At 41.5% G+C, this 121,896-nt stretch overlaps 1 protein-coding gene across 1 annotated transcript; it reads right to left on the bottom strand.

Annotated features, from left to right (window-relative positions):
• Nucleotides 1–501: 501 nt before the first annotated feature.
• gli2a (GLI family zinc finger 2a) lies at nucleotides 502–100,865 on the bottom strand. The gene is made up of 14 exons (XM_083922013.1): nucleotides 100,589–100,865; nucleotides 79,286–79,425; nucleotides 42,199–42,304; nucleotides 31,045–31,250; nucleotides 25,655–25,867; nucleotides 17,203–17,404; nucleotides 15,962–16,160; nucleotides 13,631–13,741; nucleotides 13,014–13,154; nucleotides 9,585–9,734; nucleotides 7,116–7,280; nucleotides 6,116–6,394; nucleotides 4,615–4,981; nucleotides 502–4,457 (listed from the first exon to the last, which is right to left on the bottom strand). Exons 2-14 carry the CDS (start codon nucleotides 79,398–79,400, stop codon nucleotides 2,143–2,145), a joined length of 4,569 nt encoding a protein of 1,522 aa, XP_083778139.1. The 5' UTR covers nucleotides 79,401–79,425; nucleotides 100,589–100,865; the 3' UTR covers nucleotides 502–2,142.
• Between the last annotated feature and the right edge of the window lie 21,031 nt (nucleotides 100,866–121,896).

Below are 121,896 nucleotides of genomic sequence, written 5' to 3'. Positions count from 1 at the left end.
AAAGCTCAACTCTCAGACCTGTCTGTTAAATACGACGCTAAAACAGAAGTGTAAAAAGGACAAGTTGCGATCTCACTGGTTATGTGCTCGACTATTTCTTGGAAGATCCTTTTTTTTTAATACAAGTTGAATCTGAATGTGTAAGCACTACATATGAACAAGTGCCATCTTTCAAATAAAGCTTGTTTTCATTAATATCTGGAGCTGAGAATCCTCTTTGTGTGTGCACCCTTCATACATATGGCTACAGTGAGTATACTGATGTTTGCCTTTAGAGCTGTACTTGACAGCAGTCTGAGAACATGCCAACTGTGATTTCAGTTGTAGCTTACTAGCCCTTCTTTCATGTGGCCTCCGGGGACTTATATCAAAGAAGACACAACGCAGGGATTTAAACAGAAAAAAGAGATAGTTTATTTAAAATGTACAAAAGCTATATACAGACACTCACACAAACCCACACACACTGAGCATTGTAAAAGTGAATGGTAGCATACACACAAACATTTTAAAGGCTACTTAGAAATTCAGCAAACATAATACAATTGAGGAATTTGCAGGGCTTGTCGGCCAATCCTGTCCGAAACAGGATTTCATTATCAAAGTCTGTGTCCCTTTTTGGACTCTCTGCAGTTCATCCAGAGCCCAGGGGAAGTATGGGGTGCAGTGAAGGGGGGTCTGAATGTGTTAATTAGGATCAGATCTCTACTGAGAACACACAGAGGTACTTGTATATTCTTTTAGAGAATGCTCCTCATCAGACACAGGGGTTCATGTGCCCTGATAGACTAACACAGAGGCATATCCTTGTCCTTTTCAATCATTTACCCTTGTGATATGGAACCATGGAGAGTTTATGCCTCTGATCCAGAGGGCAAAGAAGGAAATCTGTTTTTACAGTGCCATCCCCACAAGCTCAGACCATGATCAAAAAGCCCTTAATATCTGTTGATCATAATGTACAACCACATATTTAAACTAGGGCTGTCAAATGCTTCATTTTGTGACTCATTCTGACTACATATTGAATTCCATGAAATGTCATATACATGAGCACACAAATACACAAATACCTTATTCCAAAATTGAAACTCTGCAAAAGAAAGACAGGTTGTGCACAAGGCACTTCTTTGCTTATTTCTTATGCTGCAAGATAGTTGAATGAAGTGCAAATAGTAAATGCAATAGCATTAAAACATTTTTTTACGTATACATTTCTACATGCATGGTTTGTTTATGGCATCTGACTGTTCATTACCCTCAGTGCTTTAAGCCCCTGTATATTCGCTGGTGAAGTAAAAAGCAGAAAATTGTAGTTCTGTGATAATTTTCCTGCATCGAAATGACATACAGCACATGCTATGTGCTTCTGAGACATATGAGTTTTAAACCTGGTGTTCCAGGTTAGTCTCTTTACTAATCTCACGTATTGTACACATAAAAGGTAGAGCAGACTGTAGAAATATTTAATCCACACAAAGGTGGTAGCCCCCCCCCCAAAAAGAAAAATGTAAATTAGGTTATTGAAACATCTAATTTAATTTCATTCATCGTTATCCTGTGAATGAATAGTAGGTTCCCACATTTTACTGTACCTTTGACAGCCCTAGTTTAAACATCAAAAGGACTGTAACATAACTTAAAGCAAGTACCATACAGTATAATCTATACACATAAAGGTCTTCATGAGAAAATATTATCTGCTATCTACATATCATGTCCATGTCCTGTCAGTCAGATGCTCAATGATGACGTCCTCGGTAAGGTAAGTATGTGAACTGCTTTCAGTGCACCACTTTGTTGATGGATATTACATCAGCAAATACTGAATGGCAATTGTTTGTGGATTCAATCACTGTATACACCTTGGGCTATCATATATTTGTAGTTAAAATGTATGGCTTTTTATCAAAAAATAGAAATCGTCCTTAACCCTAGCTATACTTACTATTATTTTTGTAATGTAACATATTATAATCTGAAGCAAATATTACAAGATACAAGCATATTTCTATGGACAATGAAGAAAACAATGTATGAAATAGCCACTTTTGCATTGTTCAATCAGTGCTTTGTGTAGTCCATATATTCCTGATATATAAATGGTTAGGACTGGATGGATGATGAGGTGTTTGATTGCTCTCAGCTTATCATGTTGAGAAATTTGCTTTCTTCAGCCAAAGCTGTGAGCATCGAGTTCATGTCACCTATGGCCATGTTGCCAATCCCTGCCGGTACAGACGCGAGGGTGACAGAGTTGCGGGGGGTGGTAAGACGTGAGGAATTCTGGGAGAGGCTCTGCAGAAGGCCAGGACTCAGGGTGCCCGACATTAGGCTGGAGTGGTCCCCATCATCTAGCATAGTGTCAAAGTCGATCTGCGCATGCTCCGTGCCACCAGATCCACCAGTGGAAGAATCCACCGTACTGCTGGAGACGTGGTTGACTCCTGGTGAGGTCATGTTGGCTGCAGCAGTGGTGTTGCTGGCAGGAGCCTGGATGGCACTGGGGGGCATGGGGGCATCAAAGCTGACAGGAGTTGGCTCAAACATATGTATCTGACCTGTGTATAGCACAGCAGAGTTCAGATTTTCAGAGTTGCTGTTGGGCGCTGCTGATCCACTGGGCCTCTTTGGGCTTGCCTCTGAGGTGTCAGTACGACGGCTTGAGCTCAAATCAGACGACTTGGGTATTCGGCTCAGTTGCATCATGCTAGACCCTGTGTGTTGTCTGGCAACGGTCTTAGGTTCTATGGGAGGCCTGGGTTGTAACATTCCTCTGCCTCCATTATGGATATTATGCTGCTGCTGCTGTTGGGGGAGAACACTGTAATTCTGCTGCTGATCCACTTGGTTTACATGAGAATAACCATCAGTTTGTGTCCTTGCTCTGCAACTTTGCAGCTCTGGATCTGCCATATTGTTCCGGGTAGGTCTGACACTAGTACTCCCAGACATAGAATTTGGGATTGCCTCTTGACCGAACCCTTGCTGAGGACTCATTTGCTCACTAAAGTTCACACTGTTGCATTGCCTCTGTTGCTGATTCTGCTGGTGGGAGATGTTCATCAGCCTCTGGTTGTTGTGGTTCCCATACCCCTGCATAGACATATTCTGACTCATAGGCACTACCTGATGGTTGTTGCCCAGGCCCTGACCTTGTCCCTGGAAGGAACCAAAATTGTGCCTCTGCTGAACAACAGCTAGGTTCCCCCTCAGAGCCTGCTGCTGTTGTTTGGAGAGCTTGGCTGTGGTGTCCACAGTCCCTGAGCTCACCTCGTTCCACTGCACTGGCATGTTATTTTTGTTCATATTGTCCAATGGAGGTGAGAAGGGCTGATGGAAGCCACCGAGACCCATCTGGCAGGATTGTATGTCCTGACCGGACTGAGCCATGGTGGCATCCACCATGGCCATCCTCCTCTGTGCATAAAATGATGCTGGTGGGGGCATGCCTGTCTGGTAGCCATGAGTCTGATTGTTGGGATGGTAACCCACTTGCCCTGGATTGTGACCTGAGGGGCCAGGATTTTGGGACCTAAGGTACTGCACCACATCATCTGGAAGTACCATGTCATCCTCCCCACTCTGCTCCCCCCCAACCATCATCCCATCTACTGCCATGTTCTCCATGGCTACATTCTCTGAAATACTAGGTGGTCTGGGGGCAAATGGGTAGCGTTGCAGACTGCCATCAGAGCGAGTGTAGCCCTGCATAGCCAGTGACTGGTGGCGTTCAGCTGATGGACCATTCATGGGGTTCATGCTGTTCATGCTGTTATAGCGCTGAACCCTTGGGAAGGAGAGAGGGTCCAGTGTGGGACGACGCACGGGATCACTGGCACGACGTGGAAGGTTGGGGGGTACCTCATGGGGCATCATGCTCCGTGTGCCATATCCAGTATCACTGCATCGTCGAGGCACTGTTCCAGAGGGAGGCTGATGGAATGGATGCGACGAGCCTTCCTGTGAGTCACTGTAGAATGCCATGCGTGTCCTCAGGCTCATTTGATCCATATTGGGGAGAGGAGTAGGTGGAGCTCCACCAATGGCAGCAGCATACTTTGCCTTAAGTCGATAATGCTGAGCCGGTGTCAGACTAAGGAGGCTTGGGACACCTCCTCCACTGACACCAGTACCTCCACAGTGGCTAGCCTCGCTGGAGCGGCGAGACAGATCGGTGGAGATTGGGTCATAGGAGTCAGCCGAACTGATATTGTTGTGGCGGTTGGCACCAAACTGGGACGCCTCACTGGAGCGGCGGCTGGAATAGCAGGGTGAAATACCGGAGGAGCGGCGACTCATGGTGTAAGCTGAACTGATGGTGCTGGTGGTGCTGTCACGGCGCTCATTCAACTGGTTGAGCAGTGTTACTTCACATAAAGACAGGTCACCCATGCGCTGGCCAGGGTACGAACCACTTATGTTACTCATTATGTTGGAGTTCTCCAGCAGGGAACCTGGCAGATACAAAGGACATTATTATTAACTGCAGACTGAGCATTACTGTTTTGGCTATTGGACTCTGGGATTGGACTTCAATATAATGCGATTCAGCCATCTTCACCAAAGAATGAACTTGACAGCAAACATATTTTCTCAACCTTTGACACTTACCGACTGCAGGTATGGGAGGCAGCTTCATGCTGTTGCGTTGGCCCTGCGTTGGCTGTGGTGCAGAGTTGACCCATGGGCAAGAGTCCCTCACTGTCTTCAGCCTTTCCTTCTTGATGTTCTCCAGCTTGATGGTGACCATGCCAGTATGCCCCACAGCTTTCCTCAACTGAAGCCCCACCCCAGCCTGTTGACCCCCAGCGGGAACAGTGGAGTCAACCATGGGGCAATCATCCTGTGCGCTGAGGTCCCCGAAGCTGCCCCCGCTGTGCAAGGCCATCTCTACTCCACTGTCATTGTTGTTGGCGCTGCTGAGAGGGGACGGCTCACTGCTGCATGACGAGTGGCCGCCAGGACTGGACTGATATGTCTGGTGGAGGACAGCAGGGAGGAATTTGATGTAAGTGGAATGAATCAAAATATAGAAGCTGTATTATAAATCATAGTGGTACATTGTTAAATTTTCCACAAATAAATAAGTAATAACCTGCCAAACATGGTTAACACTGATAACAATTTGCTTAATTTAAAACTAAAAATAAAAAAATAAAAACCACAGTCTCATGCCAAGTTCAGAGAACTCCATTATGTATTCTTTATTACTAAATAATTACCACATTTAAGGAATTCTGTTTGTAATGGTGTTTTGCAATAACTAATGTGGGTTTATTGTTCTATAATATGATTATTTACAGATGAATTTGATTAATGTACAACAAGAAAACAAGTGGATAATAAATGAGTCCTGTGAGCAACAATCCAACTGTCACAGTAATTCAAACCGTCCAAAAATGAACTAAAGTTTTGATCACAGCTTGATGCTGGCACTATTTGTTCAGCACACATGCGAAAACTGTCCCAGCACCTAAATATTACTGTGATAATGACTTTTATCGTTGGCCGACAGCAGAAGCTACCGCCAGTGATCTTGTGGACAAAAAAAAATCCAGTTCAATTGTAGTGTGTGTGTCTCCATACATGCACATTTTAAATGTGTAAACATGGATTAACATGCAAAAAGAACATTTCACATCATGCAAGAATGCGACAATGTAGCATGTAACATGAGGAGACATTCACAAGTCTACCCATGCTAATTTGCGATGAGGCAGAGAGACAGCTTGAGTGCTCACCTTAGTGAAGTCTGTCCATTAGAAAGGTTAACTTGAGAGAAGCAAGTTCAAGCAACAACCAGAGAGGTGAGTTAGGAAGGATGCACGCAATACCAGCAGTAAACACTGAACTTCAGGGCAATGTTAGTAAAGTGGGAACAGTAGGAAAATAAGTGTGTCCTTCTCTTTGTTGTTTCCTAAACATACAAAGGCATGCATTTATATGATCATGTTATATCAACAGGTGACACTGATCATTTGAAGAGCTGAAAGTGGTAAATTTCCTTCAAGATACAGTCAATCAAACCTTATTTCCTGCACATAAATATTTTATGAACTAAACAAGAGGTTTGTGTTGGATGACTTTTTACATTTATGTGATCGGGACCCACCATAGAGTTCTCGGTCTTGATAGATTTGACCTGGAGGCAGTCTTCCACTCCTCTAGAGGTGCTGTTGGCCTCAATCTTGTCCATGCCTCTCGCACCGAGCTTGGAATTTGCCTCATTCTCCCCATTGCCCTTGGGTGGCTGTAGTCTTGGAGGCATGTCGCTGCGTTGTTTCTTGGTGATGTGGGCTTCGGGTCCGTGGACTGTCTTAACATGCTTCCTGAGAGAGCTGGGGTCTGTGTAGCGCTTGGTACAGCCTGGGATCTTACACACATATGGTTTCTGCCAAGAGGGATTTAAAGTCCAAAATTAATGAAATTGCATTTTTTGGGGTGTTTTACAGGATACATACCTGCTCCGTAAAACGGCAGATACTACATCATATGGGGTTATCCCTTTGTTACTCGGTCGCATAAGCATATGCCTTCTCTGATTTAATTCAGCATTGTGTTAGGACTAGGGTTTAGGGTAAGGGTCAGGGTGAGGGTCAGGGTTAGGGGGTAGTGTTAGGGTCTACGTAGGCATATTTGCTGGGGGAATTCGGCACTGACTTTGGAAAAAATAACAGACAGGGGAACATAGCAAAGGTCACATAGCAAGTTCACATACAAAGCAGGGAACATAGGCAGGCCCCGATGATATGCACCGAACGACAAACGGGCATACTGTGCAGGCTTCAACATACAGGCGTTTATTTTGAGACCAATTTGACGCAAAAAGCTCAATCAATAATCGACTTTATAATTGCTTACAATTATACAAGAAGACTCACCTTATAAGTAACGAGATGTAACCCTAACCCCAACAGTAATCCTTCATAGCTAGCTAGCTGCTAACTGAAGTGCTCATGCTTGTGCAGTGTGCCAGATTCCTTTGGTAAATCGTTTAGTGGGTACAATCTACCCTGTAGAATCACAGCAAAATTTGTTGTCACACTACACTAAACCCTAAGCTGATTGTGGGTCAAATGGGTCAGTTGATTGATGCATGCGCATGAACATACCTCATTAGAGTGTGTGCGGTTCTGGTGCTTAGCTCGGTCTGAGGCGTTTGAAAAGGCCTTGTTGCAGCCTTCATGTTCACACACATAGGGCTTCTCCCCGGTGTGGGACCTGAGGTGGGTCTTGAGGTTCTCCAGGCGAGAATAAGCTTTGGCGCAACCCTCAAACTGCAGAGAGATGGAGATAGAAGGACAGTGAGACTGAATGCCTAAGTGCTGTGTTGTTTTGTCTGAAGCTGGGTAAAGATAAAACTTGGGAAACAAAAAAAAAGCTCTGTGTGTTTCACTTTTCAAATGTAATCTACTCTTGGACTCGTGCCCACCTATTGTGGCATGCCACACAAAAGCAAAGCAGTGCTTCACTTTGCAAAAACGGGCTATTGTGTGAAATATCTAAAGTGATTGTGAGTTGTGGTATAGCTTTTGGGCTTGTGTGCTTTGTTGAGACAAAGAGAAGTCTGTGTTTAGCCTTTGTGTTCACTTGTACTGTACAAGTTATAATTTGGTATTCCTTCTGAGCAGTCATTGTGAACTTAATGGGCTTTGAAATTGAAAGAGAATCAAATTAGACTAGTTCATTGGGTATAAAAGTCTGTAGATTCCCCGTTAAAAGACGAGACTAAAGGGGAGTTAGAATGTTATGAGAAGATGCACGTGGGATTTGTGCAGAGAATACACAGCCTGGTCTTAATAAGGACCCATGGCCCCCTGCTTGTCTGCAGATTTTAATTACACGCCCACGCTGTCAATCAGCTTCCTTCACTCTCTCCTTCACAAGTCATATGTTTTAATGCATTCACAAGAGCCTGTGAGCAAGCTTTGAAGCCAAGCAAACAGGCCCTCAATTTGATCTTCACACAGCAAATGAAGCCTTCAATAAAGCTCTCATGATTTATCAACATGTAAAATATCACTGGTGTTAAGCACAAAAAAAAAATCACATGGACATCTTTTTTTGTGAGGCAAGGGGACCCGTTGCAGAGTAGAGAGTAGCCAGCTAACCAATTAATTTAGGAATGCACTGATGCAACTTTTTCAGTCCTGATACTGATACCTGGGCTTTGGGTATTGGGTGACACTGATCCGATGTCATTCTTTAAGGAATAAGCTTTAGTAAGGAATATGCCTTACTATTTGGAAGTGACACGGTTCATTATTTTATGTGTAAGATATCTGTATCAGGCTTGACTTAAAGTAAAATTCCGGCGTAAAATCATCCCAGGCTCTTTTTCAGCAAATACACATCTAATAAGCGTGTATAAACTATTAATAGAGATATTCAGAGGAGTCACTAACAGCTGGACGTGGCTTACACTGATTAGTTCAGGGTAGTACGGTGAACACATTAAAACGTCTTTTTTAACCACTAATACTGCTCAAAATAACAACAAACCTCTGCAGCGGCATGAGAAGAGTCCCTCCACAGAAAAAAAAGCACCAACAACGTAGTTAGTGAAGCCAGAGTTTATTAAAAGAGTGTTTTAAAGACTTACCTACTGGCCCCTGTACCAGCTCCTCTCATAGTAAAGTCCATTCAAGTGGGTTACCAAATGCAATCTAAAAGGAGGGAGCCCACCTTACTGCCCCAGCTAATCAGTGTTAGCCACATCCTGCTGTTAGCGACTGATAGCGACTCCCTGGAATTTCTCCGTTAATAGTTTATACACGAAAAAATTTGTCTCGATGGCTTATTTGATGAGTGTATTTGCTGAAAAAGAGTCTGGGATGATTTAAACCTGGAATTCCACTAAAACATTGCTTTACTAACTTTGAAAAACAAAATGTAACAAATAAATACATAGATATGCATTTACTGAATTAACACTGAAACATTGGGCAAAACAGGAATTGAAATTCCAGTCTATAATGTATAAAGCATTTAAACATAGAATTGAATTGAATAGATTGGCCCCATTGTCACTGATACCGATATCAGCAAGTATGTTTTTTTCAAACAATCCTGCATACCTCAAGCCCTTAATGACCTATAAAAAGTAATGTATTCCAATCGTATTAATATCACACTAACAGTAACAAGTGCACAAAAAATAGTCCAGTACTACTCAGTCTGTAAAGACAGTTGTATCATGTCTTCTGTGCTCAGGAGGAGCTTTGTAAAGTCTAAGAAAATACCTAATGATGTCATTGTGATGTCACCAGGGTAGGACTTAGGTCTAAGACTTTAAATGTATAACCACAAGCCTGCATTCCAAATTGGGGACACTGCGTTTGAAAGACATGGACATTCAGGTAGGGAGGTTCTAACAAAAGATGCTATTATATTGGTTGCATTATGGGAAATGTAGGATCCAGTACTTTTGTCTAAAAGCCAGGATATTTTGACGATTCTTTCATAAAATATGTCTCTCGCAATTCCCCCTATTTCAAGGAAAATCAGTGAGTCAGCTGATTCTGTAGTAAGACAGTAAGTTAACTAGTTTACCAACAGTGTGACAGATATACAAGGCTTACTGTGCATTTATGCGGCTTCTCCCCCGTGTGACGCCTCATGTGGACCACCAGCATGTACTGAGCCTTGAAGGGCTTCTGCTCACGTGAACACTCCTTCCAGCGACACACAAACTCCTTCTTCTCACCATGGATGTGGTCGTTGTTGATGTGCTGAGGAGACATTTTTATTCAGAGTAAATCATCACTATGTAGCATAACATATGTCTGTGATACAGATGCTGAGATGAATGTCAAAACTAAACACACTGTTTGTGTGAATTCCTAAACACGAGTCAGCAAATTCTTGTCTTTTTCCCACCAGGAGATTCCCCCATTACGGCTGACAGTTATTACGCATCTGTCAACAAGAGACAAAAACTATAAAATGTTTTGTTTTTTCAGGCTTCGTGTGTGTCCCTGTGTGTGTGTGCGTCTCAAGGAAGAGGAACTTCCTTCCACTCCAATAAAGCTGATCAGGAAGGGGATTCTTTTAACCAACTTGTATTTATTGATTCAGGAAGTCAGAGAGGGACACACAAAGTTTCCTGAGCGATGCGTAAACTTACATTTTTTAATAGCCAGAAAAGCATTTCCAGATAAATTAAATTGCAAACAAATTTTTGACATATCAGGGAATTCTCTTTAAATGTTCTACACTTATACATTTTGTGTAATTCTAAAGATATCTTTTGTCCATTAAAAACAACAATTTGCACTGCTGAGACACGACATGATTTATCAAATTCAAATGACTTGCATTACAGACAACAAACATGTTTCGGACACACTAAAAGCTCTAATCTCATGCACCACACGCAAATATCCACACACCCAGAGGAACCACTTCATTTCCTGAGGACATCCAGGCCCACAACGCTCCACTTATGTGGCCGCTTCTCCACCAGTGAAAAAGCTCAGTGGTTGCAGATTCTGCTGAGATCTATTCTAGGTGAAGGAGGAGGAATGGAAACAAGCAGAGGCCTCTATTTTCAGGTTACACACTACTGTAAATCCATAATTTAGGGTCTCTTGAAACAGGATCACTTTGGTTAAGCAGAAGCCAGAAAAAAACACAGGTGTCTGTTTTTTTTAAATCAGATATTAACCTTGTGTGAAACCCTGGGTGTGCTTCGGGAAATGCTGTCAACAAGAAAATATCACACCACTGGATTTCTGGTTGGTTTTTATACAGTTGATAGAAAGCAGAGGCCTTTTAACAAAACATGGTCCTGTGAGGATTTAAGAATGTGTTGGCCCTCACATTGTCCATCCACACCCAAAATCGAACCCCTGCTCTTCTGCTAGACTACTCACTCAACCTGGCAAGCTTTCACAGAGTTTGTGGCTATGGAGCTGGAGTGAGTAAACGTTCTTAAAGGTTACTCTGGTCCGGACTTGTAGCAGCGCATAATAACCCGTTCACCACCACTTCCCATCAGTCTCTGGTAGGGCTGCCCCCAAATAGTCGACCAAGCACTGGTTGACCAATAAATCATTAGCAGACCAAAATGTCATTAGTCCATTGGTCACAGGAAAAGAAACCAAAACATTTGGAGCTGTGCCTTGTCAAAATTAAGTGTACATTTATGTGACTGGCCTAAAAGGCTGGAGGGCTTTTAATTTGAAGGGCCAGATACAGGAAGTGGTGACACTCACTCACTGTCAGTGTTTTTTTTTTAAGACAGCAGGTCCCTTCGACATCGCGGTTAGACAGTTAATTAATAGCCAATCATGTCGCCAAAAATATGGGATCAAGAACAAGAATGACCCCAAGAAGGTCACATGCAAACTTTGCATCACTTGTCCATGATGAACATTACCTCCCAGCGTTAACATGTTAGTAACATTAGATAAACATGACCTATCACCTTAAACATGTTAGTAACATAAGCCTAGCTACCTGAACATTTTCCGACAGTCTCCTTGCTGATTTTCTGACACATTAAGAGTTAGTATCTGAAATAATTTGCTGGTCGCCAATCCTTCGTCGCCCCCGGGTCTCTGGGTCTGTGGACCTGACACATGCCCCTCCTACCACTGCTCTGAGACTGACAGTCTGTCAGAAAAGCAAGAGAGGTTGGCCATGAAAAGGAGGGAGCATGAGGTTCCGAAACTCCAGAGCTCCTGACATGACGATGGATTTATGGCCGGCCCTCTGAGTTTCAGGGGTGGGGTTGTTGCTGGGAGTGAGAGGTTAGGGGTTAGGGGTCATGGGGCTGTGGGGGCTAGGGCTTGGGATGGGGGGCACAGCTGCAGGGCTCAGGCTTGAATTTGGTGAGAGCTGGCAGGCTCATTAACGTTGCGCGTGTCAACCTCACAGGAAAGGATCAGTTACTGGACAGCTTTCTGAGCGGACTCAATCAGTGTGGATTTAACGAGTAGCAGAAGAGTTGTTTGAGGTTTTTTTTGCTTTTTACACAACACAATGTAACGTTTCTCATGGCCCCATTTGGAATTTACTTTCACTACCGCAAAGGAAGCTTATAAGGTTGATGACGACGTCCAGAATAACACGAGGCGACAAGTCTGTGAAACACTTTGAAAACACTGGAGGTTTGTGTTTTCACAGTGGAATTTTACAGACTGTAGTAAAAATGTGTGTCATTCAATAATGGTAGGTGACTTCACACTCAAGTTGACCATGTTGACCAGTTAAAAAATTGAAAAACCATTATACACTGGAGATAAAAATTGGAGAAAAAATTATGAATACTTAATTTATTCTAAAATATTGTTATTTTTATGGTCCATAATTTCATAGAATATCTGCTGTGACTATACCGCTGCTGTACTAGCATGTTTTTTCAAATAACCAAGGCACTTCAACAAAAACCTTTATTTTTGTGAAAAAAGCAGCTGATAGCTTTAAGGCCCTACACATGATATGCAGTGAAAACGCTTTCCTCTGGCCGTTCCATTAATTTCCAATTGAGGAGGCGGTAGCACCCAATGTTGCGGCAGCGCCTACGTTAGCAGCGTCCATCACTCAGATTTGCCCCTCTGTTGCTCCACTGACCTTTCAAACATGCAACCAATGAGATAGAAGCTTTGATTGTGACGTCTACGTTTCCTAGACAACCAGAGAGCAACATCAAGCCAATTAGAAAGATGGAGGAAAAACGTATTGTTTGTGTCTGAACTATTTAACGTTACATTAAAGTTGTATCAGGATCTGGGAAGAAAACGTAATGATGGAGGTTTGGAAGCATCACAGCAGGTTTGTGAAGAGGCAGTTTATGAGCTAACAGTTGTTTTAATGCTAATGTTGATTTAACCATTTACTGGGTCTCTGCGCAAAACCTTGCGGTGAGCCCAGTGCAAAAAGCTTCTCATGTGAAGGCCCCTTTATGCTGTATTTCGTGCTTACAAACTCTGTCGTTTCTCTAATTTCCGTTGGAACGCCACATACGTCTCAATAACAGCTATAAGGATACCAAGCCTATCACTCACATGAACCAGTTGTTCCTGGGTATCATATTCCTTGGTACAGCTCTCCCAGTGGCAATTGGTCTCATATATGGCCTCAGGCTCCTGTTTGCACTCGTCTTTATCCAGATCCTCACTCAGGTCCAAGATCCCTCCACAGTGGTCCTGGGGGAAATGGGGCAGCACTTTGTCAGATGTGTGTATCCATTAAAGTGTATAAAGACTACATCTCTTACCTGGATCTGTAGTCAATATGTTACAGAGGCATTCTCTGCTGTTTTGCATCTCTCTTATCTTATCTGTTTCTTAAACCTAATGAGTTACTGCTTGATCTCAATGTGTGATAACACCTCTTGTCATTGATTAAAGGTGCATTTTTATTCGTAAGCAATAATCAATTAAAGCCAAATTTGCAAGTGCTGTAAAGGGGGGGGGGGGCAAGCTGAAGTTGAGATAGCTAAGGGGCTAAATTAATGCAGTGTATAGGATTTTTTGAAGGTCATGAAGTAAGTTATTCAAGAAAAGGAAAACAATCATGTTCTGGAATGTGTAGTGGAAACCTAATAACTTGTTGCATTTGCTTATTGTATTTCAGCCTTTCAGATTGTTTACTTATGTGCACTACTTTTTGATTCTCTTACCTGAGAAGATGGTGAGATGGGCAGCAGACCCTCTGCTTCTGTCTTAACTTTTGACCTCTTGGTTGTCAGTGGGTTGACTGTGCTACTCACTGCCGGGTCTCCACTGGCATTCTAATGGATAGATAAGAAAAGAGACAGGTTTGAAGTAGAAAAAAAAGCAGAATAATGTTTTTCTCCATTTCTTACGCACTCATCCACTGACCCAACAACCCACTCATGCATTTATCAGTGAATCACTCCATTAATCCTAACACATACCAACCTACCCTTCCATCCATCCATGCTTCCATTAGCCCTCCCACTCAATCTCCTATTAATTCAGCCATCCATTCAATTTACTAAAACACCAGATTCCACACAGTCAACACATAGAGCGATGAAGGGGAATGAGATAACAGTCAAGCAGATACCACACAATTGTTTTTGGCTCGATGGTCCGCTGCAAAGAGATGTGTTGAGTCCTTGTTGCACCAGGCACAGCGGCCCATAAGTCAGACGAGGACCCGCCGCCAAGACTAAACAGTTTAGACTGCTCTATGAACGCCAAAGCCGCAAGGAAATATGAAAGAAGAGGAGTTATTGCCCTCTGTAAAGAGGAGGAAGGCGGCAGTGTGTGTGTGTGTGTGTGTGTGTGTGTGTGTGTGGGGGGGGGGGGGCTTTGATCTGCTACAGATTTTTAAGATGACAGAAAGACACACAAGGCCTGTTAAAGCTCTAATGGAGACGAAAAGAAAGGAAATATATAAAATGTAAAGCAGCTGATAAATGATTGTGTGTGTGTGTGTGTGTGTGTGTGTGTGTGTGTGTGTGTGTGTGTGTGTGTATTGAGGTTAATTGGAGGGGGTCCAGTATTGGAGTGGGGACTCCTAATCCCACCCAGACGCTCCATTACGGTTCGGCATTTCTGGGGGCCTCAATGATTCATTCAGTTGGCTGAAAACCAAGAGGGAAATATGGTTCTGATCACTGCTGAAATGCAGTTGAATGTGTGTTTGTGCATGTGTGTGAATGGGGGGGTGGGTCTTGTGTGTGAACGTATGCGAAAAGGTGCAAACATATACTCTCGCACTGTGTTAGTAGACACAGTGCTGAAACAGAGCTGCTGATAGCAGTGTGAGTTGGAGTGATTCACTGAGTGGGAAGTTTACATTAAGAGCCTTAGTGTATACACGGGCTGATAAAGAAAGAGCGAGGAGACAGTAGGAAGTAGACAGATGGAACTGGGAGGGAGCCTTCTGCATATTTCTGACCTGAGACAACTCAATTGTGAAGAAGTGACGAAACAATTAGATGATTAGTTTATCAACATAAAATTAACCAATAGTTTTTAAATGCAGAGAATACATCATTCTCACCTCCTCCTTAAACCATCAATATTATATATATATATATATATATATATATATATTTTTTCTGTTATTGTTATCATTGGTGTTCATGCCAGACTTAGCCCAGACCATCAAGACTATTGAAGCACTGTCCATGTCTCTGATTTAAATAGGTCTGCTCAATTAACGTCTCTGATGGCGGTTTCCCCAGTTGAAAAAACAGCCAATCAGTGGTTTGTGGGCAGAATGAAGAAAAAAGATCTTCCAGTGCCACAGCCAGAAAAAAAGGCAACAAAAAAGGATGCAGATCATGAACGAGATTGACGCAACTGTTCAAGTTTTTTTTCTGGCCTTTTCATGCATTTATTTGACAGGAAACAGGAGAGAGAGGGGGTGACATGCAGCAAAGGGCCACAGGTGGGAATCAAATCAAATAGGGGGTGCACGGTCTAACCACTGAGCCACCAGGCGCCCCTGTACACAGGTTGTTTTAATTGGACTCTTAACAACTCCTAACTCTGCATATTTATTTGTTTTTAATGAAAAAAGGGGGACTACTTCTTGCAACCCATAGCCCCAGTATTCACTGAAATAAAATACAAATACCAAAATATAACCCTCCAGAATTGAGCAGGAACAGGAAAAGATCAGACTGGATAAGTAAGCTTAACAAAATGGCTGTTTTTGGCAATCAGCCATTGGGTACACAAACTACAAGAGTAAGATTTTTTCAACATCCGTCCTCAGGATCAATTTTGCTTATTTTTATATGGTTGTGATTGACCTGCACCTTACAGCTGATCACACGCTGATCAGGAATCAGATACATGTAAGTAAAAAATCCTCAGTTTGGTGGCGGAAATTGTTTGAGAAAGCCTCAATCTGTTCTACATGTTACACATCCATATAAATGAGATCTGAGAAATGAAAGACTGAAAGAAGTGTAAACGCCATTGAATCTGTGCAGTGTAACATTCAAAGGAAAAAATGTTTCCGTTCCTACCTGGTTAGCTTCAGAGTTGGAGCTGTTGTGGGAGGTGGACATGGGTGAGGCAGTGAGTGGGTGTTGGCGAGCGGAGTAAGAGGACGGCGACGGTTGAATGAGAGGAGGCGTGTGGCCGAAGGCGTTGAGACTCCTCTGCTGGGACAACAGCTGCTGGTACGCCACAGGGTTGATGGGATGAGGGAAGCTGAATGAGGGACTAAGCAAGAGGGAAGAGGAAAGAAGTCGTCTTACGGAATGGCAAAATAAGAATTCATTTTTGTAAGGTGGGAAATATTTAAAGGCTAAATGAATGAATTCCAAGAGATTTGCACAAAATTATGCTGTTTTTGCCACATGGGCCCTCGCTCTTAAGTGATGGTGGCCAAGCTAGTCGGTTACGGGGTCATCCCTATGTTCCCCAGTCGCATAAACCTCTGCCTCTGCTGCTTTAATTAAGCATTTTGTTAGGGTTAGAGGTTACGGTTAGGGGAGTATTGTTAGGGTCTACATAGGCCTATTTGCAATTGTGGAAAAAATAACAGACATATGTTCCCCGGTCATAAACAAAACGGGGAACATTGGTATGCTCCCTCGGTTACTCACCATGTGCTAGGCTACTAGCACGCTTAAAGGATGTGTGTAGCATGTAGTATCACCTAGCATTTTAAGCGATCACAATAGTTTTTATGCTAATAGTTAAAGAATAAGGTTGGCTTTATTCAGTAGCTCCCTCGCTGTCAACAAATACCATAAAAAGACCAAAACCAACAATGCATTAGCTTCATTACTTTGTCACTACAGGCAAACATTTGTGCTGGCTGTTTGCCTGAAGGATCTCAACAAATGTGAACCTATAACTGCCAATTATTCATGTGCTTAATATGTTAGCTACATTTATTCCTGAAAACTTTCATCATTCCCATGTTTTTTAATGGGTGTCACTGGGAGATAAAGAGATAAAGTCAATATTCAGAAGCCAGAGTTTTAGCTTTACTGGATACAGTGAAAGTTTAGTGCGTCAAGAAGAATAACTTTTTGAAGTTATTATTGAAACTATACGTCTAGGAATTTTGCTTTATTGAATAATATTACAAAACCTGTCTAAACTTGCAGGCCATGCTTTTTTCATCCTCTGTATTACAAAATTAGTATCACAGATATCATCTCAACTCGTATACATGTACAAGTGTGTACAGTATATGACTGTAAATATGTGTTTGTAATTGCTACACATGTATGCATGTGCACCGTCTAGCTACCTGATCCCTCCGACAGAAAGGTGCCCATAGGAGCTGCTGGCGGCTGAGCTGGAACGGGAGTTGTTAATGTAGGCTACCAGGGAGCTGGGTGAGGTCCGGATCATGGTCTGCAGGTCAATGCTGGCGTCTGACAGCGGGGAGATGGACAGAGCCCTCTTCCTGCTCAGTCGGGGTGTCAGCCGTGGGCTGGAGAAACGTGATACTGGACACGGAGACACAACAGAGACAATGTCAGCCATTTCAGCATTGCTACAGCGATGGACGATTTCAAGAGAAATCAATCACTCGTTAAAAATGTACATATAATAGCAACGATTTAGTATAAAGAACTGTTCAGACACTGCTGTCGTGGCTCACAGACACCAGATTGGAGAAATAATGTGTAAATACCTCATACTTCCACTAAATCTCTGCATGGCCTCAATAGAAACCAGCAGTTACCCTGGACCATGTTAGAAGAAACATTCAGCCCCGAGCATTCTAGTGGAGGTCACAGCCATGCTAAGCTACACGCTATCTTCTGCATCTCTCTCTCTCTCTCTCTCTCTCTCTCTCTCACACACACACACACACACACACACACACCACACACACACAACTCCCCTATTTAACATTCGCATCCTCTAATGCATAATGAATTGCCCCTAATCATTCTCAGTAATTACCGTGATGGCAATCTCTTTCAGACCGCTGTATTTGGGCAAGTTAAATGGAGGCAATTTAAACAAATTGATCTCAGAATACCATTAAAAAAGAACAAGGCTGACTCACAAAGGTAGGGGTCATGGCCTTCCGCTAGATCTGGCTGTTGCACTATTTTCTCATTCTCAAAGAACAGAGCACATGTAATTGACAGGGGAGACTACTTTCCCATGAACTTGAAGAGAAGGCTATTTTTCCATACATACTGATAGTCCATCATTCAAGTGTATTTATTTCTTTTAAATATCTGGGGCATGTAGCTTCCACTCCCAGGGAGACAGAGACAGATCACTTGCCTGGGTCCAACAGGTGCTGCTTCACAGTGTGAGGGGACAGAGTGCAGGACTGGCTTTGTGCACACGCGTAATTAGGTCTTACAGCAGACATCATCAGAGGCGCGAGAGGCAGGAAACTCATAATAGGCCCATCACAACTCACCTAGGCACACATTTGCTACGCGTCAACTTCACTGCTGTCAATGTGTAGCCAATCCAAGACTCTTTGCTGGTGGAACTCACAACCCCTCAAGCCAAATGAATCCAGGCACCTCCATAATCACCTCGCCAGACCTACAGCCATAAACCAGGATCTTACTTCCAAAACTATTATGTTTGGAGGTGGCGAGTCGTAAAGCAGAGGCATATGCATTTGGTTAAAAGGCCCCCAGGATGGCAGACAACAGTAGTTGGGGGCCTGAAAAAAAAAAAGACTGGTGGAGATGACAGAGATGTGTATGAAAGAGTTGGCAGAAACAACAAACAGTCCTCAGGAATGTGCCTCTTTAGGGGTAATAAATAAATGTGTCATCTCTGGTTAACTAAACAGAGGAGCAGGGATGGATTAAAGAAGGGAGGTGGGAGGGGAGGATAAGAAAAAACTTAAAGGGTGGAGAGGAAAACGATCCTCCACTTGGGAATATGGATCACCATGAATGAGGAGTTAATTCTGATAAGCTTTGTTCGATACAGGTCGTGCAGCTTCAAAGATTTACTATTTTTGCAGTGAGGCGAACTTGCTGTCTTGCCAACAGATTTAATGGGAGATAAGTGTATTAATATTCCCCTTTATAAAGCAGGAAACAGGCCTCACAGCCTGGTAGCCTGGCGCCTGCCTCACCCTTCTGGGCACTGTGCCCAAAACACCGCCCTCTACCTCCATCATCAAACCACCCCCTCGATCTATACATCAACCTCAGCTCAGAAGAATTCTGGAACGCCTCCAGGAACAAAGCACATGTTTATAATGTCCGGTTTTTCTAAAGCTAAGGTGCAAACAAGCTAGTTTTCGTTAGCTCAGCGTTGTTCTGATGGATGTCATTGGTCTAACCTAATTCAACCTAAAACAAATTTCACACAAACATGCACACACAACTCTCACCACTTGGTAAATGAGTGCTTTATAGGCGGGGGTTAAAATTGAAAGGGTGAGCAGATTCCGGCAAGGAGTGAGAAAACAGATGTTGCACAGGCCATGGCGGCGCGGCAGTATGTGGTAATATGGCATGTGTGTGTGTGTGCGTGTGTATATGGGAGCGTGTATCTATCTGTGGGCCTGCACCGTGGGCTGGTTGTAATTGTAGGATCTGGATTTATATAGAGAGTCATAATTACAGGCGCTCCAGTGCACATCGATACAGTGAAGAAAAAAAATACATATTAAAAAAGATGGGAGTGAAGAGTGTGTATGTGTGTGTGATTATTTTAAGCATTTGCCTGTGCTGTTTTAGGTGAATTGGCTTTGTGGAAAATGAAAACACTTTAATTGGAGGGTTGTGCTAATCCAGAAGCAGCTAGCCCTCAATGTGATCGTGGCTCCAGCACACAGGGCTGAGCTGTATGTGAGAATCTGAATCAGTTGAATCGGACCTTAAAACAGACCCAGCCACCTCCGTAGCACAGAGTCTTTTTAATGTCCAATTGAGTCCATGTGAGGATAGAGGTGGTCATTGTCCGGATGAAGTTTCAGCTGGGGCGAAACCGGAGGAAAACAAACATCTAAGGCTACGTTCACACTGCAGGTCTTAATGCACAATTCCGACTTATTGCTCAAATCTGATCTTTTGTTTGGCTGTTCACATTACATCTTTAAATGTGGCCTGTCTATCACGCTCCTTAAGTGACCTGCACGCGCAGTTGATCATTGATGATGATCACGCCACAACATCCCCACAGTGTTTACAGGCACATGGCAACGGCAACCGGTATTGTAGGACTCTATGGTTTAATGCTAAAAACCCCCCCAAATACTATTGAGGTCTAAACCTTCACTCTCCCTAAACTGGCCGCCTGCTTCACTGCTGTCCTCCATGTTTGTTTTGATTCTGTTCCTGGCTCCCGTCTGTGGCACGTTTTTTTTTCAATCAACTTTATTTGTCATTCATTTACAAAACAGTGCAGCGTGGGTCAGAATGACGTGAAAGTCACATTAAATGCCATCTGGCTGTTCAGATTACGGTCACATTCAAAAAAATCTGATACGTTTCCCATTGAGTAGCACATTTCAAAGTGGCCTAATTCTGATTGGAAAATGTCAGATTCAATGGGACTTGTGCTGTTCACACTGTCACAAGCAAATCAGATATGGGTCACATATGAGAGGAAAAAATCTGATTCAGGTCACTTGGAACTGCAGTGTGAATGGAGCTTAAGGGTGAAGACCAAGGGTGATTCACACAAAGATGACAACAAAATGTCTAACTGGAAAGACAAAGACATTTGGGAACGCCCCTCGAAAAGCACTGATGCAAAAATTGTCGGACATATTCCAGGAACAGAAAGAGACTCGGTTTATGACCAAATTATGACACACAGTGTAATTAGTGTCAGGTTCTGCCTCCTGCATTTATAGAACATGAAAACACCTGACACGGAGAATCTTGTGTTGTTGCTACAACAAAGCAAAACAATTTTGACCATTTCTGCAGCTGATTCGTCCGACATTTTCTCAAGTTCGTATGTGAAAGTAAAGTGAAAAATCCAAGAGGTCTGTGGAGGTCAAGTTAGCCACACTGGTAATGTATTGAGCCAGAATAGTGATCATGTTATCACTTGTAATCAACTTTAATAAAAGTAGAAATTACAGTGTAATTAATTCATTCGAGGGCTACACGGTGGTATAGTGGTTAGCGTGCATGTTCTCCCCGTGTCTGCGTGGGTTTTTCTCCGGGTACTCCGGTTTCCTCCCACAATCCAAAGACATGCACGTGGTGTGAATGGTTGTCTGTCTCTGTTCGTCTCTATGTGCCCTGTGATAGACTGGCGTCCTGTCCAGGGTGTACCCCGCCTCACGCCCGATGTCAGCCGGGATCGGCTCCAGCACCCCCCGCGACCCCGACCCCGGGATAAGCGGTTGTAGATAATACATTCGATCTTCCAAAAAATGGCTTCCAACATACAGTTTGTAAAATCACCGTGTAAGCAAAGGCCCTGAGTCAGTTGGCCTCAGTAAATCATCTTTGGCTTGTTCACTTCGACCTCGTCTGGGGTGAAGCAGATCCCCCCCCCCCACACACACACACACACAAACATACACACCACGCTGTACGCTGTAGCTTGAGTTGGTTCCAGCAGGGCCCCAGGCCTCCATATCTTCAGCCAGCCCAGCCACCCCACGGGCCAGTCAGAGAGGGAAAATGTTTATTTTCCCTGCTAGATCTCACTAATACTAACATTGTGAATTTTATTAGTGGGGCGCGCGCTGAATCGTCTATGAGCCCCCAGTGTCCGGCCCAAAGCCGCCGTTGTGTTTGCCAGTGTGTTTATGCACACACTTCCACCCATGTGCTCATGAACCAACATATAGTTAAGTGCTTGTGTATGCAGCCCCCCTCACTCCTCACCACCACATCAGTACACAAATGTATCTCCTCACTCCCTCCACTGCATCAACACTAAAATCTTTTTCCTCGGGATGGCAGACATTTTCTTTGGCCGCTGCTTTTGTCGTGGGAGCTTCAGCTTTTTCCCGCAAGCCACTCTGATATTTCTCTGCCCACCCACCCCTTACATACCTCTCTGCTCATATACAAACAGTCTTTTGAATGCCTCCCAATGTCAAATACCATAATGTGTCTTTATTTGTACTTACAGTAGTGGTGTACCAATGCAATTGCGATTGCTATGCTTACAGGTCTCTTGACTCATATAGGACTTATTGTTTCTCTGTTTTACTTCCATCTGTGCTCAAATATACCCTGGTTTATCATCTGCCCTGCCTAATGGGGGCTCCGATGACACAAATGACATCTAAAAAAGTAATCTCTTCTCATATTTAGTCTAAAAAAGTTAAGAGGCAAATGTTGGAAGCTCTATGATGTGTTCCATCGTAGAAATGGTAAACCTAAAGAATAATGATGTTCTTGGTGGAACAGTAAAGCTTGCACTTTCTTTCAGATCACCTTTGTACAAAGTATGACTGGTCAGGGTCCAACATGTCTGTAATGTCTCTGAAGAATTTGTCTGATCCTGGCATTAATCCTCCATTTATTGTTGTTCTGAGTATGGAGAAGGTTGTCCTCAAATGAACATGCCTGACATCAGAAATCTTGAAGGAAATCAAGCTTGTTTTTACATACATATTCAAAACTGTTTTTCTCTTAGCACTGGCCGATTTTACTTACGAGACAAAAAGTAATAAGATGGCACAAGATTTAATCACTTGTCTTTGGAGCTAAATGTATTTTTGTGTTTTTAGTCCAGTCTGCTCCACAGTCTCCATGTCACTCATCAGATAAGACAGGAGATGATTAATGTGTGAAAAACACACCACAGACTCCAACCCTGACTTACAGGAGCAGCTGAGCGTTTCAGCAAGGCCTTTACAGCCGCTGCTAACACCTTGTTTGTCTAGCAGTCCTGTCCATCACACTGTCATGTGAATTTTCTGTGGAGGGAAACCCCAGCGAGCAGCTAATGGTTCTTTACACAGTAAAAGAGCAATCAAACAACCACTTTGATGGTTAGCATTGTGTTTTCACTGGGGACATGAAAAGAAGTCAAACAACATCACTGCATGGTTTTTAAATGTCGTCTTCCTCATATAACAGAGACAAATATCTGTGTTTAAGTGTCCAACTTGAGGCGTGTAAGGGTAAGACCTGCAGCCCTGACAGCACCACCCACAACCCCCGCCCCCACCCCCAACACATGTGTCCACAGCTTTTCTACCAGCACACTTCTGCACAGCAGCACACAGTGTTTCATAGTTCAACCATAAGCCTTGCAATAAACTTATCCAGAGGATAAACAGAGGAAGGAGGGGGATGCGGGTGAGAAGCCATACTATGGGTTCACTGAGGGCTCCCAGTTTTTTGCGGTGGGTCTGTTGAATATTAGTGCATAAATTGATTTTTAATATGGGTTTTATCTGCACTGCCGTCCAAAACTAACGGTAAGGGATGAAGCACATATTTGCCACCTCTGCCACTACTCCTCCTCTCACGCTTTGGCAGTAAATGAGGTCTTTGATTCAGGCCGAGGCTGCCCGAGATGGCCATTAGCTGGCCGCCTTGGTCAATATAGACGCTGTGTCTAGAGGCCGCAATGGAAGAGCCTCAGGACTGGCAGAGTGGCCTAAACCTGACCACATCAGTCTTAGCATGGTCGAACACTAAATAAAATCTGCCGGGATGGTGACAGCAAGTATGGATGCTGCGTTGAAAGCGAGGGGAGAGGGGGTTGTGGCTATCTGAGCAAACAGCCTCGCCAAACAAGTGTGGGCAAGGCAGCACAGCAGCGGTCACTGAGGTGGTTGGAGGTAAAGAAGAAAAAGGGGGAGGAGAGGTGGTCTACAGTTTCTGTAGGCCCCTAACCCTTTCTCACCCCTCACTTTAAGCACCACTGGGTTTAACTAAGTGATTGAGGTCATTTAAAAAAAGTAAGCAATCCCGTATCTGATTCACTTTTTTCCCCTCTCTGTTGTCTTTCCCTACCTGTGTGTGAGGATGCCTGCATTGGTTTCATACAGTGACTTCAGAGAGAGACACTGTGGCATTGAAAGCAGCGGGGCAGGGTTTTTTTTTGGGGGTGGGTGGTTGGACGGGATGAAAGACAGAGCGAGGGCCAGCGTCTCTGCCAAGGGGGAGTATTTGATTATCAGGCATCGAAAAGGCTGACTTTCATGGACAGTTTCCCACTCTGTGCGCTTTCTATCCCCCATTCATAAGGGCTGAAGGTTTCTTGGATGGGATTCTCTGCTGAAATCAAACGTCTGCTCTGCTGCCTGACCGTCATCTTGATAGAGGGCTGGGGTTCTACCTGGCATGAAAGAACAGGCTGGTCTCTGTAAGTTTCTGTGCAAACATGTGTATGAGTGTGACATTTGCCTGGCTGTTAAATGTTTTGTGCATGTGTGTGTCAGTGTTAAGCTGCCTCATCCCTGCCATTAAGTGGACAGCCCATACAGCCTACAAGGTTAATCTCTGCCTTAACTGCCTGACACAGAGAGAGCAGACACAAAGTTCTCAGGTTAACACTCCTCCGCCTCATACAGCCAACTTCTCTATATGCTGCCCTTTTTACGGTTACCCTGAATTTGTTTTGCGGGATGTTACTCATAATATCAGTAGAACCACACCAGAAACACCATCAGAATGAAAAACTCTAAGGTAACCCGTGTTTTTACGAGCTCCTGGCCTTAGGGGCTTTTAGTGTTTGTGCACCCTCAACTAGCCACAGTCCCCATGCTATGTATAAGTCCAAAAAGCTCCACTGGCTTTGATGTGGGGAACTCTTCCATGAAAAAGCCTCAAGAGGAAGAATAAGAAAGATGGTATCAACATGCCTGGTGCAGAGAACAAAGGCCAAGATGGCTTTTGAATCTGGCGGGTACTCTTGTCCCAGGGATGAAAGACATGCATGTGCTTTAGTACTACAGGGAGGGGAATTAATCAGAGATAATGAATCATTTTTGACATGGAAATATCACACTGACATATCATGTTGGTGATTCAGTAAGCTTCCCAGTATCCACATTTTCTAAAATCCAAGGCTAAAGGATGTGTGGCATCTTCTCTTCTTGCGTATCACTTTAAGTCATTCAGTGCGTTTACTTGCAGTTTAAAAACACGATTATATTCGGGTTTAGGGCATACTTCCCTTTCTCAACTTTCCGGGATTGCTGTCGGGTTTCCGGTCTGCGCATGCTTCGCGGGGTTATAACTCCCCCTCCTGACTCTGCAGCAGTTGCTTTTGACCCGAAAATAGAATAAACTAGGAAGCAATAGCACCCAAAACAATGTGAAAAAAACCCAACAATAGAGTGTTAACTTTAAACAGAGGGAGGAATTCCCCATGGCAACTAACATCACTACCAAGAAGACCTGTTTCTGTCCTAATTCTGTCCAAAAGTTGGCCACTTGTGATTTTGGCAAAGGAGAACCGGGAAAAAAGCTGTATTCCAACCAGCTGTATGTTGGGGCAGCGCCACCTACTGTACGGGAGGAAGAGTTACTCATTTTCCCATTCAACCTTCATGTATACTGGGGAACTTCAATAATCCAAGTATTCCCTTAACTATTATTGACTGTCACTTTTGAAAGTTAAAATGATAAACATCAGTGGCAGATCATATTAGCTGTCACTATTTAACTATTTAAACCATGAGCATTTTGTCAAAATGCCCATGACCCAACAGTGTTAAGTATTAAGGCCTTTGCACACAAGTATGTATTTGAATCTGTAAATTGTGTCAGTGCAGTAAAACATCTTAAGTTGTATTTCAGTTAAAAGGCAACTGTCTGTATTATCCTCACCATCCACAGGGCTGATGTAATCTGGGAGATGAGCTGCAGCCGCCGCTGCTGCTGCTGCAGCCGCTGCTGCTGCACTGCTCTGCATCAGCAGGTCACCGTAGGGGCTTCTCTGGCTGGCACTGGCCATCAGGTGGTAGTACTCTGTGGGGTTGGCCCCTGGTGGTGGAGGGGGGAGACTGAACAGGGCACGCTCCTTCAGGTGTTCGTGGGTCACTGCAGCAGAAATGGGAGAAAAAAAATAGGAGATGTAGGAGAACCGGTTTTTATCTATGTAAAAAAATTAATCAAACGGAGATAGCCCCATCGTCTATTTGTCCTTTAATATGTCCTTCACAACATTGCAGAATTTACTATTTAGGAGGTAAGGTCTATGAAGAGATTCTTGCTGGTGCGACAAAACAGTAGTCATAACCTGCGAACATGGTGCTAAACACATTTTGACAAGTCAGAGGGGCTGAGCAAAATACATTTTGATTTTGACATTTGACACACTCCTTGACAGAATGACAAAACAAAGACGAGAACAGAAAGTCTGTGGGAAGGTCTCAACAGAGGAGACGAGTGATCTGCTTTACAGATTTGTAGATTTGTGCTTGCGTGCATGCCCCAGGGCATGAGTCTTTTGATAAAAGATGTCTGATGTCTTTGAGGCATGCCGGGCTGTGGGAAAGTGTCTCTAGGGAGTAAAGGAAGCAGAGGGAGAGAGGGAGCAGGGCAAAGAGGGGGGCTACAGAGGGAAGGAATACCACATTCCTGCACTCCTCTGGTGTTGTGTGTGCACTAAGTTTGACAGGCTGAAGTCGTACGCAGAGGGCAGGTGCACACATATGCACATTGATAATGCTGAGGAAGCCTTAAACACTGCATGTGCAAAGGTAATATTGATGTAAAATGTGTTAACACCTGCACCCAGTAAAGCCACATTTAATAGTGTCAGGAACTATAAGAGTGAGACATGGATCAGTTTTCCTCTTTCCTGCATCTAACTGTGCCTGTGTCCCCCTTTCCTCCATTTCCCTGCTCTCTCCCCCTTCCTCCCCCAGCGGGTAGGGGTGTGTGAAGGGAACGGGTGTGGGCTGATGGTGGATTAATATGCATGTTGGTGGAAATGGGGGGGAAGTGGGGGTTGGGATCACTGGGTGGGGGCCAAAGAGGATATTGAGGAAGCAAAACCACAGCCTCCTCCACCCTCTAAGCACAAGCCTACACATAAGAGCACACATAAACCAAAAAAATCTGGATCTATCAGAACCTATTAGGTCATGGCTGTGGTAACAGTGCACAGGCCGTGTGTTTGTGCTCAAGCAGCAGCAACCCTGGCATATTCCGTTGGTTTCTCCATGGCTGCCAGATCACGTTACCACCTCTGCGGAGGAGCAATTTGTGTCTGAATGTGTGTGACCCAAGCGGCAACTCCCCCTGAAGAAAAAGGAAGCCATAGCAAAAGTGCCAAAAATGGCAGTTTGCCGAGTGGCCACTAGAGGCAGGTTTCATAATAGAGCAATTTCTTATTGACTACCATGTTAAATAGGCCATTTTTTTTGTACCAGGCTAGTTTTTATTTTATTGGAGGTTAAAGTTTTTGAATAATTAGGGGCGTGGCCTGTTGAGTGAGAGCTAGCCTCCGACCCTCCCTTCTCCTCTGAGGTAAACATCAGCCAGATGGACGTATCTCCCTCCCCCCAACGTCACATACATGCCCTTTTTTGGTAAGAGGAAATGAGGCAGAGTCAACGTCTGACAAGATGGCGACTCCCGTAGGCGAGGACGATTGGATCAAAAGTTGAGAGAACGGACCTTACAGCCTATATATATATATATATATATATATATATATATATATATACAATATATATGTTTATGTATTTATTGTTATTATAATTATTATTATTATTTTCACTATTCATGGCAACTGTATGGGGGTTGATTTTTTAAACAACACACTTTTAATTATATTAAGACTTAACGTACTGCAGTAATTAGTTATGGCTGCTGTGTTTGTGCTGTTGGTGCCCCAGTTTTTTCAGCGAGTGTTCGAGATATTAACCCCACACTGCAAATGCATGCTGCATCTAGCTAAATGCTAAAATATTCTCTTAGCAAAGAGGCAACAAGGTCTTTCATTAGTGGGTCACATGATCAATCCCCATAGTTTTAACTCACTCTTTGATAGATATTAACTTAAAAGACAGTTAAATAGATGAAAATCTTATGGATTATATCTTTCACCTTTAGTGTGTTTCTGCTGTTTGTGACAATAATTCCTGATGTGACTGCAGAACCGCAATCAGCTCAAACCTTTTTGAAGGCTGAGTGGACTGGTTATAGTGGGACACAGTGGCTGAGTGGACTGGTTATAGTGGGACATAGAGAGTCTGAGTTGACTGGTTTACACAAGTACTTTTCCTCAAGTACAGTTTTCTACTCTTTCCATCTCTGAATATACTTTAAGCAGTTAGGGTTACACAAAGAACCCACATGCCTGACACTCAGGTATCCCTATCAGAGGTTTACACATGCTCCACTGAGCTCCGTGGTTCCACACACTTTATTTATGTTCTGCAGAGCTGCAGAGTGGCCTCCATTTGGTGCCATATTTCCCTGCCACTTTATCAGTGACAGCATCTCTTCCGCATTGCTTCTCTTGAAAGGCGGGGAGGCATTACTTGCCAGCAGCATGTGCTTGGTGATTTATTGGTACCGGGTGCAGAGCTGTAGCTCCTCACTTCTCCAACCTGTTGTTTGAACAGGGGTAGCGAGGACAGGTCTGTCATCGTGTGAACTCAATAGTTCATGTTTTTTTTCTGTACCAATTTCCATGGTTTCTCCTGCCTAAACATATATACAAACGAGCAGGAAGGTAGCTTGTACCGCAAAGCATATCCCTGATACACCTGCAAATCAGCAGCATGCACACACATACAAAAAAACCCACAGCATGCTTGATGAAAGGTGTGCTTCAGTACCTCATGCAGGGGAATGTATAAGGTGCAAGACTAATTATCGCTGTAGCTTAAATAATCAACTGTGTAAACTAAAGCGTGTAGGCAGGGAGCCGCAGCCAAGCAGACAGAGGTGGTTTATAGTGAACAGGACACATAAATTCTGAACCTGCTCAACTCTAATCTCACCTCCTTAATGCTAACTGGTCAAAGCAGCTGCAGAATCGCTGCCATGAAAGATTTTCCACATCACTTGCAGGACATTGCATACATCATAAGAAGACTAAGGCTCAGTGTTTTGGTATGAGAGTAATTGTGGATGAACACGTGTGCCTGGGCACTGGGAGTTATTCACAAATTAGGCATTTATATGAACACAAGTGTCTTTTAATTATTTAATAATTATTATTTAATTGTCTTTTAAGTTAATATCTATCACAGAGTGAGTTTAAACAATGGTGATTGATCAAATGACCCGCTAATGAAAACACTTGTCGCCTTTTTTTGCTGAGTATTCAAATATCTGTATCTGTGGAGACATTCCTGGGCTAGATGTAAATAAGCCTCCATGTTAGTGACTCTGCTGACAGAGTTTGGTCTGATGGCCCAACGCGTCACCAACAGTTATGCTGCGTTCACTTGTAATCGGAAATCAGAAATTCCAACTTCTGAGTGAGGCTTGTAGTAAGAGCAGAAGAGTAATAGGAACATGGTGTGTGTGTGTGTGTGTGTGTGGATTTAAGAGGGGAACATGTAAGGGACGGACCAGTAGTAGAGAGGTGAATGTGTTTCATTTAAGTTTACAAAAGAGCAAAAAAAAAAAAAAATCTAATTGTCAACACACATAGTGACCATGAACGTGACAAGATGGAGGCTCTGAAAGAACAGGTTCACCTGCAGCTACATCTTACTGCCACAGAGGCCGCTAGAAACAACATATATTGAATCTAATGGAGTACAACTTTAACATAAGAGGGAGGATTCAAATTCAACAGACAATGCGGGATGAGATAAATAAGGGATGTCAAGCAAGCCCAACAAAGCGTTTTATCCTGAACATTAGCGCCTTTTTCAATGATTCCCAATGAGGAGAGAGTGCATGCAGCCGCCTGGAGATACGTGTCATCACTGTCGCTATCACAGCAACGACAGAAAAGCTCACTTATGGGAGCAGATCAGCCCAACACGGAATGTTGCTGGCGAGTGTTTTTTTTTTTTGATCACCGTAGGGGTTGTAAGCATGTTGTTAGCTGTGCCGTCGACCCTCCATTAAATTAGCATTAAGCTAACTACCAAGCTAACGGTAATGTAGTTGTCACGAAACTTTTATTCTGGTTATTAGGCTACATGGCTTCCTACAAAAGAAATTAGTAATTTGACATAAAATACTGATTTCAACATCGTTTTTTTTGCCAAAGTTGACGCGGACATTGACGTGGTCCTTCTGTTCATTAAAACTGTGCCAAACAGTCTGTTATACGTAGTAGCTGTCTGCTATTCAGAAATAGAAATATTCTGAAATTGCAGAATGTAGAGTGCTGTAACTGCCCCATCAGAATTGAGTATTCAACAGAACCGTGTGATAATACACTTTAACAATGATTGCAAACCATTAAAGGACCATTATAGGATTTATGAATATTATATTCCATGTCTCCTCTATTGGCAGGAATGGAATACAATATTCGAGGTATATCATTTCCTGAAACTAAGGAGCATTGACTTATTGTTATCTTAAAATTAGCCCTTCATTACTACATAGGGTGCGGGTCCTCTTCCACAGGGCCCGCCATGTTGCACTGTCATGTTTATACAGTAGCCCAGAACACACAAACCAAATAGTGGCTCTAGGGAGGACCTTTCACATTTTTATATTACCTGAAGGCCACTGTATTGCCCAACAAAGCCTGCAGTAACTACGAAAATAATTAAGCAAAAATAAATGGCGTCAAAGTGTGTTTACTGTCCCAACAAATTAATATTTGGCACATTGATGATGGATTATCATCTACTAGTTTGTCATGTAATAATTTTTATCCAAATTAATTCAAACCTCCATACTTTCAGGCCCAAAATTATGCAGAATTCATGATATTAGTGATTTCGTTGTTACTGCACTTAGCCTTTGTAGGGCTGTTTAGGTTCTACTACGAGTTTTGAAAGGGAGGAGTGAGCAGCGTTCAGTTGGTTTCAATCTGCAACCTCACCGCTAGATGCCTCTAAATCCTACACACTGAACATTTGAGACAAAAAAAGGATATTGCATAACAGCTGCAGTTTGTCTTCGTAAATGCATATTTGGTAGGTAGTGCTCTAGTGGTTGAGGTTATTCTGTGAGATACAAAAGTATGATGAGTTTTATTTCGCTGTGGTATTGGCAACAGAATTTGTAGATATTAAATATTATAGTCAATATCTTGGTGATGCTACAATGGGGGTAAGTCTTACCTTCAGCTGGGCTCAGTCCCCGGGCTGCTGAGATCATGGAGAGGGTGGGGCTGCTGTGTACGGAGCGTAGGTAGTGCTCCATGTGGGGGCTGACGTACGGATGTGGAGGGCTGAACGGTGACTCACCCGTCCCGGGCACCGCATGGGGTGATAGACGGATGAGGGAAATATCTGAGATGACTGGACTGCCTGTCAGTCCTGGAGGTCTGTGAAGAGGGAGTTAACATTAGATCTAAATAAATGATACAGAGAATGAAGAAAAAAGGGAGATGGAGAGAGTGGAGACCTCCTGTGTTAATGTGATTACTTGTATTGTGCTCAGTTATCATCGTGAGTGATCTTCATTGGTATGTTCATAGACAAACCTTGACTTCTGTTATTCCACATAAGCGTCTGCAGTCTCAATCTACTTACACCCTTTCCCCTCCCCAGTCCCACAGCTAATACATAATAATCCCCTTTTGTTCGCCTTCTCCTATTAAGCCCTAGAGCTACAGACAAGTCGAGACCGAGGGCTTTCCACTGTGAGGCTACCAGGAAGCCTATTCTCTATCTGTTTGGGTGGGCTGAACTACAAGGTCTCTCACATCAGGTATTACATGGTCTATGATAAGAGAGTGAAACCGGATGCTCAGTACCTTAAGTAGCTGCCTATACCACCTTTGGAAAGAAAAGCCTATGTTCTCCAACAGCCTGCCGGTCACATAAAAGCTGTACAGTGAATGTGTCATTTCTGACAGGTAATTGGCGTCACTGCTCGCAGACACACAGACAAGTAGGTGTTGTAATTCTCAATATCCCCGAGGGGCTGAACTCTAGATAAAAATGTCTGCTGGCCGCTGGCAGTGGCACAACCCTTTGAAGGGCCACTAGTACTTATGTTGAACTAGTGTGCTTCAGCTTTGATAAGAGTCCTGCCCCTCCCTTGGTGTGTGGAAGAACACCTGGTAGAAATTCAGCCCTCAGACTCTTAAGCTCCAGGAACGATGACTAATAGAGGAAAGGCTGAATGACTGACTGTGGTTACATAGCCAGTTTAGCGGCAACTAATAAATTGTCAGTCGACATTGTTGCAAGGATTCAAATGTACTTTTGGTTGAATGTGCTCCTTTTCATTCAGGAGAAAGAAATCATACCCAGATGATGGCACATATTAACTATTTCAAAATTATGTAAAACAAACTTGAAGTCTTACTCCATTAGATTTGAGATCCCTTGTTTCTAGCGTCCTCTGTGGCACTAAGATGTAACTGCAGGTGAACCTGTTCTTTCAGAGCCTCCATCTTGTCACATTCACAGTCACTATGTGTGTTGACTATTGATTTATTTATCTAGTTTTTCTCTTTTGTAAACTTTATTGAAACACATTCACCTCTCTACTTTTGTTCCGTCCCCTTTATGTTTCCCCTTAAATCCATACACACATGTTCCTATTACACTTCTGCCCTTACTACAAGCCTGACTCAGAAATCCTAAGATCCCGATGTCCGAGTACAAGTGAAGGCAGCATAACCGTTAGTGACAGTCTGGCCCGATAGACCAACGGATGCTGTGTATCGGCCGATGCGGGCTGCTGCGTTCCCCGATATCTTTTCCCCAGCATTATCTACAGACAGGTGTCCATGGGCAGCTGGAGCTGGAGACGCCTTTTTAAGTTCAATAAATGTTCCTTTTTTAAAAATTTACTCGAAAAATTCATCATTGTTTAATTTTCATGATGTGAATTGAGGGAGAAAAAGTAGTATCGGCTCCAAATATTGGCTCAAGAAAATCTGCAGTCCGTAAGGCTGATGAAAAAAAATTGGTATCGGCCCTAGAAATCCATATTGGTCGATCCCTTGTTTTAACTCACTCTTTGATCGATTGTCGCTTAAAAGACAATAAAATAGATTGAAATCTTATGGAGTAGAACTTTAAGGAGTGAATGATGGATTTTCATAAAGTGAGAAGTACAGGAGAAACCTAGGATGCCATGAGTCGTTGTCTTGCATGTGGCAATGCAGCAAGTATTTGACCCTCATGGAAATATAGCAACTGTAAGTCATCAGTCAATTTCCCTTTGGAAAAAGGAGAAAGAGAAGAAAGAGTTGCGGGTCATAAACGTTCAGGAGAATGAAAAGACTAATGACTCACTGTAATGCTGTCAGGAAGTAGAGGTGGCCTTGCACAATTAGCCTGAGTAACAGATGAGTAAAACGCTAGGCATCAAACCCTCTTTTTTAAAATGGTATTCAGGTTTGAGGTCACCTCAGTGTCAGTTCAACGTTGTTATATTCTTTGGTCCCTTTGCTCCCATGTTTATCCCTGCTTCACATTTTGAATTGAGAAAATAAAGTGACTTTATGCTGGCCTTTGCTGAATCCTTTCATATGCAACCGAACAGAAGGGAAAGGCTGCACTTCGTCAAGTGTATGACCTAGTTTTGTGGTCGCTATTGGTGGTAGCGTGGCTATTTAAAAATGGCGGGTTCGTGCAGGATGTTCCGTGTTGCACTGGTGACGATTCTCTCTGACCAATCAGTGGTCTGCAGTCTTTTGACTCCACTTTCGATCTTAGCCATCAGCTTGAGACTGAGGTGGTACCAAGTAACAGTAGCAGGTACCAGGCACTAAACCTTTTCTCCTCAACTTTTTCTAATGGAAAACCAATAAAGAGCGAGTTGAGTGGAGTAGAGCCGTGCTGTGCCGTACCATCCGGTTAAAAAGATTACACACTACCTGCTCCACCTCAATCTGTCTCATAATCTACAGTGTTAATAAATGCATGACCAAAGTGACACTAGCATACAACAGAAAGTGATAAAAATAACTATAATAGCTGTCTTTATGAGGGCTGTTTAAGCTGACAGTTGAGCAGCCCGATGGCTGCGGTGAACACAAGAGTGTTTATATATGTGGTTTTGGCAGCAATAACTGCATGTGTATAATTAAAAAAAACGGTGTCAGGAATAGTTCATCTAATGGATGCCCAGCTACCACTAGCTGCTGACATAATTCATTAATGTTACTCAATTAAATACATCGATGAGTCTGTGACCTTTTGAGGAACAAAGTTTGGTTTCTGAATCTTAAGTAACACCAATATTGAAAATAGATGCCTTAAAGTTGTAGTATTTCTATCTATTTAATTGTCTTTTAAGTTAATATCTATCCAATAGTAAGTTAAAACAATGGTGATTGATCATATGACCCACGAATGAAAGCACTTGTTGCCTTTTTGCTGAGTATTCCAATATCTGTGCCTATGGAGACAAAGATGTAAATAAGCCGCCATGTTAGTTACGCTGCTGACAGCAGTTGGTCTGTTGGCCCAGATCGTCACCAACTTTTAATCGGAAATTCCAACTTCTGAGTCAGGCTTGTCGTAAGGGCAGAAGTATAACAGGAACAAGTGTGTGTTTGTGTGTGTGTGTGTGTGTGTGTGTTGATTTAAGAGGGTAACATATAGGGGACAGACTGGAAGTAGAGAGGTGAATGTGTTTCAATAAAGTTTACAAAAGAGCAACAAAAAAAATACAATAGTCAACTCACACAGTGACCCTGAACGTGACAAGATGGAGGCTCTGAAAGAACAGGCTCACCTGCAGTTACATCCTACTGCCACAGAAACAAGGGATCTCAAATCTTATGGAGTACAACTTTAAGGTCAGTAAATAGTAAATGAATAAATAAATGGAATATTTTAGTATACATCTAATTGTTTATTAGTTTATAATATACATCACAGTAGTTTCTAGCTGTGGCTCCTGAGACCTAGCAAGCATGCTCAGAAACCCCCCTATCCTCCCTTCAGTTTCCCTGCTTAGTCTCTCATTCACTGTCTCTGTGAGGACGCCAGCCTGCAAACCGGCACAGCCCTGCCCAACTCAGGCTGAGCCAACCAACCCAGAGCCTCGGCCCTCGCTACATTTCCAGTAAGCGCCTGCAGACTGCCGGCCTTGTCTGAGGGCCAACTTTCTGCTGTCAGACCCAGTCTTTCCCTACAAACAACCATAAAGAGCCCTCTGTTCTGGGCGGGAGGGGTGAAGTGAGAAGAAACAGACGCTCCATACACAAAAACACACTTCCGTCAGTCCGCCTCTAAACAGCATACAGAGAGCTTGGCAGTGCCGTCTCAGATTAGTCCTCCGGTGCTTCGCCGAAGGTTTGATTGATATAGGATCCCAATAGATACCAGATTCATTTAAGTTTCATCAGTGTGTGGTTTAAATAGTTTTACTATTTTTTAAGAGGAGGCTGGCATTGGACATATTTCAATACCAGACCCCAACTTCACTACGGTGTAGTTTGGTCAGGACTTGGTGCTCCACATGACTGTAATCATCTTTTAATAGTTCTTTCATGTCAGCTAGTATTGGCCATGCTGTTTGGAGATGAAGACACATTATTGGTTTTGAGTTAAATGTGTTTTCATATCCCATTTAGCACATCTACTCATTTTCCACAAAAACACAAGCTAGCGTAAAAAACGTTTTTCCGCAATTGAGGAAGTTTTACCAAATTTTGTCGTTCAATACAGCTTTGCTAATGCAACACTTAAAAATGTGCATAGAAATATGTGAATGGAAACATGACTGATATGTTTGTTCATGGTAATGAAGGAACATGTCAACCGGTGCAACAGTGTGGCTCACTGATTTGATTTCAATAGTTTTTCAGAGAACTATGGAGCTGTATGGCACAGAGGAATCAAGCCTTGGCTACATAGGCAACACCTGTTCGTACAGTCTCATATAAAAAAAAATCAGCCTCACCCTTTAAAGCGAATGCACACAAAATGACAATGAAGATATGAGCCAGCCCTATGTTGTGATATGAACATCCTCAGCGTGCTTAGCATTTTCACTGAAAAATGTAATCAGAACTTCAGAAGTGTGAACTTGCATTGAAAATAAATAAATTCCATATCCATTTTAATCAACATGCCCCCTCTCCATGCTCCACCTACCAAAACCCTTTTGCAACATTGTACTTCAGACCAATATCAGTCAACAATACGTATTTGTTTCTTGGCTGATAGCAAACCAGCGTGTCGACACACATCACTGTAGCTGCAGTAAATCACTCAAACGACCGAGAGTGTGCATGAGGCCTCGATAATAAGGTAAAATTTACTGCTGTTGCCTGTCAGGAGGCTACAAATAATAGTCCTGTCTGGCAGGTACCATTATTGAAGCCTTGTCGATCCACCCTTTTTCTGACAAGATGTTACTTGAAGTCTGTGTGTTTTGCAGGAGCTTCAGTCAAAGAGGTTGAATGGGAGACTCTTTGAGTGCCTCGGAGCCCTGGGAGAGACCTGTCTCTTAATTAGTGGCTGCCATTTAAAGAAAGTTCCATCAAACTGAACAATATGGGTGGTTGGCCTGTTGGAAACACAGATCTAATGCTCACATGCTTGCTGAAAATCTTAAGTCTGTATTGCTGGCAAATAAAAGTGCCAGGAGTTTGTCCTTGTAAGGATGATACTTGCGGGGAATAGGCATACATGGAGGGATAGGAAGCCACTGGCAGTCAGTAGATGACATGCTTTCAACTAGGTAATTGCTATTTGTCTGTATGTTCTGTACTGTGTGATTACATGCTCTCTGTTGTTCCATTGTTAAAACTCTGCTGTGAGAAAAAGTGATTTGGACATGGTGCAGCTTGTTGAGCATATGAGTAAGTACATACCAGAGTGCACGTACAGAGTGTGGCCTTTTGAAACAGCTATAAAAACGTTTGCCTTCTGAAAGGGCAGAGAAACACTTCATACCAGCTAGATCATCTTATCTAGGAAGACAAGAGGTATTTTTTGTGCAGATTAATTCAACTAAATAGGTGTGGAGTCATAGTTTGATTCTGCAAGTGATGACTGAAAATGATCCATCTTCAGTGTCACAAGACGCAGACCTCCAACGTCAAGTTCCATGCCCTCCTGGCTGACCAACAAGTTAGAATTTGCCTCTCTGGCATTTTCCCAACTGGCCTGGGGTGGGATGAATTATGATGTGACACACTCCCTTCTGTACTTCTAGGCAGCCAAGGCGATCAAGATAAATCACCACACTGCCCCACAGGGGACATGCTAAGATCCTGCCTTAGTTGTTTTTGGGGCCCTGATCAGGATGCTGAGGATTTGGACACAACTTGATACTGTACTCCCTAAGAAGCGAGGACTGTGTACAATGGAGGGGCCCAGCAGAACTATGTCAGATGGTGGGATAATAAACTTAAATAAAACAGGATTATACAGCAAGTAATTATCCATTATTCGACTCTGCTGCTGTCACATACCATTTAGTATTTTTTGAGGGCAACAAAATTACGTTGAAACCGTGTGATAAACCGTGAAAATTTCAGCCTATTGATTTCCTTCTTCCCAGTCTTCTGATTGATGGCTCCCTTGTCTTTTCAGCAGCACATTCCTGGATGTAACTCAGGGGAGCATCCAAATTCAAACATTGGCCGTGACGATGATCCGGGGATGGAGCCAACAAGCATTAACATAAGATGACAACATGTCTGTCGAAACCACTGACAACCAATTGTCAGACTCGAAAATGTGCCCCCCATTACAACCCTCCCTCCACTCATCTCCCCACCCTCCCCCTTTCCATGTTAACCAAATCAAAACAATAAAGGGGAAAAACAACATCAAGCCAAATGTCTGATCTGTATACTGTATTTAATCAACACATTCCGTGCTGTGGGGCTGTGGGCCTTGAACAGGCTGATTGCCTGGTAAGTGGGAACACATCTGTTTGTGTAACGGGGGCGGTGTTGGCCGCAGCTCTGCCACACAAAAACCTTGGGCATATTTCAAATTTTCAGTGCTGCAATTTGCCCCCCTACTGCTTCCCAAAAAGCATAAATATGGGCTGTGGAGTGAGTGGGGGATCTGTTTTTCTCATCCGTTGCGTTGTCGTTGAGGTTCTGGGAACGGAAGGCTGGATTTTGGATGCTAATTACCCGGTCAAACATGCTTGCACGGTGGCTGGCTCTCCTGGCTTGTAGGTTTTAACAGAAGATGCCCGACTTCACAATATGCAGCAAACAGCACAGAAGTGCAGTCTCTAAGTTCAAGTTTTGCTGTCATCCCACGAGAGGTTCTTTCTAATGTGTTCCAGAGATATGGCATGGTTCTTCTCTAATAGCTGCTAAGTTGTAAATCCTACAACAAGCATTTAGAGATGTGCTCAAAATTGACATATGCAAAGGTGCATTATGTACTGACATTATAACCCTGGGTAATGCATAAACATTTGACTATGCCCACAAGATTTGTTCAACCTAGGGGTAGGCGATATGGCAAAATTATCATATCACGTTTTTGTTTGACGGTAAAATCACAATAACGATTTTTTCACGGTTTTTCTACATTGATTTTTAATTATTTTGTGAGTTATTGAACAGTGTAACCAAAGTATTCCCTATGTAAAACTATAGCCCTAAAAGAGAAAATATAAAACAAAGCACTTAGGCCAGAGAACGTTTCTGAACAGATTTGAATCAGTTTGTGCAATTTTGCAAACCTGTGCCAAATACGATGGACATTTAACCAAGAGCTCCCTGAAGCTCCTGTTGCCTCTGCTGCTGTGGTGTGACTGCACTCCTCGCTGTTTCACTCTCAGCACACTGTTTAGGATGCTGTCTATTTATGTGGTTGAAAAGGTTTGTTGTGTTACCATCCCATGTGCGCACCATGTGTGACTGTGTGTGTGTGTGTGTGTGTGTGTGTGTGTGTATGTGTGGCAGCTTTAGTCAGAAAGGAGGCCCCTGAAAAGTGACGGCACTCGTTTCTTAAAAACATCCACGGATGCACGGGACATTTATCTCATATTTTACAGCTTGTTCCATAAATTCTGTGAATAAGTCTTGACAGACAGCGTCGATGCCACACAATAGTCTGACGCTCGTGTGCTCTTAGGACACTATAGTTTTGTTTACATTTTTTCAGCCATGACAGCTACTCTCTGAATTAAACTTGATGGGAAATCCACGTCACTGCCTGTAGTTCGCTAGGATTGGTTGATCGGCGTGTCTTTAGGGTGGTTCATGAGGCGGACTAACCCTCTAGTGGGATTCGGCTGAGGAAAAAAAGTTTGTTTGACCCATCCACCACCCTGACTTCCTCCCTTCACCGACTGTGACTGTGTGACTTCTGGAGCACTGGCTCAGAGAGTCTAATATTTCCGCAAATGATTTCACAGTTGAAAGCCCGATGGTTTTCATACAGATGCTCAAGGGTGATTTGTGCGTTGGTATCAAACGCAGAGTGCAGTGCTGTATTTATTTGGATTCTTTTCTTTAAACTGTCCATAGTGACTAAAACAATGTTACATGCCATAACAGTACTCTTAAAACACCACTTATGTCAAACAAATCAAACCTTATGTATGTCAGATGAATTAAACAGCAAATTGATAAGAAACATAAAATCGTCAGTTAATAAAAAAAGTTGACTTGGGCTGAAAGCTACTGAACACATGAAGTATGTGCATGGGCCTAAGGTCTATTCCCTTGCACTGTAAGCCAGGGAGCAGGGCCGGTAACAAAGCAGTCAGGATCTGCATTATGACAGCTATGACATCGTGATTTGCAGCCCTCATTATGTTACATGGAAACAGTGATGAAGGACGCTCCAGATGGAATACGCACAATCCTTCAGACAGGAAGTACAACCCTGACACAAAGCAACCAGCCACTGACAGAATGCTGCCACCAAGCACCCTGCGCCGACACCCTGTTTCCATTTCAGCGGGACAACGCACGGTAATTAGGTGAATTTGGCGCATGCTGGGGAAAAGACAGCAAGATCAAGGTGTTGATGAATTAGTGGGAGCACTCTGTCAGATTCACATCACATTAATCAAAACAAAAGCGGGTGCACAGCCACACCGTTTCCCTCCTCCTTTCCCTTGCGTTGCAGGTGATGAATCGCTCTGCCTGCGCTGTGTATCACCTGATCTCGCTGATTTTAAATGTAAGAGCACAGTTCTCACAAAACCTTTATTGATCTTACTCCTGGGTTCCCTTCCTGGATTTGAATGATGATAAGGCCAGGCAATGTTAAGGCCAGACTTTTATGCTAATGCCACATTAATAAAGTCAGAAAACAAACGAGTGTTTCTTTGTAGGTCAGATTAGGATACTAGTTTCAAATCCAAGCACACGACTGGACTGCCAATCTTTTTATCCTCACTAATATACTGTGAGTTTGAAAATGGAATGCTTTTTGAAAATTCACTGTGTTATTTAGTGTGATTTCCTGCATTGTATTTCACTGGTCTTTCTCTCAGCTTTTCTCTCTCTCTAGACTACATCAGTCCCAGAACAGGAAATATCAACACTCTATTGTATTGTATTGTGCTAATGTGGCTTGTCTCTCTGTCGCCTCTATCTCACTCTTGCTCTGTGTATGTTGTCTGGCTTAGATGTATTTGAACTTGGCTCTGTCAATGAAGTTCTAGTGCTGCCAAATAGGAAGGAGTGGCGTAGTAGAACTGAGGGAAAAACCAATGAAAAGTGACAACTGACCTTTCACAAGTCACAGTGAACCACATTTGCTTATTAGACATTTTTTTAATTTCTGTCACCGCATTTTATGTCGATGATTTACCTAAAATCGACTTTTTTTTTTAGTATTAAAGGTTGAATATTTAGAATCTTTATTAAAAGCTATATCCTTTGAAAAAGAATACACCCACAGGGCTTTTTAAAGAATACAGAATACAGGTACAGAATGAAAGTACTGCTTTGCCATTAAAAAAAGAAATTAGTCTGAATTAATATATACAGTATATTGACAGGTTTGACGATTACTTTCTGTTCCATTCTGTCTCCATTGTAGCAGCCAATAGCATTGGGCGTTGCTGGTTGCCAGGGTTGCCTGTTCTTGGGTGCAGCTACTGTAGGCTGGCACTGGGTGAAACAGTCATTCTCTATGAAAAGCACCCACTCCACGATACATTTAAGGATATCAAAAGCTCATTTAGTGTGCGCCTAGTGATGCCTCAGTGCTCTACTGAACAACTCAGATGCTCCTATGTTCCTGCAGCAGTCAGATTGTTTAACAATGATTGCTAGCTAACGGTTGTTTGTTACTTTTACCTTCTGGAGTGGAATATCTATTTATTTATATTTTTATCAATTTCTCTGCTGATATTCTCTTGTGTAGAGTACTCTGTCGTATATTATGTCCAAATCACCTAATCATGTTGAAACAGCTGTGGAACTGGAACTGTATGTATTTTGTGACAAGTGGATGTACGTGTTTTATCTGGTGGCAAAGTAGTTTCCCCTTGGGGAATAATAAAGTTTTCTAATCTAATCTAATTGAATCTAAAGATCAGTGAATGGGGCGTTATTTGTCCCAGCAGCTGAGTGAGCGGAGACGGGCAAAAACCAGAGTCAATATAGGCCGAGCATTCACTCCATGGACTGAGAGAAAGGAGAGAAACGCCATTAAAACACACCCAAATGGCTACGTTTCTCCTTGATCGCTAACATCACTTTCATCTTTACTTAGCTGGAACAGCTGATGCTAGCGGCTAATGATAACGGCTTCTGCTAATGGCTAATGCTAACGGCTAACGGTAACTGTCAGTCAAACTCCTCTAATCCTTGTGTTTATGGTGTGATTTGCGTTAGGGGACGGGTTCAAACAGGCTCAAACAGACTCTGGTCTCCTGTAGGTTACTGGGCCGGTTCGGACCAACCTGGCAACCCGACTGCTGGAATTATTTTTTGTTGTTGCGACTACGATCTTGAGACACTAGATGGCGGTGTTCTGCTTATTCTCCATATTCAACCTTTAATCATCAAGTGGTGTTGCAACAAACCCTGCTGCTGACAGTCTTAGGACTCGTTTGGTGGTTGGAATCATTTGGTAAAAAGCAATTAGAGCTGACTGCTATGATATATGTTTGCTCGGTTAAAGCGTTTTGTTTTGTTGACGTGTAAACATACAGCTGGAAAGTTTGGTAAATCATTGTTTTATGCATCATTTTATGTGTATTTCCCCAAAAAAAGAGCCTGACATATTTGGTATCTTTGGAAACTTTGAGATCTGGATTTGATAATGTTTGCTTGCACAGCAGGATTTGGTAATGACCGGCCCACCAATGTTTGTTATGGAAGATATACTATGGTTGCTTTGATATCTAATGATTCTTACCCATGCATGGCGTGGAGTGGGTGAGGCTCATAATGGTATCGCCCCTCGTGGTGTCTCATGTCGATCGGGATGGGCGTGTGAAACGTGGGGAAGAGGTGGTGGGCACCTGTGAGTGCAAAGGAGAGAAAAAAGGTCACAAATAAATCAGAAAACAAAAACAAAAAAAACAACTAAATGCAGTGAAACAACAACACTTCTCATAAAGCTGGAGAAATAAAAAGAGGACTGGAATGACAAAAGAAGACAAATATTAAGGCTGGAATACAGTTACTGACTAATATGTGCGACGCAGCATGAGATGCAACTCTACCATTTTACAGTTCCTGTAATCGTGCAGTAATTGAAACCTTTTGCCCTGAGAAGTTAATGTTCATTAAGGCTCTCTCTATCCAGTAAGACCAAAGCAGGGTTTACACAACAATGTGTTTTTATGTGTCAGACAAAGAATGCACAAATCCACCGTTTCCTGCCATAAATGCTCTCATGGCTTGAGGGTAGTCTCATTAGGACAACACAGCCGATCTTCATTAATTACTGTGATTACAACGGCTGAGTAGGAGACATCAGAGTCCTGACTGAAGAAGGAGGAGAGCTCTAGTCATAAAAACAAGCCTGCTAATTCTCTCCAGTTTCATATGTTAAAGTTCCGAATGTTTGATGCAGGACAGCTACCCTGAATAACCCACAGCACATTCAGTCGTGCATTTGTGTGTGTGTGTGTGTGTGTTTGTGTGTGTGTGTGTGCATGATGGAGGGACAAAGACAGAGAGCATAATGCAATGCAGCTCCCTTGGGTTGAGCCCAGGTTGCTATTAGGATTCTTTGGCTGCACGGTCCAGTAAACCTGGGATGACCTGGGAGCAGAGACCACCAAGGTTAAAGGTCAAAGCTCAGTGAGAGCAGATCATTATCTCTACCTGAGAAGACCACTGGGACTGAGTGACAGGGGGAAATAGGTGCGTCTGTTCACACCAATGTCAGTGCGTTTTCATGCACATCAGTAACCTGAAAATGGCCTTACCCCGGTTAAGGGAATAATCAGATTATTGAAGTTCTCCACGTATACATGAGAGGGGGTTGAATGGAAAAATGACGGAGTAACTCTTCCTCCGGTACAGTAGGTGGAGCTCCGCCGACATACAGCTGGTTGGAAAACGGCTTTACTTTCCAGTTCACCTTTCTAAAAATCAAAAGCGGGGGGAAAACGGCCAAATCTTGGACAGAATTACAACAGAAACAGGTCTTCTTGGTAGGGATGTTAGTTGCCATGGTGAAGTCCTCCCTTGGTTAAAAGTTAACCCTCTATTGCTGTTGGTTTTCAGGTTGTTTTCAGCGCCGTTGCTTCCTGGTTCATTTTATTTTATTTTTTTATTTTTACATGGTGTTTGAGAAACCGGAGTATTCCCTAAGCCCGATGTTAATGCGGTTTTTAAACTGCATGTAAACGCACTGAGTGATGATAATATTCCACAAGCACACATACTGAGGTTGTTAAAGTCTGAATAAAATAGGATAGAAAAGTTGAAGTGACTGTAAATACAGTAGTTAGTGAATGATAACTTTTATATTACTGGGGAAAAAGAGGGAGAAATGTAATGTAATCTAATATAAGCTCTTGTTGAATAAATACCTGATTCTTTGAAGTATTTCTTTATCTGCTTTTTTAAAAATGATTTCTGGACACGTCATTTGCATTTAAATCCCAGTGTTTGTCACTGTAATCACAGTGATTATAATATCCTATTGATTGCCTTTTCAAAGTCTGCATTTCCAAACACCTCCCTGTTTGAGATGTGCCTCCGGGGCCTCACACGCTGCACACAGCGCCGTGAAAACAAGGTGCAACAGGACTCTGTGTCTTTAGGCCACGGCAGAACGCTTAACGTTGTTTTTAGGTGATGCCACTCACAAAGACAGACATTACTGCTACTTAACCCTGATGAGCCTTTTGTTATTGTGATTGAGGTAATCATCATGACGTTGTACCATCTTGTTCTTAGTTAATTCTGATGGGATTACACAGGACTGGGAGAGGAGAGCTTCCCCGGGGGCAGCCCTAAACTGCGAACCATTTGACTGGTGTGGAATTTGGTTAAGAACAAGCATTATCCAACAATGCTCGTTTTCCCTTTGAAAGCACTGCCATTACAGCATTATTGGGGCAATGCCAAAGATACAGTTCATTGAGATAAGATTCTTGTACAACTATTCATGTTTTTGGGAAGTAAAAGCCAAAATAGCCCAAACTGTTATTTAAAGTTCAGCTTATAGAACATGATGACTTAAAAACATACAGGGATCATTTCTGCAGGAATTCACTACAGAAATTACAGACATGGCACAATTACACAGCATAAATATGAATGGATACCCTGGTATCAGAAGGGCAAGGGCTCTGTGTTTCAATCAAGATCTACGCCTCTGGATCTCAGCCAGTGACACTCCCTTGCTTTTGTGTGTGAGACAGGGGGCCGATTCCGAGTCAACTTGTGTGTTACAAAGCAAAAAGAGGCACCCAGTAAACGAGTGAGAGGGAGTGAGAGCTGGGAAAAGGAGTTTGAGCTTTGTTTCACAAGTGGAGCCAGAAGTTGGGGCTTTGTCTGAGAGGTGCCCCCTGCTTGTGCTGCCTGGCACATCTCTGGTGGAGAGGGGAGGAGGGCACGGGACGAGGAGACTAGACTAAGACAAAGATAGCGAGGCTTCATTTAGCCGTATTGGAAAGTTGATCAATCAAACCGTCAAACTGAAGGAGCCTATTTTTCCTTTTCTTGAATTCATTACTTTGCATTGTGTTGTGGTGTATTTTCTTTTAATAATGTTTCTGTTTCCACAGGTAGCATTTTACCTTCAAACCATTCAACCTTTTTTCAGCTGGGGTAGCATATCTGCCTATTTGGAGGAGCAGTTAAAACTCTTTATGAATTGAAAAATCACAAATATCAATAAAAATTGCTGATGGACCATGACAGTTCATTCATATGAAAAAGTATTTTTTGTTAAATTAACATTAAGAACTATTGGTTCATTAGTGAAGCAGATGCGCAGATACTAATAGAACCTGCCCTGAGCAGAAGTCCCTGAGGCTTTTTTCTTCCCCTGGCTGCTCCCAGCTCGGAGCTGCTGAATGGGGTTGGGGGGTGGTAAGGGCTGAACTGGCCCCTCCATCACCCAGACAGCTGTATTGTTTCATGGACTGCAGGGACAGCTACTGACAGGTACATGGATGGGACGATTCAAACGCCTCAGTTTCTTGATTTACCGCCCGCCTGTCTCCTTTGGGTGTGCTGGCATGCAGGGTTACTCCACCCTGAGCCTCATACTGTATGACCCAAACAGTGTTGAGGACTGTTCAGACTGCGATAGCACAACTTGTCTCAACTTTTACCACAACGTAATGTGACATATCATCTCTATTGTACCTGAAACCACACACCCACACTGTGCTGTGCTATTTCAGATCTGAACAGCTTCTTAGCCAATCCTAAGTTGTAAGATGTGTCACTTTTACACATCTTACAACTTAAGATGGCTAATTCCCTGTAAAGGACACAGACTTTTTAAAATATGCACTATTTCAACTGTGTGGTGAGACTTTTACTAGAAGGAAAGACAAGACACATTATTTGATGGTCAGTGACCTGGAGGTGAAGCCTGCCTATACTTTGCTAGGTGTATATCAGAGAGCAAGGGGGGGGCAGAGCCCCATTCCTGTATATCTGTTGAGCCGGACTAGGACAAGCTTGATATCATAACCATGACGCCTCACTTTCAGGTCATTAACTGTCCTTTTCAGTCATGCTATGTTTTCCTGTAAGGTGCTAATTTAGTGAAACATGGCAAGGGCTCAAAATGTAGTCAAGTACACTGTGCACAATGCACTGCGGGGTAATCTTATATCATAAATCACAGGCACTTTTAACTGGTGTTCATTTTCAGGGACTGTATCTGCTCCGATCTCTCATAACGTGTTTTATGATTGAACATATCTTTGCCCCCTAGCCCCCATAATGAGGCTCCACATGTGCCAAACATCCTGCCACATCTCCTCCTTTTGAGTTTGTATCCTAAAGCCCGGGTTTGATCTCTCAGTAAAGACAATTCCAGGTGTTCGATGTTAACAAAGGCCCCTACGAGTCCTGTGACTCAGACACAGAAGAAGGAAAAGCACTCTCTCATTAGGTCCAAATGAAGCCCCCAGATCAGGACCATGCTGAAGTGGAGAGTGGAGTGGGCTCATGTCTTCGAGGAAGTACTCAACGATAATAACAATGCCCTGAGAGGCCAGGCCAGGCCAGGAATAATTTTGGGGGGGAAAAGCTTTTGTCGTGCTTTGAGAGAAAGGGGCAGTCAGAGAGAGACAGAGAGAGAGAGAGCGCGAGAGAGAGAGAGAGAAGTGAAGAGCAGAGGAGTAGGAGAGGTGGGGGTGCTCAATTCAGACAGGAAATTCCAGCAGAAAAAGTTGGCCTGTGTCCTAACTACACAGCACCGCGCCAACGGCTATACACAAATGCTCATGTGCATGCATACACACTCACAATTACACACACAGACACTGATTTGTTCTGCAGTTCACTCTCAGTAACCATCAGGAGTGACTGAGACAAACGCAAATGTGTTACTTTGAGGTTAAACAGACATGCCTTTCTTAAACACGCACACACACACACACACACACACACACACACACACACACACACACACACACACACACACACACACACACACACACACACACACACACACACACACACACACACACACACACACACACACACACACACACACTACAGTAAGTGTTATGCCCAAGGTTAATAAAAAGTGTATGTTTAGCCTAATCCGGGAATCCTGCTCTACACACACAACATGAAACCTGCAGGTTTAGCTAGCAAGACGTCGCTTCCTCTAGGGCAGTACATGGGCGAGTGATGGCGACAGAGGGATTAGAGGCTTACAGGAGAGCACGAAACCGCTGCCATCTATGAAAGAAAGTCTTAACAGAGTGGCTCTTTGCTTTTAACAGCCCTCAGGGACGGTAAAATGATACCTGTTTTATTGATAGGGGGATTTTGGGCAGAAGGTAAGTGGATTAGGCCAATGGTCTCTGTAATGACACAAGATGGTTGGAGCGGAAATTCATTAGTCCCTGTGAACTCATGCATATGTTATGTTGTACACATCAAACACTCGCTCCATGGGAAGACTAGCACAGTTGTTTTCCAGAGGTTCTGAGTAAGCACTGTAAAGAGAGCATGGTTTTTATAGCACATCATGACATCAGTGTTTATATTTCAAATGCAACAATGTCCATTAGTCAGTGCTGATTATTGAACCTCAACACTTAAAGTACAGAATACGATTTGTCCAAAGTTAATTTTGATAGCTACTTGGGTAGCTAAGTTTTGCTGTCATTCTGTTATTTGATGAGAAATAGGGTTCCCATAAGAGTATATCAGTAAGGAAATTTATCACCACTAGTATTTAAGCAGCATTAGTCTTGCACTGACAGACCCATCTCCACGACACTGTTGAGTAGAGATGCACCGATAAGATATCGACTTCCATATCGACTAATTAGCTGGATCAGATATCGGATGAATGAGGCTGATCCAGTGTTCCGATTCAGTCATTTCTTTTCTATTAATATCAAACACAGCAAGTTAATGACGCCATTGTTAGTTGGGTTTGAGGCAGTTGCTATATTTTATATTACATTTTAAAATATCTGTTTGCAATGCACTTTACATGGAAGTGTTATTTATTTCTTTTTGCTGCTAATGTACACTTTATTTGTTAATAAATAATATTAAGTACATTTATGTCTGTGTTAATTTGTTCCCTTTTTTTTAACAAGCCTAAATGTTTATGTCAAGCCTGATGTCTTCACTCACATGAACATGTATACACTTCAATCATTCAACAGCAGGATCGGATCGGTAACAGGTATCAGCTGATACGCTCAGCCAAGGTATCTGGATCAGATTGGATCAGAAATAACTGGTTGGGTGCATCTTTACTGTGGAGTAAATATGTATTTCTTTAAACCAATCACATTCGTCTTAGGCAGTTTAAACCAACGATGCCCTTGCAAAATAGACAGCAGAGACGGTGTAAGGGGTCCTCTCTTTAACCGATTGTCAGGCTTTATTCAAGCGTTATACATCTGGTGAGCCAGACTCAAGCAGCACAAATTATAATTTTTGGCCACTTGGTGTCAGTTCCACAACAAGATGAAGGGCAAACACACATTTCAGACTTTACCCTAGTGGTGACCCGATACACATCTCCAACATACACAGATCAACGCTAACATTCATTAGGTTTCTGGTAACCAAAGGTAAGTTAAATATATTCATTCCCTCTTAGCTCTGTGTTGGTCTCCTCCAGAGGAATAAAGCTGCTAAATGCTCCACTGTGTTCACCAGCTAGTGGCCAACTATGTCTGTCTTCTGTTTGGTGCTGAGTAGGTAACTGGGGTCGTCACTACACATTACACACATTTGATTCATTGTTTATATATAGTTATTGATAACTAAAGCATTAAAAATAAAAGGAATTCAAAGGATACCCAGGCCTTTTTGTTGCGAGGTCTGCATTAATTACTTTTTTCTGATGAGCTGTGCGTATATGAGCCAGTGTGAGTGTGTTAGTATGAGGGTCATATGCCTGTGTTTATATCTCTTTGTCATGAAACCTTTATCCCTCCCGCCCAGATGTGCTGTATCATCTCACCGGGGCTGATGTGAAGATGCCTGGGCCTCCGTTCCTGTCCCAGCCTGTTTACAGATCCCACTCAGACCCAGCTGGCCTCTCTCCTCTGCCATCAGTCTCTGTCAAATAAGTTTGCCGGCCTAAGCCAATCATTCCTTAGTCTCAGCGTCAACCCTACGAACCCACCACTAGTATGATCCATCACCTGGGCTATGAGGTGCTGCACCGCCTCTTCTAATTGTTCTAAGGACTCGGTGCTACCAAGACCTCACCTCACCTGGGTTGACATTAACTGGTGGTACTGACGTCAAATCAGAGTCAAATAGGTATCAAGGGAAGTAGCATCGCACAAGGAGACTCATGCTTTTGTCTTGCACTTCCAAATTGTCAATGACTTTCCTTTAAAAAAGTAATGCATTTCCAAAATTGTAGATGTTTTCCAAAAACAGCAAAGATGTATGATCTCAGCCCAACTGAGACCCAGAGTTGACTAAAAACGGAAAAACAGGTTTTGATTATGGAAGTGATGGTGCAATAGGTGGTGTCCAGCAGCAGCAGCAGCACTTGGGGATCATTGCCTAACGACTGCCATGCATCACCCAGCCTGGGTGTGAGGTGTTTAACAGGGTTGGGTTTACCCTTCCTGTGTGAATGTGTGATGTTAGTGCGCAGGTAAGCTTAGTGAGCCTCTCCCTGTGGCAGGCAGTGGGCCTCTCTGTGAAGACTGATGAAGTGTCAGGATAATCCGCTTCCCGTGCAGACTTCTGATTTATCGCCTGGCCTCGCTGGAGCACAGGTGTAGGGCTGATCAGGTAATTAATGCACTGGGTTTGTTATTGTTGCAGCGGTGGTAATTTTTATTCAGGAGGATGAAAGGAAAAACAAAATAAAACCATGGTTCAAGTTAGAGCGAGTGGAGTGATACTTGAAATACTGAGTTGTCACTATAATATATATATTTTTTAACCTGTTGATGAGAATACGTTGAAAGGACAAAATCAACAAATCCAGTTCATGTATGACTTCATCAATCCCTATTCTCTAAGGTCCGAACAGCATTTTTTGCACTTGCCAGAAACTGGCACTAATCAAGCCAAGGCACTTCAAACGGCGGGAACTCAGAGCTTTCCTCTGTCTTCTGTGAGCCCTTTAACCTCTGAGACTCAGCTGATGGAGAAGCTGCCAGTTCACACAAAGAGCGTCCTCAGCGCCCTATGACGGCATCCTCAGCACAAGCTCAGCACTCCCCCACTCTGACTTGTAAACAGTGCTTTTTTATTTAAGGGAAAGGCAGAGGAAATGCCCAAAACAGCATACAATGAGTGGGAGAGGGAGGCAGTGCACATCAATCTAAAGCCGTCTCAGCCGGGGGTCACCATGAGGTGAGGTGCCCCCCGGGGAGAAAGCTCTCCAGGCCCAGGCGGGAGGCTGGGGAGTATCTCCTCGACGAACCTGGCCTGGTCTCCATCAAACTGCTATGCTGAGTCCGTTAGATGTGGTCTCACAGGATGATACACAACATTTCCCTTTTGAACAGTGAGGACACCTCAGACATTGATGGATTTAGGTTTAAAAAAGGCCAGAGGTAAATTCTTCTTGAGGGGAAAATAATTCATGTTTAAAATAATTCCTGAGCCTAGAGATGTTTATACCCATCAGTGTGGAGGTTTTACTAAATAAACGACTGATATCCATTAGTTTCATGGTGACATTTATAGCAGCGAAGTTTACAGTAGCTCTAAAAACATGTGGCCCATTTCAAACTTAACTGTAGGACCAAGTGAACGTCCCTCTACTTTCTGCTCATGTGTGATGCATTACAAGCTGAACAATTCTTAGTATTATTAAAGTCTGGTGAGAATAAGCTGTCAAAAACATTTTGTACCATCCATATGTAGGTTACCATCTAAGATCAAGATTACTTCCATTTGTTTATATTCGGCAACAGTTGAACCAAAGGTCGACTCTCACTAAATGACTGTAAACATCCTCTGAGTGTTACTGAAGCTCAGTTAAGGGCTGATACTTTTAATGCTGGAAATAGATTTGGAAGAAATCAGAGCAACGGTGGCCTGGTGCTGGCGTTCATAACACAATGCAGAGCATCTTCAGTGCAGGGCCCTGCGCTCTCAGGTCGTCGATCCAGATAAGATAAAACGTTAAGGCCGAGCTGTTCACTCACACACACACACACACACACACACACACACACACACACACACACACACACACACACACACACACACACACACACACACACACACACACACACACACACACACACACACACACACACACACACACACACACACACACACACACACACACACACACACACACAAAGCAGCGGGGTCTTATAAACCCCCTTCTTGTCTGGCCTCTTTCTTCAGGGCAGGATTGAGTGTAGAAACCATCTCACTCTGGGAATTTGTTTTAAAGCACTAACAAGAAACAGCTGTGAAGCAGGTCAGAGGGCCTCCGACCAACTGGATTGGCTCTCAGATGACCCCCCCCCCCTCCTCTGGTCTGATAATTCTGCCCTGCTCTTTCTCCCCTTGTTAAATGACCCTCATTTTAGGGTCCATGTTTACCAGGAAAAGATGACGTTGATAGTGGTTGATATGTGATATTTCATGTTTTTAAAAGGCCTCTTAGTTAGAATGACCACCCCAAAGCAGGAAGCCTTCAGATAGGATTATCTTGTTTCAAAAAATGTCTTACATTTTACACAATTGATTGATCTGTCATTAAATACTGTAAGATTTAGAAACATTGTCAATAACAGAAGTGATCTAGAACCACTCCTTATTGTTAGCAATTCAGAATGGCTTCAGAATTTGTTAGACAGAGAAATACATCTACCTCGATACACCACAGACACAAATCCACTGTCAGTCCAACCAACCAACAATCCACTGTCAGACTCAACCCGCTGCTGCTGAAAAGTTCTTAACCCATTTAGACCAGATGCAGCGTTTGCATGTATATACCTTTAAGATCAGATGCAACAATTGAGTGTATACATACCTTTAAGACCTGACGCAACATTTGCGTGTACATACCTTTAAGACAGGATGCTACATTTGTGTGTATATACCTTTAAGACCAGATGCAACATTTGAGTGTATATATACCTTTAAGACCGAATGCTAGGTCTGTGTTTTGGATGTTCTCGTTTTTAAGACAGATGGCAGATGAAATGCAACGCAATTTGCTGAAATACACTTGAAGAAAGGCGGAAGGGGAAGACAACAACAACAACAACAACACAAATTCTCAGTTCGCGAGGGGAGTAACATAGAGGCAGACTTCAGCGTTATTGACATAATATCCGAACATGACCCAGAATTTAATGTTGACAACGCTGCCATTCTGCACATTTTTTTCCAGAAAACCCTCAGGGTTTGGGAGGTTGTTTTGAAACAATACTGAGGTTTTAGAGCTTGTTTTTCTAGGCGGACTTATGTCTCTCTCTGAGCTAGCTAGCCTATTAACAGTAAACTGGTCTCAACCTGTTTTCTAAAGTAAAAAGAATAACAATGCTATAATGTTTGAATTAATTTTTCGAATTAAAATAGAAGAAGAGCATTCTTTTTTGGTACGATGGTCTGTTCAGTTTAGATGCTGTGTGTAGGGCTTTTAATGATAATATCCTCTCTGCTGCACTCCCCACTCCTGCTGACATAGTGATTGTTCATGATGAGGTTGTGAGAAACCTAACATTACACTAAGCAATTGTAATTGTGTAACTGTGATGTAGTTGGATAAAGAAATAGATGCCTATTAACGCATAGACATTTTAAATTCATGGTTTGTCGTGTTCCTTATCAGTAGTGTATGAATGTAGATGCCATGTCATTTCATGATGTATTTTTGTAAGTTTGGGTCCTGGAGAGACAAACCATTTCTCAGGGTACAAAAGGTTTGCGGACCTGCTTTAGTGTGAACACTTATAGGCTACTAACAGGTGAATCCAGAATTATTTTTAATTCCTCCGTTCATGTGAATGAGCCGTAGATTGTGCTTTGGAAGCGCTAGTGTGCCTGTCATTTTATACAGAGAAGTCAAACTTTTTTGGCTTCATGCACCACTGAGCAACTTCCATTGGAATGAAAGGGGCCCAACCTCCACCACTCTATCCAGATTGTTATATTTAGACATGCAGTAGACCTACTATAATTCCTGGGGCATTTTTTGATTCAGTACTTAAATTGAGAAAACATTGATTTTTTGTCACTGTCAGAACCAACACACCAATTCATGAACTAGTAGGTATATCAAATAATCTCTGATCTGAGCTGAATCAACACGTCTACTCAATCACTTTGAACTGCAGTGTAGACTATTGTATCATGACAACTGTATCTGGTTTGTTTTTGTATACCAATGTGGACTATAAAGTGACATGCATACTTATCAAATCAAGAGCAATGGACACAAAGCCTTATGTTTTCTGATGAATGTTTGTAATTGATGTAAATGAAATCAAGTAGACAAAGTCTAGTGAGGCATTAGCCAACACTATATTCCTGCTGTTGTGAGCAGTCATCTATGACGTGCTTGCTGACTGGTTCTCCATCTGTTGTTGTTTCAGCCAGTTGGACTGTTATCACAGCTACCCAAAAAGGAGAGCTCCTAACCTCACGGTGACAAGAGAACTGATTTAAGGCCCGTCCACACAAACTCAAGTTTTCCTATAATCGCACAACTTCTGTATCGTTTTGACCGACCATCCACACGCAGCCAGCGTTATCAGAGCCTGAAAAAGGTATCTTTTGAAACTGGGTTCCAGAGTGGGAAAATTTGAAAACGCCCCACATGGCGCTGTCGTCTGGACGGCGAAACTGCATATTTTGTTAAACGATGCTGACATCGCCTAGCCTGACTCTCGCCAGATAACTTTGGTTCCGCCTTGCTTCCGTCTTGACTTCGCCTAGCTCCACTCAACCATCTGGATTCGCTCCAAAGGAAAGTGATTTCAGGGTCCACAAAAAACGGACAGGAGAATCAGGACCGCTGGGCGGGGTTTTATAGATGTGACGTAGCAGAGAAACAACAGTTGTGATTCAGACAACAATGTCGGCTCGCATCGAGGAAGCAGGCGTCAAGATGGTTGCTGCTATTTCATCCGTGTTTCCAATCTAGAGAATCTTTCTTCTTTAAAAGAACACAGAGAACGGCTCTGAAGGCTTTTGGTGGTGGAAACCATGTCGGCTGTTCGGTTTGATTTTTCCGTTGCGTCGCTCTCATCAGCTTCATGGGTTGGTTTCCATGTGAGTGGTTGAAGTAGCACGTCAATAAAGATGATGGACAAGTGGTTTATCCAATCATATGCAAGGATTTTTTTAAAAAGGCCCAGCCTCCTGAAATCACTTTGCTATGGAGAGATCCCAGATGGATGAGGGAAGCAAGGCGGAACGAAATTCTTCTGGCGAGAGTCAGGTTAGTCATCGGCCACCTCCAGCATTAACCCCGCGGCGTCACATAACAACAACAGTGCTGCTGCGTGAGAGGAGAGAGACGGACCCATAGATCCACATGCGTGGGAATGAATTAGGCCGAGCACAGATTTCTCCCTTTTCCCTGATGCTCTGAATAAGGAGCTAAATTGTTCACTAGCTTTTTAGAAATAAAGTTCTAAGAAAGTGTGGACATACTCTTACGCACCAGCTTAATGTTATAGCATATGAACAATGCAGCTTTGATTTTCTAGTTCCAAATCCTGCACAGCCACTCTGATGAAGAACTGTGGAGAGACATTTCCCATTCAGCACCCCCTTCTCCCCCTCGCTCTTTGACACGAGGCTCTTTATTTAAACATCCTGGTTGTTTTATACTGAATCAGTGAAAGGAAATAGTCCCATGGCTCAGCATGGGAAGCCCAGTTGTCTGAAAAGGTGCTGAGAAGAGGGACAAAAAAGACGACTCACTCATGACTGGTGAGTGACGTAGAAACACGGTGTAGGTTTAGAGGTATGTGGAAAAGTCCACAGGCAGTGCTACTGGTTATTGGTAAATTGAAACAGCATCAGTTTTCCTTCCTGTCTCTTGTGGTTCAGATAAAAAAACAATAAACAAGACTTCCTGGCTGCAGGCTAGAGTGAAGGAAGAAGTGAGGAGAGCTGGTTGATACAATGATAAGCACAGAGAAAAGGAAATAGGAAGAAGAAGAAGAGGGCATGGGGTCAACAATCGCATGAATTATTAGGGCCACAACCTTGGGGAACTGCCAGGTCACAAAACATGTGATTTTAATGTTTCTCTGGTGCAAGGTGGCGAGATTACTAAAGGTTCCTAAACTCAGGATCCAGAAAACTTATTCGCAGGTTTGATAGGGTCCTGTCAAGCTCAAATAATGTATGCACAGGGCTCTTTGGGGAGCTGATTTTGGAGAGGCCATTTCACATGATGAGTGGGATGTGTTTGGTTGAGCTCCGCAGGCTGCCTGTTTACCAACAAAGCTAGGGAGTTGCAGTTTAAGGTTGTACACAGGCTTCAATTACTCCTGTGAAACGTAACAAATTCAATCCACTGCTTTCAAAATACTGTAATAAGTATTAGTTATCCATCGATCCATCATCTTCAACCGCTTGTCCCTAACAGGGTCGCGTGGTGCTGGAGACGATCCCAGCTGACATCGGGCTAACACCAATTAACAACAATGAACCTAACACCTGCATGTCTTTGGACTGTGGGAGGAAGCCGGAGAACCCGGAGAAAACCCATGCAGACACAGGGAGAACACACACAAAGAACTCCACACAGAAGGGCCCCAGCCGGGATTCAGAACAGGAACCCTCTCGCTGTGAGGCGACAGTATTAATTATTAATAAGTAGAATTACTGAAGGTTAATTTTTTTGAATGATCTCTTATTAATTGACTATTGGATCAATGTGTGCAAAGAAACTGATAATATTTTCATGAGGAAACTAGCCTTGGAACCTATTTCCTTTATCCTGGGAGTACAACCAGCAGCTTTGAACCTCAGCCCCTCTTCACTGAAGCTGCTTTTTAATGATATAGAGATGTATCCTTATAAAACTGCACAAACCCCAGTAAAGCAGTCTACCGATTCGCTCACATTGCACCACAATCAAAGACATGGAAGAGTTAAAGGTGGAGGGAGGTGGGGGGTACAGGGGTGTAATGATAAAGATGTGGGTTATCATGCGGAGGTGGGGCTTCTTTTGTTTGGTTTTCTGTATTAAGATATTTCTTCAGTTTGTCTGTTTATTATTTTTAGAACCAGACCAAGCTGATTTTATTATCTGACATCGGCCTTTCACAGACATATTGGTATCGGTATCGATGTATGTAGACTATTTGTAAAAAAGACTATTAGGTAAAAACTGCATAAAATCTTTACCCTCTACTATATCAATATAAAAGTATACATACTGGATAACATTAATCATTGCCAGAGAGATCTCAGTCTCCTCCCTGCAGCTACCTCTGGCAGCAAGGGTGGCACTGATCTGAACGGGAACGCTTGCATCTCTCTGGCTGCTCTGCAGCCTGGAGGGCAGTGGATATGTTTACTTGGCCTTAATGCAAGTATGGAAGTCAAATAAACAAGGGGCCCTATGGGTAACACATGTTGCTTTCATCAGTCGCTTGCTGGCAAAAGGGTCGAACCGTTTATTAAGGAGGGATTTGCGACATCGAAAGAGAAAAGGAGCTTGCTCTGTGTTAGTCTACATGTCTGTCTTCATTATATTTGATGGAGGCAAATATATAGGAAAAGCCATCAAGCTGAGTGGTGAAAAGCTTAAGTCAGAGAGGAAATGGCAAACCCAGAAAACAGTTAGTCTACAGGGTAAATGAGATCCGACTTTGTGTACTCTGTTTTTTTGCAGAGTTGTACTTTAAATCCTGTGTATCTTTGATTGTGTGTATTCAGGTGTGTACACGTGTGACTGTAATATGAATGTGTTTCCTGACAGTTGACAGTAGGGCAACCAAAGCCTCTTGGCTCCAGAGACAAGAGCAAGTGGCCAGGACATTACTCAGCAACAACAAACAACGGCCCTCAAGATAAGGAATCATTTGTCACTGGAGCTCAACTGACAAACAGCATGCATTGTGTGATAAAATTAGCCAACACACCGCTTCCCTTGTGTGACACAGAGAGAGTTGAGTCACCTCGGGGTAGGCCTGTGGGGGAATCTCCTTTATCTGACAAACACTATCATGGATATGGTCGGGAAGGGCTCTCAATAATAAGGAAGTTGCTTGCTCTTATTGTAAAGTTTTGAGCAGGATAACAACCATCCTGTTTCTGCACTATAAATAATATAATAATGAATGACAAAATGTAACAAACAGAAGAGAAATTAAACAGAAACTATAAAACGTTGTTTAACACTAGGGATCAACCGATAATGATTTTTTAGGGCTGATGCCAATACCAATTTTTTTTCATCAGCCTTAGCCAATGACCGATACAGGCCGACAATTTTCTTGAGCAGATACTACTTTTGCTCAAATGTTAACAAATGTTACGAGACTGAAGCAACATGGAGCTGCCTGTGGATGCCAGTCTGTAAATAAAAAAAGCAGTGGTTCGCATTGGCCAATGCGATACACGTAAAAAAAGCAAATATTGGCCGATAATATCGCCTGGCTGATGTATCTATCACGATTGAACACAATAAATGTCAGTATAACATGTGATTACAGTATATTGGTTGTCTGTTAAAATAACATTTGGGGATTATGTCTAATCAGTTTTAAAAAGAAAGTAAAAAAGTATCTCTGCACAAGTAATATGCACCCTGTGTTGCACATTGAGAGCCATGCTTGCCATGTTTGGTGTAAAGCCTAGGAGTGATCAAATAAAGTGAATTTTTGAGCTTGCATGAACATAGACCTTTTTTTTCTGTCTTTATAACCCAACTCTCTCCACTCCATTCATTTGACAGCTATAGTTATTACAATTTTAAAGTAAGTGAAAAAGAGAATGGAAATGCTGATGACAGCGATACAATCAAGTAGTTGCAAACGTAGTTAAGGCATGCAGGTTCTGATTAAAGCCTGAACTCCCTATATGCTTGTTCCCCATGCAACCTGAAACTAAGAGAGAGGTAGGCCACTGAGCTGTGATTACAGGGACTCCTTTGTTGGAGAGCTGAAAGTGCGTTTGAAAAGTTTTACTACAGTGAAGATTGATTTCAATGAAGGGCTGTAGTCAACACCAACTCCACCAGGTCCAGTCGAGTCCTTTTCAAGAGCAAAATAGGCAATATGGTATGTCCAATCATAATATTGTGATTAAGGAGTTAATATGGACCCTCATCAACTGCACCGTACTGGACACTTTTTTTCCATGCCCTCAGAATAATTTGGAAGAGGCGATCGATTCCTAAATAAATCATCAATCTGCTCCTTCCTTTTGGATTGACTTTGGTAATTGGACTTGGTAACTTGAATGGACTTTACTATGAGAGGAGCTGGTACAGGGGCCAGTAGATAAGTCTAGCAAAATATTACTTAAATAAACTCTGGGTTTACTAATTACATTATTGGGTCTTCGTTTTATGTGTAGGGACTCTTATCATGCTACTGCAGAGGTTTGGTGTTATTTTGAGCAGAATTAGTGGTTAAAAAAGATGCTTTATTGCCTTCACCGTACTACCCCGAGCTAATCAGTGTTAGCCACTCTCCCGGATTTCTCCGTTAATAGTTCATACGCAAAAAAAAAAACTGCCTCGATGACTTATTTGATGTATGCAAGTGTCAAAAAAGACCAATGGAATGATTTTACGCCAGAAGTACACTTTAAGCCTGTTGTGACCAACTGCATCATAATATGTAACCTTAATGTTAAATAATGTTAAACAGAATCCAAATGATTTGTATTTTCATTATGCTCAGGTACAATGACTTTTTGTAATTAAAATAGAAATAAATAAATCAATAAAAGCAGTCATGGCACCAAAATTATCTATCTATCTATGCAATCATGCCACAGACAATGAAAACTAAAACATCTTACACTCTAATTATAAAATCTGCACTGTATTATAATTACATACCCATGTTTGGTTACCCATACTTAGGAATTTTGACTACAGGCCATTGTACTCTGTCATTGAGCACTTTTCTAGACTGAATTACTGCCAGAGGGCTTCTATCAACATAGAAAGTGAAACATTTGGGGAACAAATTGAAGACAGTGTAGGTAAAGTACTTCTTACTTGGACTACAGCAGCGATCATAACAGTGGAATTTCATCAAACCTTGACATTTTGGAGGGCTAAAATAAGACACCCCTAAAAAGGAGAGAGTTCCATATGCTATCTCAGTCTCAGTAACGGCGCAATTGAGCGTCAACATGGTGAAGCAATTACAATGTGGACTTACGCCAAACTCCAGGCTCCAAAACAAATCCTGGGTAAAGACTTGTACGCTTATCTTGACTCATTTAAAAAAGAGGTGGAAAAAACCCTTGGTAAATTCACTTAACGATCTGTTGATCTGTTTCCAGTGCATAGAACCATTTATTAAACCTAGAAAATGTTGTTTTTTAAATCTAAAGGAATCCCTAAAGGGAATTTTTGCTCAGCTTTAAGTACCTAAAAAAACAAATGACTACATCGACTTATCATATAATTCTTTCACTATTTCATTTGGTTTTCTCTTTCATTGAAACAAACAATCAAAAACCATCTGGCTCCTTAGGTTGGAGATGGTCGTCTTAGGGTTTAGGCATTGTGGCTTTTGTTTTTGCAAGGCCTTGATTAGAAAGCATTTTCCCTTTGCCCTGCTTCAAAGCCCCAATCTAAGAGCACATTGAAGTTTTTACTGTTCCTGCCTGGCTCTTGATAATTATCCACATGTGGCACAGTTGTGATCTTCATCAACCAACTCTTGTTCTTTTTGTGGGGAAAGGGTGCCACATTTTGCCACTGTATTATTCTTTATCTTCTCTTTAAATGAACCACATTAAGTAATCATGTGAAGTCGCACGCTGTGGTTTAGGAGAGGGGGAATGAATCCGGGCTCCAGCAAAGGCGAGACAAATGGCTTTTGATTTTGGTGGCTTCAGCTATGTGCAATGAAGATTTCCGGAGAGAGAATGTACAACTATTATGCAGCCAATAGTTTCCACCCATCTAAGAGCGTGATCACACTGTCCTCCCGGACCACGACCCGGACTTTAGGGTACTTGCCCCCCCTCCCTCTCCCCCCAGCCCCGTTTGTACTCACACTGCCTGGGCCTCGGCCAATGCTTCTTGCTGTCCATACGCCATCACGCCGGAACACGTCACACGCATTGATCGCGTGTGTGTGGCTTTGTTTACAAATCTTTCCACAGACCTCTGAGTTTTTGTGCGTCTTGTCGACTGTTTTTGAATATTTTCATCCGACCAAATCTGCAGTAAACACAACGTGAACCTTTCACCACCATTGTTGTTGTTGTTAAATGTCCGCGCATGGTCCGTCCTTCTATTTACATGTCCGAACAGGCGGACATAACGCTACTGCCGTAGGGCTCGTGCTCGTACACGTGCGCACGCTCGTGCTCGTACATGTGCAAACGGCTCCGCTAAAGCCCACCTATTTCAAGCGGGCCGTGGAGGGCCAGCTGGCCCCAGTTGAGCGCGGAGCGGGTGCGCTCACACTCCTTAAAGGTACTAGACGTTAGCTGAAAAACCGGTTTTGGCCGCGGCCAAAAGGACAGTGTGATCACGCTCTAAGACCCACCGACACTTCAACACTGTTGTTCACCCTGCAGGTCTCAGGTAGCCCATGAGATCTGTCATCTCTCCAAGACTGTAGTAGCAAAAGTCCTTGGTACTTAGGATGAAACACACCAGCTGTGCACGGCATACTCTTCATAGATATTGCTGTTTTCAATGTAAGCCCATAGACCAGCGTTAATGTGCGCTTTCATATGGTGCACCACATCAGGGAATGTCCAGTGCCCTATTTTCCAGGCTTCAATATCAGTTGACTTTTCACTCAAGAAAAGCGGTGAGTCTTTCAAATTCTTTGATGTACTCTTGTGTGGTGTTGTAAATGTCACAGTGGGTCAAGAGAAACATTTATCTGAATCCTATAGACATTGACGAGCCACAGTCCGAGCAATATGAAGATAACTTTTCACAACACAAGACATTTCCTGATAACGAGGAAAAATACTTTTTTTTATCAAATTGGATCTTTAGGTGAAGGAACGATTGATGAGACTCCCAAGAAAAGTGACAGACATTTGTTTAAATGCCTAGTAAGACCTATATACTGTTTACCTGACAGTAGTCTTACTGTATGTAGTAGACGCTGAAACCAGAGCACAGCGCTGCATGAGATAGATCTGGAAATGGGAGACTTACCTGACAGAGACTTGTGATTCCTGGTCAGGACAAATTCTTTGTACTTCATTCTATGTTTAGTGGCCTTGTTGATGTACAACACATTAGTTGTGTGCAAGAGATTGCAAACAGCACCTATCATTCCTATAAAATCCTCCTGCGGATTGGATGGATCAATGGATCAAAATGAATGTGTATTAGTGTAGTAATGTGTAGTAAAAAAAATTGGGGGGCAGCCTTTCACCGTGTGCAATATTTTCATGATTTAGATAACACTGTTCAAGATTGTACAGTTAGACTTGCAAAAAACCTGCAATGTCCTCAAGAATGTAACAGAGATTCAGTGTGTTGTTGTTGCAATGGATGGGTCTAGATCTAACCTGTTGGTTATTACTTGCTCAGCATAAACCTGCTGTGCCCATCATCTTTCTCACCAGTGCCTGCTCTCTCATCAACAAGCTGCGGCTGCTGATTACCAACCAGTGCATGGATAGCTGCATGTTGGTGGTAACAGAGACCTGGTTGCACGAAAACATCCCCGGCTTAGATGTGGAGCTAACATGCCTCATCGTCTATTGTCCTTTGGCCTCAGCTGAACAAGTAATTTTGACCCAGACGTAATTTTTCTAATTTTAGTTTTAAGCTGCTAAGTGTCATACTTGTTGACATCCATGTTTACTAGCCTGCAGTCTTCTTGAATGTGTATCGTGTAACCTGTTTACATGTGCAAACGCTCCCACAGACAACAATGCGGCCGAACATAACACAAACACCGAACACAATTACGATCACTTCTTTTGACAGTGAGACAAATTTTCATCAATAGGAAAGAGGTAAAATTACAATAACGTTGTTTTTTAAGAACTCAGATCTGTTGTGTTGTAGAAATACGAGGATTGGACCCGGAAATCATATTTTGAAAGGGCGTTATGTCACAACTTAACAGCCGGATACACATAGAGCTCTGTTTCTATAGTGATAGGCCAGCCCAAGCCATCTGACCTCCCCCTGTCAGACCGCCACTTGTCAGCTCCTATTAGGGCCAGTGGTTGCCTCTGCTTACATGTGGTACCCATCACCCCAGACCATGAGGTAGCAATCCTGTTTGGCTGCCACAGCGCCTTGGCCCCAGGGACTCTCGGTTCACTCAGTCCTGGGATCACCTCAGGTTATATGTGCCGTGTTATGACAGCCTAATGGTGCTGGTAACTGTGTGGCAGTAGTGCGAGAAGGGAGGAGAGGGGAGAGAGAAAGTTAGAGAGTGGAAGAGTAAGATGGAGGTTAATAAGCGCACAGCTTGACTTTGACAGAGATCGAAGTTGTGGAAATGTCTATATTAAGTATAAATGGAGGTCAGATAGTGTTGCATTAGTAGTTTTTAAATAAATCATGCATTAAATGCTTTGTAAATATTTTATTTAGCCTTTTACTGTAGGTTCCATTTCAAAAATTTTATGAAGGAAAATATTTCTCAGGGAATCTTTGCTGAACATGAGCCTACAGAACCTCCCTGTTTATTCTGCCAGTGCAGACTCTCGAGTGGCAAAGGAAACATAAATTGCCAGTGTGTAAAACGTTTTGAGTTACCAGTGTGTAACAAAGGCAACATTTAGTCTGAAATGCAATCTTTACAAAATATTTACTGTTAAATATATATATATATATATAGCAAGAAAGTATTAATGCATATTCATAACTAGACTAGTTCTGTAAGCTGTTCTGTCGTCTGTCCTGGTGTTAGGAAAGGTGAGTCATACAAAATGAATACTTTGTATTATTGCTTTAACTGCATCTGCCACACAGTCAAGAACTGAGGCAATTATTGTCTCTACAGCTATGACAGGCTGCCCAAGCAGTCAGGATAAAACACATACACACACACACACACACACACACACACACACACACACACACACACACACACACACACACACACACACACACACACACACACACACACACACACACACACACAGGCTCAATTCACAAAATCACAAGCTGTCTAGTATTAACTTGAGTTACAGTTTTTCTCAATTGCTAAAACACTAAACCCTGTTGTCTGAACCAATTTCTCTGTTGCCTGAACACACTGATTGAATCAATCACTCTTTTGGCAAAACCATGAGCACTTTTCACCTGTTTAGACACAACTTCCCAACACATTTTCATTGTGCTGCACCTGTGCTGCATAATGGTAAGCACAGGTGGCAAAGGTCCAACACAATTAAAGCACGGTTGTCACTACTTGAACACAACAACTCAAAATTTATAACACTTGTGGCGAATGATGTGAGGGAATATATAAAGCCAGTTCAGAGAGCACTGATTTGTGAGGCACTACAATGGATAGATATCTAAGAGGAAGAGTTTGTGTGAGAGGAGGTCGAGGAGGTCAAGGTGGTCAAGGTGGTCAGCGAAGACAAAGAACAGTAATATCTGACGAAATCAGAGCTACTGTGATTGACCATGTTCTTGTCCATGGTATGAGCATGAGGGAGGCCGGACAAAGGGTACAACCAAACATTGCTAGATTCACTGTGTCCACCATAATCCGAAGATTTAGAGAAGAGAATAGGTAATTATCTTTTTTGACATTATAGTAAAGTATGTAAATGTTGAGCGAATTACTGTATGACATTTTACAGTATATACTGTACCACAGTATACTGTAAGTACATATATGTTTCAGTACATCACTGTGCCAATGTACTGTAGTATTGTAATGGAGGGTTAGTCTAACTGTCTGTAGGCCTAGTATTCCATGTATATGTTTTGTAACTGCATGTTCTCTTTTTGTAGAATTGAAAGACTGTCACATAAGGGTGTGAGGACAGGTATGTTCTCCCCACACCAAGAGACCCTAATTGTTGATATGGTCTGTGAGGACAACTGTACAACTGTACACAAGTGGCAAATGCATACGGTTTCTGTTTGTTTTGAACAAATACAGTTTTTCTCGATTGCTAAGACACATTTCTTGAAAGCTTCTCTCCCTTTCTCTAAACTGTAAACACAAACCCCAATTTTCAAGCTACGTTCACAAAACCTCAGACTCTTCTTGCAAAACCAAACTTTCACCTCAAAACAGTTCAATCTGTGCCCAAAACTGAACTTTGTTGTCAAATCATGCCCCAAGTCAATCAAAATTAAAAACACTACTGAGCAGTCACTAAACACTACATAAAAAAATAGAAAACACAATGCTCAGGATATGAAGCTGAATGTATGTTGCAAAACAAAAAAACTTGCATTTAGCACTTTACACAAAGACAAAAAACAGAAATCTTGTGCATTAACATGTAGCACTTGTACAGTACAAAAAACAACGATCTTTTGCATTTACAGTACACATAATATTTGTTCAAAACAAACAGAAACCGTATGCATTTGCCACTTGTGTACAGTTTGGCATTGTCCTGACGGACCATATCAACAATTAGGGGAGAACATACCTGTCCTCACACCCTTACGTGACAGTCTTTTAATTCTACAAAAAGAGAACATGCAGTTACAAAAAATATACATGGAATACTAGACCTACAGATAGTTAGACTAACCCTCCATTACAATACTACAGTACATTGGCACAGTGATGCACTGAAACATATATGTACTTACAGTATACTGTGGTACAGTATATACTGTAATATGTCATACAGTAATTTGCTCTCAACATGTACATACTTTACTATAATGTCAAAAAATATAATTACCTATTCTCTTCTCTAAATCTTCGGAATATGGTGGACACAGTGAATCTACCGATGTTTGGTTGTACCCTTTGTCCGGCCTCCCTCATGCTCATACCATGGACAAGAACATGGTCAATCACAGTAGCTCTGATTTCGTCAGATATTACTGTTCTTTGTCTTCGCTGACCACCTTGACCACCTTGACCTCCTCGACCTCCTCTCACACAAACTCTTCCTCTTAGATTTCTACCCATTGTAGTGCCTCTCAAATCGGTGCTCTCTGAACTGACTTTATATATTCCCTCACATCATTAGCCACAAGTGTTATCAATTTTGAGTTGTTGTGTTCAAGTAGTGACAACCGTGCTTTAATTGTGTTTGACTTTTGCCACCTGGGCTTACCATTATGCAGCACATGTGCATCACAATGAAAATGTGTTGGTAAGTTGTGTCTAAACAGGTGAAAAGTGCTCATGGTTTTGCCAAAAGAGTGATTGATTCAATCAGTGTGTTCAGGCAACTGAGAAATTGGTTCAGACAACAGGGTTTAGTGTTTTAGCAATTGAGAAAAACTGTAATATGTGTACTGTAAATGCAAAAGATCGTTGTTTTTTGTACTGTACAAGTGCTACATGTTAATGCACAAGATTTCTGTTTTTTGTCTTTGTGTAAAGTGCTAAATGCAAGTTTTTTTGTTTTGCAACATGCATTCAGCTTCATATCCTGAGCATTGTGTTTTCTATTTTTCTATGTAGTGTTTAGTGACTGCTCAGTAGTGTTTTTAATTTTGATTGACTTGGGGCATGATTTGACAACAAAGTTCAGTTTTGGGCACAGATTGAACTGTTTTGAGGTGAAAGTTTGGTTTTGCAAGAAGAGTCTGAGGTTTTGTGAATGTAGCTTGAAAATTGGGGTTTGTGTTCACAGTTTAGAGAAAAGGAGAGAAGCTTTCAAGAAATGTGTCTTAGCAATCGAGAAAAACTGTAATGCGCACCTGCAAAAACATCTGTTTCACAGCTTCCCTTACATGCAATATTCTAACAATGCAATAAGATATAAAGATACAAAATTGATTACATTTCATGTCAAATAAGACAAATCATCATAATTTAGAAGCTGGAACTATTGTTTTGTTGGTATTGTTGCTTGAGAGATAATCAAAACAGTTGCTCATTACTTTTCTGCTAACCGACGAATTGATTAATCATTGATTTCAGCTATAATTTGTTTGAAATAATCTCACCTGTCCTGAAACCCAACTTGCTCCAGATTTGTCCTACATCATGTGGAAACTTGAGAAAAATGAACCTCCATTAAGGGTTTTGGCAGTTGTCACTTCAAGTTAAACAACATTTAAATGAAATGAAAAACTCGTACATTTCTTCAAACTGACCACACAACTAAATAACTTGTTCATGGTTAGTTTAGCATTATCCACATATTTGACCCTATAAACTTGATAATTTATAACCTAGGTCAATATTTGCTCCTGTCTGTCATTATGTCTAACTGTGCATTAACTCAGCCTGGATGTTAATTACCAAAGTTCTTATGAGATGGCTCATGCATTACGTGTTCCAAAAGTTAGGGTGGTTTTATGAAGTCTGTAAGGGTTAGGCTCCCCACTGTTTGGCAGCTTGTGCCAACCCCCCTCACCCCTCATCCTTCGGCCCAGACGCCTATAAGTCTCCACCAGTGGAGCTAGTCTGGCCCCGCAGAAGGAAATATTACTTCTAGCGGAGTGCTAATTGGAAAGTGCTCAGACACCCCACAAGTGCTAATGAACAGGCAAAATGGCCACAGCAAAGAGGGAGTGAGAAATCCAAGTCGAGGCTGGGGGAAGAGGGGGTCCAAAATTCACTGAAGCTCTCTGTGAGCCCTCGTCCTCTGTCCGGGGCTCAGGGCTACTTCCTCCTCTATAATTAAGGGGTTATCCCCCTGCACAATGGAAAAATTTAACTGTAAAACCTTGCTAGGTAAATTACTGCTTTTCCTGGGAGTTAGAGGAAGCGTCTTGAAATGTAAACAATACCCCCTGTTCAGCTGAGTACCCTCTCCCTCTTCCTCTCACTCACCCCCTTCCTCCCTCTTTGTTCCGTGGGAATTTCAGATGTGCCAGATTTTCTCTGCGACTACAATTCTGCTGAATAAAGAGGATTTACAATACCTTTATCACTAAAGCATCTCTAACCTGTTTTGCCAAAGCTAACACTCAGAGAATGTGCACTCATGGAAAAAAAGCACACATAATTTGTATCTTTCACTAGTTTTAGCAGAGCTCCACATGCTACTGCACATTAGACTTATTATAGAGTCAAGATGGGGACAAATAAATAGAATTGCAAAATGTACAAATTGCCAATATATCTGTGGGTCTCCTCAGTGTTTCAGCTTTTGGGACTAATATGATATGCTTGAGTGTGCTTGCTGGAGAAGCACCTTGCCAAAACATGCCAGACCGGATGATCTTTTACCACGGCAGTTGATATTAACATTCTTATCTCTGATAAGATAACGATCTGGAGACAGGTTGCATTAAGCTGCCAGGGTCAAGAGGTGATTGTGAAACTAGAGCCCCTTTTCATTACACATGCTGGCTTGGTTTGACTCAGTTTGACTCGCTTCAGCCGTGCACAGCAGGAATTTGATGTTCCTGATGTTTAAAAACAGTGGGCTGATCTACCGTATAGCCATGACTAGTGGTTAAGGAGCGGCTGTAAAATGGCCAATATATTTCATTTGCCTATCAGTTTTTCATAATAAAATTCCCCTGTTATTTTTTTATTTAAAGATTTACATCTATTTAATTGTCTTTTTAGTTAATATCTATCACAGAGTGAGTTAAAACAATGGTGATTGATCATATGACCCACTAATGAAAGCACTTGTAGTATTCCAATCTGAGTGTCTGTGGAGACATTCCCTCTCTAGATGTAAATAAGCCAGCATGTTAGTGACACTGCTGACAGTGGTTGGTCTGTCGGGCCAGATCGTCACTAACGTTATGATGAGTTCACTTGTAATCAGAAATCACGAACCTCAACTTCTGAGTCAGGCTTGTAATAAGGGCAGAAGTGTAACAGGAACATGTGTATGTTTGGATTTAAGATTTAAGAGGGGAACATGTATGGGAAGGACTGGAAGTAGAGAGGTGAATGTATTTCAATAAGGTTTATAAAAGAGTAAAAAAAAGAGGTCAACACACATAGTGACCATGAACGTGACAAGATAGAGACCAGTTACATCTTACTGCCACAGAGGGCACTAGAAACAACATCTCTTAATTCTTATGGAGTACAACTTTAAAAGCTTTCATTATGAAGCAGCAAAATCAGGAAATCCGAAGTAACATGACCCTTATGTAGTTGAAAGTGAACATAAACAGTAGGTCAGGCGACCTGACTCTGTCAATGGTCCATCTTTGGCTTGACTTGGTGCGTTCAAACTGGTAATGGAAATGGGAATTAGCTTGACATGAATCGGCGCAACTAAATGTGCATATGGAAAAACATCATATATATATATCCACACTAAGTCAGCTATATTTTGAAAATGCTGTCCATGCTGGAAGGCCAGAACAACAGGAAGACAGTTTAATATCTTCCTCTACTTCTTCTTCCAGTTAGCAGACAGAACAATTGTGCATCACAGCCAACGTCTGGTACAGAGTGGGGCACACCGGGTATTCTGCTGACATTCAGCTGGTTAAAAAAAGTCAGTTTAGTATGAATGGAAGGTCAGAATCTGGTGAAAAGCATGTGTTTAAATTTAACACACTAAGCCTACACTGGATTTATAGTTGTACATTTAGGGGTTACAGTGTAGCTGATGTAATTACAGCAGCTGCACAGAAAAATCTCCATGGTCAGTTGTATCACAAAGTAAATGGAAGAATGTTTTTGGAGTTATATGAAAGCACAATATGGTTAGATTACATACAATACATCCATTTAGTCCTGCACCAGTGCTATCAACTCAATGAATTATGAATCAAAAGTTATCTGAGGCAGGAACTCAGTTAACCCCTTGCATCAAATCTAAATATTGCTTTAGTGTGTTTGTACTCTGAGAGGGTATTACTTTTCACACTGTGAATGTGTGTGACTGTAAGTATAGGGCTGACACTAATGATAGTTTTCATTATCGGGCGATCTGTTCTGAAAAATGTTTATCTGAAAATGTAATCTGAAAATTGCAGACAATTTCCCAGAGCTAAGGTGTCCTCACATCTGTTTTGTTATCAGTCTAAAGCCAAAAAGTAACCAATTTACAACCATATAAGAACATATTTTCTGTCACATGACTATTCGTTTCAACACTGAGTGTGTGTGCGTGTTTGTGTGGAATTATACAGTCTCTGTTTAAAACCCCTTCGAACTGTAAGATGATGGTGGTCAAGCTGGCAAACAGGCTGCCTGCAGTGCTGTGCTAGTCAGATCCATGTCTGCCGTGAACATGTTTGTATTCGCCGCTGCCAGGGGATGACCCTGCTGCTCTTTGAAGCCACAGCCAAAAATTCTCAGGCTTAGCTAACACCGTTGGGGAAATCACCTGGCAAACAAAACACAACTGGCTTACACGCTATACTAACACACACAGGCTTTCATTCAGCAAACCCTTTTTATTCGTAGACTGTTTATTAGACAGCCACCTCCTTCCACTTACGTAATGGAGCTTAAGCAAAGAGATGAACCTGGTTGCAGTAATTGCAAAATGAGGAGCAATTATATCTTTATTAAAAAAACTTTAATTCAGCAGTTATGGATGTTTATTTGACAGAGATGAGTTTGAAGGTGTTTTCATTGTTGGTATTATATAAATGAATAAATGGTTGACAGAACACTAAAGGCTCGACAGTCAGACTTGTCTATCTTTGTTCATCTGTAACTGCACCAAAACATCACATGGTGTCTTGAGAAGAGGTGGTTTGAGGCGGATTTAAGGGAGGAAACGAGAAGCGACTGTTCAGTGTAAACAACATGGCAGCTTCCGCAGGTGAGATAAGCGCAGCTATGGAGCAAGCTGCTCACTAACTCTTTTTTCTCTGGATCCTTCTGTTGAAGATGGACCGGGCTCCTGAAATTGGGCCTTTGATCCGTAAATTCACGTTACACAAAGGAAAATATCCTTTACACACATGTTGTTTACTTTCTGAGCTTTGCCTCCACGCTGTTAGTACGTCATATGCTTCAGTGATCTGATTGGTTGATTTGGCCCGTATGTTGGTGATAGACAGATTGTTTATCCAATCAGCAACCAGTATTTTCACCCAGCGTTCCCAGATGGATATGCTGAGCAAATGCTAATCAATACATATGGCGGAGTCAGGTTAGCTTTTTATCTTTCAGTTTAAATTTTCTCTAAGAACGTTCATTGCTTTGTGGTATTAATAATTTCACGAGTTTCAGGTTGCCCTTTAAATCTTTCACTTACTGGTTCACAGAAACCCAGCGTTGCACTTGGAACACAAGTGTATGGACCTAAAACCAATCAGAGCACTCTATCGTGACCTACAACCATAGCGATGAGCGGCACATGCAAGTTGGGGTGATGCTTGGTCTGAAGCACAAATGTTCTCAAGTGACAGCTAAACAGTACACTAAAATGTGTTTCTGAAAACATCTAAGGTGGGAAATAGACAACAGAGTAACAGAATCTTGATTCATATTGATCAGAACTGCCTTGTTTGTCGGCGAAAAACGTGACATGACTACTCAAATCTGGACTGGTGACGCACGCCAAGGTTCTGGTTGGATGAAAATCTGTCTGAATGTGAGGGGGTCCAGAGACAGAACAAGTAAAACGTGAGCTCGGATCACCCATCTGATCTACTTCACTGTATCACCACCTGAGAAATGTACTCAGGCCAACCAAGCTAAAAATTAGTGCTTTGAAGCACTTTGGGTAAATGTATCGGCCAAAGGGCAAATTAAATGTTCGGGTAAGAATTTAAGATTCAAATGCCAGACATCCTGTTTGTGCAGACGAAGTGGCTTCTTTCATACAAAAAGAAACTACCCTGCCAACCCCAGCCAGGGTAAGCACTCAATCATCTGTTCCTAGCCAGCTGTTACAGAACGAAATTCCTGTTTCCTGCAGCTGTATGATGAATGACATTACAGATCAATTTTCCATATGGCAGCATTATGTTTGCCTTTTTTCCGAGGAACCTTGACACACATTCAATGGCCTTATGACGGACTTTGCTGTGGTTACAGAGTAGTGTAACAGTAGCACAGTGCAGAAGTACTTTCTCACAAAGAATATGACACTGTAGCAAATGGATGCTTATGGGTGGAAGAAAATCCTTTTATTATCCTGGAGTAATAAATGGTACGAGAGGAACTGTGAAGGAAAATCAGCCTCCAAATAGAATTCCTCCTCTATTCTCTATTCTATGTCTAAAAAATTCAACTCAATGTCCACCTCCTATCAGAGCTTTCAACTACATCTCACAGCAACGGCAAAGAAGTCACTGTGGCTGGCTTTTGTTCCCCTCTTTGCTAAGGAAACGTCTGTGAGTAACATACATCTAACAACATGAGACTGTCGAGTTATTTTGGGTTTGTGGGAATATAGATGCAGCTGTATGCTTATTATGTTGCTAAGCGGAGCTAACTCAATAATCCATTGTTATATGTCATTTGACTCAGTTAGCTGTGTTTTGGTCATATTAGCTACACCACTAAGCTAGCTAGGCCTTGCTAGTTGCCTAGATACTGCGTTGTAACTGTATGTTTATCTGTTTAATATTGCATACATTTTTGGCTGCATTTTGATTACAGTTTCACAAGGGTCCCTGTAAATTTTATGGAGATTAATCGCCTGTGTCCTGGAGTTTTTTGGTAGTTCAGTGTATAAACTTATTGGAAAGATAGCTCCTCCGCAAACTCCTCCTAAAGCCACAAATTCTTGTTACGACACACTGCTACATTGCTGTTGGTGTATTCTTTTTTTTAACTTTGGTTGGCTGTTTCCTTCTGCTTCCACTTTGTATTAGCATGCCATCCCTAGAATAATGCGTATTAGTCTGGATCATCTCCTTTCATTTTTGTTATCAATGATGCAGTGCAAAATTCCTCTGGATGCAATAACATAGACCAACAACCAATCAAAGTAATGGAATGTGACCTACAACCAATCAGAGCAATGGAATGGGACCTACAACCAATCAGAGCAGCCAGGTCAAAACCTTCTTAAATTACAGCTATATAGTACACTAAAATTTGTTTCTTAAAATATTTAAGGTGAGAATCAGGTGGTACATTAACAGAATATTGATTCATATCTATTCAGAGCCGTCTAGTTTCAGTTTGTTGAGTTCCGTGAGCGAGGCGTTTACATTAGTAACTCTGAGGCTTTTCTGTCATTCATCAGTTCAAACCTGCTCTACATGAGATAAACAGTTTGCTGGAAATGTGTCTGAATATGCGGGGCCAGGTGCACCTGCAGGAAACAATTAAACATGAGCTTGGCAGTAGTCTTTATGCTAAGCTAAGCTAATCACCTCCTGTCTCTAGCTCCATACTTTACACAGAGATATCACTCAGACATATATCAAATAAACATATTTCCTACTTAACTATTCCTTTAACCTGTCACAGCAAAACTATGGTCTTCAGTGTCCACTCGTTATCATGTGACCAATATGAAACCTGAGTCAGCTCCATTTGAAGACATGGGCTGAGATACTATTGAAATAGATTTTGCATTCAAACACTGCCTAAATCTTTAAAATAGCCTTAAAATGTAGTAAAACTGACACCAAATATGTACATGTGCTGTATATGTGACATTTGTTTAAGAAGCCTCTGAGTTTTTCTCCTCTGATCCTGTTTTTTAGGACGTGTTCCAAGAGCCAATGAACTGTGGGCAGCTTCTGTTTGTTATACCTGCATTCGCTATATTTACTGGACAACCTCGTCTGCTTATTTAGCTGGTTGCACATTTACTGCGACTCGTCTGCGTCCTGTCCTTGGAATGAGGCCATAAGGGATGGCTGGTGTCACAACCGCACAGTCCATCTGGAGAAAGATTCCCCCTCATAAAAGTTTAGTTTTTCATAAATGTTTATGGAATTTCTCCATCTTTGCTGCAACCTAGACTGCGCAGGATGGTGTGGTTTTGTTTCTGGCAGTGAGCGTTTTTATTTAAAAGTTTGAACCCAGTTCATTTCACTTAGCTCACCCACTACTGGCAGGTGATTCGCATGCACAAGTCTGGCTCTATCTGCCCCACAGCTCTCAGCCCTTTGGCTATTTGCTAAATGCTAGCAGAGGCTGGAGAGCAGCAGAGAAACCTTAGATCTGTAATTACAAGAAACACCGTTTCCCTCAGGAGGAATTTCACTGATGGCAAAAATCAATTTCCTCCTCTCGTTTTCTGGGGATGAAGCTACAATATAATTACACCAGGCATTCATTGAGAAGACACCTATTGTCCACCGGCATACTTGGGCTGAGACACTTGGCTGATGTGGGGGTTAAAGAGTAGACAAACTTTATAAAACATTCTCTCTGGAGATATATATGTATATGTAACTTGTCAAGGCGTTTATTGTTTTATATATTCTCGACTGATGCCTGAGTAACTGCAGACATGCACTTCTCATCATGGGTGAGTGGGCTTTTTTTTTCTCTGTGCAGCGCTGCGATTGATTCTTTTCTTCCAGCAGTGTTTCTATGAGGGCGGACCACAGCTGTGTCTGTAGGCGAGAGGGGGGGGGGTGTTGGGGGTGAGGGGATACAAACCGGAAGAGCCTGACCACAAACTGTCCGCCTTTGGACCAACTCAGCCGTAGGAACCAGGCCTGTTTACATAAGCGCCTCCCGCCCGTGTTTACAGCTAGCACACATTTTTGTTTTACCACGTCTAAACTCCTCAGACGTTTATTTTGCTTCACTTGAACTGTGAGTGTTAGGGCTACATTAGCGGATCAAAGTAGCCGAGGCTGACAGACTGGTGGCTCAAGTCTGATGGATCCTGAGGGTTACACTGGGTCAGGGAGATTGAGAGGTGAACCAGTAGAAACCCACAGCCATGGTCTTTCTGCAAGTTCTTTAATAACATGAGGCGTCTTTTCGTCAAAAGAAAGCTGTTGCCTGAGGCGACACCTTAGAGAGACGAGAGACGAGAGAGCTCGGCACCTTATTGCACTGATTCCCATCAGCCCAACAAACAAAACAGGCAGGAAGTGTCTTAGAGGCAGCGGCGTGGATTACACTCTGCATGCTGGGAAAGAGCTTTCTGTTTAAGAGAGGATGAAGCACAAAAAGAAAAAGGGAAGTACAAGCAAGGGAGAAGGGAGAGAGTCGGGGGGATAGGGAGAGAAAGCTGGCAGACGGGGTGTTGGTTAATCCCCTAAAGCATCCATATATTGCCTCCACCTCCTCTCCCACTGCTTGTAAATGGTGAGGAATGTAACATGTTGTCTTTGGGCCCTGTGTGTGTAGACGCCTCTGGTACAGAGAGATTTATATTCGCAGACATTGCCCAAAGCATACCATGTTGCTTTTTTAACTCGGGCTGCTTTGAAGCAGAGGCAGAGCGTTCCAAAGAAACAACCAATATCAGAAATATCCTCTCATTTGAGTCTGATTTATGCTTCATAACCACATTAGAGACCTTCCAAAGGCTGTCAGTGCAACGTTCAGTCTACATACTATAGGCAATGGCTCAGAAAATACAATTTCAAGACTAGGCTGCTTCATATTTGCCTTCATGGCTGTCTTCTAAGCACTCACTGAAATAAACATTTGTCTTGAGATATTCCTCTTCAAAACCAGGAAGACGAGTCTCTACAGTGCTTTCAACTTGTCAAGAATTCCTCTGAACTCTGTGGACGATTCAGCTTGCGGTTTCTTTGCTTACTTGTTTTAAGTGAACATTCTAAAAAAAAAATCTAATGTATAATTCAGTTTTGAATTAAATGTAAAATAAAATAAAGTAATGATAATACATTTATATATATCTATATATATATATATAGATATATATATCTATATATATATACAGTAGGCTTCAAAACCCTTGTGAACAGAACAGTTTTAAGTTTTTAACAGATGACATCACATTACTCCAATCCTGGCTTCACTTCACTGGCTCCCTGTACGTTTTAGACTTGATTTTAAGATTTTACTGATCACTTTTAAGGCTCGTCAAGGTCTAGCCCCAGAATACATTTCAGACATGCTGACCCCATACAAGCCTATTGGCAGTCTTAGATCCGCGGGCGGGTCTCTCTTAACTGTTCCAAGGCCGAGGCTCAAATCCAGAGGTGACCGCGCGGACCCCGTCAGAGCGCCTCAGCTTTGGAACCACCTGTGCGCGAAGATAAGGCTCGCTGAATCAGAATCCTCTTTTAAATCCCTTCTTAAAACTCATCTTTATAGACTTGCCTGTGATGTCGTCTTTTTATAATATTTTTATCTTTTTTATTTTTCTTTGCAAGCACCTTAAGCTAATAATACTTTCCTTTGTCCATTAATATTGCCCCCTTCTTTCTTCTTGTGTAAATGCCTTTATGTTTCACCTTACTGGAGTTCACTATTATTATTATTATTTGTTTTGTTTATACTTTTCTATATGTGTGTGCGTTTTGATTTGAGCTGTCAAAGCACTTTATAAACTGCTTTTTTTAAACAGGCTATACAAATAAAGCTATTATCATTAGTATTATTATTATAATTGCTACCAATCACTGGAGGAGAAGCACACTGCTGCTTCTCTTAGTATGAAAGGAAGCACTTCTGTGATGAGAACGCCCTGTAATAAGAGATGACACAGGCCAATACTCAGGGCTCAAAAACCTGTGTTTTGAGCTTTTACACAGCAATCGGCAATCAGGCACACTGGACATCTCGGTGTACTGTCTCTGCACATAATGAAGCTATAAGTTTGCAAGGTAGAAGGTCATGGTTGAAAGTTATTCCGGGACAGAAACAATATCAGCCTCTCTTGAAGTCATTCTTGGAGGACAGCAGTGAGCTCCTGATAGTGTGTGGCTATAGACCCTGACAGGAAAATAAACAACAGAGGGACTTGGTCAATAGGCCTTCCTGTAAGCTTGTTGCTCGCAGGTCTTCTCAAGTATCAGGAAAGGCATTATTGAATGCTGTTACAAAATGTTACTGTAGATGACACCGATTCTTTCTCAGCTCTGGGGACACGAATATGTACTTTGGGCTGTTGACAATGAAATCCATGAAATGTTTGGAGGTTTTCAGAGCGGGGAGATGTTTCTTGTATGTACAGCCTTGTAACTCAATCTTGATCTCGATCTCTTTCTTTAAATAGCGAAGACACATAAAGTTGCATTGTACAAACAAAAAATAATGAACTCGATGTTACAGAGTACCGTGGTCTTTGTGAACTGCATTTGTCTTTTTCTTTTTTAGTCGAATACTTCAGGCATCAGGAGATGGATTCTCTGATTCTTTCAACTAAGGTGGAGGGCCAAGGAGTTAAACCAAAAGGGCGCGCAGGGGTCTGGCATGAATGCGGTCATCCCTGCATAACCCCCCTCCACCTCTAACCCGGTCTGTGGAACCACAGCAGCGTAAGAGCCTCATTTAGGAGCGTAGAAAGAAAGGCAGCAATCTCTTTCTCAGGAAGATTAGTGGCTGTCCCTTTGGAGTAGGCCTATGGATGGGGAGGGAGGAGGGGGAGGGGGGGTCTATTTTTCTCTGGGACATTTTTCTCTGTCGGGGAGGGGAGGGGAGGGAAGGAGTGGAGGGTGACCCGCTTCAGAGAACCCTCCAGAGAAAGGCCTTGTGGCCAGTGTGGGGACCCCAGTGGAGACCCTTCAGACTAGAGCTCCATGTCAGACTTACCCACGATGACCATGATTAAAACACAGCTCCTTATCACGAAGCCGCGCTCGACTCCCTTCTAAACTAATTACACCAGACTCCTTTTCTTCATCAATCTACGCCACAGTGACCACTACGAGTCCACAGCTGATCAATTTTCAGGTGAAAAACCGGAGGTTGGGTGATTTAATGCTGTGTTCTTGTTTGAGTACAAGTGAGACACGCGTGTTGACAAAGGTGAGGATCTGTTTTTTGTGGTGCCTCTCATTGGCATCCTCCTTAGATACATCAAAGCTGTGAATAATTATCTGTGGACAATGTGTTCTTTTCGCTGAAGAACATCAATCTCTGTCAGGAGTTCGCAAGCTACGGCCGAACTCTAAGAAAGATGAATATAACGCACTGCTTAGGCAGAAATAATCATTGTTAGCGAGTTCGTCTGCTCCACTGGCCTCGTACAGTCAACACCACAGTGAGGGATGATGGAAAAATTCTCTTTGGCAAACTTTCTTAGAATATAATAAGGATTGTAAAAAAACAAGTTGGCGGATCTGTGTTTGAAACTGTCGCTCTTCCTCAGAACGCAGCACATCTGAGCGGACCATATGCTAGTCTTTGCTGTGAAGTGGGGAAGGGGAGGGGGTGCATCAATCACAGGTATTCCTTTGAAACCATGAGATGTTTTACAGTTCTGGTACCTAATCTGGACACATGTTACTCTGACATGGTAAAGCGCAAGCCGACACAGACTCATAAATCCCTGAGTCCTGGGAGTCGGGTTGCAGGGGCCGTGCCTGTAGAAGCATGCCCTGTTGCTGCGAGACAGATGCAGGCTGTCACACAAAATGTGGGTGCCCATTTAAAAGCATTAACAAGGCCCCGAGAAAGAAGCTTGATTCCTATCATATGGACTGAACTGAACACTTCTGCGCCAACATCCCTCGCCTCTATCCACTTTCCTTTGCTTCCACTTGGACCCAGACACACTTCCATTATGCCTTCTCACTCAGAGACACAGACAAGTTCAACAGGGTAAGGCATGCCTCTATGAAACATAAGCAAAGTGAGCTCTCATGAAAGTTATGAGATTCGTGGCCAGCTGACACAACGGATTAGGGTGAACAAGATGTTCTCAGGATGTTTCTGCTTAAGTTACACTATTGTATTCAGCGGCTTCATTTTCAAGCTTAAAAGAAAAGTTTTAATGTATTCTGCATGGTTTGGAGTACTTTGTAATTCCATTTCAAATACAAGTAAGCTGAATAAAAGAGGACCTTTAAGTAAGCCAGTTTGTGACATCTTACAAAGAATGTTTCCAAGCTGCTTGATTTATTCACATTTGCCCCACATTCTTGATTCCACATGCATACTAATTTGAGAACCAGTTCAAATAAAAAAGAAGGAATAATCAATCAAAACAAAAGCAGAGCATTAAAACTATCTAATGACATACTAATGTCCTACTTTTACTGTTCCCCTGTCTGAAAAAGTGAGCTTTGTGATGGCAGGCCACCAGGCCCTTCATTAAACAGTAAAGCTACTTGAATGATAGGTTCCGGCAGTGGCCCCTCAGATGATGCCAGCGTGTCTTCCGGAGGGGCTCCAGTGTCCACCAGCAGGCGTAAGTAATTTATAAAAGCGGTACCTCAGAGGCCCGAACAAGGTCCTCAAACCTCATTACGAGGAGTTTTCATCACACATTCACTAATGAAAACATGAGCGCTCATCTTTTAATTATGACCCCTTTATAGTGGGAATCTTGCACACACTGCAACCTCTGTGCTTCCTCACAAGAACAAATAATCCCTGATGGGTGGACACTACTTTTATCAGTGGTGCAAGGTTATGAAAATTCATCCACCACAGCCTGCATATAACACAATGGTCATAACTGTGTACATGACTAAATTATTCATGTTATGGCAAGTGCAATATTTTATTCTTTGCTGGTTTGAAAAACTTGTGGCCTCTTTGTGGAGGTGCCAGGGAGGGCGCTCTGAAACGTCCTAGTTTCTCACCCCGCATCCCCTAAACAATTAATGCTCGTGGCTCCTCTCGTGGCAGGCCACCAAGCCCATCATTAAGCAGAAATAACGCTAACGCCACAATGTCATACGATATCTTCTTAGCATTTCAAAGGTGCTTCCCTCCCGCCTTTATCCGAGGACTCTGATACACCATGTAGTCCACTGCTATGCCAGCCTTCTTTAGTAATTCATGAATTTTACACTCGGGAGGTAAGAACAAGGTCTTTCGACCTCATTATAACATTTTTTCATCACCCATTCTCTGACATCTCAGAAACATGCGGCCCCTAGCTTTTGGTCTAACTCTTTTCATGTGCAACCCAGCTACTTATGTGACTAGCCATAATGTTTCAGTTCACTGCACTGCAGAGTACACGATCCTATAAAAACAACAGGATACAGGAGTACTGTATTATAATAGTGTTTAAATTATTGTTCTGCGGCTATTATGTGTAATATCCACTGTATGTACAGTAGGTCCTCCTTACAGTATGTTTAATATGTAGTTAAGAAAGTAGGTGAGAAAAGGCTGTACCTCTGGTAAGAGTGGTGGGCGAGGGCTTCTTTGGGATTTCTGAGAAGCTGCTTCCATCCAGACCTGAACCCTTACACTCCTTCTTCTCAGTGGCTGTTGGAGCTGAAGTCTCCATGCTGCTCTTCAATGTCCGTCACAACCTGGACAGGCAGGAGAGACACTAATGTTAGGTTCAATATCTTATCTTGACTGTGAACATGAAAAATAGAAAAGGTGTGTAGAGTGCTGTTCAGTTGAATAAATTGTTTAACCTTGTTAATTCCATGAAGGTTTTCAGGAAGGATGTAAATGAGTATGGTGTACATGGGAATATGGATAATGACTGATGGCAGGATCATTCAGGACTTTGAAAAAAATATAGAAGCTTAGAAACACTGTAGAAATTTGAAATAAAATATAGTAAGTCTTCTCAGACACAAAACTGCTCATACTCCTGAAACAGGTTTTATCTTCCTCATAAACAGACAAATGAATAGAGCCAAACGGTTCATCAGTGAGCTGATATCGGCCTATCAGATGTATTGGTATCTGTCAGAATATGTGATCTGATAGAAAAAAAAACGTTTCTACAGATGCAGAAGAAAACGATGCTTGGCATGATTTAGAAATGGTTTCATATAGTGATTTATTTTATTATTTTATTAATTAAAGGTTGAATATGGAGAATGAGCCGAGCACCACCATCTAGTGTCTCAAGATGGTAGTCGCAACAACAAAAAATAATGACAGCAGTCGGGTTGCCAGGTTGGTCAGACCCGGCCCAATAGCCTACAGGAGACCAGAGTCTGTTTGAGTCTGTTTGAACCCATCCCCTCCAGCAAATCACAGCATAAAAACAAGGATTAGAGGAGTTTGACGGACAGTTAGCGTTAGCTGTTCCAGCTAAGTAAAGATGAAAGTGATGTTAGCGATCAAGGAGAAACGTAGCCATTTGGGCTTGTGTTTGAATGGCGTTTCTCTCCTTTCTCTCTGTCAATGGAGTGAATGCTTGGCCTATATTGACTCTGCTTTTTGCCCGTCTCCGCTCACTCAGCTGTTGGGACAAATAACGCCCCCTTCACTGAGGCTCCTAAGCAGCTGCACCCAACAACAGACAACCCTAGCAACCAGCAACGCTCAACGCTATTAACTGCTCCAATGGAAACAGAGCGGGACAGAAAGTCATTGTCAAACCCGTAAAAAAAAATAAAAAAAATAATAATATTAATATTTCACACTTAATATATTTTTTTATGGAAAAGCAATACTTTCGTTCTGTACCCCTCAAAACACCAAGTGGGTGTATTATTGTTATTATTTTTTTTATATATAGCTTTTAATAATGATTCTACATATTCAAACTTTAAGTGGTCAGCAATTGACTGATACTGAAGAAACTACTATTTAGCTTTTTATTTCATTTGTATTGATTCTAGATGAATATATTCATTTCTAGAATTGATTGACAATGCAATACAGTGTGTGTATAATAATGATAATATTATATGAAAAAATATTCATAAATATTTACTTTTTTGTCAAATGCCAGACCATCTAGGAAGCAAGAGTTGCATTATTACAAAAACTGAAGTGTATAACAAAGTTTACACTGTGATTTGCGTGTGTATTTATTCAGTCAGTGTAACTTATGTCAGGCCAGGCCCTAAACACACACACAGGTTTCTCAGTTTGATGTAATGAGTTCACAGTCCTCTTCTGTTCCAATTGTAAATGTGAGTGGCCCTTAGCTCTGAGGTTTGAGCCGCACACACTGTGTCAATACCTCCTCACGTCTGTGTGAATGACTCGATGACTTGGCAACGTGCCACTTGTTTGACTTGGTGGGACCTACAAGATCATCCTCTGCTGAGAACAAACAAGACCCAGGCCTAGGCGGGAGAAGTCATTCCACACTCTCCGGCGAGCTTGTGGTCGCTTTTCCACCTGGTTTCAGACACTGGCGAGAAAATGTCTGTGTGCTTTGACAGATCGCTGAGATGACAATTTGGCAAGACCGAGTAACGTGGCTGTAATCAGAGAGGAGTGATTCATGTTTCACAGGTGCAAGCGAGGAAAATTACTTCTTTTCATGTTTGGGAAAGTGACATTTTAGGACATCTGACTGCTGAGTCTGCTGCTCACACCTGTTGGCAGCTATGGGAAAAGAGTTGATTAAAACTTTACGCAAATATACCACAGAAGTTATATTGCCATCTCAAGTCTTATTAAACAAATGTGTTTATGACTTAACTTGGGTCCAGAGGACACAAACAACACCCTGAAACAGCTATCTGGAATTTTCCCCTCAAGTCAGGGAAACAAATGTGAAATTTAGATGTAAGAAAGACCATAAAAAACAAATCACAGGCCATCAGAATCACAAAGGGCATGCGAATATGGAAATGCATTTACATAACTGCTGAGAAAGATACTGTCATTGAAAGGAGAAGGTACTTGTTCAGTGATCTGGTTACCACTAAAGTCTAATGTGTGCTGTGTTGATTTTGGTTTCATGTGGATATCCAACATGTCGTCCTTTATTGTGACGTGTGTGTATTAGCAGCCATGTCTGTGACCCTTCGGAGGTGCCAGTCGCCTGTCACTGAGCCAATGTAAGCCGATTAGAGGTGGGTGACTAACAGGTTTAGGCTGCATCTGTTTCTTTTTTTCTGGTGCCAAAATGTCCTTGAGTCTTGTCTTGGAGAGCTCCGTCACTCTGACATCACCTTTGTGATAGAATTTAATGTGCTCTTTCATGGGCTTTTATCTTAGTCAGACTTGCCCAGAAAACAGGCTCTTTTTGGTAGTGAACTCTCTTGGCAAAGATAAGATGTGCCCATGAACACTCCAGTGCTCACTACAACAGAGTTTGCCTTTTAAGCAGTCTGCCCCTTGAAAATATCTGAGAATCCTCCCCTTTACATCACCGTCTGATGAACATCTGGCACCGCATTAATAGCTCTTTCCATGCTTTTACAGCATGCCAACTATTTGCTTTCCTATTGCCTCTGAACCTCGAGCCAATATTTTGACGAGAAGTGGTTTGGGGTAAAAGCACCTGTAAAGGTTATTTACCTCAAAATACAAAAAACTGAATCAGGAGGCGCAGTTTAGGGGACTGTTAGATCTAAAAACTGTCAAAAATAAACCTGCTAAAATTGAGTTCATTTCTCAAAAAGTGGCCCAAACTTCACCCTGATCTAACCCCCCCACCACCCTTGTGTCTCCCTACAGGCCAAACCCACGTTGCCCCCCCAATGACAGGGAAGCCCAGCTCTGACAGGCTGGTACAGGTGTCAGGAACCAAGCGGACAGATGGCAGGGGCCAAAGGCGAACAAACAACAAGGGTGCACTTCTTTTCTCATCTTCTGGTTGGCTGGGCAGCCCGTTGCGGCACGAACAGGATAAGCACACCCCACACCTCCTTTCTCCACCCTCTTGTGCCATGTGACCACAGGCTTGGGACTCCAGATAGCAGGACAGGATTACCCCCACTCAGAACACACACAAGCTGTGTTTCCATTCAACTGTGAAGCAAAATTAAAGTGAAAATGTCCAAATGGCTATCTGGTCTTTAAGTCTGACGAAACGCCTTTTCAATATACTATTTCCGTGTCCAAACACATACAACAAAACAATGGCCGCACCTGTGAACCTTTTACGATCACTGCTTACTTCATTGAGACACCTTTTCATCAATAGGAAAGCAGTAACTCCCTTGTTTGTTATTTTATCCTATCTCTTTAAAGTGTAGTTCCTGCATAAAATCATCCAATGGTCTTTTTCGACACTTCCAAACATCAAATAAACCATGGAGACAGTTTTTTTCGTGTAACAACTATTAACGGAGAAATCCTGAAGACTCGATACCACCGCTAACAGTGATTAGCTCGGGGCAGTACGGTGAAGGCATTAAAACGTCTTTTTTAACCACTGATACTGCTGAAAATAACAGCAAACCTCTGCAGTAGCATGAGAAGAGTCCCTACACAGAAAACAAATCACCAATGGGCTCCTTCCTTTTGAATTGACTTTGCTAATCCACTTGAATGGACTTTACTATGAGAGGAGCTGGTACAGGGGCCAGTAGGTAAGTCTTTAAAACACTCTTTTAATAAACTCTGGGTTCACTAACTACGTTGTTTGTGCTTTGTTTTATGTGTATCAGAATAAGAATCAGAATCAACTTTATTACCAAGTTTGTAAACAGATTACATTTTGTATACAAATATACATATAAATATACTCTTATCATGCTACTACAAGCATTATTAGTGGTTAAAAAAGCCATTTAATGCCTTCACTGTAATGCCCCAAGCTAATTATAGTAGCCACGTCTGGCTGCTAGCGACGGTTAGCGAATCTCCCGGATATCTCCGTTAATAGTTTATACACAAAAAAATTGTCTCGATGGCTAATTTGATATATGCAAGTGTTTACGCCGAAATGACACTTAAACACGGCACTGCGGCATTGTGGAAAAACAAGGACCAACTTGGACCCAGATATAGTACTTTGAAAGGGTGCATCCTGAATTAAAGACAGGATAGGCTACACATTGTAATCCTCCAGTAAACAGAATAGAAGAAGTAGAGGTTGCTGACTGGAAACAAAACAAGTCGTCTTACCACCATCTAACTGCATCTAACTCTGGCATTTAGGAGGGAAAATGTAAAGAGGTCTTTAGGAATTTGATTCAATTTGACAACTTTTAATTGTTTGTTAGTTCATGTCTGCAAGTATTGGTCATGTTTCATGCTGTCCAGAGATGATGGCACATAATGGGAATATCCGTGAAGACGCCAACAGCTGATCACTCATGAGCTAAATGGTCACCACGTCAGAGCTTATTTGTAAAGATGTTTTCACATCCCTTTTCACATCAATCAACTTTTTGCACAATTGAGGATATTTAATGAATTTTGCTATTTCCATTCAGGGACTACTGTCCCCAGACTACCAAGAAGTTAAATAATGATTCTGTACTTTTCAAAGATAAACATTAATACAACATAAAGAAATCTTCCATTGTATGTTATGTCTGATGAATCACCTCTTTAACCTCTAGCTCATGAAAATGTCTACATCTGTCTATAAGACCTGTCACAGGAAGTGATATTGAGCTGACCTCAAAATGAGGAAAAAGACGCCCCAGGAGTGGATTTACTGTCTGCTTACCAAATGAATTCTGGGAAGTACATGGCAAAACACCATAACCATGTCTTTCTAAAAACCACATCCCATAACAAGAATCTTAGTGATTATTGCTTTAAAAATGATTTATTTAGTTAATTTCAATTCAAAGCTGATTTTTCTTTGTAAGGCTGAATTAACTATGTCCAAAACTGTAATCCTAAATTTTACAGTGAGGCTTCTTTGTTCTTGTTCCTTCCTGCCACCAACCACAAAACTGGATGTTTTTCCATTGAAAAATGTCTTTGCCTGTGGTGAATTATTTTACAAACATTCAAAGTGAGGTTTGGTAAAGAATCTGTCTGCAAGACTTGACAAGGTTTATGGAAGTGAACCCAGATGCCAGTGAATATGTCGTGTATTTAATAAATTCAAAGAATTCCTCAATGTTGTTTTTAAACTCAGTCCGCAGCCCTTACTTTGATGAACCATCCAGACATTAACCACACAAGGTACAGGAAAAAGACTGAGGTAATGGGGAAAGTCACTGTTATGATTTCTGCTGCCACAATCAGTCTTAAAATCATAAGGGGTTCGGATAATTTCACTTGTTTCCAGTGCAATGCAGTGCAATCGCTTGTTTGTGAAGCTTTTTTCTAGGGTTGCCCCCAAAGAGTCAGAAATCATTAGCCAACCAAAATTTCATTAGTCCATTGGTCACAGGAAAAAGAATAAACAATTCCTGTTATTCAGTTGCTTAGGCCAAATTTTTTTGGGGGAAGGGGGGGTGGGTAATATGCGTCGATTAGTCGACTAATCGCTCTAAATGACAAAAATGACTAAAATCCTCGGTCGGGGGCAGCCCTAGTTTTTTCTAAGAAAATGCTAATATCTTGAAAAAAGAAAGTCAGAGTAATTGCTTGACGAATGAATTCCTTGCTCCAGATTTTCTCTGATTTAAGGACAACCGTCTCAGTGCCTCGTCCTTTCTTCTCTCTGTTAATTTACCTTCAGCCCCCTCCACCTCACACTCGCAGGACCTTTGTTATAAGACCTGGTGTGTGTTTTTCTTAGCACCTCGGTCAGTTTGGAGTGTTCCTCTCCTTCACTACCGTTCAACAGCTCCCCTTTCACCAACACTGAAAGGAATGCAAACACACATCAAAAGAGGCCCTCTGAATTTGAGGATTTCCAGGCTTTGCTGTTCTTACTTTCTTCCTTCCTATCTTTCAGTCAATGTGATCCGTATGCTGGTAGGCTCTCTTTCCTGGCAGCACACACACACACACACACACACACACACACACACACACACACACACACACACACACACACACACACACACACACACACACATACACACACACACACACACACACACACACACACACACACGCACGCACGCACGCACGCACGCACACGTTTACACGGGTGCACACAGTGAATTCACACATACACAATGACAGGCTCACCAACTGCTGTCCCACACTCTGCTCACTTGGCAAAATGAGAGAGAAAGATAGGTGAGGTCTCCTGCCCCTATGCCAACTGCAGACCTCTCTACTCAGGTTTCTGATGGGGACATCATGCAGGTTAACATAACAACCATCAAAAGCCAAAATCTGGTTTTGTTTTACATACTTTTGTGTCTTTATTGCAGAAGCGATGATTGCGCTGCTTATAGTGTTGTGATCAGATTGTTCACCATTGTGCTTCAGTAGCCATCATTCCATTCAATTGCTAAGAGAACTGATGTGAATTGGAGGCATTTTTTAATCAACTGGTTCAGAGCAAATAAACTTGGCTACATCGAGTGTGGTCAGAAGTTCAATAAACAGAGTAGAAGAAGTAGAGGTTGATAACCAGAAAGATAGCAAGTGGCCTGGTCCATGTAACCTCATCTCAACCTGGCATCTATGAGAGAAAAATGGAAAGAGGTCTTGAGGAGTTTTAATAGTTCTTTCATGTCAGCTAGTATTGGTCATGTTTCATGCTGTCTTGAGATGAAGACTTGTTATGGGAATATCCTGGAAGATGCCAAAAGCAGAAACAGCTGATCAGCCGTGTGAGTTAAATGTCTGTTACATCAGAACTCATTCAGCAAAGGCATTGCCACAACCCATTTAGCACATTAACTCTTTTAATGTAGCGTAAAAACCTTCTTTGCACAATTAAGGAAGTTTTATCCCCATTTCCATAAAGCTTTCCAATGCAATACTTCAAAATGGGAAAAAAAAATATGTGAATGATGGCTAGTAACTTGGTTAGTGACAGTGGTGGAAACTGAAATACCTTACCTTACTTACATTTTTTTCACTTTGTAACATTGCTGACGAGAACTGAGAACTGATGGATTATTATTATATATTATATTATATATATTATAATATATAAAGTAGTCATATTAGCTCTATCTTGACCAGCTAGAACAATAAAATGAAAGAATTGCATCCCCCTGTATCTACAGTACTTTAGAAAAACATTGGTTCTTGTGACATCCCGTCCTTGAAGCTGTGATACATATATTCACTGATGCAGCTCTTAACCCTTAATCCAGTTGCACCCTAAATGGGCAAAAGGCTAAAAACAATGATAGACTCAGAAGGAATGCTGAAACCGTCAGATTTTATTTACAGGTGGACAGGTGTGGAAGCAAAGGGAGGGGGTGGTGGTGAGGGAGTCCACACAGGCTTCTTGTTTCACTGTGCTTCAGCTGTACCTTCACCATAGCTGGATCCAGAGAGCTCTTTGCATAATTCATACAGAATACAGCTGTTTTTCCTCTCACATGGCCAGCCCTAACCACCTTGGCCAAAGTTCTTTGGTACTCTGCAACAGTCTCACTAGAAACCTTTAATTTAACTGACCAAATGTTGTCTCTACAAGAGCTTACCGAAATACTTCCTTCCTTTGACAACACAGCTCCTTTTTAGTTTTGGCTGCTGCAGTACCCAACAGTCCACTCATTGGTGGGACTGGAGCAAGCAATCCCATATTTTCCTCTCGGTTTCTCTTTGTTATTCTAATTCTCACCTTGTTTTGTGGCACCTAATTAATGCAACGCCATTTAATATAGAAAGTCTATTCAAACTTCCCACTTCCAAATTCAGCTCATAGGGGACGATATCTAAATGACCTTTAGTGTAGTAACTTTCATACTTAAAAAAATAAATTATAAAAATTACCAACAGTTTTGGTAAATGGACATGAAAACTCAGAAAAAGATTTAAACAAAACATTTTGTGCTGTGCCCCCCAACTACCCCACTGACTCTGATGTTAACTGAGACCAGAATTAACAAAAGGGGCTTTTCCAACTAGCTCTTTTTCCCATGTTTGACACCATGGAGACATATTTTACAGCAATATGTTCAGCAGAGTGCCTTCTTTCTAAAAAAAAAATACATGAACATTTGGATGATAGGAATTAGGTTTTTGAGTAATACATCAGCTAATCAGCTTAACCACTATTACATTTACTGTCTGACCCTAGAGTCTCAGCAGTTATCATCACCATGGCAACCTTTAATTGCAGGTGGGACACGCAGCTGATTGAGATTTGCTAATTAGACTGATGTCTGTCATAAACAACCGCTTGACTTGATTTTTGCTCTATACTGTATCTTGACATGTAGCGACAAACAATAAAGGTACCACCAAACATTTTTAGCGGTAAATACTATATTTCTAAATTCAATTGTTTCATTGTTTTTTCCTTTGAGTAATGAGCTTGAGTTTGAATCTTGTTTCTCATGTTAATCTTACCTTGATGGAAGCAGGAGCTTCACACGGGGCCCTGGAGTAGGTCAGGATTTCAAAATAAAAAACCCAAAAATAACAGGATCTTACGGCCAACTTTTTGTGACCACTGAGGACTTTTAAAATAAAAATCTCAATGACTACACATTTTATATCTATATGCTGTCCACTTTATCCCTGTGCTACTATTCCAACTTAAGACTCTTTCAGCAACTCCGTCATATAAAGTTAGGGCAGCAATGCTGTTCAGCTCCCAGCTATACATAAAGCCATGTAGTCCAACTTCCTGCTTTTCAAGCAGCCCGCAAACCCACCGCAGTTTCTTCGGAAATTGCATTATCTTGGTTTTAAACCACATTCTAAAACTCACTTGGTTAACCACATCTGAAATATTCTTGCCAACTTCACTCGTTGAAATGTTTAAATGTTTTGATTTCTGTAATTTGACGCCAAGATAATTAAGAGAAGAAATATTAACATGCCCCTTGGGTCATACAGAGGTAAAAGAAAACTCTGGCCTAATTACTTTTAAATCAGTGTAACACAAAGCTGGTTACAAAGCGAGATCCTATATTAGACCACTTAATCCTCTATGCATTTGTTATACTCCATTACAGCTTATAGAGGCTAAAATTGGTCTGCGGTTTCCATTCAGTGTCATCAATTGTATTTATTGTTACCAATCATACATTCGGCTAATTCCCAGAAGTTTACCAAATGTGCTAGATAAAACCTGGAAATTTAAAAAAGTTTTATACAGAGTAATAAATCTTTAAAAAAGCTAAAATCAACATTCTTAAATAATAATAGATCAAATAATACCGTAAAAGGTGTCCCTCAGCATTATCACCCAACTGAGCAGTTCCCTTAAGAGCTAGTTGAAAACCACTGTACACTACCTGTCCAGCACCAACAACGTGGTTGAGCATTTATCATCTAAAGAGCCAAATATTTCCCTCAGAACAACAACTTTTAATATCTAAACATCCAGCAAAAAATGCGTGATACCATTGCAAAGCAATTCATCTCGGACGATAAATGTTCATGTTGATAGATGATACACTTCTATGGACGGCAAGTTTCAGAGACCTCTGGGAGAAGACAAGTTTGGACTGGGACAGGGCACATTCTCCATGAGTGAATCACTCTTTGGAGAATACTCTCTCTGTGAGGATTCGAAGCTCAGGTCTAAAAGGTCATGCAGTAGATTGTGAGGGGTCTGACAGAAACACATTAGCCATTAGTCTGATTCAGAGGTTGAAACAACATCACTACAGGCTGTCACACAGGTATAGATTCAGGCCACTGAAGCAGGGAGGAGAGTATTGTCACAATATCATTCCCTAAACCAGGGTGCAGGTTTCTATAGGCAGGCTGTTTAAGTGCTTCACATGGCTCAGTAACTAAGGGAAATGAAAAAAGCAAGGGGAATATAACCTGTGGGTGATTCAAATTTCACCATGTAAATTAGATCATTACACTTTGAAAAAAATAAATCTTCTATCCGTTCCAAACCTTCACAATCTTCCATAGGGACTCAAATCCCTTACCAAAACCCAATCATCCTGTGGATTGCAGAAGATAGAGAGTAATGAGCACCTAACAACTGATGTAATATAAAAGGCATCTAAAACAGCAGAGAAAAGCCCTGTGGATGAGTTCTTACCCCACCCCTGAACCTGACCTTTCCTGCTAGTAAAGGCAATATCCTGTGGTTGATCTCTCCGTCTCCCTCAACCAACAGAAAACAGATGTGGAGCTCATGGTCTTCACACAATCCCGGGCAGCGAGGAATCTACATAGATGCAATTTAGTTTTTTTCCTCCAGAGAATCCCAAAAGATACTGGGGGTAAGGGTAGAATTAATGTAACCCTAACCCTAGGTGTGGTTACATGAGGATGTGTGAAGTGTCGGACCAGTTCGTTATTCAATCAATTGAAAGACAATTAATACACAACAATTTTGATAATTTAAGAGTCTGCAGCCACGAGGGATAAGCAGGTATTTCGTCATACTCAAAGTGTTGGATAAATTGAATTACTGACCAGATGATGGTAGGAGAGGAAAGGTCAGGGAACTCCTAAAGGTAGCATATTTCCTTGTGCGGGGATCATGAGACAATTCACTAAAATACACAGATGTCAACCTGATTGTGGGACTAGAGAAAATAATAGGGATCACCAAACTCAGTAGGCTTCATCCTCTGGAAACCATGAGTGTCTGGCCAGAATAACATGAAGATCATTCCAAACGTTGTGACAAACATGCTAAATGTGAACATTTGCTTATCTCATTGTATGAAATCGTAAACTTAAAAGCAAGCATGCTCGGACTCTGGGAAATTGTTAAGTGCATTTTCCTAGATTTACGAACATTTTATATTCTGTAGGGCTGCAACTATAACGATTACAATCATTGTTGATTAATCTGTTAAATATTTGCTTGATTCATCAAAGTTGTTTGGTCTATAAGATTTCAGAAAATGGTAAAAAAAAATATGGTCAGTGTCCAGCACAAATACCACAATGGCATCCTGAAATATCTTTTCTTGTCCAATTTACTGACATAAAAGAATAAAGAAACCACAAAATATTCACATTTAAGAAGCTGGAATCAGAGAGTTTTGACTTTTTTTCTTACAAAACGACTCCAACTGATTAATTAAACAAAATAGTTAATTCGATTAATTCAATTCGACTACAACTAATGGATGTGTGTGATCTTGCAGCCTTAATAGTCTTTGTTATTTATCAAAGTTGAACACTGATGTTTTTATTGCTGACATATCACAGCTGAGAGAACACCAAACTGACCCTGTAACCGCGTAATAGTCTGTGTAAAAGTCACAGCTGTCGCTGGTGCCACATTGCACACTGCTGAGTCAGGCAGCTTCCTCTCTGAAGCATTTGGACTGGGTCACTCCACCTAAATGTGTTGTTAGCACTCACTCTCGACTGCCTCAGCTGTCAATAACCTCGCAACTACTTAAGCAAAACTGGCTTTGTGTGTGTGTGTGTGTGTGTACCTCTGCAGAACCACAGCGGATATGCCTGCAAACCAGTGAATAAAGATTTGTCCAAATCAAAGTTGGCATCTGCTACACTCAGGTTTCACAGTGGGTGCGACTTCCACATTGTTGTGGTGAATTCACCACTCCAGTACAAGTGCTTGTGATAGCTGATGGTCTGCGTCTGTGGTTGTGCATTGCTGGCCCACACGAGCCAGCTGCTGCTACGTCCAAGTCAGATCTCAGTCAGGCCTTTGGTGACAGGATGGGGACTTCCCTTGAAGTTGGGGGGATATCAGTGGATGTGTGTGTTTGTGTTGGCCCAGGATCTGTCAGCAGCAGCTGTCAGAACATGTCGCTAGGTGAGATCTTATGGTAATTGTAACTGACCACCACACACTAAGCCAGCCAAATTTAAAAATATTTTCATCACCATTTCAACCTTCTGTTCACACTTAACTTGCTGCAATTTAATGACTATGTTATGCTCTTTCTGTTGTAAATGAGAATAACTAAATCTGGAGACTGACTGCATTAAAATATTTGATTGTGAGGAAGAAAAGCAAGAGGGGACAGAAAGAAGGTTTAATCAGCTGAGATCAAACAGAGGGACTGGTCTGTGTGTGGCCCTGACAAATATACTCACTGGAAAAGGACTAAGAAAATGAGATAAAGCCACGTTTACATTGTTTAGGTGTTTCAGTGAGGGTGTTGAGCTTTTGGAAAACACTAGTGAGGGCTTCACAAATTTGAATTTACTATCACCCTTCCATCAAGCGAGCAGACGCTCAAGAGACAGTTAAATAACCAACCCTGACCTCACAAAACAACATGGCTGTTAAGGTGTGGGAATAAAAAACACTGTCTTATTTGTGTCTCATTTAATCAGTCGTACACACAGTGCTGTCCATCTTCCATGTCTTGGGCATGTTGCAATGGTTTTTGTACATGCAGAATACCTCCTAATGCATCGCATCAACCGGTATTGCTAACAATAGCAAGCATGACTAGACTCCCCCTCACAACATTAAATATAATGGTTTTCCCACTTGTTATTGGAACCCAGTCAACTCGGGTATGACATCATTCCCAATTCCCAGTTCTGAGGTAAATGAACAGAGCATGAGACATCCCTGAGTCCGTGCTTGTAAGTATTACAGTCATTTAGCCCCGGAACCTGTTCAATACCGGGTTTCAGTTCCCATGCCTACTGGCTGGAAAATTCCAAGCATCTTTGAAACCCCACAACAGACTTAAACAATTGTTGTCTCTAAGCCCACTGATGATGAGAAACCTCCTCTGTCAGAGAAGACATGATGCTGGTGAAGTCCCCATGACAAGTAAACGGACCTTTATGTGTCAAATCCATGGATTGCCCCTTGAAATGCGTGTTGATTGATTTATTTTATTGTGGCAGTAAATCAGACTCTAAAACTAATAAGCATGTGGCTCAAAATGACATAAATGAAATCAATCAAGAGCCACATTACCACCACTTCTAAACACAAAAACCAGACAAGTGTTAAATAATCATTTTCATATTGTTGCCTTCTTTAACATGCAACTTTCAACAGAAATGTGTACTTTATGACTAAAAAAACATGCATACAGCCTTCCACAGCAAGAAAAAAAATTACATCTATGTAGATTTTATGCTGTCTTCACCACCTTTTTTCCTGGAATGCTTTGCTATGCTATGACCACCTGTTGACACCACTGACATCTGTCTGTGAGCAGCCTGACATTTCTCGCATGTGAAACAACCGAGCACAGAGATTGCCCTGCACATAACCAGCGTGGTTTTCATCCCACTTTCTCTCTAATGAGCTGATTACAAAACATGAGCAAACCTCCTTTTGGCACAGAGCCAGAGCAAGAGACAAGAGAACAGAGAGAGGAGATGATGGCAGCAATGTTGGGAGGGAGGCGGGGAAGGTCGCAGAGCTTGTTGCTAAAGACAACCACATGCCTCTATATCCAAACTGAACTCTGACTCTCTCTGTTTCTCCGTCTCTTGTCTCCGACTTCTATCTGAGAGGAGACTGTGGCCTGGCACTGAGTCAGCACGTTTGGGAATCTAATATCTCCCATCATATGGAAACGTAAGAAAAGGCGCACAACCACCCTGCCCTTGAGGCTGCGTTGACTTTATAGCAATGGGAGGGCCTAGTGCAAGTCATAACTAACAAACTCCTTACCCTCTCCCCTCCCAACACAAACCCCAGAGTTAGGAGCACAAACAGATCCCACCTCCCTCCCCTCTTTCTTTCTCTCTATGTTGGCTGCATTTTGTTGTCAGTGGCCTCTGTATAGACCCCAATCTCTGCCTCTGCATCAGATTAAGGCCTGCGGCAAACATGGCAGACAATGGCGCATTGTCTGCAAGCTTGTGTCAGTCTATCTCAGTAGCTCACAGTCACATAGCAAAGCCTGTTGGTTGTTTGATGAGGAAGTGTTTTTGATACAGTGAAGAGAAATCATGATCCTTCTCCTTACAGTCAAATGCCTGAAGGTACTAACAGCTGATCATCTTTTTACAGACACAAGTTAATTACTTTACCAGAGGATGGAGTAAGGGAAGCATTCATGAGCTCTCATATTCTACCATATCATCACATAGTTGCACATTATTTAAAACAATGACTACGACCTATCGCTATTTGCCAGGGGCCAAAACAATGTCTTAAAATTGCCTTTTTTGTCAACCAACAGTTAGGGCAGAAACATGATCCATGCAAGTACAGGTGGGCAGACCCGATGAAATGGCCGCTATAAATCCCAAGAAACGCAAGAAACGCCAGTGTTGCATTGCTTGCACATATTTGAATCATCGCGCCAATTGAATCCTCCGCGCAATTGGCGCCCAGCTAAGCTGCTGTTAGCTAGCAACTAACAAATGCAAGATTTGCCTTACCCACTCCTAGCTTGATATCATGTGTAATCACTTCTGTACAGACTTTGTATGTAATCTTGTTGCGTACATAGCAGCCATCACATTGGGTATGGATGCACCTTTAGACCAGTCTCACAGTAAATTTGCTGCTAGATTAGTCTAGACATGTTTTTAAAAAATTAGCGAAAGTGTTAGTTGGATGAATTTAGATATCTATATGAAGTCTGCCTAGCAGTTGAATCTAAAAGTCAAAGTCTACCTTTGTGAAACCAGCCCCAGGGCCAGCAGGGCCCGGTCGCACATCCCAGGGGAACATACACAACATGCTCTCATATACACTGATGAACCACAGTCTTCAGGGGGGTAATATAGACCTAATCAGAGCGTAGTGTAGTCAACAAACATGGCGTCTGAGGAGGATCATGAGCTGCTCAGACTGCACCTCGTTGGGCTATGATTTTCAGGGGACACAGTCAAGAATGTAACGATGTGGGAAATCGATCTAGCATAGCTCAAAGTGTCTGTGTTTGCATACTTGTGTAAATGTATCTGCCCTTAGTCGTGATGCAAGATGATCATGCTTTATCACAGTCCTGAATGGCCATATCCTGGAACCTGGACGTTTAATGGTGATAGCTCTTAGTTTTGTTTTTCCTATTCACCTGTAGTGTCGCCCCTTCTGTCCTCAAGATGCTGTTTGAGAGTACCGTTAGGAGAACCAGGAAGTTTCATGTCTCCTTTATTCCATGTGCCACTGATTTTCTTAACAGCACTCTGACTGCATTTCTTGCACTTCCCTTGCACATTTGCACTCTTTACATGCTTGATTCTGGATTCTGTTACCCTGCTAAAGCTATGTGGTTTATTGTGTTTTTATTTTGTTGTTTAATTTGACTTCTACTTTTATGTGAATAGAGACTGCGTAACAAATTTCCCCTCATGGCCAATAAAGATAACCTTAAACATTCAAAGTCACAGAATGCTCTACAATCTTAGCAACATTTAAGGTGGAAAATCACAAATGATGCCAGCCTGAAGGCCCATTAAAGTCAATACAGACAAAGATGGCTTCCAATTATCGCATCAAGCACATTGCTGCTGAGCGGCCCTCCAATAGGGGAGTGAAAAATAAATTGTATTATCTTTATCAAGGTAATAGTAACAGTAACAAAAGCAAATGGTATTCAAACTAAATATATTGAACCTACAGAGGAAGACAAAAATTCTTAAAATGTCATCAAATATTTTTTCAACCAATTAACTAGTAGTTGCAGTAACATATTTGGTGCTTTAATAAGTTCTATTATCCTCTCTTTCCCCATCTTTCTCATTCTTTCCCTTCCCTAATCACCATCAGGTTTTCATTTAGTCGTTGAAAATTGTGTAGGAATGCAAATAACAGTCATTTCATTAGTTAGACATCTCTCAATTATTTTCTTGAATAATGGATTAAATGCATGGGCTATAAAATGTAAGAAAATTATGAAAACATCCCATTCTACTTTTCCATTGTCCAAAGATATTCAGTTTACTTTCATAGAAGACAATGGAAATCAGCAAACATGCACTTTGAGGATTTGGGACTGGTGAGTTGTGGGATTTTTGTGTCGTATAAAATACTCAATACAATCACAAAATTAATCAACTACTCATTGCAGCTTAAATGTATGATTTCCACCATCAACTTGTGACTGAATGTGCTGTGAGAAGTGAACGCAAATAAAAAGATTGTGTAGTGTTGGGATGAAAAAAACAACAACCTGTCACTTTCCATTGTCTGTGGAGTTTATCTTGTGTTGAGATAATGAAATTAGCTTCACCATCCCCCCCCTCCTGCAAATGAAGTGACCTCCCGTGACCTGGGCAAGGTTTCCCCAGAAGACCCCAAAGCTAGGACCACCATTGTTCCTTTGTAAAACGATAGACAATGATGAGGTTACTGCTGAAATGCTTTTGGGAAACTTGGTTTCCGATGAGTCAGTATGCGAGTTAAAGAGTGTATGAAGAGTTGGGCCAGAATGTGATGGGAAGATCTTTATACTGTGCTGGTGATGACACATCATGCATCACACAGAGTGTATACAAGGCTCAATCTGTTAAAGCTTTCCTCCCTTTTGGAGGTATTGGAGCTGGCTACGGTCTTGTGCTTCCTCTACTTCTACAGTTTAAGAATTACAGAGGCACCGGTGTAGGAAGAGGGTTGTTAGAGTTTGTTGTATGACTTGAATAATTTACCTGAGACAACCTATTTCCGCTTCAATTGTGTGTTCCTGTTCCAGACGAAAGGGAGCTCTTCCAGTGATTGATGAGGTCAATCGGCCTGTAATGAGCTTGTCAGTTATTATACCTTACTGCCCTTAAAATGGCTTGTTAAATGCATATCGGGGCTCCGCGCCTTTTCTCAGTTACATTTGTGTTTTTAGAGGCCTTATGGTGTGAACGTGTTCTTTTGACGGCAGCGGTACAAACCAGCGTGACCTCACTTTCTGTTCTGGGATTGGAGTGTCCACTCATAGCTGCTCTAGTGTAAAGAGGGGGAGGCAGGAGGGAGTGAAAAGTGTTATGATGTGAGCCTATTTAACCTCACACACTTGAGGGAGAATGAACAGGATGCCTCGAGGGGAGTGAAACAGCAGGCGTTAAAACAAACAGGGATTGTCCAGTGCCGAAGATGGGATTGAGTGAAGGGCTCTACACATGAATGTACGCGACCGTCTCTCTCTCGCTCTCCCACTTTTCCCCTCCATCTGAAGTGCAGGCTGAGTGTGAAAGATCGCTGCGACATCGCCCAACACATAGCAACCTTTTACAGCCCCCTAAATGACCATTAAAGTCTCATCAATTCCTCCCTGCACATGAGCAGGTTTCAATCTACAACAGAGCCCTCCTCTGTGTGGAGAAGACACCACGACACGAGACACTCGGATAACTGATACTACAATAATGTTCACAAGCGTTCATTATTTTTTGTTAAAGTAAATTACTAGGATATAACTGTGGAGAAAAGGTTTTTCCTGTTTCCTTTTTTCCTTAAAAATTAACTCAAAAATGTCCTTGACAGACGTGAAGGAGATCCACTGTTTTACTTATCTACCTCGGATCCCTTACGCCTCATTTCAGATCAGTTCTTTACACATTAGAACAGTTATTTTTGCATTTCCAGTGTCACAAGTTGTAGATGGTACCAATAGAAACTGCTCCACTGTGTCACATTTGTTCCCATCTGTTGTAACTAGTACCTAGCACACTGATCTGATACTAAAAGGTATAGCTGAAACACTGCAGTCAGTTTGGTGGAGACGTTCCTCTGCATCACTGAAGTTGAAATGCAGTGAGAGCTGGATGGAACCGTGAGGAATGAAAAGTTTTGTTCAGTACATCTGTCTAGAGCTTCCATCGCACGTCCAAGCGATACAGGAGGAAACGTAAAAACTAAAAACAACACACTACCTATGTTGTTGACGCGGACCTTACCATATGGTAACAACGCCGCCTGTCTGCGAGGGAAATGCTCCACAGTTGTGGCATGTCCGTATGGGTTACGTTCGGTTCTTAAGGTACTACAACAAATAGTATTAATATTCAAAGAGCAAGATTCACCATTTTATATGTTCATCATGTTTAAGTAGAGCTGGGTATTGGTGCTTGATACTGCCCACTGCCACAGCAGCGACAACACACAGTCTGTGGTGTAGAGAAGTTCGAGCGTGGTATATTTCATGGGGTTGGCAGAGATGCTTCCATTCACACGATGGGCATCAAATGAAGTAAATAACAAGGGTATTGAATTAAGTATTATTTTGGTATTGGTAGCCTTTTAAGGTTATTGGTACCATCATTTTTTAAACAATAGAGACACTCTTATCTACATCCTCAGAAGACCAGAATGCAAGTAAGGATCGACCGATATGGATTCTTTTCCGGCTGATGCTGATATCGATTTTTTTTTTCATCGTCCTTAGCTGACAATTTTCTTGAGCCGATATTTGGAGCTGAAACTACTTTTGCTCCCTCAATTCACATCATAAAAATTACACAATGATAACATACTGTATCTCAATTTTAAAGGACGAACGTTTATTGAACTTAAAAAAAAGCATCTCCAGCAACACGGTGCTGCCTGTGGACGCCTGTCTGTAAATAATGCCAGGAAAAAAACTATCGGCGAAAGCAGCAGCCTGCATCGGCCGATGCCAGTTCAAGTAAAATATGCAAATATCGACCGATAATATCGTCCGGCGGATGTATCGGTCTATCACTATTGAAAATCCTCTTGTTGTAGTTTGAGATATACAGAAATCAACTAACTGTAATGAATGACACAAAAAGTGAAGAGAAGTATGGCTCGCCAAAACAACAGTTAATCACTAAATACCTCCAGAAACATTAAAGAACACATAAACGGTATGACTTTACAGTGGGAATAATAAGCAGGTCAGAGGTTTACACAGTGATTAAGGGAAAAGGCAGCAGCTACCCTTCATCCACAGCCACTAAATTCCAGTGCAAACATTTTTCAGCCAAACCACAGAGGCCTCAGAAGCACCCACCCAGCCTTCCACATCCCCACACAGGCTGCGTTTTCTTGCGGCTGCCATCGCAAGGTAACAGACTGCTGAACGGCTTCATCGCTGCAGTACAGTGTCTTAGATCAGTGAAACGAGGGTCGCAGTGGGATGGGTTGGAGGAGAAGGCATTCTTTTTTTTTTCTTCAACTTTTAAGTTTACTCAGCAGGAGTGGGTGGTTGTGGTGGTGGTGGGGAGCGTTCCTCCCCCTCCTCAGAGTCACTCAGACTTCACCCTCTTCACCCTCTCCTCCAACCCTCCTCTCTGTCCCTGTACGCTAGACTTCATCGGTATTTGCTTTCAAAAAAAGCTGTGCCCCCCCCCTCCCCACCCCTCTTCTTGGCCTATACTCCTCCAACACAGACACACACACACACACACACACACACACACACACACACACACACACACACACACACACACACACACACACACACATACACACACCCACAGACACACACACACACACACACACACACAGTCACTCTTTTTCCAGTATTTGGTTCATTAAATTTTCTGCGGACTTTTAGAAAAGAGGCAAGAAAAAAGGAGCAGATCAATAAAGTGGGGCCGATGCACAGAGGGGATGTGTGAAAACGGGGGGCTAAAGCAGCACACATACAACAGCACACAGGGGCTGGGCTGTGGAGATGAAAGTGACATGGCCACTATGGCTCTCCCCCGAACTGAGGCTGAATGAGCTGAATAGGCTCATCCATTCTTTACTCCTTTCACTCTCCGTAGGCCCTAACTGTTGGAACTCTTCATTCCTCACAATGGCCAAATGCACTAAAACTTTTTCTTTTTTTTTCTCATGCAAATCACCTCAGTCAGCCATGACTGGAGTTGTCATCATGTGAAGCGGAAAACATACATGCACATACTCCTTTCTTTAAAGATCACCAATACTGTTTTGTTTTTCACACAACTTTCACACATTCATTCCTTTTGATTTAACTATTCTTTTAGTCTTATCTTCTTTTTTTCTTAAAGCCCACGATTTAGTTTGTTTCTCATCAGCATGCAAGAAAACAGTTTCTTTTTCATTTATATGTAGGCCAAAACAACTAAGTGAAAAAAGTGGGACTCATAAGTTGACCCATGAGTTTGGAGATCATTAGCAGCGCCTGTTAGATAGGAGTAAAAGCCAACCGCAAATATAGCTACTTAAGAGCCCCACAAAGGCATCAAGTGTTTGTTGACTACTCAGGCTGGAGAGCAAACAGTAAACTTTGAATCTTTCAACAATAAGTACACATCTCCCACAGTCCTGTCACAGGCTCCAATGTGTCCATGCTGCTACTGCATTCCTCACACTTTCTGCCTCATGTTTGTTTCTTTGCTTTGGAGCATTAGGAGATTAAAAAAGTCAAAAGTGCCCCAAACGCCAAAGTGCGTGGGCGTTAGTGCAATGTGTGACACTAATTGGTTTTTTTCAGTCAAGCCTTACCAAAGGTGAAATGTAAGGTAAAAAAAACAATGGGTTTTTGTGGTTTTCATGATGTTGGAACATGTCAAATTCAAAGTTGAATTTGCAGGTTATTTGAGTGGTTTTGAGTCAGGGCTGCAGTGTCTGGAGACACCAGTGGAAAACACTACTATACTTTGTGTTGAACTATTAAAAGCTCTGTAGAGGGATTGGCGCCGAGCTTTCTGATCACATCTCTTCCCATATGGATCAGGTTGCAGGACGAACATTTTTTGGATTCCTGTGTCAGATAAGTTCAAAGTGCAAATGAGATGTGAAGCTGCTCTAACCCTCATCTGCCGTTGACACGCAACGCAGCAAAGAGAGAGAGCGAGGGGGGAAAGGAGTAGAACCCAGCCGCTAAAACACTTTAAACTACACTCAAGTATGAATATTAGAGCAGAAAATACATATACACAGAAGCGCAAGGCAACATTAAAGCGACTTCCCCCCCCCCCCACCCCGCTGCTGTCAGCATCACCACAGAGTTGCCTTACCTTATCTACCGTGTCCGTCACTTCGAAACCGAGGCTCTTCCACTCTCTTATTGTCCCGAGGAAAACTTTGCCTGGAGTCTGATTACCGTAAACTAGGACTAAGCTGGCACCACCATCGAACGCAAAACGCGCAAACAAGCCTCTCCGGACTTGACGCGAAACTCCATGAACAGTTTAAAAAAAAGAAAAAAAAAGTTTGGAGACACTCAAAGTTTGCACATTACCAACTCCTCTATCCCGGAGAGTGATTCAGTGCGGAGCACAAGTCGAGTCTAACTTTTTCTTACAATCCATCTTCAACAAGAGGTGCGCTCTTGTGTGCGTGCTTTGCGCGCTTTTCAGAAAACGAACATGATGCGTAAAAGCTTTGTTGTTTGTTTTTCTCGAGTACGCGTAAAAGTTTGGAAGTAAAAGCGGATTTGGCTTCACTCGACAGTTGTTGCAGAGACATGCGGTGGTGTTGAGATCTTCAGGCTGCTGATCTGTTTTCAATCCGACCCCCCTTCTCTCTCCTCCCCCCTTTACCATCTCCCCCTCTCTCACTCCCCTTGCTCCCTGGTGAGTTGGGCCATTTGCCGCACCAGATGGGCCGGGCTAACTCTATCCAGCAGTTACACACGGCGAAAAGTTAGATAAAGTTTCATTTATTGTTCCATTTTCACGGACTTTACAGTTAAAAAGGAGCCAGTTTTTGGTTTGATCACACCTGAAACACACGCATTTGCAGAGTTGCGTTTGTAGGTACATCAAGTTTCTTGCAGTCGAAACAGTTATTGGCGCTCTAATTGTATTGTTTTTCTTTAGTGATCCAGTAAATGGGTGGAAAGATAATCAAGGCACTGTGAGACCTTGAAGAAACCAAACACACATTCCCCTACACACATCCAGACCCTTTAGTTAAAGCTCCGTGAATGAAAAAGTACAGCAAGCAATCTTCATCATTCATGCTTTGTTTATTCACGTCCTTTTTCATCTTGGTTGGAACCTTTTCTTCAGTAGATGTCATCAGCAGTGATTCATGTTCATTTCATCAAAAGTTACCCTCCTCGGCCTGTGCAATGAAAAGATCATTCAGTCTATCTGATTGAAATTCATTGTTATTTTTAAGGAAAATAAAGTCAAAAGAAGAAAGAAAATGACTCAGTGCTCCTTCCACTCTGTGTAATGAGGTCAGTTTAAACTAACTTGACCACTGATTTGCTGTGATTTTATTATTGAAAACATTCATTTAGAAATATGCAACATATGAGCACAAACAGTTAAATGATGAAGGTCTTGAAGCACAATATGGATCCAATGTGATTAGTTTATCGACAAGAAACGTCTTTTTTCATGTCATACGGTGCTTCTTCATGAAAATAGCCCAACACAGTTTAATATTTCGGGTCCCCTGGTGTTCCAGCAAACAAGAACAAAGGCAGAAACCTTTTTTATTCATGCTCTGGTCAATTTTAAGATTTTGGGCTATTTGCTTCCAAAACATGGAAAAAACATCCAAATACATATTTAGCTGTTTATTTTTACTAAACGGTGTCTTTTTGCATCTGTAGATTCCCCTTAAATTCACCAAATGTTAGCATTAAACATAACATTACAGAGTTTATTTTTCTTTTTTTTACCCTATTTACCTGTCTCAAAATGTATGAATATTACAGTATACATATCTTTAAAGGCCGTTTTTCTCCCTTTGAGCCAGAAATCCCCACTTCAGACACGCCAAACTTTCCAGTTTCCTTCCTATCTATATTCTGACGTTTTTACAGAGGGCCTTTGTTCAGATATCATCCATAGCCTGATTTATACAACGTCTTATTCACAAAACACGGCAAAAATGGATTGTTTTTAAGACAGCATTTTCTGATTTACCGAGTGATAAAAAGAGATATCTAAAATTCCCTCTACGAAAATATTTGACTCTAATATGATCACAAAATAAAACAAGAATTTTGAACCTTCCCATAATTCTGTTCTGAAAAGAGTATGAAAGTTAGCACATATTTCATAGGATACTGCCTAACATTTAAACATAACTTAACTTGTAATACAAAAATAATTTACTTCATGGGTATATCTATTATTTAAACATTTGACCCATGTTCATGTTCCAAAGAAAGAAAATCATTGCTGATTAAAACATACTGTACAGCATGTTTACACAGAAACACATTAGGACAACTATGTCTTTCCCTTTTAGAATGTGTCAAAATGTTCTATGCAATGATCCTGTTTAGTTCTTCTGAATTATCCCGTTCATATATGATCATATAAAGACAACATAAAACATTTCACATTACTGGCAGTCTTCAGTTGTATTTAAAGTATCAGGAGTAAGAGTACTATTTTCATTGCATTACACTTATATTTCTTTGATATTATTGGATAATTATCATTAGCATTCATGGTTGAGCAACATTTGAATGTTGTAGCTGGTGGAGGTGGAGCTACTTTGAACCACTTTATACACTGATGAGCAGTTCATAACAATGCATCATAACTCATAAACGTATCATATATTTTGTTTGATAAATGTAGTGGAGAAAAAGTACAACATGTCCTTGAATGAGTTTAAAGTAGAATGAAACATAAGTAAAGTAAAAGTAGCATACTGTGTATAATGTTGTCCTGGACTGAAGAACTCCTCAGTCGACAGATGAATGAGGCCGATCCAGCATTCCAATCCAGTCATTTCTTTTTTATCAATATCAAACACAGCAAGTTAATAAAGCCATTGTTTGTTGGGTTTCAGACAGCTGCTATATTTTAAATTACATTTTAAAATATCTGTTTGCAGTGCACTTTACATGGAAGTGTTATTTACTTATTTATGCTGCCAATGTACACTTTGTTATTTGCTAAATGTAGGATCTGATCGGTATCCGCCGATATGCTCAGCCCAGGTATCGGTATCAGATTGGATTGGAAAAAATTGGATCCGTGCATCTCTTAACTCTCATCAGTCGATTGAAGTTTCTCCACAAAAAAATCACACAGAAGCACCACTTTAAATCTTGTACACCAGAGATGTGCTCATAAATGTCTTTGAATGGTGCTTTGACATGAAAACAGCATAACAAATGACTGATGACCAAGAGGGGGCAGTCCTTCTGTACTTAGTTAGGTTCTACCACATAGAGCTGAGAAGAAGTCCTCCGTATGAGGCTGCATCCCTTCATGGCCTCACACTCATTCCTTTATTCTCTCTCCATGTCTGCATCATCCCTATATTGAGCCTCTCATGTTGTTGTTTTGCACACACATGTACAAAACCTCTCCACAGAGTCTAAGAGGCAGTCTCTAAGTGACCTGCGTGGTCTTTTATATGTGGGAGAAATTTCACACAAACATATTAACCGCATGGAAGCTCTGCACAGACTGGTCCCCAACAGTTCCAGCTCCTGAGCTCAGCAGCAGAGACAAAAAGAGGTGTATGGATGGAGAGGATGAAAAGAGATTGACTCACAGAAGGATTGTCAGGCCTGGTTGCTTTCAGGGCTTGAGGTGCTGCCACCTATTGTCCTTCTCTGTGCGTGCATCATGCCTGAGTGCCCACTCTCTAAACCAGCCTGTGCACATGAGCGACCCCTGCAGCTCCCTGTGCCTCCTGCTCTGCGCCTGTGTGTGCACGTTCTCAAAAGAGGGTGAATGCCAGTGTCAGGCTCACTGGCCTTCTCCCCCGTGCTGGTATGGTCTTACAAACAGGAATTTTAATGAGCTTGTTGGGCTTTTCTGATTGGAACAGAGGAATGTTACTGCAGTGCACGGACAGTGAAGGACCACAGAGGGAAAAGGAGGAGAGGGGAGAAAGGTGAGGAGAGTTTGATAGGAGACCATAAGAATATTATTTGATCATATTACCTCATGCATTCCTTTGTGATTATAATCTACAGCTGTGATGATGCAGCTCATTATTTACCCAAATCTTTATTGGGTACATATTGTTTAAATAAACCTATCAACTGATTTAGTGGATGATCAGAAATTAATTTAAAGTTACACAATCAGCTGTCTTTAAAATACTGTGTGTATCTGACAGATATATTAGTAAGGTAGTAATACTGTATACCCTCCTCGGACCTGGAAGTAAAAAAAAAATCATATTTGTATTTTTTTTTTTTTTAAATTTAAGTTCAGTTATTTGGATGTAAGGTTTTATTTATTTTTCTAACATTTTACTCTTAGCGAAAATGGGGTCAATCTTTTTCCAAAAGCAGTGAATTTCAGTACAGTACAAGAACACGTAACTGTTACCACTGCATCAATCTCAAGGTCGGACTGCTGTAACTCTCTGTACCTGCAGGGTGTTGGCCAGTCCTCCTTGTCTTGCTAGTGCACAATGCTGCAGCGATGTTCATAACTGATTCAAGAAAAAGACGCAGTATTACCTCTGTGCTAGCATCCCTGCACTGACTATACCCATGGATGAATTTACTGAATTGGCCCACCGGGCAGGGGCCCAGGGGCCCAGGGACCCTGACTCATAAAATGAGGCTGAAATAAACCCACGAAATGAATACAAAATGACCAAAACTGTGACAAAGAATGGCTATAGATAGATACAAAACGACAACAAAGAGATGCCAAATGATCGAAAATAGACAAAAAATGACCACATAGATATAAAAAACAACGCAAAAAAAACACAAAATGATTAAAAATAGATGTAAAATGACCATGAGGAAAAACAAAAGGATGACATAGAAAAATAAAATGTATAAAAATAGATGCAACACCACACTAATAGATGCCAAACAATCACAGAGATGCAAAACAATCACAAAGACATAAAAACAAACTAAAATGGACATAAAATGACCATGAAGAGATGCTAAATGCCCACATCGAAAACCGTCTAAATAAGTGCACAATAAGCTGGTTATGTGTCTGACTCTTCCTTAATACCTTTCAACCAAATCTTGTTTCCTGGATTATGGAATATGGTTGGACACATTAAATGAATCACAAAGGTCACTGAGCTGCTCGTCATGGTACTTTGAGGATGGCTAGTTAGCTAGCTTGCTAACTATGTCATGCCCCCACACCACACTGGTCACAGAAAAGGAGCTGAACCAAGTAGTCACTTATCTGGCGATAGTTATCCTCTACTCTGTGACTGTCTGAGTGTGTGCTTGAAGCATTTAGCAGCTGGCTCTGCTAACTTCACTAGTCCACTGCTGTTATGCCGATAAGGATCCACCTCACCTTTGTGACTTGCTGTAAGTTGGTTTATACAGAAATGTATACAGACAAAAGTCCGTTGCTGGCAATTGATTTAAGTGAAAAAGTCCTTTCTATCCAATTTAATTTCTATAGTTGAAAATGAGAAGAAGGAAGTCCCATTCTCCCCCACAAAGGACACAAGTTCAAATGTGTATTTTGAAAGGTTTTAAATGTACACACACTACTTAAATCTTAACATAATATCGGTAAAACACAAGTGTTGGCCACACCCCCGTGTGTGACATCTTTAGAAAACCCAGGATGTCCTTTACACAGCACACTGGGACTCAAAGAGACTGCATGCATGGTGCACAGTACATCAGTATCCCAGCCCTCTACAGAGGAAACATTTGAAGAGCCCAGTCTTAGGAGGATTCTGTTGAACCATGTTGATATCATGAATGTACGTAGCAGAACATTTGTCATCAAAATGAGTCTCTCTGCCCATTTATTTTTCTAGTTTATTTATCGATTCACTTTTTGAGTTAATGTTTTTGTCATTTCAAGGGCCAATGTTAAAATTTCAGTGTGTGACAATGAACAAACATGCTTTCTTTGAGGGTTTGTTTTTCCACTTAGTATAATACCTTATGAAGGTTTTTGACTGAAATATTGCTTCTTTAAAACGATGCCTATAAATGAAAGATATCTGCAGAAATTGGGTGCTGGAAATTGTCCACACAAAAGGATATTCTGAAATTGGGAAAGTAGCTCAAATTACCATCCAAATTTATCTTTAAAATCTCTATCACTAGGATTGGATCTTGTGTGATAATGACATTATTCTAAGTGCAATATATTAATGTTTACTAGACTAAACTCACGCAGTGTATTGTTGGCTTTTATTCTAGTCTGATATTTACATCCACACGAGCAAAATGTTTACGTTTGTGTACTTTTCTTTTATTCCAGTAAATATGTATATTAACACAACACAACTCTTATTCTATTGCAAAATTACACTGAATTTATTTATTTGACTTATTCTTTTTGAAACTCTGTTGTCGGCTGTGGATGTTTGTTTGCTGAAGTTTTTTTTTTTTTTTCTAGATTTCTTTATTTCAAAGGTACAAGGCCCAGACAAAGTACAATACATGAATCCAGATTATGGCAGCATGTTTGATTTTTGAATAACCATTGTTTTATAGAGTTGTTTTTGTCTTCATAATTTTCTTTCCTGTCTTTCATTGTTCCTAATGCCATTCAGTGCAATGACAATAAAGGCTTTGTCTCATCTTTCTATTCTATTCTAAAAAAGCCTAATATTCTCTATCCTCCTCCACTGTCACTGCAACGTAGTGTTAACAAAATGGATTTGTACGATAAATCAAAACTGAGTGCTCCTTGTTTTCTCCTGCTGTGCCGTTCACACACCAAACAGTTGTTCTGAATAACAGGCTTGTCCATGAGGACTAAGTTCGTTTTTCAAAGTCAAATTTTACTCATACCATAGCCTAAAATCACAACTTTGCCTCAGAGGTTTTTACAGTCTGTATAACAGCACAGCACTCTATCTTTAGATAAGGTGGACCTAAGTCACATCCATTTAATCCAGTCCATTAAGTCCCATCCATGTAGAGTGGATGATGTAAGAGAGGAAGCACTGTGCTGGAGTACAGTAGTGACTTTGTCTTCTTATCTGCCCATCACTGAGCTCCTGACAGCCTGCTCACAGGGTTCCTAGGCATATCGAACAGTCTGGAGTTTAATTTGAGTAATTTCCAGGTCTGGATAAGTTTGGAAATGGGAAAAGAGTTTGGAAAAATGTTTCCATACTATTATCTCACTTTCTAAAATAAAATATATTAATTTATACAAATCAAAACAAGTTTACTAACGCAACACAGCCGACCTGTAGATGATATGACACTAATCAAGCTGGCTGTAGAATGGTGTCGGGTTGCCATGGTTACCGTTCGCGTGGGACTGCGATTCTCATTTTTCCATATGTGTCGTCTACATTTTATTTATTATTTATTTTTATTTATCATTATTTTGTTTATTTACATATGTTTACTCCATCTACTCATATTTTTCTTCTGTAGTTGTTGTTAATTATCCATCTCTACTGTTCCTGTCTGTAGAGTTACAGGTTCACTTATTCATTTAATGATCCATCTCTACTGTTCCTGTCTGTAGAGTTACAGGTTCACAGTTATTAATTTAATTCTCCATCTCTACTGTTCCTGTCTGTAGAGTTACAGGTTCACAGTTATTCATTTAATTATCCATCTCCACTGTTCCTGTCTGTAGAGTTACAGGTTCACTTATTCATTTAATGATCCATCTCTACTGTTCCTGTCTGTAGAGTTACAGGTTCAGTTATTCATTTAATGATCCATCTCCACTGTTCCTGTCTGTAGAGTTACAGGTTCACTTATTAATTTAATGATGCATCTCTACTGTTCCTGTCTGTAGAGTTACAGGTTCACTTATTCATTTAATTATCCATCTCTGCTGTTCCTGTCTGTAGAGTTACAGGTTCACTTATTCATTTAATGATCCATCTCTACTGTTCCTGTCTGTAGAGTTACAGGTTCACTTATTCATTAAATGATCCATCTCTACTGTTCCTGTCTGTAGAGTTACAGGTTCACTTATTCATTTAATTATCCATCTCTACTGTTCCTGTCTGTAGAGTTACAGGTTCACTTATTAATTATCCATCTCTACTGTTCCTGTCTGTAGAGTTACAGGTTCATTTATTCATTTAATTATCCATCTCTACTGTTCCTGTCTGTAGAGTTACAGGTTCACTTATTAATTATCCATCTCTACTGTTCCTGTCTGTAGAGTTACAGGTTCACTTATTCATTTAATTATCCATCTCTGCTGTTCCTGTCTGTAGAGTTACAGGTTCACTTATTAATTTAATTATCCATCTCTACTGTTCCTTTCTGTAGAGTTACAGGTTCACTTATTCATTTAATTATCCATCTCTGCTGTTCCTGTCTGTAGAGTTACAGGTTCACAGTTATTCATTTAATGATCCATCTCTACTGTTCCTGTCTGTAGAGTTACAGGTTCACTTATTCATTTAATGATCCATCTCTGCTGTTCCTGTCTGTAGAGTTACAGGTTCACTCTTTTAGCTTTTAGCTTGAATAAAATGCTGTGCGTTGAACAGAGTTCATCCACTGATATGAGATACAATACATATGTAACAAGGTCTTACATACCTAGGCAGAATTCAATTCAATTCAATTCAATTCAATTTTATTTATAGTGTTAAATCATAACAAAAGTTATCTCAGGACACTTTACAGAGTAGGTAAAGACCACACTCAATAACTTATTTATGATTTACATAGACCCAACAATTCCTCTGTAGAGCACAGTGGCAACGAAAACCTTCCCTATAACAGGCAGGAACGTCAGACAGACCCAGCTCTGTGGAGGACGGCCATCTGTCTTGACCGGTTGGGGAGGAAGAAAAGGAGAGAGAAAGAGAGAAAAGACACACAGATGGACAGAGAGAGACAGACAGACACACTTCCAGAGATGCAAGCAAAGCCTAACAGTAACTATAATATTTATAGTAATGTGAATATAACGTATATGTTAAGGCAGTTAATACAACAGAATAGTAGAAACATGCACAGCTAAGGTGACAGAATATGAAAATGATAATAATTATGGTGGCAAACATGATCAATGATGAGTAGTGGCAATAGCAGCTACGATACAGCTACAAATTTTATAGTTTATTAAACTAGTGATAGTATATATGAGTAACAGTGACAATAGCAGCAGGAAGCGTCATGTAGGACCACGGCAGCAAGCACCACCACGATCAGCAGAGACCTGCGAGACGACAAAGCACAAACAGCTCCGGGGAAGAAGCTGAATCAGTAACATGCATTGATGGGACATGAATGATTCAGACAGAGAGGAGAGAAGCTCAGAGTATCAGGAAAAGTATTATCCCCCGGCAGACTAGGCCTATAGCAGCATAATTAAGCAGAATAAAGTCTCATCGTAAGCCCTAGCTGTAAGCTTTATCAAAAAGGAAAGTTTTAAGTTTACTTTTAAATAAGGGGACAGTGTCTGCCTCCCGAATAACATTTGGAAGTTTGTTCCACAGGAGAGGAGCTTGGTAGCTGAAGGCTCTGCCTCCCATTCTACTTTTGGAGACTCTAGGAACGACTAGTTGCCCTGCATTCTCAGAGCGCAGAGATCTAGTTGGGTGATACGGTACTATGAGCTCTTTAAGATACGACGGAGCCTGACCAATAAGAGCTTTGTACGTAAGGAGAAGGATTTTAAATTCTATTCTAGATTTGACAGGTAGCCAGTGCAGAGAAACTAATACAGGAGAAATATGTTCTCTTCTATTTGTTTTAGTTAGTACACGAGCTGCAGCATTTTGGACCAACTGGAGACTCTTAACAGACTTATTGGAGCAGCCTGATAATAAGGAATTGCAATAGTCCAGCCTAGAAGTAACAAATGCATGAACAAGTTTCTCTGCATCTTTCTGAGACACAATGTTCCTAATTTTTGCAATATTACGCAGGTGAAAATATGTAGTCCTTGTTGTTAGTTTTATGTGAGAATCGAAGGACATATCCTGATCAAAAATAACACCCAGATTCCTTACTGTGGTGCTGGAGGACAACACAACATCATCCAGAGTAACAATGTCTTTAGCTATTGAATTTCGGAGGCCTTTGGGGCCAAGTACAATAATTTCAGTTTTGTCTGAGTTTAACATCAGGAAATTGCAGGTCATCCAGCTTTTTATTTCCTTAATGCACATTTGAAGTTTATCTAACTGATGGGTTTCTTCTGGTTTGATCGACAAATATAATTGTGTATCATCAGCATAACAATGAAAATTTATGGAGTGCTTCCTTATAATATTTCCTAAGGGAAGCATATATAAGGTGAAAAGAATCGGTCCAAGGACAGAACCCTGTGGGACTCCGTGACTAACTTTAGTGTGCATGGAGGATTTGTCATTAACATGTACAAACTGAGATCTATCTGATAAATATGACTTAAACCAGCTCAGTGCGGTTCCTTTAATGCCGATCAGATGCTCTAGTCTGTGTAGCAGGATGTGATGGTCAATAGTGTCGAAGGCAGCACTAAGATCTAGTAAGACAAGTACAGAGACAAGTCCTTTGTCTGAAGCTATTAGAAGGTCGTTAGTAATTTTCACCAGTGCTGTCTCAGTGCTATGATTTGCTCTAAATCCTGACTGGAAATCCTCAAATAACTCATTATTATGTAAAAAGTCACACAACTGATTGGCAACTAATTTCTCGAGGATCTTAGAGAGAAAAGGAAGGTTAGATATAGGTCTATAGTTGGCTAGTACCTCAGGATCAAGACTGGGCTTTTTAAGAAGAGGTTTAATTACAGCTACTTTAAAAGACATTGGTACATAACCTGCTGATAAAGACATGTTAATCATATCTAATACAGGAGTGCTAATTAAAGGTAACACTTCTTTAAGTAACCTAGTTGGAATAGAGTCTAGGAGACAAGTAGAAGGCTTTGATGCTGAAATAGTAGAGTTTAATTTGTTAAGGTCGACTGTAGAAAAGCAGTCCAAGAATATATCAGGTCGTACAGTTGGTAAGGTTCCTGGATTTGATGAAAAAATAGTGCCAAGCGAGTTGATTTTGTCTCTAATAGTTATAATTTTGTCATTAAAGAAGGTCATGAAGTCGTTACTACTGAGGGTTATAGGAATACATGGCTCAATAGAGCTGTGGCTCTCTGTCAGCCTGGCTACAGTGCTAAAAAGAAATCTAGGATTGTTCTTATTCTCCTCTATTAAAGATGAGTAATAGGCTGCTCTGGCATTACGGAGGTCCTTCCTATAGGTTTTAAGACTTTCTTGCCAAACTAAGTGAGATTCCTCCAGTTTAGTGGAGCGCCATTTACAGAATTCAACATACGTGTTAAAAGTTGGATTTTAAAACCATTTATTTACATAATAAGAATCTAATAGTTGGTATTCATATGTTTAATATTGACTGAAAAATCCTCAGAGAAGTCTGGAAATTTTAGTCTGAAAAGTCTGAAATTTAGAAATGGAAAATGTGCAGGAGCCCTGTGCTAAATCTTTCACAGGTTCTTACAGTGAGAAGGCTCAAAGTGTTGATACCTATTGATTATCATACAGACAGGAGCTTAAGCTATAGTAAATATTTTACATATGAAAAATAATTAAAAATGACCCTTCTGCCCATCTCACACCTGTTATACTACAGTAATATACTATAATAAAATCCTATTAGTGGTTCCTGACCTTTCTGGCTTGTGGCCTCTTAGAAGAAGGTCATGTGCACCTGTCGCAGGCTGTGGTCTTGTTTGTGTTAGGTTTTCTTTTAATTTGAACATGTGAGAAGAAAATGAGAGAGAAAACAGAGACATCTAGTTTTTGCATGGTGAATAAATAAACCAAACATAAATAAACCAACAAAATATGTGTTCGAAAAGGAGTACAGAGAAATATTTCTTATTTAATACTACCCCTTCGCCTCACTCTATAATTAATAATCATGTAGTGACTTCCATTTTTAATTGATTAAATCATCTAATGTTAAGATCTATTGTTTAATAAACATTCATGAAAAAGTTAATACCTAAAGTTTCCCATACATATTACTACATCCAATAGTGTACACTCCCATGGACCATTATAACCACATAATACAACAAATTGAAATTAACAATAATATTTGAACCCTTTTAATGTTTTTAATTTAAGAAAAATTATTTTTTCTGATCTTGATCTCCAGCATTATGAACTAATCTTATGGATCTTATGTGTAGTATCAATAGTAATTGCAGTGAACATATTTATTGCCCCAGACCTTTTTCTTGACCCTGCTAGATTATTGAAAGCACTTTTGAAAGGACCAATACCTTCTCCAATTCAAAGGAATACGTCCAGTCAGTCACAGAAGGTGTTCTAGAGGCAGCAGTGGCATGGATTTGTTACAAAATGCTGCCCCCTAGAGCTCTTCTGATATATTGCAGTTTGTTTGTCACTACATTCTCAGTCATTACATTTTGATTATAAATGACAAGTTTATTCATAGATTAAAAGTTTGAAGCTTTTCTCTATTCATTGTATTGAAAAAGCCTATTTTCTAGAGTGTTTGAACAGCCTTATGGATCTTAGGACACACCCATGTCCACCCACAGGTGTCTTCACTTTGTTTTAGGTGAAAAAAAAACAGTTATCGGAATTAGAGAACAGTGTTCATTGTGTCAGAAGAGAAGATTTCAACAATGTTTTCTTCTCTAGGATTGAAAAATGAACAGGAAGTGTAGAGGCCACAGCTTTGAATGACTTCAGCACATCTGCACCCACGGGACATCACTAGTTTCTCACACTGCTCTGGTTTGATCTGCGTCCATTCTGACTCAGTCTCTTCCACAGTTCACTAACTGGAGTGGGTTTCTTAGACATTACTTTGTCTCTAAGGATTTACCAGAGATTCTCTATGGGGTTTAGATCTGGACATTTCATTGTTTTTATATTCTTAGCTTCAAGGAACTGCTTCACCTGTTTTGCAGAGTCACAGGGGACATTGTCCTGTATGATAGTTACAACTGATGGAGACAATTGCAGTGAAGATATTGCATGTTGCTGAAGGAGGTTCACATAAACATTTGGATTCACCCTGCCATGTAGCTGTACAAGAGGCCCAACTCCTGCTGCAGAAAACATCCCCTGAACCATGACATGACTCAAATTTATTTGGGTCTGATGTACATGATGTACAGCATCGGACTGGGAAAGTCTGAACCCAAAGTGTGTAAAGAAGTCAGTTCAATTTAGAGGAGGAGGTGTCAGAGTCCAGATCCAAACCCCATAGAGAACCTCTGGAAAATCCTTGGCAACAAAGTAATGTCTAAGAAACCCACTCCAGTTAGTGAACTGTGGAAGAGACTGAGTCAGAATGGACCAAGACCAAACCAGAGAAGTGTGAGAAACTAGTGATGTCCTGTGGGTGCAGATGTGCTGAAGTCATTCACAGCTGTGGCCTCTACACTACCTGTTCATTTTTGAATCCTAGAGAAGAAAACATTGTTGAAATCTTTTCTTCTGTCACAATAGTTACTCTTCTCTAATTCTGATCACTGTTTTTTTTTCACTAAATAAAGGTTTTTGTTGAAGTGCCTTGGTTATTTAAAACAACATGCTAGTACAGCAGTGGTATAGCCACAGCAGATATTCTATCAAATTCTGAATAATAAAAATAACAATATTTCAAAATAAATCAAGTATCAATTATTTGTTGTGTGATTTTGCTCTCCAGTGTATACACATTACATACATTGTAATATGTTTGCAATTGCAATAACAAGCGCGTATATCTTTTTACACTCACTTGTGTGAGCAAGTACTGTATATATAAATCTATCAATCAATACACACATACTGTATCATCATCTATACAGAGAGGAATGTACTACTATTACTACACATTACCAGCTAGACCACAGCCCCTTGTTTGCAACAATTGAATCTGTATGTTTGGTAGTTTGTGTGTCACTTTATTAGGTACACCTGTCAAATCTAATGCAGCCATAAATTCTACCTTTACAAAGATAATAATGAGCAGCTTGTATTCCAGGCTCTTTGAACCCTTCCAATAGAAAGTCCCCATGATGGATATTTGACTCATACAATCATCAGGTCTTTACTTGCTGAGATCATCACTGAAGAAATGAGTCTGCTGATGAAGACTGGTGAGGGTCTTTCTGTTTCACCAAAAGTTTGAATTCTGTTGTCAAGTCCTTGAAATTTTCAATAAAACTACAGCATTGTGTTACTTAAAAGGTCTTTAAAGCAACAATGATTGCTGTAAGTACTTCAGGATTAACAATGGATGACTGGAAGATGACCGATCACAAGACTTGAAACCTCATCTAATATGCATTAATACCACTATCTCACACCAATAACCATCACCCCACACTACTTTATGTCCAAAATCCTAACTCGCGCGAATGTAAAGTAGTGACCTAAATTAGGGTTTGGATTAAGGAGAAGCGGGAAGCATAATAATAATAATAATAATAATAATACTACTACTACTAATAAGAATAATAATAATAATAATAATAATAATAATAAGGCATACTTTATTAATGCTAGTTGGGAAATAGTTTTTTTCTTTCCCCATTTTTTATGTTTTACACACACACACAAACACACACACACACAGGCTGCCCATGGAAATTTTTCTTTTTTCTTACTGTTTACTTCCCTTTTTACTGTTTGCATATTTATTATTATATCTTGCAACTATCCCTTTTGCTGCTGTAACCTTTAAATAAAGGGACAAATAAAGGATATAGGGACAGGTATATAGATGTTTTCAGGATTTCAGTGTTCACGTTGGGTCACACATGAAGTGTGAATCCAGAAAATGAATTGATGAATGATGATGAAATGAATGAAGTGGCATTTGGTGTTTGGATGTTCTGATCACAGCAGTGATTTTGACTTTTGTTGTGACAAAGTTGTCCTGAGCTTGTAAGCCTCAGTTAGGTGCCTGGTCAGGCATTTGTTCTGGCTCCACTTTGGGAATCCTCATTTCCAGCATTCTCAAAGTGGCCATCACAAAAGAGCGTCCGTCCGGAGGTACGAAAGCTACAAAGCAGCCCTATAAACTGAATGGAACTGTCTTAGTGGCCATTTCCTTGCCTTGGGTGGTAAATCACAGCGTTTGTCGCAGGGAGGTTTATGTTGTTTGTGCACAATCTACCACCACTTCAAAGCTGTGGGAGGGGACCCAAAGAGGGGGGAGGGAGTTAGGGTGTTGTCCCCTTTCAGTGACTCATGGCCAACCTCAAAGGACCCGGTGTATAACATCCGGTTCAGGCATTTTGTTGGCTTAACTGGAAGAAGTGGTCAAGAAGCTGTCCTTGTTTGAGGGTTTAAGATTGGTGGGAACAAGTCATTTCTAATTTTGAAGACATCAGATGCCAACTGAGCCCGAATTGTACTTTCCCCTACATGAAGAATTACAAGGCTGCTTACCTCGGATATGACTTTGCCTGGGACTTTCCTTCATCTCCTCTGTGAGGACCATGAGAATGTAGTTCTGGTCACTTGAAGTCCAGACTCCTGACCGCAGATTGCTGCAGATACAGTAGCTGTCAGGCTATCCACAGCCAAAGCCTCACCACGGCAGTCACAGCTGGCTGAGTGAGCTGGCAGTTCAGCAGACCACAAGTGCCCTGTCTTCTCTGACTCACGGCCCTGTCTGGCTTTTCCTAGTCACAGTAGCGTGCGTTGCAGAGCCTATAGAAGAACATTAGATCTCAACACACACCCCGACCACTAATCACACATTAACAGTCTCTCTCTGGGGAGGAATCAGTGAGGGAGTTCTGTGATGTCTCCAAATGATCCAGTTAAAAGTTTCCCTGCTGTTACGGTAAAGAGGAGCAACAAAGTCACACATTAGAGAAATGTTTACAGCTGGAGCCAGTGTTTTTTTTTATGGAAGTAATAAATGTGCTTTTACTGTTTGTGCTGGGTTTAGATTCTCACTCAGAGTTGTGTGCGTGTGTAAAAGTGTCAGTTGAATTACCGTTACTGAACACTAGGAGGAACCAATGATCTGTTTTTGCTAGTGGCCCTATGTAACAACAACTTATTGAACTTTTAGGAGTTTAAATCATTTTTCTATGTTCTATGTTCTAATAAATCCTACGACACTCAATATAAGATTACCAACAGGCTGCATGTTACCCCCTATGTGCCCATCATTATGTGTAAAATGTAGGCCATCTAATGTGGTCATGTCCACAAATCTCAAGTTTCGGTCTAAACTAGATTAAGAAAACGTTTAGGTTTGAAATTCCTCTAAATCCAAACCATTTTGTATTGGGACTGGATGCCAATTGTGATCATAGGTACAGGTACATTCTTAGAGTTGCTTTGTATGCTGCACACCTCACAATATTACAAAAATGGTTAGAAAAAGATCCTCCTCGTATTGCAATGTGGTATGAAAAGTATATGTCTATCTTGCCACTGGAGAGAATATCACATGTGTTAAGATGGTCCCAATTAGAAATATAAGAAGAATGGTGTAGAGTATAATGGATAGGGGTATGAATCTGAAAAGTGACTGAAAATAGCACAGGAAATATTTAATTTTGCACCGCGACTACTAGCTTTATCGTATTTGTTATGTAATTAAAAAAAACGTATTACATTTTTTTTTTCTTATACCATTTATTTATTTATTTATTTATTTATTAAAGGGAATGACATTGTTATTTTGCCCAATGGCAGCGTGAAGTACAGATACTAAACATGTGATGACAGAAAAGCTTTCATTGGATTTGCACAGGCTGACAATATCAATAAAAATGTGGATCAAGAATTTCAAATGATCACTTTCGGCCTAGAATGAACACTTTCTACAGAAAGGCCCCATCAGGTCTTTACTTGATGAGATAATCACTGAAGAAATGAATCTGTTGATGAAGACTGGTGAGGGTCTTTCTGTTTCACCAGGTAAAAGTTTGAATTCTGTTGTCAGGTCCTTGAAAGTTTCAATCAAACTACAGCATTGTGTTACTTAAAAAGTCTTTAAAGCAACATTATTGCTTTAAGTACTTCAGGATTAACAAAGGATGACTTGAAGACTTGAAACCTCATCTAATATGCATTAATACCACTATCTCACACCAATAACCATCACCTCACACTACTTTATGTCCAAAATCCTATATCGCTCGAATGTAAAGTAATGAAATGCGTCAGCAATTTAGGGATTGGATTAAGAAGACACAGAAAAGGTTAAAGGTAAGGTCAATTAATCAATCAATAACACTTTATTTGTATAGAAATTTTCATACATCTGAAGTGTAACACAAAGTTCCTCCTACAGTACAGAAGATGAACCTCCTTAATCGCATGAATTTACAGTGAGAGCACAGGCTAGACTCAAAATAAAAATAAAGAAATTATTTAATACATTTGATAAAACACTCCACAGTAGAGAGAAATAAGAACATAATACATGTGCAATTAAAAGCCAGGCTAAATAGGTACACTACAATAACTAATTAGATGAGGAAATAAATAAAGATTAATAAAAAGGCCTCAAAACATGGAGCCTGACATGGTTCAGATTCAAAGTGACCCAGGATTGACAGTTTCATCTTCCAAGCAGGACCACTGCTGTGATCTAATACATTAGACCTGATCAAGGCCACTGTGACATCCTGTGACAGATTTGAACTGTACAAATTGCGTAGTGTGACACAACCACCCTACACTTTTTCTCAGTCTTTGCTAATGATGGTGTGTGATTGACCGGGGTAGGAATACCGTGCTAGGAGATGACAGAAATTAGCTAAGAACCCATACAGGAGCCCCTGTTTATTCCTCTCTCGTCAAGCTGTGTATGCTGTCTTTAAGTATGCATTAGTACAGTGCACACAGCAGGCGACACGTGGCAGCTTCACTATATTTGGCCTCCGGACCCAGAAACCAACCATTATGTTGGTAATAATACTACTTGATGTATGGTTGAATGGCTTGTGACACCCCTCCCCCCTACACCTTTCCAGTGCCTTACTTCACTGGCTCAGACACTTCAAAATGTATAATCAGATCAGCACGATTGTCCAGCTGTGCAGAGGTGAGAAGGTAAGCAGGGTTTTTAGGTTCTCTCTCATCACATCTCACCATATGACAGCCAGCTTTTCACTCTTTTTATCACTGTGGCCATAGGAACAGGAGATAAAGCCGTTTGCATTTGGATGTGATCAGACAACATGTTGTATGTGTGAGTCCCAAGGACTGACAACACCTTTATCATTTTAGCTCATCTAGTGCGTCAGTCATGGATGGATTACTGAGCGGGTCAAAGGGGTCAGTGGTCTTGACTCACACATGTTGCAGAAAAAAACTAAAACTTTGTGGTTTGGCAGTTTGGTGAAATGTAAGTTAATAATAGATGGTAAAAGGTTCCCACAGCATCTTTCCTTCAGCACGGAAACGTCACCTAAGAGGTCAGGGGGCAGGGGGCAGGGGGTGTGTTTTGCTGCAAGACCCACAGTGAGTGCAGGCACATGTAAAAATGACTAGTCGGCAACTTGAAGTGAAGAGGGACAGAATGGTTTGTGTCTGTATTTTTCCCGGCTGTGAAACAAAAATGAAAGTTTACAACCCAGAAACCTTTCATTGGCTGCCATTGCGGTACGATGACCGTGATCTGATAAACCAGTGGCTTATTGTTTTGAATCTGGACACTGAGACGCCGATGGAGATGCTTAGGCAGAGGGATTACAGTGTCTGCAGCAAACATTTGGAAAAGGACGACTTAATAATTAATTGGAGAGGTTCTGACCCAAAGAACCCAAAGAAGGCAGCAACTGGCTACGGATAGACTGGAGGTAAAGATATTTCACCAAAGTGCCACAAACCACAACGTTTACGTGTTTTGCTGGAATAAACCCTCAATGGGCTCCTTTCTTTTGGATTGGCTTTGGTAATCGACTTGAATGGACTTTACTACGAGTAGTACAGTAGCAGCTCCACTGTCATCTCCCAGACACAGCTGGACAACCTGGTGGTGCAGTTTACTGACGGAGACCTGCTGCCTTTGAGTAAAGTGGAAAAAAAAGTTCATAAAATTAATTTCAAGTTAAACCTTAATTTCCTTTTTTTTACTATTCATGTTTGTTGAACCAGGATTCCTTTTTAGTATGTACTGAAATAGAAAATTATTCAAATTAAAAAACATTTGCACCTGAAGGAGTACTGTCCTGTTTTTCTTTTCTTTTTATGATTCCACATTAAAAAAGACCATTCAAGCAGCAAGTTTTTCCTCATGTTTTTTGAGAACATACCGTAGGTGTGATAGCTGCAGCTGCTGGTGTGTGGACTGGCTGGACAGCAGCAAAGTGTTAAAGCAACAATGTGGAAATGCTGTCCCTACATTCTAATGTAAACACTGGTTGGATAAGGATTCCAAATTGGATGTGAAGAATAAATCTGATGCATAGTTTTAGTGTTGAAACTGATAAAATAATTGCTGTCTGTGGTTCTATATACAGTAGACTGTGGCAATCTATGTACATATATATATATATATTTTTTTTTTAATTGCTCGCAGCAACATAGTGAAAAAAAGAACTATGAACTAGTTCATTTTAAAATTTGGGAACTGAACTTTGAACTAGATCATGAACTTTGCCAACACTGGTAGACTGGTTAATTTTTCTCATAGATAGCAACTGCTAATGCCATTTAGCGTATGCCTAGCTTGAGGTGTGTGCCTGTGATATTGTAACATGTGTGAGGGGGGAGGGGGAATCTGGCGTGTGCACGAACTGTGAACTGGGCTGAGTGGAGACTGTGGATCTTTGCAAATCACACAATAAGCTCTACATGCACATAAAGGCACGTCTTTTGTCTAAAAATCTGATGATTTATGTTGTTCTATCGGCGCATAGTGTCGGCTTCAGTGACTGAACGTTTGACATTAATAGTACATTTTACTGATATAGTTCTTTTCAAAATACATGCACTTTTCAAAATGCTTTAGGACACTTTACATATTTCAAATCCAAAACAACAAACTTGAAATATTAATAACATAGCAATAACTACATGAAATTGAGTTTTGATTAGTGATTTGGACGTCACCAATATGTGTTGGAATATACTGGTCGGGAAGAGAGTTCCAGATGGAGGGGGCAGCTATGGAGAAGGCTCTGTCAGCCCAGGTCCAGTGCTTGGTCTGGGGTGGTGTAGAGAATAGGTTGGCTTCTAAGGAGCGGAGGCTGTAGGAAGTGGTGTGGTGTTGGAGCAGGTAGATGAGGTAGGAGGGGGCCTGGTTATACACACATGTATGTTTGGGAACACTGCCAACATGTGCACAAAGACATCAAACCAGCACACCGGCCTTGAGCCCCTCTGCAAAGTCATCACTGTGGGATAAAACTGCCCTAAATGGAGCAGATTTGATTCAAGTTTGTAGTCTTGATCTTCTTTTACAAGATTGCTGAAATATCTAAAGAGATTAATTCTCTTAGTACTTTACTTATATACTTAAATCATTGCTTAAATCATCAACTGCAGCAAGTGGAGCAATGCCTTGTGTCTGGAGGACCTTACGGCAGTCTTCAGTGATCTGTGGTGCTGATATGAACGAGGAAGAGTTCACCATCTTCACCAAAGGCCATTTAAGTGACATCCGCTCAGTGTGCGGTGATTTGTTTGCCAGTTTTCCTGACAGTAATGCAGGAAAGCATCTTGGTTGGTCCAAATTACAACATGCATCCTGTTGTTCTCTGACTTGAACAATCTGTTTGACATCAGACCAACCGCTTTGGCACATTAACATCATTAACTTATCAGCTGATTGGCCTCAAGGCTTTCTGCAAGAGTTAGTGATTTATAGTTCATCTATTCGTAGCTTAGGGAATGTTTGACAGAGATCCAACTGAGGGAATTTCAAGACCTTCAATGCATCTCTTCAGGTGACACCATGCACTGTAATGTTATTGTGTGGTATTTTAATGTCTCATAAATCACCCAGCCATTGACCTATGAAGCACCTTTCATGGCCGTTTTGCATCTGGGAAACGTGAGATGGTGGACATGTGTTTAAGCTGCACTCGCAGCTGCCGATGTGGAGATAAAACTCAGCGACTGTGTGCGTCACTCTCTTGTCATGGTACTTTGAATACTATCAGCTCTCTTTCAAGCTTGCCCAAACACAGAGGGGCAGTTTGAGGAACCCCGGGGAGGATCGGTCCAAGATATGCAGGCCAGATCTAGATACACATCGCTGGTCTGAGCCTCGGAGAATAAAAAGACAGCAGAGGAGGGGAAAGGAATAATCTGCCCCTCATCTTTCAATCTCTCTCCCAAGTTGCTGACATTCAGCCTTTCCTTTTGTAACTCTTTCGCTTCCCGTCAGTGCTTGACTTGATGCTCCATCCATTATACAGATAGGCCTTAAAGTGTGTAAAACCAAACAGTATTTGTAATATTTCATGAACAAGCAGCATTTTACCCTTCTGAGACCAACATAAACCTTTTTTAGGGGGGCAGGGGGTGTTCACGGGTAGATAAGAGCTCA

This window comes from Echiichthys vipera (genome assembly GCF_963691815.1).
Source record: "Echiichthys vipera genome assembly, chromosome: 10".
Taxonomy (NCBI): domain Eukaryota; kingdom Metazoa; phylum Chordata; class Actinopteri; order Perciformes; family Trachinidae; genus Echiichthys; species Echiichthys vipera.
This window is presented reverse-complemented; position numbering and strand designations above follow the sequence as displayed.

What these genes read in the sequence shown, in the direction of transcription:
- gli2a (XM_083922013.1), bottom strand. Translation starts at nt 79,400, where the DNA reads ATGGAGACTTCAGCTCCAACAGCCACTGAGAAGAAGGAGTGTAAGGGT. An exon ending in GCCCACCACTCTTACCAGAG is followed by an intron (nt 42,305 to 79,285) that starts GTACAGCCTTTT and finishes TTGCACTCACAG; the next exon opens with GTGCCCACCACCTCTTCCCC. An exon ending in TTACATCAGCCCTGTGGATG is followed by an intron (nt 17,405 to 25,654) that starts GTGAGGATAATA and finishes CTCCGTGTCCAG; the next exon opens with TATCACGTTTCTCCAGCCCA.